At 30.1% G+C, this 144179-nt stretch overlaps 3 protein-coding genes and 3 long non-coding RNA genes across 14 annotated transcripts in view; 3 read left to right on the top strand and 3 right to left on the bottom strand.

Moving 5' to 3' along the window:
• The first annotated feature begins 28252 nt into the window (after window positions 1–28252).
• On the top strand, window positions 28253–30218 carry LOC147803463 (uncharacterized). Its single transcript, XR_015429107.1, has 2 exons — window positions 28253–28554; window positions 30012–30218. It is a non-coding gene; the product is annotated as an uncharacterized LOC147803463 (long non-coding RNA).
• A 9389-nt stretch (window positions 30219–39607) lies between these two features.
• Window positions 39608–80624, top strand: lig (ubiquitin-associated protein-like lingerer). Of its 7 annotated transcripts, none has more exons than XM_016053017.5 (26): window positions 39608–39744; window positions 42698–42861; window positions 45426–45512; window positions 46181–46291; window positions 48306–48525; window positions 51198–51299; window positions 52712–52864; window positions 54240–54298; window positions 54483–54577; window positions 54930–55143; window positions 55973–56305; window positions 57782–57927; window positions 58156–58333; window positions 59610–59715; window positions 63153–63479; window positions 65353–65555; window positions 67195–67378; window positions 67455–67543; window positions 67638–67703; window positions 67944–68009; window positions 68975–69053; window positions 70603–70799; window positions 72246–72333; window positions 74194–74277; window positions 74888–74955; window positions 78871–80624. In XM_016053017.5, the coding sequence occupies exons 2-26, from the start codon at window positions 42733–42735 to the stop codon at window positions 79153–79155; spliced, it is 3669 nt and encodes a 1222-aa protein (XP_015908503.1). In that variant the 5' UTR covers window positions 39608–39744; window positions 42698–42732; the 3' UTR covers window positions 79156–80624. The 7 variants fall into 7 exon arrangements, with proteins under 7 accessions (XP_015908503.1, XP_015908501.1, XP_015908505.1 ...); XM_016053015.5 differs by having other exon boundaries at window positions 67452–67543; XM_016053016.5 differs by lacking the exon at window positions 39608–39744 and adding an exon at window positions 39754–39998 and having other exon boundaries at window positions 67452–67543.
• A 13828-nt stretch (window positions 80625–94452) lies between these two features.
• Window positions 94453–98579, bottom strand: LOC147803462 (uncharacterized). Of its 2 annotated transcripts, XR_015429102.1 has the most exons (4): window positions 98481–98579; window positions 96073–96103; window positions 94710–95045; window positions 94453–94545 (listed from the first exon to the last, which is right to left on the bottom strand). It is a non-coding gene; the product is annotated as an uncharacterized LOC147803462 (long non-coding RNA). The 2 variants fall into 2 exon arrangements; XR_015429103.1 differs by having other exon boundaries at window positions 94459–95045.
• A 1532-nt stretch (window positions 98580–100111) lies between these two features.
• Window positions 100112–101002, bottom strand: LOC147803461 (uncharacterized). 2 transcript variants are annotated; one of them, XR_015429105.1, is made up of 3 exons: window positions 100894–101002; window positions 100527–100794; window positions 100112–100424 (listed from the first exon to the last, which is right to left on the bottom strand). It is a non-coding gene; the product is annotated as an uncharacterized LOC147803461 (long non-coding RNA). The 2 variants fall into 2 exon arrangements; XR_015429104.1 differs by having other exon boundaries at window positions 100112–100794.
• Window positions 101003–108211: 7209 nt separating this feature from the next.
• LOC147803460 (uncharacterized) lies at window positions 108212–108682 on the top strand. The gene has a single exon (XM_087151327.1). It carries the CDS (start codon window positions 108212–108214, stop codon window positions 108680–108682), a length of 471 nt encoding a protein of 156 aa, XP_087007453.1.
• A 30789-nt stretch (window positions 108683–139471) lies between these two features.
• Window positions 139472–144179, bottom strand: part of LOC147803459 (uncharacterized) — an 8846-nt gene continuing 4138 nt past the window's right edge. Inside the window, exons 1-2 of the mRNA XM_087151154.1 lie at window positions 144050–144179; window positions 139472–143086 (exon numbers count right to left, since the gene is read on the bottom strand). The exon at window positions 144050–144179 is cut by the window's right edge and continues 4138 nt beyond it. The gene's annotated coding sequence lies outside the window, so the exon portion shown is untranslated. The remainder of the gene's footprint in view (window positions 143087–144049) is intronic.

The following is a 144179-nucleotide window of genomic DNA, read 5'->3' as shown; positions in this document are numbered from 1 at the left end:
TCATTGAAACCTCGCTTTTTTTTTAAGAAAATGAATAAATGAAAAGTATTAATAGAAATTAGATTGATAAAAAAAATGTACTATAACATAACTTTATGGTACTAAAGAAAATTTTCCACTGATCTTGTAAAATTCTGAAACAATGAGATCCTTTGCACAAAAGAAAACCTTTCAATTATGTAAGCAATTGAATACCATTAAAAATAAGTAATTTAAATGACAAAAAATAAATAATTATTTTATTCCAAATATCGAAACATTCTGAACATTATAAAACAAGTTATATTTGCAGTAAAAATTTGATTCAACCTTCAAATTAAAGAAATATTTAATCCACTGGCATTAAATATTTTTGGTATAAACTGACTTTCAAAAAATCTAAAATAAAGAAAAAATAATCAAGTAGCGAAACACTTAAAACGATTTCTAATACAAATTAGACATTAATTAAAAAGAAAAAGCAATTATCATTATTTAATAACAAACAACTCTAATTGCAAATTTACTATTATTTTAAATTATATACAATTTTAAATTTCGAAACAAAAGTTGAATGAAGGAGAAATGCAGAAAAAATGCTCACATTATGTATTTGCTAATACAACTTTTAAGAAATATAAAATGAAGGAAAAATCATCGAGTTGCAAAACACTTCAAATGATTTCTAATACTAATTACATATTAATTCAAAATAAAAAGCAATTATCATTGTTTAAAAGGAACACCTCTAATTACAAATTTACACATATTTTAAATTATATACAAATTTGAAACAATAATTGAATGAATGAGAAATGCAGAAAAAAATGCTCATATTATATGCTAATATGATTTATAAAAAATATTTAAAAAAAGTTAAAGAAATCAAGTTGCAAACCACTTGAAATGATTTCTAGTACTAATTACATACTATTTCAAAATAAAAAGCAATTATCATTGTTTAAAAAAAACTCCTCTAATTATAAATTTACACTTATTTTAAATTATATACAATTTTGAATTTTGAAACAATAATTGAATGAATGAGAAATGCAGAATATAAAGCTCATATTATATGCTAATATGATTTATAAAAAATATTTAAAAAAAGTTAAAGAAATCAAGTTGCAAACCACTTGAAATGATTTCTAGTACTAATTACATACTAATTCAAAATAAAAAGCAATTATCATTGTTTAAAAGAAACTCCTCTAATTATAAATTTACACTTATTTTAAATTATATACAATTTTGAATTTTGAAACAATAATTGAATGAATGAGAAATGCAGAATATAAAGCTCATATTATATGCTAATATGATTTATAAAAAATATTTAAAAAAAGTTAAAGAAATCAAGTTGCAAACCACTTGAAATGATTTCTAGTACTAATTACATACTAATTCAAAATAAAACGCAATTATCATTGTTTAATAAGAAACATTTCTAATTACAAATTTATGTATATTTTAAATTATATACAATTTTGAAACAATAATTGAATGAATGAGAAATGCAGAAAAAAATGCTCACATTATAAGCTAATATGATTTATAAAAAATATTTAAAAAAAATTAAAGAAATCAAGTTGCAAACCACTTGAAATGATTTCTAGTACTAATTACATATTAATTCAAAATAAAAAGCAATTATCATTGTTTAATAAGAAACATTTCTAATTACAAATTTACGTATATTATAAATTATATACAATTATGAATTTTGAAACAATAATTGAATGAATGAGAAATGCAGAAAAAAATGCTCATATTATATGCTAATATGATTTATTAAAAATATTTAAAAAAAGTTAAAGAAATCAAGTTGCAAACCACTTGAAATGATTTCTAGTACTAATTACATACTAATTCAAAATAAAACGCAATTATCATTGCTTAATAAGAAACATTTCTAATTACAAATTTACGTATATTATAAATTATATACAATTATGAATTTTGAAACAATAATTGAATGAATGAGAAATGCAGAAAAAAATGCTCATATTATATGCTAATATTATTTATAAAAAATATTTAAAAAAAGTTAAAGAAATCAAGTTGCAAACCACTTGAAATGATTTCTAGTACTAATTACATACTAATTCAAAATAAAACGCAATTATCATTGTTTAATAAGAAACATTTCTAATTACAAATTTATGTATATTTTAAATTATATACAATTTTGAATTTTGAAACAATAATTGAATGAATGAGAAATGCAGAAAAAAATGCTCACATTATAAGCTAATATGATTTATAAAAAATATTTAAAAAAAATTAAAGAAATCAAGTTGCAAACCACTTGAAATGATTTCTAGTACTAATTACATATTAATTCAAAATAAAAAGCAATTATCATTGTTTAATAAGAAACATTTCTAATTACAAATTTACGTATATTATAAATTATATACAATTATGAATTTTGAAACAATAATTGAATGAATGAGAAATGCAGAAAAAAATGCTCATATTATATGCTAATATGATTTATTAAAAATATTTAAAAAAAGTTAAAGAAATCAAGTTGCAAACCACTTGAAATGATTTCTAGTACTAATTACATACTAATTCAAAATAAAACGCAATTATCATTGCTTAATAAGAAACATTTCTAATTACAAATTTACGTATATTATAAATTATATACAATTATGAATTTTGAAACAATAATTGAATGAATGAGAAATGCAGAAAAAAATGCTCATATTATATGCTAATATGATTTATAAAAAATATTTAAAAAAAGTTAAAGAAATCAAGTTGCAAACCACTTGAAATGATTTCTAGTACTAATTACATACTAATTCAAAATAAAACGCAATTATCATTGTTTAATAAGAAACATTTCTAATTACAAATTTATGTATATTTTAAATTATATACAATTTTGAATTTTGAAACAATAATTGAATGAATGAGAAATGCAGAAAAAAATGCTCACATTATAAGCTAATATGATTTATAAAAAATATTTAAAAAAAATTAAAGAAATCAAGTTGCAAACCACTTGAAATGATTTCTAGTACTAATTACATATTAATTCAAAATAAAAAGCAATTATCATTGTTTAATAAGAAACATTTCTAATTACAAATTTACGTATATTATAAATTATATACAATTATGAATTTTGAAACAATAATTGAATGAATGAGAAATGCAGAAAAAAATGCTCATATTATATGCTAATATGATTTATTAAAAATATTTAAAAAAAGTTAAAGAAATCAAGTTGCAAACCACTTGAAATGATTTCTAGTACTAATTACATACTAATTCAAAATAAAACGCAATTATCATTGCTTAATAAGAAACATTTCTAATTACAAATTTACGTATATTATAAATTATATACAATTATGAATTTTGAAACAATAATTGAATGAATGAGAAATGCAGAAAAAAAAATGGTCACTTTATATACTAATATGACTTTAAAAAAAATAAAGAAAAAATAATCAAATACTTAAAAATACTCAAAATACTGGTCAAATTTGTTTAAAAAATGCTCAAAATGATACATATATACATAATAAATTTGAAAAGTACTCGCATATTTTTTTATATTTGTTCACTATGATATCATTTCAACTGAATTATCATCATTCCTGAATAAATATAATATTTTAAGTTTATCAAACAATTTATTTTTTCAGTGGTAATTTAAATCAAATGTACATATACAGTGATATTCGATAAAAAAATTAATTTGAATTTTTGATTTCGTCAACATAATATTTTAAATAAACTATCTTTTCTTAAATATGACGTTTCAAAATTATCAGAATGTATTTTTATGCAGATCTGAAACGATTTCCGTAAGCCAAAGTAATTTACCGCAAAGCTATTAAGGGAACAAGTTTTAATTGCTTACAATTTAAATACATATTAAAAAATATAAAAATTATTTTCGGTAGAGAAATAACTTAGCAACATTATTAAAACTATTATAAAATTGTAATTACTCATTATAAAAAATTTAAATTTGAAAATTAAAAAAAAAAAAACACTTCGAATTATTTTGCTTGAAATTTTAAATTTTTTCATTTTAGTATTAATGAATCATTTCAACGTTAAGTTTAAAAATTTTCGTTAATTTAATTTTTCTTGACGTATTAAAAAAATCCCGAAAGCTCAAAATGTTTTTGAGTCACAAAGCTGTATTTTAAAAACATAACATTTGTCAAATTGAAATATCAGATTAAAAAAAAGAATTTTAAAACAATTGAAAATAAAATTGATTACAAAAAATTATGATTTAAGCTTGCATGTATTTGGTGTTCATGTTTAAAAACATTAGTTGCTGTACTTTACGGCTACTAAGTCGAGTTCGACGCTCTGAAAGAATATACCCGCTTTTTGAAAAAATTCTCTCGCAAGGCACTGAAGTAGCCAATGCACAGTTCTTGCGTACCAATTTAGCGAGATGAGGGTACAAACTCTCTTTTTCTTTCCACCACCGTAAGGGATTTTGTTGGCGTGGGAGAATCGCGTCATCCAAGTATCTTTGCAATTCAACAATTGCCCGAGATTGAATTGTTCCTCGTGGCTGGGCAGCGGCCACTTTCCTATCGAAGTCACCCCATATCGACAATTCCTCGGATGTTGTAGAGGTGGGAATTGTATCGAAATTTGAGCATTCAACATTGCCTTGATTCATTTCACTCATGAGCATAGTTAGAACTGTTCTTTTTACCAAACTGATTGATTGTTCGTCTGAAAAAGGCAAACATTTAAATCTTGGGTCCAAAATAGTGGCCCCTGAAATAATTTTATTTTTTTCTATATTTCTATTTCGTTCCTTCAGTCCCTTTATCAGGGTCTCCAAAACTGCCCTACAACTTTCACTATTGACATCTGTCAATCGTTTTTCACAAACGCTAATCAGACCTTTCGTAATGATGATGATTTGACTAGCGGTGAAATAATTTTCGCCGCTCATTTCTTTTGTTACGTCAACAAAAGGCTTTAAAATACAGCACATTTCTTTTAAAACTCCCCATTCATCAAAAGTTAAGACAGGAAGATCTTTATTTAAAAGAGCAATGGAGGTTTTCAGTGCATCTTGGAGCTCTATTAATCTCGCGAACATGAAGTAGCGAAATCTTGGGTCCAAAATAGTGGCCACTGAAATAATTTTATTTTTTTCTATATTTCTATTTCGTTCCTTCAGTCCCTTTATCAGGGTCTCCAAAACTGCCCTACAACTTTCACTATTGACATCTATCAATCGTTTTTCACAAACGCTAATCAGACCTTTCGTAATGATGATGATTTGACTAGCGGTGAAATAATTTTCGCCGCTCATTTCTTTTGTTACGTCAACAAAAGGCTTTAAAATACAGCACATTTCTTTTAAAACTCCCCATTCATCAAAAGTTAAGACAGGAAGATCTTTATTTAAAAGAGCAATGGAGGTTTTCAGTGCATCTTGGAGCTCTATTAATCTCGCGAACATGAAGTAGCGAAATCTTGGGTCCAAAATAGTGGCCACTGAAATAATTTTATTTTTTTCTATATTTCTATTTCGTTCCTTCAGTCCCTTTATCAGGGTCTCCAAAACTGCCCTACAACTTTCACTATTGACATCTATCAATCGTTTTTCACAAACGCTAATCAGACCTTTCGTAATGATGATGATTTGACTAGCGGTGAAATAATTTTCGCCGCTCATTTCTTTTGTTACGTCAACAAAAGGCTTTAAAATACAGCACATTTCTTTTAAAACTCCCCATTCATCAAAAGTTAAGACAGGAAGATCTTTATTTAAAAGAGCAATGGAGGTTTTCAGTGCATCTTGGAGCTCTATTAATCTCGCGAACATGAAGTAGCGAAATCTTGGGTCCAAAATAGTGGCGACTGAAATAATTTTATTTTTTTCTATATTTCTATTTCGTTCCTTCAGTCCCTTTATCAGGGTCTCCAAAACTGCCCTACAACTTTCACTATTGACATCTATCAATCGTTTTTCACAAACGCTAATCAGACCTTTCGTAATGATGATGATTTGACTAGCGGTGAAATAATTTTCGCCGCTCATTTCTTTTGTTACGTCAACAAAAGGCTTTAAAATACAGCACATTTCTTTTAAAACTCCCCATTCATCAAAAGTTAAGACAGGAAGATCTTTATTTAAAAGAGCAATGGAGGTTTCAGTGCATCTTGGAGCTCTATTAATCTCGCGAACATGAAGTAGCGAAATCTTGGGTCCAAAATAGTGGCCACTGAAATAATTTTATTTTTTTCTATATTTCTATTTCGTTCCTTCAGTCCCTTTATCAGGGTCTCCAAAACTGCCCTACAACTTTCACTATTGACATCTATCAATCGTTTTTCACAAACGCTAATCAGACCTTTCGTAATGATGATGATTTGACTAGCGGTGAAATAATTTTCGCCGCTCATTTCTTTTGTTACGTCAACAAAAGGCTTTAAAATACAGCACATTTCTTTTAAAACTCCCCATTCATCAAAAGTTAAGACAGGAAGATCTTTATTTAAAAGAGCAATGGAGGTTTTCAGTGCATCTTGGAGCTCTATTAATCTCGCGAACATGAAGTAGCGAAATCTTGGGTCCAAAATAGTGGCCACTGAAATAATTTTATTTTTTTCTATATTTCTATTTCGTTCCTTCAGTCCCTTTATCAGGGTCTCCAAAACTGCCCTACAACTTTCACTATTGACATCTATCAATCGTTTTTCACAAACGCTAATCAGACCTTTCGTAATGATGATGATTTGACTAGCGGTGAAATAATTTTCGCCGCTCATTTCTTTTGTTACGTCAACAAAAGGCTTTAAAATACAGCACATTTCTTTTAAAACTCCCCATTCATCAAAAGTTAAGACAGGAAGATCTTAATTTAAAAGAGCAATGGAGGTTTTCACTGCATCTTGGAGCTCTATTAATCTCGCGAACATGAAGTAGGTAGAGTTCCAACGAGTTGGCATGTCCTGAAGTAATTTTTTGGGTTGTTTTGAGCCTGCCGAACTTTGGCATTTTAACAAGCGTTCACTGGCGGTCGTACTTCTTTTGAAATGGGATACGATTTTTTTGCATTTATCATGCAACTCTTTCAAAATCTCTATCGAGTCCTGAACAATCAAGTTTAGGGTGTGTGCATAGCACCCGATCCTCTCTTGAGATATTTTTTCGATTGCCAGTTTCATATTGGATGCATTGTCCGAAACAATGCAATTTATTTTCTTCTTTATACTCCATTCTTCCATTATTCTCTCCATTTCCTGAGATAAATTTTCTCCTGTGTGTGAGTCCACCATTCTTGTAAACTCCAACAGAATGGATTTCATCGTGAATTCATCATCGATGAAGTGAGCAGTAATAGTTAAATAAGAATCACATGTCGATGATGTCCAGCAATCCGTAGTTAAGCAAATATTTTTTACGTTTGCCATTACTTCTTTCATTTCATGCAAACACTGCTCATACTTCTTTGTCAGTAAACTAGATGAAAGAGTTTTTCTGCTCGGTAGCTGGTAGGAAAGGATTCAATGCTTTTACAAATTCCTTAAAACCTTCATCTTCAACCACACTAAATGGTTGAAAGTCAGTGATGAACAAGTTCATTAAAACGTCATCGATTTTCCGCTTTTCGTCGAAACACAACTTTTTAGGTGCGAACTGAAAAATCTTACTTTGTTGGAGTTTTCGTTTTTTTTCGTTCGTGATGTTGATTTCCATGTCGTTGTTCGGTATTTCAACATCGCTGATTTCTATGGATGAGCATTCTTTTTGCCTTTCAATATTATATAGCACTGTCGGATGAACACGATTCAGATGTTTTTTCAAATTAGTAATTGATGATTTAAAAGAAAATGTTCCCTTGCAAATATTGCAAGTCGCAATAAACTCATCACTTGCAGTGAAATATGACCAAATTTCACTGGACTTTCTCACAAAGGCCATGAATAAAGATATTTGGAATTATAAACACTCTGAATAAACTATTTAGCTTTCGAATATTTAACAAATAATAACTAACAAACAAAATTGTAATAAAAAGTAAATTTAAAAACATAACAAATAACGTAATACAGAATTTAAAAATCAGTTCTCAAATTGATATTCAATCGTAGAAGCAAAGGAAAATATTAAAAACGAAAAATCGTCAAGAATTTAAACTAGCCTTCTCATCACAACTCCTTTTTCTGCTTTCTTGATTGGTTATCTCAAAGCTTAACATCACCTTTTTTTCAAGTAGGCAATCAGAGTGGAAAAGAATCACTATGGGTGGTTAGCCTAAAAAAGGATAGGAGGGGTAAGCACTCTTTGGCGCGTCAGCATCGTAGGCGTGTCTTGTAAGAGAATTTTCTTAAAGTACATTTTTCATTATTTTTTTCTTCTATTAATTATTAAAAGTAAAGAATAATCAAATCCGAGCCACTTTGAAATGTGAAACACTGAAAATAATGGAACTTATATGCGGAGAACACTTTGAAACAACTTTCTCTTGATGTTGTAATAAAATGGAAAAATAGTATATTGCCTATAATTATTAACTATGAACTCTATTATTTATTAGAATAAACTAAATTGAAGAGGAAGACAGTAATAACCAATAAGAAAATATTTGTGCCCGTTTTTAGCTGATTTGGATGGGAGAGGGAGAATTACACTTTTAGTATTAAAATTAACCTTATTTCACTACCATGCGAAAAATGAGCAGTCAGCCTAACTGATCATTCCTATTGTTATTTGATATATGGTCAAATTAATAATACTTATAATGCTTGACAATAGGGTCAGCTAAACTAAGGGTTAGCATTTTACTGATAATATTTGAAAAAATCAAAAGACTAAGGGATATTAAAAAAAATTTCTAATAACTTTTAAGTCAAAAATCTTTGTAATGCATATTACATTTTTTATATTATAACCGTCGTTGAACAGGCAACCCAATTTTCGGGTTTGCGACAACCAATGTTCAACTCTGTTTATTTGAAATTTTGAACCCAATCCAGAAGACAAGGGAACTATTAGATCGAGTATTGGGAAAAATTTGCCTTCGTGTAGGACTTTTGGTGGAACTAACCTGCATTTGCATTACAAGGATAGGAAGACCACGAGAGGCTCATACGGTTAGCCTGACGGCAAGGGGACTCAAACCCATGATCCGTCTACCTCTGTGGATATTTCACGACAGCACTGTGGTCGGTGCCAGCCGGATGCAAAATTCGTATCGACCAGCCATCGCTGGAATTCGAACCCGGTTCACCTCTTTGGAAAGCGAACGCTCTATCCCCTGAGCCATCGCGGCTCTATAATGTACATTAGGTAATTATATTTTATTGTATTTTAAACCCGCCATTGAACAGCAGACCTAATTTTGGGTTTACGACTACTAATGTTCAACTCCGTAGCCATGTAGTTTTGAACCCAGTCAAAAAGACAAGGGATCTCCTGAATCAAGTAGCGGGTGAAATTTTTGCCTTCGTGGAAGAATTTTTTGATGAAACTAACACGCATTTGCGTTACATGGAGTGGAAAACCACGAAAATCTCCCATGGTTTGCCTGTCCACAAGGAGTCTCATGTTCTAACCCATGATCCATCTACCTCTGAGGATATTTTATGTCAGGACTGTGGTCGGTCCGACCAGGGCGAGAAAATCGCCTCATTGGAAGGCGAACGCTCTATCCCCTGAGCCACCACGGCTCAAGTAATTACAATGAAAGCTATATTTATTAATTTTTTTAAACTGGGAAATTCAATGAACAAAAACCAATTTTTCAAAGGCGCAGTTCAAATATAACATAGGCATATTTTTGGCACCTAAGGATTCACTTTCTCATTTGACAGCGAAAATAAGCATATCACAAACCCCGTTCGTACTTACGTTATGAAAGTCAAAGCACTCCTCCTAGTTTTTATTTTAAGTTCGACTTTTACTGTTTTAATCTAATTTTAGGATTAAATTCAATGAAAGATGTAACTTTGCTTAAAACAAAGCTAACATTTTTATTCATTTTACAGAATTTTAAATTGAATATTCTTTATAGGAACCTTTAGTGTTTTCAATGTGGGTTCAAAACTGTTAAAAAATTTATTTTTCTTTATTTTTTGATAATTTTTTTTACAAAATTCTACTTTCATTCCAAATTTGAAATTTTTCCACGCGTTATTTTATGTTAATTTTTTTTTCTTTGTTTCTTAAGATAAGTTTAAAAAATCCTGTAAGCCGAAGGCTTAAAAAAACATTTTATTTTTTTAGTCCAACAGGAGTTTTTTTTTCGGAATTCCAATTTGTTTGAACATCAATACAGTATTGCGTACTTTATGTATTGCATATATATTTCATTTAAAGATTAGTTGCTTAACTATTTAATGATAATCAATGTAACTTAGGTGCGATAAAACTAAAGTAGTTCAAGCTATAAAGTTTTTTAATAGTTGGATATAAGTTATACTTATTTTTTGAATAGAAGTGCTGAGCAGTTAAATTTTAACAGAAAATCGATGGAATAGATTTGTCATTCTTATTGTTATACTCTGCATTTTTGTAATTGTAAATTTAACCTAGAAGACAAAGTAACTCCTAGCACAAGCTGGATTTCATGAAAAACTATTTTTAGTGAAATTAACTTTGTATTTACGTTAATTAGGGAGGAAAATCGCGAAGTCCACACTTAACCTGACGATAACAGAATACTTAAATGTTGTAACGTTTTAAATAAGATTTAACAGTTAAAAAAGTTAAAGTATGGTCTTATTGTGGATCTATTTTATTTTGTTTTCAAAGCCTTCGATTCCGTTTTTTCATCTAATTTCTTTTGATTTATTAAGATTTAAACAAACTTAAAATTTCCAAATTAGTGATGTTAACTTACATTATTTAAAAACTGATTGGAAAAAAAGTATTGAAAGAACTATCATTGCTTTATGAAAGTTTTAATACCGAGCATTAACCAAATAATTGTTGGGCTCTCTCTATGCATACTGAATATAGAGAGAATGTGAGCTATGTTGAGTTAGTTAGAGAGATGAATAAGTTAACTATTCATTATGTATGAATTCCTATACATACTGAATAGTTAACTTATTAAGAATGACTATTTCCCTTAAAAATCATTTTTTAATAAATCTTCAAAAATCAACTTTGAATAATTCTGATATTGTTGATTCAGAATTTTCGTTATTTTTATTTATAAGAAGAATTTCTAAAAGTATTATATTATAAAAGTTAAGGATCCTCTGAAAAATTTAATTTAGTTTTTTTTAAAAATACGCCAGCTTTGAGAAAACTATGATGTAAAGAATGTTAGAGGAGTGGGAGAGAAACAGGATGTCCAGTTGCCCATGGAAATATGAGATTTGACCTTTTCTTTAGAAATACTCGCTGCCGGTGATTCACTGGTTCCTTCCCCACATTTGAAGAACTGTAGTTTGCAGAGGGGAATAAAATAATTTTGAAGAAATAAGAAATGCTTTCTTTTCTCGCATCTTAGTGAAAGTTTTTAATGTGTTTCTCCAGTAACAGTAATTTGAAAACTAAATCCCTTATATTACATTCGAAAAGAAAAATGTACATGTTAAAACTGAAACAAAGTTTACATTACTAAGATTTCTGCGTATCAGAAGTATTTCACGCGTATGTAAAAATAAAAAAATAAAAATTTTGTACATAAAGAATATGAGAAGAAAATTCGTAACAAAAATAATATTATGAAAAATAAGTATTGAAAATCATAAGTGAAAAGGCACGAAATAAATACCGTAAATCTTGTGCGATTAAAAGAAAGAATCTTTAAGATATTTCTGAAGTACTCACCAAATTGTAACAATGGGTTACAATTTGAATGAAATTAACTAAATACAAGATATTTATAATAAAGTGTAAGAATTTTATATTTAAGCTATAATAAACCTCTATTTTAAAAGTAATATTTATTATATTATTGAATAGTTGTGTTTTAAGGAATATGTATTGTGTTTCTTATAATAGATTATTTTAATGAGTTTATAGGAATAGTTTTTAAAGATGAATAAGAGATAGATAATTTCGTTTTGTTTTCTGAAAGATATCTTTTAGCAACTTTAAAAAAAAAAAATTCGTTAGAAATGTTATTGATTATTCAATACACTCAAAGAAACATAGAACTACAGTTGGGTTCACCAAAATTTTAAAAACAACGTCAACAAAAAAGGAGTTCAGTTCTTCACAAAAAATTTGAGTTTTATGGAAGGGGGTGAAACATCACATGATAAATTTCTAAGAAAAGTACTTGACGTCATAATATGCTGCACAATAAGTTGAACCTCCTCTTATTTACTCATGATGTCCATTTGACTGCAAGTAAGTGATTGCGGTCTCTTTCATCTTTCGTATTCCAGGTGTCTTCTTTTTCTAGAAAACAGTATGGGAGTAAAACTAACCTCTGGACAAGAGGAATGGTCATTTTCTTAAAGATGAATAGACTTTCATTGTTGTTGGTGCAACAGATAAGACACACTATTCAAAATTCTGGAAAGAATGTCTTTTCAGAAACAGCAATAATGAAAAGGTGACAGGGGGAAGAAAATTCAATGGGATATAACAACATATATTTCTTTTTATCTGTAACGAAGATAGCTTATTTGCTTCATTTTTAATTTAAAACATTTTTTTTAGAAAAAGAAAAAAAGATTTAAAGGATAAAAAAATTAAAATGCTAGAATAGAATTTCGGTGCATAATTGAAAAATTTATTTTTAGAGCGACGCATAAACGAAGGATGTTTACCATTATTTTCATACCTTATGTACTGGGACCTGTAAAAATCGTCGTATAAATGAAAAAGGTGCATAAAAGAGGTGGTGCATAAGTGAGAGGTTACTGTACTTAAAAAAAAATTGAATGTAAAATAAGAAACATTTCAGACGTAAAACTTAGAAAGTACCATTGAATTGAGAGAAAAAATTACTGACTTAAAAAACATGTAATCGGAATGTATAAAGAAAATGATAGAAATCAAATACAAAATAATGACAGAGATTTTCAGTTTAATTTCTAAAATTAAATTTATGAACATTAAGTTCTTTTTTAGGTTTTTTAACTTTCGAAACTACTTTTTGAGGTATATAAGTTAAATTTAAATGAAATACATCAAGTTAACGATAAATTTTAACAGAATTTTAATAGCTTTTTTTTATTTTTATATTTAAGTAAAATGGATGGATGGTAACTTATTAAGAGTAATTTAAAATATAATATCAGATATCGTGTAAAGACATTTCACCAGACAATTTCATTAAGAATCGTACAACTTTCTGCATAATTACTATTGAGAAACATAAATTTTGAGGAAAAACTAGAAAATATTTATAAAAAAATTTACATTTTCTTTTTGTTTTTACGGTCAAGAAAAGGATTTAAAATACATTTTGCTTTGAATATATTTTAATTTGACACCGATTTTCTCAAGCCTTTTTTCATTGGACAACGTGCGGTTCAAGTGCTTTATTATTAACAAAAATAATTAATTTAATTAATAATATTACTTTTGATTGTTTGCAAAATTATTTTTGATTTTTTTTATTCCATTTAAATTTAATTTTCTTGACACTTGATATATATATATATATATATATATATATATATATATATATATATATATATATATATATATATATATATATATATATATATATATATATATATATATATATATATATATATATATATGTATATGTATATATATATATATTTCACAATAAAGACAAAAAGGAATAAAAGAAAAGAGAGAAATTAAAAAAACTAAAATAAGTTTTATTTAGTGTGCATAATCCGAAATATGTAAAACTCATAAAATAAGTTAAAAATATAGAGAAAACATGGAGATATATTCATTTTTTAAAATTTTTTATCTATCTTTATAATATTTTTTCCATGTTTTCTCTAAGTGTGATTAATCCGGTGTTTATATATAATAACCAGTTTGTTAGCATAGTTTTCAACTCGTAATGGTGAATGTGAGAAAAGTCCATAGCTTTGCGAAAATTAGTTCAGTTTGCGCAACTGCTTGGCTTTTATCAACACGCGACAATCACGTGATTTCAGTACTTTTGAAAAACATCAGTGTACGATATACTGGGCTAATGTACCCCGGGCAGTCGCACTTAATCTAATAACAAAAAACATCAGTGTAGGGTATACTTTAATTCGTAATCACATTACTTTAAAAAAAAAATAATAATAAAAAATATTAAAAATTCATAACTGCTTTACTATTAACGATAAACAAATTACTAATTATGGCAATAAAAGCTACTGTTACATTTAGAATTACTAAGTGCTTTTTATTTCTTACATTTGCAATGACTCAAGTTGTATTTTTGTCAAGTTGCAATACTGAAATCCTTGACCATCTAAGTCTGAATCCTTACGAGAGCATGCTTTTAGACTTATTCATTGGAATTTAATTCGCTGAAATAGAAGCTTCGTTACAAACAGTAAAATACACCTGTCAGTCCCTGATTGAAATTTCATTCAGGCTAAATAACTGCATATTTTGTGACTTTTTTATTTTAAAATATTGCAATTCGGGGGCTCTTACGCCATAGTTTCCAACGAAAAAATATCTTTCTAAATAGTAACTACAAAAAGAAATTGCACTCGATTCTACTGGCCCAATCAGTCATGATATTTATCACATTTACCATTACTAGTAGAGAATTATCCAAACAAACCGATTAATCTGAAAAATTCTCAAAAATTAATCAAATGGTGATTATGCATAATTACCGGTTATTATGTATAATCACTAGTTTATTACTTTTACCGTAACACATAAAAAGAAATAAAAAGAGAATAGTAAGAAAGAAGAAAAATGGTGGTTTCTAGATGTTTATAATAATAGCAGTTTAACTACTCTCCGTTTCCTCTAGCAATAAAACTGGTTTTGATGATTTCAGTCTTACCTTCCTGAGTTCGATAAAGTTTATATATTCTAATGCATCTTCTTCTTTAACTTAAATTTTAACAAGGTTTCTGAAAATTTATTATAAATAACTCCTTGCATATGTATAATTCATATGCATTTTCTAATCATTGCTCTCCTTACACTGTTAAAGAAAGGAATTGTTTTTTTTATTACGATTATCAATTATTATTTTACTAATTTCTATCAGCATAGTTGCCACATTTTTGAAGTAAATGGAATCATTAATTAAATAGAATAAGCTTAGATAAATAATAAAACTTAATTTTTTTCTCGTTTTAATTTTCAAGGAATAATATGTTTCGATCAAACAGATTTCATTCTGGAAATAGCGAAATTATTAAGTAGGTCCCTTGGAGCAATATCATTCTTATCCTCTTTTGACGAAATATAGGAAAAATTAGTTTTCACAGTTTCTGTAAATAGTATGTTAGCCTTCTTGCCACGTTTTTTTTTCTTCCTTCTTTTTCCTTTATCAAAATAAGTTCGAAAATTACGTATTTTTTATTGCATTTTTTTTAAAATCAGATTATTCTAAAATTAGCACAGCTTCGGAATCTTCTTACAAATTTCAATCTTTAGTATTTCCTGCTTAACAAAATAAGACATTTTCCTGATAACAAATTATACTACAATAATATCTTGGGAATCGTGCTACAGTTGAAAATTAAACAAAATAGTTTAGTATATTATCCGAAAAAAATCTACATGGTATCATAAAGAAAGAGTAAAAGATATAATAATATAATTAGTTGGATAGTTCTGTGAATCACGCGTAGTCAGATAATTAAAAATTTAGATTCACAACTAAGATGTTAGGACGACATTTACGATACTGAGATATTTTAAGACGCTTAAAAATTTTGCTACGTATTCGACAGCTTTTTATGTCCGGTATATTTATATTCTTTGTAGTGACTTATAAAACATCAACACTATTTTATAAAATCTATGCTGAAGTCACAAGAAACAAACATAACAAAAAAAGACAATAATTTATATTCATTTTTCGAAAAAAATAGTATGCTTAGTAAATAATCAGCTGTTTTGCATCAAATAATTTTAAACAGCGTATTGTTTTTGTTTTCTTAGCAAGGTTTTATTCTTAGCTGGCCGTGGTTATAGTCAGCGGTCGACAACTCAGGGTTAGAATTCCCTTTCCTTTGGGCGAACCGAGTGAGATTTTCGTGGTTTTCCACGCCATGTAACGTGGATGAGGGTTATTAGTTCAATGAAGCTACGAAGGCTAGTTTGTCCCAATACTAGATGCAGGAGTTCGATTGAATCCTGGTTATTGTTATAGATTAATCAGCTTCGAAATGATAGGCGAGTTTAAATGCCATAACTAATTACAATTAGTCTAAAGTATTAATTTTATAAAAAAAATTAGCTGCATGATTTCTGATTAAAATACTTAATTACAAGTTAATTTATTCTATCACGATTAACTCAATATTAGGCGATTCTTCACTACATATAAAATTATAACAATTCATGCAAATTAATTGAATTAATGAATGCCTCGTATATAAATTGAAAACAAATCGTTGTGCGTTCTAAATGGCATATAAATATTTTTTGCGCGCTCATTTTAAAAATTTTTCAAATTTAAAATTATTATAGTAAGAAATGCATTCACAATATTTAAAAATATGAATGTGTAATCAAACTACGAACATAATTGTTCGAATTAAATAAATCTAAGTACCTGTAAACTTCCTAAAATCGTGAAACTTAAAAGAAATTTAAAACTCGAAATTTGGAATGTTTTTTTAATACAAATTCAATATTTTTAATTTTTACTAAATAATAACAAATTGGAAATATATTGTAATGGTTACGCATAGTTTTATATGTAATACTATAAAAATTCATATCATACGCATAAATGGAGCTTCTATCTAAAGGTAAGGCGATAGATAAGAAAGTATTTTAAAAATAAATTATTACACAAAAATAATTTCAATTAATTTTTTCCTTCAAGCTTTGCAAAATATGAATGCATTTTTAGGGCGTTACAAATCTGGAAGTTTTATAATGGGAAAATAGCTTTATTTAAAAATTTGTAAATGTATATATAAAAATTTAAAAAAAAATAATAATAATAAGTAATATATATATATATATATATATTCCACTTTTTTAAAATACTCTTATAGAAAATCTGTAAGGGAAGAATTCTTTAAAGAAATCTCGAGCTCATTTTCGCTACTACAAAGTAATAAATTTTACAAAAATAATATTTACGAAAATAAAGGAAAATAATATCAATTTCATAAATAGAGCTAAACAATAAATTTAAATTCTATTATTTATTTACATAGTTTCATTTATTTCTTGATGCATTTTTTTCTTAAATTGTTTGCCTGTTTAAAACACAAACTTTCATGTAGGTCTTGAAACAGGCAAACCATGTTTAAAAATATGTTTAAACCATACTTAAAAAAAAAAACATGTTTAAATATATAATTCTCATGATGGAAAAAATCCTGTTGAAGAAATGTCTCAACGCCATCTATCGCTAAAGTTTACGTATACATAATGTGAATAATAATTTTAGTTAGGCAGTGTCGTAGCGCCATCTATGGTCTATATTTACATTTATATTAATTAAGCTTAAATTTACTTGGTTGTATTCAAAGAGGTTAGTTTTATTTTTTGATTTGACATTTATTGATAGCGGTCTTTATCCTCTTCTAGATTTTTTTACAGTTATTAAATTAAACAAAAATTAAGATAAAAGGAAAATGTCATCAGTCTTTCTCTCCCAGTTGAATTACAATAATTTAAATGAAAACAAAATATGTTATGATCAAAATTACCTAGAAATTAACTAACTACTCACATCTATTGGCAGAATTTTGGAAATTATATTTAATGTTAAACAAACTTTTTTTCCCAATAAAGAGTTTCTTAAACCTGACATTTTATAATTTATTTTTAAAAATTCATAAAATTATTTATAAAAAAATATTGAAATTTGAATTTTATATATACAACTGATTACGACTTGTATTATGTAGCTTGAATAAATTTAATAGAAAATATTAGCCGCAAAATTATGAGAGGTATAAATCTGCAAATAAATATTTATAATTAGCACTTTCGTTCGCGTGGCATCGAACCTGAGACCCCTACTCACAAGCGCGGAATTGTACCCACTATACACTTTAATTCTCAATGAGAAGTTGCTTACAAAAAATTAAAAAGCTAATACATGCTTTTAAATAATAATAGATATTTTTTTTTGGAAATCTGTACTCATAAATCATCACTGATATGTAGTAACTTGTACTAATTTTTCGATTAAAGGGGGGGGGGAGATAAAATTTTTCATTCTTTTCTTACCTTAAGATATAAATAAAAATGTTTGCAGTGTCTGAAAACCTGATGTAAAAAATCCAAGTCTTAAAACATATCAGTTTCTTCGAATATATATCATATCAACATGGCCATAATTGATATTTATGACAAAAAAATCTGTTCCATTTAAAGAAGAAAAATCAATAAAAATTTTATTTTGTTTTAAATTTCAAGTATGAATATAAACTATTTGAATATATACCCCCTCGAATATATAATATATTCGAATTATATCTTATTTAAATGTATAATATTGTATTAAGATTATTTTGAAGATTTTATTCTTATCAAACAATTTATCTAATGGTAAATTATAAAAATTATCAAAATAAAAATCATGGCTTTTTTTTATTTCTTTTTTTTTTCCAAACTGAAATAGAGACTGAATATAGTTATGATATTTGATCAAAAATAACAGCAATATTTCTCAGAGTTGAGCAGCTTGAATTTAGAAGCAACGAAAATACTTCCATTTGCAGGGTACGATATGAAGCTGGAGCATCGACCGGCATTATTCACTGGTATTTCAGTATGTTTTTTGGAGCAGTGAAAATTCCTGTGGCATTTGGAACAGCTAGAGTAGCAGTGATAATCGTCACAGTGACAGTAGCAGTGAAATTTGTCACTGTGACAGTAGCAGTGAAATCTGTCACAGTCGCAGTAGCAGTGATTTTTGTCACAGTAACAGTGACTTGTCACAGTGACTGGAGCAGTCACTGTGACAGGAGCAGTCACTGTGACCAGTGGCGTATCTAGGGTATGGCAAGTATGGCGAATGCCATGGGCGCATTATTTCAAAAAGGCGCAAAATCAATCAACATCAAAGATTATTTTTTTAATTACAAATTTTACTAATTTTTTTTTCAAGTTATGGCAGAATTAAAAAAAGCATCCAACATTTAACCTTTCCTCGAGGGCTCGAAAAGAAGACATCGAGGTCTTTCGAGGAACTCTTTTTATAACTGGGGGAGTGAAATATGAAAGGGAACCGCTAATAATAAAAACAAAGTAGGTGACGAGCGTTAAACAATTTTAACCTCCCACTGTTTTTCATTTTTTTAATAACTTCGTTTGAAAACTCATAGACCACCTCAGTTAGGGATAATAGGAGGGCCAAGGTTTCCAGCGCTTTTACATAACTCGAAAAGCGCGGGAAATCTAAGTTGTTATATTGGATTCAACATTAAAAAAAAATGGGGGAAATAAGAAAAAAAAAACATTCCACATACCCCCTCTTTTTAAACAACTTGACGTCTGTGTAATAACAATTCATACACGTTTCTGCATTCATTCACTAGACACTTTTTCTTTCATTATACTTTCAAGTTGAGCAACAGAATTCGAAATAAATAAACAAAAACTTTATATTCATGAATACATTCAAGATAAATACTAAAATAAATCAGTAATTAAAAGTAGCTTTTTCTTTCCTACTATTATATTTACGATGATTTCGGCAAAAACCAAATTTTAATTATAATATCGTAATTTAAAGAATAATGCAGAGTTTTTAATAATTATAATTATAACTCTCTTTACTAACTTTTTGATACTTTCCAATAAAAATATTTTTAATTTCAGAGAATTTCCTAAATATTTAACATTTAATGTCGATCAAAATCCTTTGACAAAAAGACTTTTAGCCCCATATTTAATTTTATAACCGTCGTTGAACAGCCGACCTAATTCCGTAGCCTTGTAATTTTGAACCCAATCCAGAAGACAAGGGAACTCCTATATCGAGAAATGGGAGAAATTTGCCTTCGTGGAGCTAACCCGCATTTGCGTTACATGGAGAGGAAGACCACGAGAATCTCCCACGGTTAGCCTGACGGGAAGGAAACTCTAACCCATGATCCGTCTACAACTGAGGATATTTCCATGATATTTCACGTCAGCACTGTGGTCGGTGCAAGCCGGGTGCGGAATTCGTATAAACTGGGATTCGAACTCGGTTCGCCTCATTGCAAGGCGAACGCTCTATCCCCTGAGCCATCGCGGCTCCCATATTTAAATTAAAAGGAATTTAAACTTATTTTTTTCTAAAATGTAGCTTCTTATTGCTTCACGATACGTCAAAGCTGTAATAGAAAGAATTTAAGTTATCGCTGATAAAATGAAAAGACAAAATGTAAGCTCATTATTTATTATAGAAAATTACAGGGAATTTTATTTATTTTATTTTTTTAGTGCATTATTAATTTCATTTTTTCTACTAAAAACGAAAAATAAAGCACAAACTTAACGTGAAATATTTTGAGGAAAACGAAAAAAAAATTTTTTTTTTTCCAGGTATAAACGATGATAAAATAAACAGTTTAATAATGTTCATTCAGAAGGGTTATTCACGAGTAAGAGTTATAAATATTGAAGTTCCCAATATTATAAACAAGCAAGACATTATAAGACTTTATTGAAACTGTAACTCAGAGTCAAACTATAATATTGCACAAGGGGAAGAAAAAAAAAACACTAAAATAGCCACAAAAAATCATGGTTACATATAAAAGTAAAATAATTAACTTAATAACATAATTTAGATTACAAAAGTATGGAATATGTACTAGCATTAAGAATGTATATTGTAGAATTGTATTGAATGTGTATTGTAGTACTATGTATGATGTTATAGCTCTTGAGTAGCAAATATATAGATATAAGTCAATGCCTTTTTCCTCGGCAATACATAGCGTATTTGTTTAAAATCGTGTCCTTTTTTATAATAAGATGATAAAAACAGAAAACAAATCCTAAAAATAATATTTATTGATTTCGTTTATCTAAAATAGTTTACTTAGACAGTCAATTAAATTTAAATAATTTATTTGGAAAAAATGCTTTTCTACTTAGATTATTTGATATTATTTATGTATAATTGAAAATGCTATACGTTAAATATAAATTATAGTAATATAAGCTGAATCTTTAAATTTAAAATATTTATCTATATGAAAAAATTAGTAGTACAACAGACTAAAAAAATGAAAGGCGAACGAAAGAAACTTTGGAAGTTCAAAAGTTGGTGACAAACGTAAAGAAATTTTTCTCCCCTTATCTTAAGGAAAGTGAGACCTCCAGTTAAAAGAACGATTTTCGGGGGAGGAAATGAATGGAACCCCTTCAGGCAGAAAAACCAGATGGCCAGATGGTGATGACCAGAGGACAGAGAGATGTGAAAACCATGGGGTGTCCCAGTCTTGCTTAGACTAATTATTCTGTAGTGAAATGCTTGTAAATCTTAAATTTTATCAGGGGTTAAAATCTCTTTGAAAAACGTTTTCGGAATTTGCTGAATAGATTTCAAGTAGAGCCCCTTCTATAAATTAGCGTAAATTCTTCCTCAACAGGAGATTTTTACCACCCATGGTGGGAATCACCGCCACTAAAGTGTGAAATACTAAAAATAGGAGGTTCCTCTGATGACTCGCTCTACAAATAATTTAAACCAATGGAACGATTTAATAATGAATACTTTCCACTATTTTGAAAAATAAAGGGCAGGCGTTATAAGTAGTTAGGTGCTCATACAAAAAATTCTGCTCGTTTTAGTTAATGTTTCAAGATTTAAGCCAAGAAAATCAAATATTTAAAGTCTTTAGATTTTTATAATCTATTTTGATGCAGCTTCTGGACTTTTTTAGTTGGTTCATAGATTTAAGAAAACAACGTGTACTACAAGGATTTTCTTTGATTGTAAGTAATCATTTCCTAAATATTTAAATTAATGCATTATACTTAAATTATTAATACCGTTATATGCGTTCGTTATATTTTCTAGAAATGATGTCGATATGCAGGGATGTAAGATTTCTCCGAAATATTTTATTAAGTGGTAGAGAGTTAAAAACTAAACCTTGCAAAATTTTAGATGATATTGGTAAAATTTGAAATTCTTACCACAAGGTAACTGGAGTAAAATTGTATTTCATGGAAAATTTCGAATTATACATACGCAGTGGCGGAAAATATAATTTTAAATCAGATTTACATAAACCAAGAATAAAACATCAAAACATAAATTAAATTTTGCTACCACTAGAAAGAAGTTCCCCATTAAGTTGCAAGTTAGCATCTCTGTATGTGTAGATCGAGTGGGACATTTGCTCCTTTTAATGCTATAAATTAGAATTTATAATATTTTTTAGTTTTTATTGTTACTGTTTTATGACAGTACATTTAATATGCACATAGATTTTTTGTATTAATAATTATATATTGTATAATTAAATACTCGTTAATGCATTATAATTATAAATAATATGTAATAAAAAAAGCAACGAATGTTAAAATTTCTAATGTTAGTGGGAATATATTTTCTTAATTTTCCTGAAAAATAATTGCGATAAGTAAATAATTTTGTGTTTATTACGTAACATTCATTACGTTCAGCAAATAGTTTCCAACAACCGATAAATGTTTCTCTTTCTATTCATAAATAGATAGATTTTGAGTTTAACCACTTGTTTTTTTTCCTTCTTTTCTTTGAAGGGTTATATTAAGGAACAATGCTTTAAGTGTAAGTTTCAATAATCCTTTTACTTACAAATTGATTTTTTTTAATTCATAAAGACATGTTTGTTTTGTACTTTTAAATTACATTTATTTAATATTTATCAACCTTTCTTCGAGTTATGGAACACGCTTCCATAGCATCTCGGGTGCAAAATTTTGTCATCTTTCTTTCCCCTATATCTTTTATTTTATTTCAGATTACAATTTTCTTCCCTTTTCAAAAAAAAAAAAGAAAAGAAAAATTAGATTAAATAATTACTTTTTTTTAAATTTTATAAGTCTTTTACAATACATATCACTTACATTATGTTTATATCACTACATATTATATTACTTGAAAAAAAATCAATAAAGTAACAATCACAATAATTATTTTTCATTAAATAATTATCCTTATTTTAAGAATATAAAAAAAACAATAAGCATTTTAAATATTGAAAAATTAGACCTTGTTAAATAATGAAGTATACGCATTCTTATAATGTATTTTCATAAAGATACAAAAAAAGCCCTCTTTTCCTCAAATATTCCAATCACTTATATTTCTCTTCTTCCTAAAAAGCAAATTTTAAAGCTAATTAATTTTGATTATTTTTTTAAAAAAAGTTTTTTCCCCTGTTCTACAGGTTGGTCTAAATTCATGTTGTTTGAATATGGAGTTAGGATTCCTGAGAAATAGAATTGAAAAAAAGTCGGATATTTAAAATTTGATTTCTATTTTGACTATAAATTTGACTATTTGATCAATTTCGCTAAAATGTAGTATTTTTTAAAACAATGTAAAAAATGTACATCTAACAATTGAATTTTTTTACGACTAATATAAATAAAATAATAAATATTTACGAAAAGATATTTTTTAACAAAGGACCTTTATAGTGTATTTTATGGGAAAATTTTTTTAAAATTAGATTGAAAAGCTCTCGAGTTACTTCTCATATTGTGACTACCCCCAATACTTAGGGGTACAGAAATCCAAATCAGTAAAAAAAATGGCATGTTTATTCAGAGAAAGTACGTTTTAGTGTCTGATTTCGTAACTTGAAATATTGTCCCTGCACTTATTAATTAGCATATTTTAAGTCACCTCCTTGAACCATTGACATGAGAAGAACGTGAAGATCTGATTATTATATCAAAAGTTATCAGGGTAGTCCGTTTATTTATTTATTTTTTTGCGCACCGAACGTCTACAAACTTGTGATTCAAATCTGTTTAATTTTTTTCTGCTTTTTCTCTAATTTGTTCCATTCTGATGCGAAGAAAATTTTTCATAATTTGATTTTTTTTTTGGTCTATTTCTTAACTTTTTGCCTTTTTTTTTTCACTGTTAAAAAATCAATTATTTCTAGATATTCTTAAACTAAGACGTCAACTTCCTCTAATTTATTTCTCATTAAAGAATGTATTATTGTCGCTATTTTGTCTAGAGTTCTGTATTAATTACTATATGTATATTTTTTCTTATTATCGGTTATGTGGGGGGTGGAGTTATTCGGCCATTATATTAAGACCATCGGTTTTTTGTAAATAAAAAGCTAACGAAGTTATAAAATTTGATTGTAGCTATTTTATTTGTAATTGTCATAACAAATCGTAATTATTTACACTGTGATCTTTAATTAATTTGTTATATCTCGATGATTTTATTGTTTTGGTATTAGCAAAGCATGATTATTTCTAAAAACAATTAATTTTATTCAGTTTAAATTTTGAAAATAATGGGTAATCATCTGGTTATGTTATAGTTCTTCTTTAATTCAGAGACATTTGTTGTGCGTGCGTATTTTTGTTACCTAATTGTATTTGTTGCTTAATTAAACAAATTGTTAGAATTGTTATTGACAGTTGAAGAAACGCAAGAGAGTCTTCTTTAAAAATGATAAAGCAGACTTTCTTTTTATTTCTAACTAATGCTGATTTCGAACACACTTGAATGCATTATAATTAAAAAGAGATAATTTTATTGTTGTAGTTAATTTTTATTTATTTATTAATCTATTAAAAAAAATTGCGTTGCAATCTTTTTGGAAAATTTTATAAACGTTGTTGAACAGCCGATCCAATTGTTTGAGTTTGCGACTGCTGATGTCCAACTTCGTAGCCTTGTAATTTTGAACCCGATTCAGAAGACAAGAGAACGCCTGTATCGAGCATTTTGGAGAAATCCGCATTTGCGTTACATGGAGAGGAGGATCACGAAAGCCTCCCGCGGTTAGTCTGACGGCAAGGGTAACCAATGATCCGTCAAAGAGGATATTTTACGTCAGCACCGTGGTAGGTGCAAGCCGGATACGGAAATCGTGTCGAGCAGTCATCGCTGGGAATCGAACCCGGCTCACCTCGTTGGAAGGTGAATGCTCTATCCCCTGAGCCACCCAGCACATTTTGCAACATTGCCAAAAGGCTTAAATACTTCAAACAACGCTTTTATTTCGCATCGCATAAAAAAAGAGATTATAAATATTTTAGGAAGGGCGCCAGTGCGAGATTTGCCATAGGCTCTTCCTTCCATAGATACGCCTCTGACTGTGACAGCTTTTTGGTTGGAACAGGCTGTCGCAGTGACTGCTCCAGTCACTGTGACAAGTCACTGTTACGTTACTTTTGACCCATCTCTAGATTCCAATACAGTGGGAGATCGGTTAATGAACACTTTCACGAAAGATTTTTGTGTTTGGATAACAAACACTTTCAAGAAAGATTTTTTGTGTTCGGACAACGAACACATATTCGGATAATGAATAAAACGAATTCTAACGAACATTTCTCGGCCTGGAAAAAAATTAATATCACACATTTGTTATCATTTTGCATACAAAATAAGATCACTGAAAGGAGAAATGTTTAAAGCATGCTTAGTATATTGATAATTACTAAATGAAACTTGAACTATGGAGAATGAAGGTGTAACGAAAATCACATCTGCGAAGCAAAGAAGTGCCATCCATGATAGAATGGAAAGGTTGCTTTTAGTTTGGGAAACGGGAAATGAAACGAGATGTAACTAGTACGCCTATCATTCAAGAGAAGGCTAGAAAAATTTTTGAGAAATTGAAAGAACAAACTCCAGGTTCGTCATCCGAGGAGTTAGAATTCAAGGCTACCACTGACTGGTTTACAAAGTTTAAAAGAAGGTCTGGAATTATAAATGTATTAATGCATGGTGAGTCTGCTAGTGCAGATAAAGAAGCAGCTGAGAAGTACAACTGTCTAAAATTTCAAGAATTCATTGAAACAGAAGGGTATCGTACACAACAAATATTTAATTGTGATGAAACTGGTTTGTTTTGGAAGCGCATGCCGAATTCTACGTACAACACGAAAGATGAGAAAAGTGTTCCTGGGCATAAACCTATGAAAGACCGATTGACGTTACTTTTGGGAGCTAGCGCTAGTGGTGATATGAAGCTTAAACCACTTCTCGTTTACCACTCTGAGAATCCCAGAGCATTAAAAAAATTTCATAATTAAGAGCAAACTGCCAGTAATTTGGAGATCGAATCAGAGGGCATGGGTCACGCAGTATCTTTTCAAAGAATGGCTAGTTTGTGCCCCCTAGCATCAAGGACTATCTTGATACCAATGACTTGCCGTTGAAAGCACTGCTGCTATTGGGCAATGCACCAGGATACCCAAAGGATCTTGAGGATAATTTGTTGACAGACTTTCCCTGGCTGACAATTCAGTTTTTACCTCCGAATACGACTTCGCTGATTCAGCCGATGGATCAGGAGGTTATTGCGGCTTTCAAGAAATTGTACACTCGCGCGCTGTTTCGTCGGTTTTTTGAAGCAAGCCAATTCTCCTCAACAATGACTTTAAAAAAGTTTCGGAAAGAAAAGTTTGGCATTCTTGAAGCTATTCGTATCATTCAAAAGGCGTAGTCAGAAGTCATACAGGGACAGTTGATTTCTGCTTGGCGGAAGCTGTGTCTATCCATCGTTCAAAGGGACGGAGGTGATCAGGGAGACACCTCTGAAATTTTGACAACTGCTATAGATCTGGAATTGGAGGTGAACGAGGATGACATAGAAGAACACATAATGGGACATGAAGATGAACTGACGACAGAAGAACTCCAAGAAATTTTAAATGAAGAACACCAAGAAACACAGCGAAATGTGTCTCCTTCTGAACAAGAGGAAGACGAAAGAGGACCAATGCCGACATCTGCCATTAAAGATCTTTTGAAAATTGGGAGGATGTCAGAGCAATGGTCTTAGAATGGCACCCAAACCAAGATGATGTCAGTAGGGACGGCAATGCTATTAATTACTTCCGGAAAATCCTGAAGAAGAGAGAAAAGCAATCGACATTGGACATGCTCTTCAACGCCCCATAAGCATAAAATGAAAAGGACTGATTAATATGCAAGACTGTATGTATTATTGTTTTAAAAACTTACTTAGAAATTATAAATTTTTTAAAATTTAATTTTTTGGGTCTCCAGAACGAATTAAACGATTTCACATAGAAGTCTATGGTGAATCGATGATCGGTTAGCGAACAATTCGGATAGCGAACATAATCTTGGAACGGATTATGTTCGTTAACCGATCACCCACTGTATATCTCAGAAACTTAGCAAATTCCTGTTCCTCTTATGTTTTGTTGAATTCTAGCCAAATCAGAATCCTCTTCTTCTTCGTGCGGGTTGAATAAAAAAGATCTATATTTGACTACTGAACAACACTATGAAAGGGCATATACCAACTCAATTTAAAGATCTACAATAGTTTCAATTATTTTTATTTGTTGCCCTTCCCCGTGGCTTTATGTTAACACGTTCACTCCGGGGTGACCCACCGGTGGGTCACTCTAGATTGTCTCATCTTGGCAGCGCACCGGAGAAAAAACTGGTAAGAATAAATTTCATTTTTTAGTTTTTTTTCCGGGACTAATAAAAATCCATAACTACCAATTGTTTTTAACGGATGCAATTTTTATATTGAATTGCTTCTTCGCCGTGATAAATTTCCGTACAGTCAATTGTTATTGTTGAGAATAGATTAACTCCTCCCGAATATTACCTAATATTGAAATAGTTCTTCTACCTGTATTTTCTCTTTTCCCGTACCAGTATTTTCACTTTTCCCGGCGTGAACGTGTTAATCAACAGAACACGTATTTTTGGATTTCAACAAGCTAGTAAAGATTAAATATATTCAACACCATACTATAGCTAGCGGCCATAGTCAAAATTTACTATTAACCCTTTTACGCCGACTGTCACAAACACGTGCCAGCTTAAAACCGTATCAACCAAGGTAAAAAGATTAAACTGGTGATCAAAGTAATTCTTTAGCAGTTTATTTGTGGGCGGGGTTATAATTGTTTGATTTATTTAATTCTTCACCACTACTTAGTTCAAAATAAAATTATTTAGTTATACTTTGAACTAACATTGATTATAAATATGATTAAACTAACAATAATTAAAATAAAAGCAAAATAAGTCTGTCAAATTAGCAACTCTTAAGGCAATATCACGCATAGCGAAAATTCATTCAATTCAACCTTCAACTCAACCCCAACTTCAACTCTGAAGACAACCCCGTCCGAAAACATAGGTGTGCTATACTTATCCGAGTTGGATCAACTGCTGTTCAACTCTTTCACATCTCTTCGAAAGAGTTGAAGCAACTTCACAATTCAACCAATCAGGTGGTTATGGGATAGCACAAGTCAAAACAATATGGCGGCAAAGTTTATGTAACGAAGCAGCGTATATAATTTGTTATATATTAATTCAGGTGAGTTTTAAATTGAGTATTGATTTTAAAGTTATTTTATAAGAAGTATAAATCTGTTTCTATCCATTAAAGAAGTTTATGTTATAAATGTGTTATGTTTTTAAACGTGAATTAAAAGTATGATTTTCTACGCCAAATTCGCCAATCAGAAGTAAATTTTGCAAGTACATAAAAGTAGTTTTGTTTTATATTTTGACATTACTTTAAATGATACACAAATTTTATGAATTGCATTTAATCTTTTTCGTACGTAACTGTATATTTGTTAGTATTCGCCGAATTAAAATACAGTTTTTTTTTTTTCAATTACTTTGCTCTTTCTATAGTTCCGATAAGATTATACCAGCAATTATTCTAGAGTTGGTACTGAATTCAGTGATTTTGAATATTTTTTTACAAAGGAAAAAATTGCGCTATAAAAAGAAACTTTTCTGAAAACTTACTCATACCTAAACAATATGGTGACAGAATTAATTTCTTTGTATTATTTTATTTTTAAACTGTATATTTGTCAGTATTCGCGGAATAAAAATTTGTTTTTTTCCAATTACTTTGCACTTTCTATCAGGGTTCAACAAGTGGGCCCACCTTGAAAAAACCCACTTAGTGGGTTTTTTCAACCCACTAAGTGGGTTTTATTAAAAAAAAAATTTTTTTTTTTATTAAAACTTATTGATTCACGTTTAATTTTATGTAATTTATTTTGTAGCGTAAGTTTGTCAAATAGATTTGCATGCTTTATATGATTAAGTTTTTAATATTTATAAAGTTGAAGAAACTTGAATCGGTAATTTTATATTACTATTAAAAACTTTAAGCGGGTTTTTTCAAAAAGTAATATTTAATGAAATTAAATTAGATGGAAATTTAAATAACATAGTCTGTAAGGATCTATTTTTCAAATGCAGTTGCATGCTTTATATTATTAATAAGCTGGTTTTGAATAAATTATGAAGGAAGTTGAAAATATTTTTTTACCCGTTAAAGCACTTAAAAGGTTTTTTCAAGGTAATATTTTTAATAAAAAAATATTAACACACGTTTAACTTTAAATATACAAATATGTAGGTACTTTTTATATCTGCTTTTTTCATAATTTAATAGATTTATTTTTTGAAATTAAAGAAAAAGTTAAAATTATTTATCTAAAAATAAAGTCTTTTTCTTAAGGTTAAATATTTGAAAAAATGGGACAAGTAACTGATACTCCTTGTAATTATACATAATTTTAAATTTTAATTTCACTTTCTATTAATCTTATTATAAAAACATGGAAGACCATTAAAAATTTATTTCAGCTTTTACTGATAATAAAAAAACTTACTCATACCATAACAATATGCTGACAGAATTAATTGGTTGGTATTATTTTATTTTTAATGACTGTTCCTTATTGTCTGTTGCCTTAAATAGACTTGCTTCACCTTTCTTAATAAAATTTTTTACTCGTATTGCAGCAAAGATGAGTCAAAATTTTGAACAAGCTCCCATTGGGGAAACTTTTAAATGGAGCATCGAAATGGAGAGCACATCTATTGAACTCTTGAAGAAAACATTTGGAATGTAACATCCGCCACCACAGGAAATATCATTTAAGAGCTCATAAAAAATTAATCGAAACTGCTTTTACATTTCTTTTGGAATAAATTGATCACTTTTATCAATTCTTGTTTTTCCTAATGTTTAAATAGTTTGTGTTTATTCATGTTGAATCTTTAATTAAATAGTGCCGTTTAATAGCTTTCTTTTTTTTAAAATTCAGTTTCACATAAACTTTTAATTTTCTATAAATAGCACAATTTTTTTCAAACTAGAGTATTTCACTAAACATATATATAATAATACTTATCGAACTCTTAAAAAACTATTTTAATGATTTTTCAAAAACTTAATTGCATTAATTTGGTGCAAAAAATTATCAAACTCCTAAATTTTGTTCATACTGTTTATTTTTACTTTTATATTAGATTTTGTTTTCTCCGTTGTAAAATATACATAGTAAATGTAAGTTCCAAAAAGCTATATTATGTTATTAAATATATGAAAAACTTAAAGGTAATTTATTTGAATAATTTAAAATAAGTACTATATGACTAAAGGTAAAGAATAATCTAAAAATATATTTCAAAAATATATTATGTATAAAGCGCTAAATCGCCTAAAAAGAAAGAAATCACTCGTTTATCAATGATCAACTCTTTTCAACCGTATGGCAACCATAGTTCAACTGTTTCAGATAGATGTTGAACAGAAAGTCGAAGTTGAGGTTGAGTTGATGGTTGAATTGAACGAATTTTCGCTATGTGTGGCCTATACATTCAAGCTAAAAAGATACTGCTCTTCATTTCTTTCTTATTCAAACCCATATTGCATTTCTAAATGCTACCCAGGGCCGGATTTACGTATAAGCTAAATAAGCTGTAGCTTGGGGCCCCGAGATGACAAGGGCCCCCAGATCTTACTTTCCCCCTGCTTTTTTTAAAGTTTTATTCGGAGCTGGGGCCCTCAGAAGCCCAAAATGTATTTTTTTTTCTTTTTTACATTGTCGGACAAAATAAATATGAATAAATGACTGAATAAAACAAAAACCTTCGTTGTCACTAGTAGGGAACATATCATCTTTCAAGCAATTTGAGTATTAATAAATTATTTATAAATAAACAATTTTTTAGTTTAAAAGTAAAAAAGTTTTTTTTTTTTTGCCCCATCATTCGATCATCAGACTATTTAATATCTGTTTCTAAAGATCAGAATTCCCTTTTATTTTACTTCAAAATTGTACAAATGATATATTTAATGCTTTCATGTGATATGCAGCAGTTTTAAATAGCACTTTAAAATACCTAAAAAAGGACAGAAATTGTTAGCTCAGAAAAAAATGAACTAATACTTTTGAATAAGAATTTAAATAACTACACACGTTTGTTTTACTATCTCATTCTATATAGCATTATTTAGAGTAGACAGTTGCGTGTGGATGTGATGATGACGTAATAAAAGAGGCATACAAAAAAAGTTAAAATCCTCAATATTATATTTTTAAACTCCTCCAAAATGAAGTAAAAGAGGTATACAAATTAACTGTTGCAAACAAATTAATATTAAGTAAGAACGAAACAAAAATGATATCGAAATATGCTGAATCACTAATGAGACCGGGATGAAAGACATCGAAACCTATTTGATTGTAATAGTATAACTAGAAGGTGTTTCTAAAATTCTGAAATCTATCAGGCTTTATTTTTTTTTTCTGTCACAAACTTTATCAGTAATTAAAAATAATAAATTCGTTAGATTTCAATATTGGTTGTTTTTTCGTTGATTAAATGTTAAAAATTAACAGATATTTGTCTTTTAAAACATTTCATTCTATAATAAGATAATTATTTTACAATTGTAATTATCTAAAACTAATTGCTAATTGATATAAAGCTTTAGTGTGTTCCATTGATATGTTGAATGCTCGTTTTGGCTGGATGCCCGGGACTGTTGCTCTTTCACATCCTAGCCACTATACAACATCAAGAGCAGAGCTGATACTTTAAACTCGTATGACATTTATTCTCTCTGATATTTAATAGACCCTTTAATAAATCCTTAAAAATATAAGCCAAAAATTTACATAAATAATGAAATTTTTTTTCTTGCACAAAAATTTAACAAATGTACTTAAAATAATTAAAAAGAAAGCAAAAATAATGAAGAAATATTTTCAATATAAACATCAATTAAATAATATCAGCTTACAAAATGGTCTTTTTATTTTTACAAACAGTATTAATATAACGGCCCTCACCAGCTCCAGGGACTGCTGACTTGGGTTCAAAATGACAAGGCTACGGAGCTGAATATTAGTAGTCGTGAACTCGAAATTGGGTCGACTGTTCAACGACACTTATAAAATAAACTAATAAATGTTGCCGGGATAGCCTGGCTGATAGGGCGTTGGACTCGTGTTCGTGAGAATGGGAGTTTGAATCCAGCCGGCAGAGGAATACCCATGTATAAAATGGTGACTGGTGCATGTTAAATCTGTCGAGGTCACAAAGTCCTCCAAGCTCTCACAACAAATGAATACCTCTGGGTACTAATCCAGCAGTTCCCATGTCTTCTGGAGTGGTTTCAAAATTACAAGGCCACGGTGTTGAATATTAGTAGTCGTAACTCGAAATTGGATCGGTTGTTCAACGGTGGTTATAAAAAAATAAAAAAAATAAAAAAACTAATAATCAAAATGCATTTTCTTGTTTTCTTTCTAACTCTCTGCATATTTTCTACGCACTTTCAAAATTTCATGTTTCTAAGTCTTATAGATTTTGCAACGTAAAAAAAAAAAAAAAAAAAAAAAAAAAATTTGCGAAAAAATCCTTAAAAATTGCAAATAAAATATATTCAAAATGAAACTAAAAAAAAAAAACTCTATTAAATATATAGTGGCTCAGCACGCCAAATTTTTACTCTGTGCTTAAAATTTGCTTCTTTTGTAACTTTTTTTCCCTCGTTCAAAAAATATGTGCAATGAGAGAAAAGTTCTACATAATAGTCTCGTCACAATTAATATATTTAACAATAAAGTGATATTATCAAATTTTTTAATAATATAATGTTAATACTCAACAATAAAAAATAATGACAGTTCACTTTAGGTGTATAGAAATGGAATTGAACTCATAAGGGCCCCATCATTTTCAGTAGCTTAGGGCCCCACCAAGCTTAATTCCGGCCCTGATGCTACCGTATTGTTTGGCGCAGCATGTCCTCTTTTGGACTTTGTGCCACTAAACCCTACATTCAATTCAATTCATTTCTAAATGAAAATAATATTTGCTTAATACATTGAATCAATAAGTCGCATTTAAAAATAGATATAAATTTTCCGTTTGAAGTGAAAAACAATTCTTTATTGTTCATCACTAGTATTCTCTACAAAAATATACTATTTCTTTGTTTGAGTTCTAACAGTCCCTCCTCTACAAACGAATCGATCAAAAGGTATTTTGTATGTGAGGGATCCTCCTACTATTTTCGCTGTTTCTGTTCACCTGACACGCGTTAGTAACAGCATTAATGACGCCATCGGTCTCTAGATCGATTAAATATATTTGAATTTTTATTGAATATTTATTTTTTGTATATTTGAAAATTTTTCATTTTTAGGGGAAATAAAAATCTCCTGCGTAGAAAGCTTAAGTTGCTAATAACGCATGAATTTTATTTTTAATTGGATTAAAGCAAGAATAATTCATTTATTTTACTGCAATTTCTAGCTTACTTAAAAAACGATCAAAATATATTTCGTAAGAGATCCTCTTATGCCTTTCGCTAATTTCTGTTTTTCTGACACATGTTACCAACAGCATTAATAACATCATCGATCTAAGTGACCGCTACATTCGAAAATGTTTAATTTTTAGTGTAAATGAAAATCTCCGAGGGTGAATTCATAAATTGCTAATTACGCATACATTTTATTCTTAATTGAACTAAAGCATGAATAATACATTTTGTTTAGCGCAAGTTCTAACTTATTTAAAAAACGTTCAAGAGATATATTGTAAGAGATCCTCCAACGCCTTTCGTTGTTTCTGTTTTCTTGACGCGTGTTACTAACAGCATTAATAACGTCATCGGTCTAAGTGACGTACACCGTTACATTCGAAAATGTTTAATTTTTAGTGGAAATGAAAATCTTCACAATTAAATTCAAAAATTGCTAATGACGTATAAATTGTACAGTGCGCAAATTAAAAAACGAACCGCTCTGAATAACTAATTATCGGATCTACACGTTATCACTTAGTTTCACAAAAACGTACTTTCTCGGAATATAAGTATCTTTTTTTCAAGGGATTCGAATTTCTGACCCCCAATATACAGTGTGATACTGGGAAATATGGTCTCAATAGTTTATACAGGAGGGCGATCCAAAGTTTGGACCCCTTTACGTAATTTTTTTTTTTTTTGCTTGTTTCACCATATTTCGAGAACTTTTTAAACAAAAATTTAAATTTTTTGTACACAGTTATAAAATTCGTTTATCCAAAAATAATTCCATGCAAAAAAAAGAATTTTTCATAAATATTCATTATTTTTTATTATTTTATTTATTAATAGTTGAAAAATTCTTGAATCGTAAGGCATACAATTTTTAGCATCATATAAAAGAATATAATTTTACGTGGCAAAATACAAAATTGCACTGAAATCGGTCAAATAGTTCCAGAGAAATCAAATTTTAAATTCTTCAACTTCTTAAATTTGTTTTTTTGTCATGTAAATTTCCACTCAAATTTTGTTCCCCTTGTGAAATTAAATTGTTTTTTCTATAAGACAAAACTGATTGTTTATTTAATATTTGTCATTTAACACAATTTGAGGACAAATTCTAGTATATCTAAGGACTAATGTTGAAACTTGACGACATTTTTGTGCTTAAAGAGCTAGAAAGTTTCTAAGAACAACTGTGCCGAATTAATTTGCACAAGGCGCTTTGGCGCACATTCCAATGTAGAAGGAGCGAAGTAAGCAGCTACCGGCTGCCTCCCCTAAGTTTGTTGTAATACAGTAGTTGTAGTCGTGATTGTCATGTAAAAGGATTGCCTGCGGTCTTCCGCAGCTTGTATGAACTTACCTCTGTTATGTAAATAAACGTTATTATTATTATAGTTCATCGTAGTTCAATTCGTCGTAATCGTGCACAACAACTATTAAAATTTGAGGAATGACTGTCCTAGAGATTTGAGGACATCATGTCACTTTAGCTAACATAGATGTCTGATACATGCTAGATCAATATTATTTTGATTGAATTACGTTGCTAAAATAGGAGAATTTCAAATTGCTTTGATGAGTAGTTTGCTATCACTTGAATATTTTTAACACACCTTTAAGAACTCCACCAATCTAAAATCGATTTCCCGAGCTGCCCAAATGAAAGGAAATAATTTTACTTTCAAATTTAATTGTTTACTGGTGCGTTATATTAAAAGTACTCCCGTAACAACCAATAATTGGTCACGGGGTCAGGGAGGAGGACTTAAACCATTACCGGAGAACACCACCCAGTTTCCACCAGGAGCTGTATACAATGACAACTCATCAGTGTTTCCAAGATAATTGTGACCGGAATTCTCAGTTTTGTCATAAACTTATCAATATCGTGCTCAGTTAATTTTTTTTAATAAAACTAAGTTGGCATTTTATAAATTCATATAAAACCACTCTTTAGAGAGTATCCAACAACGATAATGTGAGTCTTATGAATCCGTGATTTAGTATTCTGAGACTTTGAAAAGTTATCTGTGTAACAATCAGTGAAAGAAAGCCATCCATCAACGGTGTTAATCAAATGCCATTTACTAGGTATCAACCTTTGTCCTTTAAGTTGTCAAAGGAATTCACAATATTTATACCAATAAGAGCGTTTATAGAGGAAAGTCCAACTAATATAAATTTTCAATGTATATGAATCATATAAAACTAATGAACTTGAGAGGATAAAATGAACTCAAAAAAAAAAAAAAAAATGCACGAACATTTGTGATTTTTTTTTTCCCTTTGAGAAATTAATACTTTGAATCGTTTTTATATATTGCATACATTAATTAATAAATAATGTGGGAAATTGACTAAAATAAATCTCACTGCTACTTTTAATTTATCAGTGCAAATTGCATACTATAAAAAAGTGCAACATAATAAAAAAAAATTATAAAAATATTTAGGCATTTTGTTCTTCTTTAGGGTATGTCAATGTAACAGCTGTGCAACGCTGTCTCTCATATACACATAGTCAGTCACGTGATACTTTCTTACTGCGCTATGAGACCATTTTTTTAAAGAAGTGCTAAAATTCCAGCTGTTTTGTCTGCTTATCTGCAGATATAATTCATGGCTTCAACGACATCACCGACTCATTGAGAGTATCTGTCAACAGCTATTGTGTTCATGGAACACTTTAAGTATTTCATAACTTATAACTGAAAATCTTAATAGAATTTTGAATATACTATTGCTTATATTTACTTTCTTAACCCATTCCCTACTGACGTTGCTCTTGTGCAATGCATCGTACTGAGGAAAAAAATTACCATTTTTTAAAGAAAGGGGTAGGGATTTAGATAGCTTAAAAAAATTTCAAAAAGACAATGAAGTAGGGATAAATATATTATTTAATATTCGGTATTCAAAAAGAAGTTCCAAATATTCTTACTTAAAGCTTGATAAAAAAAATAACAAATTCAAACTTAGGCTATGGCATTTTGTTCAAAGTATCGCTAATATTATACAAAGTCTTCATACAAAATTTCAAAAAAAAAAATTTATTTTGTTATGTGAGAGTAAGGAAATTTTCTCAAAATCAACGTTCAGTAAAAAATACATTTTAAATGCTAGAAAATTGTAACAAAAAAAAAATTTATTCGAAAACTAATTTCTGAAAATGGATTTTATTTGTCTTAAAAATATAATTTATTCAAATAAAAAAAGTTTAAAATACTTAAAGCATAACAAAATTAATTTTAGTTTTGTTTTCGGGAGTTTACTTCCAGTTTAGTCAGTCCGCTTACGAAAAACTAACTATAACTTCATTTCTAAGAATCGGAGTTCAAAAATTTAAAGGATTTTGCAAAACCAATAAACTAAATAATAATAATAATAATAAATTGAAAATAACGTCTAATATGTCGATTTAGAAAAATTCTATAAAAAAGAAAGAGAAAAATAGAGAGAGAGAGAGAGAAAATATAATCTTCGACAATAGTATCGCGCCGTTTCTGCTTAAAGTAAAACCTGAGAAAGTTGAAGTTGTCAATACTGTAATTTTGACATGTCTTAAAACAGAAATCTTACATAATCGGCAAAGTACACGCTTAGTTTTGACAAATTTATATAAATCCGAAACATGTGAAATAAGATAGAAATAATGATATGAATGCTTTATAAAATAAATAAATCAGAACGTTTTATGGAATATTCTCACTCAATGAATATTCTCACTCAACGCACAGTCGAAGCGATCGCACAGACGCGAGTCTTGAGCACGAGTCTTAATTGGTTAAAACTAATTTATGCAAACTCCATACTGTTCTAAAAATAATTTAATTTTTTTTAATTCGTTCTATGTCTAGAGCCTCCTTCCTTCCCCCTCTTCCTCTGCACGGATGTATAGGAATATATTACGATGCCTTCCATATTATTTTGTGCAGCTCTAGTACGACGTAAATAAAGTACCTACCTCCATATTATTTTTCTCAATTAGATTACCTAAAATGTATTTTAAAATTTCCATGATATTTAAATTAGACGCTGTGTTTAATGCGATTAGTTCCACATAGCTTCACAGCTTAAAATTTTTTTTATCGATTTGCAAATCAAAAGAAAAAATTAACGTACTTCATCCTCCTATGACTGTTTACATGTTAATGGTGAAACCGTGTTTAATATTGCCATAGTTAAAGAATTCAGGTATGTGCTTCCGACAGCCCATTTCGATCACCAATTCATTGATCTTTATTTAATTGTTCATTTTACTATTAATTTAAATTAATATTTTCCATAAATACGTAGGTGTTCTTGAATCGTAAAATTTTTTGAGAACGCTCGGGTGATTTGTCCTCAAATCATGATTATAAATCTGGTCACCTTAAAGTAGCGGAAATGCTCCCGGGATTGGAAAACCGCTTAATATTGCTCTTAAAATTTTTACAGCGTTATCCAAATGTGTTTTCATCAGTTAAAATGATAATCGAAGGGAAATTTAAAAATATCTATGTATAAACGGATATAAACAGACATATGTACAATATTGAAATACTTATCATAAGTGATAAACTATATGAGTCAGCTAGATTAGAACGTGGAATATAAGTAACCAGATCTAAATCTCGTCACTTAGGCTCCGTGGTATGACGAAATCAGACAAGATACATAACGTAGCACATTAAGTATACAGGTGTGAACATTCTACCTGGAGAGGGACAAACAACCAAAAATGTGCCCGGCAGAAGCCTGATGGTAGTGGCGCTAAGTGAAAATGGAAAAAGTCTTCCAGCTTCCATGAAACCAGAGGCACTGATATACACACTGGCAAATATACTCACTGATATACTCACTGGCACTGATATACCAGAGCACACTAAAAATCGAGGTACCACCGCCGCACGGGTTACGGCTGTTTCCGGTCATTTATCCATATACCATGATGATTGGAGGGGACTGGTAAGTTGCAGTTCTTCATTTTTACGCTATTGAGATTCGTTTCGAACGTGACGTCATTCCCAGATGGAATTTCATTCCATGGAGCTCATGGTAGGGCATCAGCAAATTAAAGGACCAATCTTGCTCCCTCCAATTCAATCATTCACACGCATGTGAAAGTGATTCTTGCTCGTTTTCTACCTCACAGATTCCAAATATTCGCATCGGAATACTTTATATTGTTATAAGTGTCATTCTCCCTAAATGCGGTTCAAGTACTGTCAATCGCTCTAAGAAAGAATGAGAACCTAAGTAGAAAAATATTTTCACATGGAAAACTCATTAATCAGGTTCTTAATTTTTCTCTGAGATGATCGGAAGTGCGTGAATCGAAGGAAATATTTTCCACCAAACTAGTTCTCATTCACATGCGAAAAAAATTAATCGCATCCAGTGCGAATGATTTTTCATGGGCCACTCTTAATGTATTTGTTCACGCACCTTTGATGTACGTCGAAGGAACTGATTTCAACGAAAAACTCACCTATCCGGTTCCTCTTCTCCCTCAGCTATAAACGGAAGTGCAGAAATCGTGAGAATGCTTTCTAATGCTAAAAATTATGCAAAATGTGCACATGGATATTTTGCATGCATCTTTCATAAAGTGAAAACGCTCCTTAAAAGGAGGAAGTCTGAAAGCAACAAGAATGGCTCCGAAGATTGGTGGTATAAAGCGAATTTGCGTAGATATTTTCTTTTGCATTTAAAAAATACCATAAATTATTGTCTTATGACTGCATTATTTTAAATAAATCAGGTAATTGCTAAATTACTCACCCACTTTTCTCAGAAACGTCATGAACTCAATTTCAAGTTCGTAAATGAAGTAAAATCTTTTGACTGTAATGAATGCTTACTTGTAACCGCCAACATTAAAATTAGAGATAGCAGGGCTTTGTGTGAGCCCGAAAAGAATAGTAGGCTTAAGTGAGCGTAAGTATTATTATTCATTGTGTATATAGTACTTGTTTACCAGTGTTTAAAAAACTAATTCTCCCATTCTAAGATTATAAAATATTTAATTTTATATAGAGTTAAAATCTAACTGCATTATTTTAAATAATCCTTTCTTCGTACTAAAGAAACAACGTTCTGGCGGTCAGCTGCATGCGATTGCTTGAAAGGAAAAATAAATAAATAATAGTTGAATAAAACTACTTTCAGAATTAAAAGCTTTGTCTTGATGAGTAAATTTTATTTTGTTCTGTTTCATTTTACTAAATTATTATTTAATGTGAATGGACTGATGTGAATTAAGTGTACGTAAATTTATCCCGCGCATTATGCATAAGGGTGAATTTTGTATAAAGATCTGTAATTTGTTGTACTAATAATTTTATCTTGTGAATACTGTATTATAGACATGCTATAGTGTATAATTTCATTCAATTTGCCAATTTATAGATTTTATAAACCATTACATTTGTAATAAATATTTACTGAATTGTGATAGCTCTGTTAGTATACGCAGTATTCAATACGAGCACGTTCAAATTCGGGTAGAGGTAGAATTACTCCACTCGTTTCGCAATTTATTTTCTATAGTGTTTTATTTATGATTTATAAAAACATTCGTTATAATCTTTATTTATTTCGTTATTTCTGAAAATCTGCTTAAGGTTGGACATATGTTTATAGTTGTTGTTGATAGTAAACGCAATGCTCGTGTTCTTTATTTATAATGTATGTAAATAATTGTTTAGTAGTATCTTTAAATAAGTTTATTACATTGATTTTTTTCTTTTCCTATCTTTTGAATCTAAAAATTTTTCTCGGAATTTAAGTTTGCATAATATTAATTTACTTATGGTTTGATAATATACATGAACTTGTGGTTATCAATCAGTATTCAAGTTCACCTTAATGTTTTTTCAGTTTTTTTTGTTTTAATTTTTACAACTTAGTGATGTGTTTAAACATGTCTGAGACTGTTTGAGATTGTAATGAATCCTTATTTTGTTCTTTATTCCTATAGAATTTTCAGTAAACTCAAAGCATTACATTTTTTTGTTGATAGCCCTTAAATCTTTAAATATAAAGGATTGGTAGAGTAATAGTGAAACTGTAATTAGAATTGTAAATATTTTTCAAACTTAATGTTGGATCTACAACTGGATTCTTATATAAGAAAAGAGTGAAAACAATTATACTTTGCTTTTCATTATTTTACACTGCTTGTAATTAAAATGTAAATACCAAACCTTGATTGACGAGAAATTCTTAGTATAATTTTGCCACTTTTTAATTATTAATTCTAGATACTAGCTTATTTTTTGTAAAGTTTCTAAATTAAAATGTTTTGTTTTATCAATTTTCTATTACTTGGGATTTCCAATTAGCTAAGTTGTTTTATGTATCAGTGTCTGACATATGAAGCTAAATATTTAGTTTCTTATTAAGTATTTATTAATTGTATCAAAATTTAGTTACATTTGCTTAACAAATACACATGCATGGATATTAACTTTTCTCATGGATATGCTTTTAATACTTGATTAGTAGTAAAAAGATATTTGTTTTAAGTCAAATATATCCCGAGTTTCAGCCCTCTAATTTGTTTAAGGTATTTGGCGCTGACAGTCCGTTTATTATTATTAACTGTTATGTCTTGTTATGTCTTGTTTATTAATTTATTATTAACTGTTATGTCTTGTTTACTTATTTTGGTTTACCTTCTCTTTATATTCTGTGCACGGAACAATAATTCACATTGATTTGTTATATTATTTATGAATTGGTAAAATATTGTGTGTTTCATCTTACATTCCTTGTCCTTGATGTCATCCAAAATATAAACATATTTGTCATAATTTTGAAAATGGTGTAGAGATGATTAGGATTTGTTTCTACTAATAATTGTTAAACCGTTTATTATTTGTTAAGTATTTTGCAATACATTTTCTATTTTGCAGAGCATTCAGTATTATGTGATTTATATGAACATATTTTATGGTAACCAAAGAGAATTTTCTGTTTATTACTTTTGCAACTCCTTCATGGAAAATAAATATTTAAAATTTTTTAGTTGTTACCTTTCTAAATACACTTATGGAATTGTTATGTACATTGGGAGATTTTCAGAACTTGCTTTCAACTTTTTTTTTTTTTTTTACTGAACTTTTAGGTTATGAAAAATAAGTTTCTCGATGTTGGAAAAGAAATATATTCAGGGGTCTGTCCAGGCCGAATTTGCTACCGTTTAGCGGTACCTTCACAAATTCAATTTTATTTAGAACGGTAGTTTCACAAATTCAACTTTAGGAAAAACGGTACCTTCACAAAATACTTATCCTTAAAACTTTGTTTTTGTATCCGTTAAGAAACATTAAATCTATATTTTTACCATGTTTTTGTGTTGATATTTTAATATAATTTTTAATTTTTCACAAATTATGTCTAAATTTTCACAAAATAGGTACCTTTGAGAAAAACCTAGACAGACCCCTGATATTTTATTTTCTATAAATTTTAAAAGTTTAATTTCTCAGTTTTTTTTTTAACTGTAGTAGTTGAATTTTTTTACTTGTAATATGTTGTATTATTAATGTAAATAATAAATGAATTACCTAAGTAGTATTAACTTTCTCATCAGCATTTGTTTTTATTAAGAGTAAAAAAGTAAAATATTTCTGCTGAGTTCACTGCTATATTTATTTGAAGACTAGTACTTATATCATTCTTAAAAAGCTATTAAGGTATCGATTTATCTACTAATGTTTTTTTTCAAATGCATGTTTAAGTAACTGTTACTGCCTGTAGTTTTTAAATATACAAGATTTACATTAGAAAGTAAATATTAAGGAATTTTACTTTCAATGAATTTATGTTTGAAACTTTATAAAGATTATGCTTAGTGAGTTTAATGTTCCTTTTTTTTTTCTTCCAGTTATTTTGTAAATACTCCTTTTGTATATAGTTGTGATGAGTTCAACCACTTCACAAAGAGCAGGTAGAAGCTCTAAAGATAGGCCTAAACAGCCTTCACATTCTACGACAAAAAATTCGACAGAAGGACAGAAAACAGGAGATAATGCAGTTCCCAAAATACAAGTAGGTTTCAATTAATATGTAATAGATTCGTCAAGTTTTAATTGAAATTACATAGTTATTAATAAATGTTAGGATAATATTATGAAAGATTTCCATATTTGTGTCAGTGCTAAAGTGAACTTCCAAGTTTTTGTTACAACCGGGCACAAGACAAAATTTTTTTCTTCTTTTTTTTAAAAAAAATGAACTATTTATATGAGACAAAACACATAAGTTTGGAAGTATGAAGGACAAAGTTTAGAAGTTAACTCTCTTCAATTTAATGTGTGTATTTATCCCTTTTTGTTTCTCAATTTCTTTTTCCTCTCAGTTTGTTTTTTGGCTTTCTTACAATGTCAAGTTACAGCCGCCCCACTCACCAGATCTTAGTCCCATGGATTACAGTATGGTCTATTTTGGCAATTAAGGCTTGCACTAAACCACACAAAAGTTTGTACTTTTTAAAGCACTTGCTTTAGTAGGAACGCGAGGGTAGTTTAAAGTTAGAAAAGATTTGTGTCCCATTGCTGAAAATTTCAATAAGCGTTTGTGCTTATGCATTGATGCAGAAGGTAGCCATTTTGAAACCAATTAAATATATTAGTAAAGTCTACTTTTATTATTATTTGGTATATTTTTTATTGATTTTTAATAAAATTTCAAAAAAAATTCATGTGTTTTTGGCACCTTATAAAAAGAAAACTTATTTATTGTTATAGTAGTTTTATTATAGGTGAACGTGTTTATAAATATTAACAAAATATTGAAATCCCTTCTAAACGAACACGGGACATCATGTGAATCCTTTGATTTACAATGTTTATTCATGCACTCTAGAGAGATCTGAATAATAGCTGGTCCATCCTTTTGTTGACTGTGTTTCTGAAAGAATTTTATCTCATAAATATAAACAATTGCACCTAGTGGAGCATTGATTTTAATTTTTTATAAATTTCATAAGCATCTTGTAAAAAAGAATTAATTGCTCTTAAAAATACAACAAGTTTTTCCATTTGGACAAGAAAAAAAAAAAGAGGGTATAATTCTAAGTTTTTGAGTATCTTTATCAGCCTAAACATTGCAGTGGTAGAGTAACTTTTCTACAATTAAGAGCTAAACTAAAATGTTTTAATACATATTGACTTTTCTTTATATTACTTTTTTCGGTAATTTTTATAAACCAGCATCGTGGACGTGGATTATAAAAACTAACCTAACAGCTATGAGTTTCTAACTCATTACATTTTTTACTATACTGTTTGCGACGGTTATGGCGGAACAAAAAATTGCCTGCATAAGAAGAGAATTGGTATGAAAAAAGTGTTCTGCTTATTGAAAAAAAAATTATACCTTTTCTGTCATATTAAATAACATTGTTTGAATGTTCAAATAATTAGAAGATTAATATATGTATATATTAGAATAAAAATATGTTTATTTTTTTGCTTTAAAACATTCACTACAGATGTTTTAGGAAACATCCGTAGCATTCCTTTCCCTCAGTAATAAGTCAGCCTTCACATTTATTTTGCAGTAATAATTTTAAAAAAAAAACTATCAAAAATCATTTCTTCGACGAAATAGGTCATTATAATTATCTGTTGTGTGGTTATTTAAAAGGAGTTATTTAATGTATAAAAGTAGATAAAAGAAGTTAAATTTAAAAATAGAATCTACTGTTTTAAACTTAAATATACTAAAATATATTTTAATTTAATTTAAAAAATACTCGCAAATTCGAAATGAATGATTGCAAATAAGGTCTGTCTCAATCCACTTTTCATTACATATAGAAAATTAAATATATAAAATTGCTTTATTTCATTGTCAGAGTAACAAACAACATATTTTTAGAATTTTTCTACTAATACATTAAAATTGCATTTTTATTATAATCAGTCAATTATAAAAATTTTACTTTCCCATTTGTTTTGCACATTTTTTAATGAACATTTCAAACAAAACAAACTCTTCAGGCTATATTTTTGTTTTGTTTTTCATTTTAATTCTCTTTCATGGTTCTTTTTTTTCTATGTGAACCATTCTTTATATGAGATCCACGATTCTCAAATACAGTAGGGAACCGATTATCCGGAACGATCGGTACCATCGCTATTCCGGATAACTGATTTTTCCGGTTTCCTGAATCGCTACAAAAAGCTGTTTTTTTATTGTTAAACCCAACTAAAAAAAGAAAAATATTGGAAATAATCTTAAAAAGGAGAAAAAATGATGAAGTAATACACTAATAATTATTTCCAAAATGATGGTAAGGTGAACATCTTTAAAAAAAAAAAGAAAAATCCTAAAATCTTATGAGGAAAAAAAAATTTTCTTTTTTTTAAATGGTGGGAAAATTTATCGAATTTCGTTCCGGTTTTCTGATTTCTGGATAACGGGTTCTGTACTGTAGTAAGTTTAAGAGAAATAAAATTATTATTCCCTACATTATAGTGATTAGTTTTAATTGAATATGCTTCTATAAGTATCTTAAAGGTTTCCTATTTACTTTCCATTCTTTATTACAGTATCTATTTAATTTTTTCTATTAATTTGAAAATGTGTGTATGATTATTTTAAAACAGCCTACTGCTGAGCAGATGCGGATTGCACAGATTATTTATGATGGAAATAAAGCTGACTATCCAGATTTAAAAGACAAAGTTGAAAGGGTAAGTGTTTCTAGATTTTATTTTTATATAAATTCTTTGTTGTTTAATGAATTATTGCTGCCTTAGAATTATCCATGTAATAAAGCTAAAAATAGCTGAAGTGATAATATTAGAATTAAATGTAGTTTCCTCTGTGACAGAATTGCGGTGACATTGTCGCAGAATGTTAGTTTTTGCAGAAAGATTTTTCGTTTGGGAAGGGTAAATTTTGTTTTTACTTTCTGCATAATTTTTCAAAAAAATATTTTCTCTGCATTATTTTTTTTTAAAGATATCTTTCTTGCACATCAGAGAGGAAAGAAATAGTGATTTTTCTATTCTCATTTGGGATTTTAAAAAATGTCTGTAATGACTGGCTTCAAACTGCAATTTAAAATTAATAATATAAAATTAGAAATTCAGAAATTGCAAAAGATTAAAAGATAAGTTTTTTATTCTAAACTTTCTTCTTTAAGCACAACGTTTCTGTTACTTTAAATTAGTAATTGCTATAAAGAAAAATATTTTGAGGAAAAATATTAATGCTAGGGAAGTTTGTCACAGAAAGCCCATAAAAATTTTGCTACAGGGGTGTTATATTTTTGAAAAGGTGTCATAGTTATTGTTTTATCTTAAGCTTACTGTTCTTATGAGATATAGCTATTTTATTTAATTTATTTGTCTTGTAGATCATAGAAATAACAGGAAGAACAAAAGATGATGCCTTGGTGGCTCTTCATGATTGTGACAATGATTCAAACCGTGCTACAATTATGCTTTTAGAGGGCAATGAAGACGAAGTAATGATCCATTTATATTTTTGATTGTATTAGACATTAAAGATAGTATGATTTTACTTAATTGATGTTCTAAATGTCATATTCTAGGATTTTTATTAATTTTAAGTTGTAAGAAAATATTTACTTGGTTTATTCTAGACATTATGCTTTAAAAAGAGGCACTCATAAAAAAAAAACAAGGTTTTGTCTTTCCAAAAAATTTGCTTAACTTTTAAAGAAGCTTAAATATACAATTTTATCACATCTAGTTTTCATTTCTTAATTTTTCAAAAAGCACTTGATTTTTTCAACAAAAAAAAAGTCCTTAAAAGTATTTAATTTTTGCTTGGTTGAAAGAGTGGGAACTCTGGTATATGATAGTTTAAAAATCCCTAGTAAAATAGAACCAAAGTTATTAATAGCAGCTGCAAATTTCATTAAACGACGTCTAATTGATAGAACAGTCTCAAGTTGAAGGCTTCAAACAGTGCTAAATATACAGAATTTGAAAAACTGTTAAAAAAATTTCATCGTTACTGCTGATAATTTTTTTTAAAAGTCAAGGCGCTTGATCAGGTTTGAAGGGCACACAGGACATAAAATTTTTATTCTAAGAATAGACAGGAGTACGACCTCTCTAGAATGAACCCTGTACTAGAATGAGCACTGTAATGAAAATAGTTTTTGTAGTTGAGAAAAAAATAGATTTTATCCTGCACCTTTCTAAATTTATAAAAACTTCTGAATGAAGCTTGATATCTATTAATTGGTGAAGATTAAGCACAGGTGTGAATTTTTTTGTCTCTCACTTAGTTATCATTTATTATTTTATGAATTTAACTAAGATTCTTAATTTTATGCTTAATTTTTAATATTTATTTTTTCCTCTATTATCTTGCTTAAAATTAATTTAATCTTTGTTACTAGCTCTGAACTTTTCCAAAATAATTTGAATCATTTTAAATGCTATTTTTTTTTCCAAAAACCCTTTATTTTTGTATCTTAATAAAGTTAAACTAGTTGTTTATACATAATTGGTGGAATTACAGTTTTAATGTAGAACCAAAGTGAAATTTGTTTTCTTGTTTGCAGCTCCTTGTAGAGTTATGAAATTACGAATATCCGTTTCGAAGCTCATCAATATCAACTAAAGTGATTGAAGCTCATATCAATTCTACCTAAATTGCATATCAAAATTTTGAAGACTTGAATTAACTTTAGAAAGAAAAAAAAACTTCATTTATCAAGTTTGTTACTCTGGAAACTATAGATGAATTACTGATTATGATATTTAGATAATGCACAATGCATTATTTGAGCTTGAAAAAGCTTGATCAATTTCCTTGTTCTCTTAATCCAATTAATAATTCAATAATCATAGAATTCTTAACCTTTAGAACATTTAGCTGCTTTTTAAAATTTTATTAAAAAAATTAAAGTTTTGATTATTGACCAGATTTTAAATTTTGAAGGATTAAATCTTCCGATTGGGTTTTAGTAAGAAACGAAGCCAATATAAGTAGTGAGTTATATTAATAGAAAATTCTATTCAAAGGATCTTTCACAAATATTTATTTTTAAAATTGTTTTATTTATGGTTTCTTTTATCGACAACATACCTTTATCAATTCAGTGTATTAATAAATGGTATATTTAAAAAAAAAAGTGTTTATAGCACTGCAGTTATGTCACATTTAACATACTAATAAAAGTAATTATGAGGTTTAGGATTTTTTTAGAATGACCCATTCTTTCTAAGGATAAATATAAACTGTAAAAATAATTAAAGAATTTCAGTTAACTTAAGTATACAAATGATTGATGTTCTAATCACCAAGACTCCACATGAATACAAATAACACATAACCTAATTAAGGAACTACTTCAATTAACTAAGATATCCAAATAAATGATCTTCAAATCCTTAAGGATCTCCTTTAATAAAAAAAGAATGGTATTAGCCTGTTAGCACGAGCATGTTAAGGCTGTTATTTAAATAAGATATGTTAAGTTATGATATTGTTATTCTTTATAGGGCAAGTGGGAAACATCCGGCAAGAAAAAGAAAAACAGACAGACTCAACAGAAAGCTCCAGAAGTCAATGGTCATGAACCTGCACCAGTTGAAAAAGAAGAAAAAGAACCAGTTGTCGAGAATACAAACAGACGAAGGGAACCAAAGCAGAGGGGTGAAGGATCTTATAGATACAGAGGTCCTCCTCGCATGAATCGTGGAGGAAATCAGAATCGAAATTGTAAGTATTTTATATTGTTAAAATTTCTTTTTACAACTGTTTTAAGAGACTTTCACAGAACTTAGCAATTCTATCATAGCTTTCCATCTCACTCTTGTTTGTGGCCAGATATTTTGCCTCGCTCACTGTTTTAGCAATTCTATCATAGCCAAGGGTGCCACTCTTCAGTCCTCGGGACTGAAATCAGTCTGGAGAAAAATCAGTAGACTAAATTTCATCAATTAATGTCTCTTTTCTGCTTGTTTTTTAAATTAAAACATCATTTTTCCTTAATAGGTTAGCAAATATTTTCTGTTAAAAATAATAAATTTTAATGTAAGCATTGTTATTGAATTATTGCGAAATGATCAAGTAATGATGTCACACCGAAATGAAAAAAATTGGATAAATGCTTTCAAAAATATAAAAGTGAAGTCATGCAAAAAATTAGGGTCTGTAAACATTGCTACAGTGCTTGCTTGCTTACACAAAATTTGTACTATTGTTGTGTCGAAATTTGCTTCAGTTTTTATTTTACTCTTAATGTTTTGAAATGCTAATCAAAGTTAAATTTAAAAAAAAAAAAAAATTGAATAAATTTTTGGAGATAAGACAAAAAATAATGGTGAAGTAAAGATATGAATATCTTCATGAAAAAATTAGTAGTTTATTATAAAAAGATGTATAGAGTTAGCTGTTATTTTTATCTTAATTGCTGTAAAAAAATTTATAAAATGAAAAAATTTTATTAGAAAAATAATCAAATCATTGATTTAATATCTGTGCCATTATCATGGAAAGATACATTTTCGAGTCAGTGCGCTATAAATTTCAGAAAATTCTGATAAACTACATTAGATCATGTTAATTGGTCAAAAAAAGAGTTCAGTCTTAAAATTTTTTTCAAGTGGCACTCATGATCATAGCTTTCCATCTCACTCTTATTTGTGGCCAGATATTTTGCCTCATTCACTGTTTTGACAATTCTATCATAGCTTTCCATCTCACTCTTATTTGTGGCCAGATATTTTGCCTCGCTCACTGTTTTATCAATTCTATCATAGCTTTCCATCTCACTCTTATTTGTGGCCAGATATTTTGCCTCGCTCACTGTTTTATCAATTCTATCATAGCTTTCCATCTCACTCTTATTTGTGGCCAGATATTTTGCCTCGCTCACTGTTTTATCAATTCTATTATAGCTTTCCATCTCACTCTTATTTGTGGCCAGATATTTTGCCTCTCTCACTATTTTAGCAATTCTATCATAGCTTTCCATCTCACTCTTATTTGTGGCCAGATATTTTGCCTCACTCACTGTCTTTCCTATTGTTTTCAATTCGTTAACAATCATCCTGCGCCAAGTATTTATTAAGTGTTCCTCTTTTTCTATTGCCCTGAGGGTTCCAATCTAAAACTTAATTTATTTTAAAATTTCTCAGAATTACATAAAACATGACCAATCCATTTCCAGTTGTTTTTTTTTTTTTTAAATTTCCAGATCAATCTGTTTCTGTTTTGCTTTTCTAAGGAAAGTTCTATAATTTGATTTCTAGCAAAATTGTTAACACAATATAGTTAAACATTTCTCAATCAAGCTCTAGGTATAAGATTTGTTGAGAGATACAATAGAAATATAAAAACAGAAATATATACATAGTTGAATCTTTATGTTATAAATGATTGCAATCTAGCTGTAACTGTAAAAACAAAATTTTGTTTGTTTTGCAGCAAGACTTAAAAGGAATATACATCATAAAACATGTCCTTTAGACCGAAATATGTGTTTCTTGTCTATTTTCGGCTGAAAATAATGGAAATATTATTTTTTTTTTATAATGTATTATTTTCCAAGTTTATAATGTATTATTTTTCATAATAAAACTGAACTTGTTAACAGCTAATTTAATTTTTTTGTTTGTGACTTGAACATAAACTTTTTCCCAAAAGTAATAATTAATAAATATTTTTTATGTATACATAAGTTTAGTCATTGAAAAATAATTAACACTTAGCTTTATTATTGGTATGTGGTGTATTAAGTTTTTTTTCCTCTCTTTTTAGACATTAATTAGAATATCATCAATGGATTTCAATTGAAATTTCACATGAAAACAATTTTAATTAAAAAGAAACTTTTGCTAAAATGATAATTCAATAATCAAAAGAAAAATCTTACTATCTTCTAGTTATGACCAAAAATATAAGCATATTATTGGAGTCAGAGAAGTCTACTATCTTTGTTAGGTAAATCCTATTGTTATTGAAATTCATTATGTACTTCATCTTTTAAATTCCCCAGTTATAGTTTCATTTTCTAATTAAAATAAAATCAGTAAACTCCTTTATTATGATTAATAAAATGCTTAAAAAGCATGTAATTTTGTAAAATATTGATATATGTCTTAAGATATCTTAATTTTTTTTTCGCTACTGCTCTTAATTCTTTTTAAAAATATATTTGAAGAAATTAAATAATCCGCCCTGTATTTGTTTTGAAATTTAGAAAAGTCACATAGATAAAAGTGTCTCGCTATTTTTTGTTTATCTTAGTAAATTTGTCATTTTTCTGATTGTGTACACTCTTGTATGTGATCTTATTCTATGCGATTTCTAGAATATTGAATCACAGGTTTAAAATTTTAAAGAAATCATTATTGCCACACTTTAATGTGATGAAAATTTCACTTTAGGGAGAAATAAAGAAAATGAGAAAAACGAAAGGAATTTACAAGAGGGTCGCAGAGAGAGGAACAATGAAGGCCGATCGCGAGGTCCAAGGAAAAACTTTTCAGGTAATTTTTTTATTTATTTTTAATTTCATGTTTCTTGTATTTTTCTAATTTAATTAAGGTTGTTGATACAGTCAAACCCCGCTATAGTGAACCTTCAAGGGACCGAACTTTTGGTTCACTATAACCGGGAGTTCACTATATCCGTTACGTAGGCAATTTAACTAATGGTTCCCAAACTCCTCCCTTTTATTACACATTATTCAAATAAATGACTGAAAAATATTATGTAGTAGCAAAAAATGTGTTATTTTTCAATATTCTTTGTCTTGCGTGCAAAAAAAAAATTAGCAATTTTTAGCTGATGAGCAATCCTCAACATCAGATACGGAAACACTTCCTGACTCTCAGATAATTTTTCCTGAATTTCTGTTATTCTGCTTTCTAAAACTGCCTAAACTGCCATTCGAGCACATAAAAGTAGTCTCATAAAATCGCTTAATAAATTCATCGACATTTGTCCAGATATTGGAAGATTGCGGCTTCTTCGAATGTTGAACCACTTCAGTAATGCTTCTTCAAAATCCTTGTGATCTGCTTTTCTCAACTTTTTTCTGCATTCTAAATTTTTTTCATGAGCAGAAATTATTAATCGGCTATTTTTCCCTATGTTACAAACTGCAGATTTGAATAGTTTATATTCCCTGCCAATATCAACTTGATTGCGACCATTTTAAATTTTTCTGATTATGCCCATTTTATAATCAATGTAGAACGTTTTACGTTTACTGGTCTTCATAGTTAAATTTGAGACACTTGTTCGCAGACTTTTTTTAACTGAACTGAGAGCAAAAAGGAGTTGAAATGAGGGCCTTATCGACACATATTAGTGTCCAACCCTTTGACCAATAACGAATAATTACTCATTCCCTCTGGCTGAAAATGCATATTGATCCCACTGACACCTTACAGGTGCATCATCTGCCTGAGTTGGAAGCATCTGCTTGGTTTGTTTAGGGATTGGAAAGTGAAATAAAAGAAGCTAACAAGAAAAAATGCTTATCGCAGTATTACCCTCTATAGATGGTTTTAAACATTGGTATATGTATTTATTTTGAAGTAGAAATTTCAAAATTATTACCAAAAAATCAGTCGAAGACAGAAAAAAGTTCATTATATCCAACCTCCTCACTTTTTTGGTTCACTATATCCACAAAAAATAACATTATACTGTATAGCAAGGCACGGGACCAAATATTTCGTTCACTATATCCGGGAGTTCACTATAAACCGTGTTCACTATAGCGGGGCTTGACTGTATTTAAAAAAGATAATGCAGCAGAGGTCTGAAGATAAAGACCATAGGAAAAATCTAATGTTCAATTATTAGTTCATTTATTTTATCATAGCTTTTAATTTAAGAGAATTCTCATTTTGATGTATTGTGTAAAAGTAATCTTAATTTATGTTTTTAGGTAGAGGAAGAGGCAGGGGTGGCCGTAGTCGAACTTTTCAAAATAGAGGTCTCCAGAATAATGATGGTTTTCCGGAGTCTATCGACACATGGAATAATAGTACCGCTGAAAAAGTCAACATGACCAATGCTGCAGATTCAACAATGACTGTCGGTATGTATAATTTTTATTATTATTGAAGATACAGATTTTGAGCATGAAATTATTTTTCAGATTTTAAATTTTTTGTATTTATATCAGTTTTATGTAATTTTTTAATAGTTATCAATTCCCGTGAATGTATCCGTTGTTAAATAGCTACAAAACTTTGTACGATACACATCAACAGAAATTTTGCTTGTTATTGCATTTGTTGCAATCAAACAGATCTGCTTAATTGTTTATAAAATGCATTAGTTTGATTTCTTTATGTAACATGCTTTCTTTTACTCACTTTTTCCTCTTTTATTTATTTTTACTTAATTTTTTTTTATCTCAGTTAGTCTTTTGAAAGTTGGTTGATATATGGTTTTTGGGTGCAATTAAATTTTTAATTTATTTAGTTATTTTCTGCATTTTTGTTTTGGCATAAATTTTACTCAAATGTCCAAGAAAATAATTTCTCATTTGTTAAATAATGTTTTGATTTCTGTATTATATTCACTTTTTATTAGAGAATTAAAAAAATATTTAACTTAAAATAAAAATAAAAGCTTAATTTGACCAATTATTGTTTTTATATCGTAGTAATTATTTATTTATTTATTTTTTGTTTTATACTTGACGGGTGAAATGATGAACAAATTTTTTCTTAACCCTATAAAATTTGGTTCATTTACAACCTTTAGATATTTTAGCAAGAATGTCAATGCCGAATAAATTCTGTAAATTTTTGCTTCCCGTGTGCTGGCTTAATGACAATCCTTTAGGGATAACATTCTTTTTATTGTTTTCATTTATATTGAAGGAAATATCTTGTAAATTTTTTAGTAAATGAACTTTATGCCTGTCTTTGACATTTGTTTTACTTGAAATAGTTTGCAAGTGGCAACATGCAAAGCATGTTGCCATTTTATATCTGCAGGAGATTTTTCAGTTGCTCTGCAAACATCATGCCTTCATATCTATTCATTTGGTTTAATTTTTTTTAATCAGCTTTTGCATTTTGCAAAACATTTGGTCTAGCACATACATAAAAGTATAGGGGCAATGCATTGAGTGAACAAGTGAAGTTGAATTTTGACATCAACTGAGTTAGTTATTGCAACCACCACAGTACAGTTTTTTTCACCCTTTTTGGAAAGGTATAAAGAAACCTCGTACTGACTCTTGCTTATCTACATTCAATTTTTTTAACAAATGGAGGATTGTTTTAGATTCTTTTGAAGATATTGAAATTGGCGTCGACAATATCTTTTTAAATCGGGTTTGCAATAATTAAATGTGTCAAAGCTTTATTGCTAGAGATCGAAAGTGAAAAGATTGTTGAAGTTAGCAGTGACAACCTACTTTATTTAGACCATATTATTAATTTAAAGTGCTTTTTTAGGAAACTGGTCTGATGTTGCAGTTACAGAAGAATGGAGTGAAGAAGATTGGGCAGAAAATGTATGTATATTCATTTATTTTTTGTTGCACTATAAGTGCATATTAAAGCATTTTACTTAATTAAAACTTAGTATTGCCTCATCTGGCTTTTGTGTCAGTATCCTTTCTATACAACAGAATGCTTGTTAAGTAATGTGAAATGTTATGTCTGGAAATTAAGTCTAAAAATTCTTTTGTTTTATAGCTGACAGAAACTAAAGTTTTTACCCCTAGTGCTGGCACTCAATCAACTGCAGTTGCTGGATTAGACATTCCAACAGCTACAGCTCTCGGGCAAAAGTAATTTTTATTCTCTTTTCTTTGATTGTATTCAATGTAAATTATTAAATAATTAGATGTATGTATCATTTATTCAGTGATTTGTGCAAAGATAAATATTAATGTTCTTGGAACTAGGAAAGTTGTTTTAAATATCTAGTTGATTAAGTCGGGGTGTTGAAGTTTAGCGGAGCGGAAGAGCTCAGTGCTGTGCAGCCACAACAAAAGTTGTTTGCATTTAGTAATTGTTGTAAATAGTTCCATGTGTCTGTTTTGATTTTTATCTGCTTTTTTTATAAATTTTTACATTATGCAATTTTTATCTTTACAATATATTTATTAGTAAATAGTACAAAAATTATTTTCTTTTTAGTATTGATTTAGCGAGTTTTTTGCAAAAATCTGCCTCTAGTTCTGAACAGAATTCAAGCATGCCGGCTACTAATGGTCCATCTGTGGGACCGGCTTCTCTATTGTCTCAGCAGATCCCTCAAATGCAGCAAGCAGTGGCACCACAGTCGCAATCACATTTTGACTTCAACCAATTTGCAAAACAAGCTGAAGCTCAAATTAAAGCAGCAGTTGGTGTAAGTTGTTGTTTAACTCTTATTTTAATTTTAATATTGTGAATTCTACTTGTTGATTAAAGTAAAATTTAATTTAGGTGGTGATAATTCTTAAAACAGAATTTTTCTTGTTAAAATGATAAATTTAAATAGTATTATTTAACAATTGTTCCTATTTATTATATTATGGATTAATTAAGGCACCGATTGACTGTAGTGTTTTAATTGTAGTTCCTTTTTTGTAAACAGCTAGCCTAGAAACACCTTCTTCCAAAATTGTTTTGAGCGTGATAGAAATTCCAAACTTCTTTCGCACAAGAAATTTTTTACAATCTTAATTAAAAAAATTAATTACTTCAAAACATTTTTTTACGAAAAATGTTTTATTTTAAGATAAAAGTTAGGAAAAGATTAAATATAAATAAGAACTTAATTCTTGTTTCTTAAAAAAATTCATTTATCTCATATTTGTTAAATACTATGAATGTAAGGATAATGTAATTTACTTTTGGCAATGTTTTGCCCTAATACTCATTGTATTTTACGTTTCAAAATTATTTAATTTTTTTAAAATAATTTTATTAAAGAAATACTGAACCAAGTAACTAATAAACATGTTTAAGGGCATTTTTGAAACTATGAATAGCTCTGATAATGATTGTTTGATATTAAAATGTGTGACATTATATATTAACTTTTTACTCTTTCTATCTATCTTGAAGCTAACCCCTAACTTTTCTTCCTTTACTCCTTACATTGATATTAATGAAATTTGAAATATTTATTTTGCTAAATGTTTATTATGTTTGTTGTAAAATTATGTTTTGTTAAATTCAATTTATGTTTGTAGGTTGTGAGTCAAAATACCCCCGCTGCCCCCTCAATCAACTCTAGTTCATTTCAGTCAAACAGCCCTAACTATCCATCAAGCTATAGTGTTAATAACACTAGCAGTCAACATCATGTTCAACTTCCACCTGAGCTGCAACAAGTTATTGTCTCCCAGTCCAATTATTCTTCAACGTCCTCATCCGGTGTTCATATTTCAAGGGATCTGCATTCGCCTGTTGCATCCCAACAGAGTATGAGCACAACAAAAACAACAACCTCGCAACATCAAACATCTCCTCTACCGCAAAGGGTGAAACCGCCACCAAAAGCTAGACTACCACCTCCGTCTAAGGTGAATAAAATAATTTCATACTTCTGTTCGTTTATTTGTTCAATCTTTTATCATACATGTGCACTTTTCTGGAGTTCTACTTTAGGGTGTACTTTTCTGTAGTTATATATGAGGAATGCACAACCTTTTTGAGTGAGGGGCCACTCACGCAGCAGGCTGACTAATGGAGGGCTATAAGCATATTTAGTCATTGTGGTGACAAATGTGATTATTTATATCTTAAAATTGGTGTTTTTAAGATTAAATATTTTTATCAACAAACTTTAGAAACATATTTTTGGTAAATTAAATACTTTTAATTAAGTTTAATTCAAAGTAATAATAATAAAAACTGATATTTAAAAATAATTAAATTGATTTATTAATATATGTATGTATGTGCTGTATTTATACTAGTTTTTATAATACACTATTTATAATAAAGCTGGAAAAATTGATGGCAGTCAAAAATTTATTACTCAAATACGAAACTCGCACATTGTAATATTTTAATTTTTTTTTAATTTTTTTAATCAATCATACATAATTTTGTAGCAATAACCCTTGAAAAAGCAATCAAGAAACAATATAGATTTTCAATAGAATCTGTGCAAATTGAGTGCATCAAAAAATCATTACGCAAATTTACAATTCAAAATTTTAGAAATTTTTAATTAAAAAAAATTGAGTTCCGAAGTTCTTGCGGGCCACTCATCAACAAGTCTGCTGGCCGCATGTTTCCCGTAACCACAAATTGTGCACCCCTATTCTACATAGTTATTTTCCTAACTTCTGCTAACTTTAACTTTTTATTTAAAATGTATGTAGCACATTGTTTTTTATCTTATAAGTTATGACCAGAGCTGTGATGTTGAAGACCTGAAAATTCTTGTAAAATGCCTTTATAGTCTGCAAAATAATTTAAAATATAAAAAATAACCTAAAAATGAAAAATAATGCCCTTAGAAATTCTCAAAAACATGTTTTGTATTAACATTTTAAAAGAGTTATAAATTATAATTTATATTCATTGTTTAAATATTTAAAACAAATATGCTAGTAAGGAATAAATTGTAATGAAATACTTGATAAAGGTAATTAAAAATTAATAAATTTTTAGTTAAAATTTTTAGTTAAAATTTTTAAGAACATCATGCTTTTTGCCCAACAGCAAATACTTTTATTATTGTCAACACTTGTTACTAGGGATGTTTAAAATAATTGGATCCAATGCGAAACTTATGATTTAAATATATATATATATTTCAATAGCAATTTTCTCTTAAAATAAAAGAAATTCAAAATTATTATGACAATTATTAGAGAAAAGATGAAATTACTAAATGATAAAAATACCAAAGGAAAAAAAAATAGTTATGTTCTATAGGGGAAACAAAACTAGAAATGCAAGTAATTGGATTTCTCCTCAACATCCTGGCCCTAATTATAAAAATGGTGTATTTTTATTTATTAAATTTCTTTTGCATCTCTGTATAGATTCCAGAATCGGCTGTAGTAATGCCTGATGATGCAGTCACATCTCTAGATGTACAATTTGGAGCTTTACAGTTTGGTACTGATTCATCGCCGTTTGACTTCACATCTGGTGAAACCAGTAGTGCTTATCAGGATCTAGGACAAAGGTATGAATTGAAGTTTCCTTTATTTAAGCAAGTCATCAGTATTTTATGAATGAAATTTAATTAAAAGTTTATAATTTTCATCTTTTGATTGTCTTATTATCGTGTAACGTATTAAAGCAAGTAATGAATATTAACTTTTTTAAATATTGTGTGAAGACTTTGTATATTTAAAAGTAGTTATAATTTCTTAATATTTTGCAATGATAAGCGTCATCTTTCCCTTAATAGCTCAAGTGTTTCCAGTCATGTAAATAGTCAAACATTACCATCGAGCATTACCTCTTCAGCTTACTCAAATGCTTTGCCATCTTCCGTGACTATGAGTAAAGAATCTACTTATAATATTGGGTCTCACAGTAGCCCAAGTCAGAACTCTATATCCAATGAACTTGGCCAGTCACAAAAGGTAAGTTATTATTTTGTTTTATTAACTAAAAAACATACATTTACAAAAAATTTAAGGAAAGTTCAACCATCTACATTGTCATATTTTCCTAATTAAAAGCACCTAACCACGTTTAAAATGATCATGCAGTTCTTATAATTTTTGTGAAATAACTAATGGGTTGATTTTTAGCAACCTTTATCAGTTTAAAAACTGGGTGTTAAGAACCTAAGAGCCGATATAAATTAGGGTAAAGAAAGGGGTTAGTAAAGTAGGGTTATTTTATTTTTGAGTTATTATGTATTCATAATTGGTCGTTGCCCTTCTTATAATACCCTCAAAATATCTATAAGTCTACTATCTACCCTGAAAAGTTACTATTGGACATAGTGTATGATGTTCTGTTTTTAATGAATTGTTTTCAATGCTGTATTTAAATTGATATCAGTATATAAATGTCTAATTAAATTTTGTCTTATTTATGCAATTTTATTTATAGAATTTATAGAAAAAAAATTTTCATTTCTAAAAAAAAATAGTTTTTTTCTTTTTAAACGGTATTTATAGTACAGGGTGCGTAGCGTTTGTAAAAAGTACTTAAAGGTGCTTTTTGGGGGATTTCGTTTTTAAAAGCTTTTAAAGGTGCTTTTTTTAGCTGGCGTTTTTAAAAAGTGCTTTTTTCCGAAATTTTTTTTTGTCTCCTTTCAGTGATATCTGGTGGATCCCATGCATTTCACGAAAAATGGGGAGTTTGCTACGTAATCATTCATGCGGACTTCATGCCGTACCCACGTTATGACTTGTGCATACACGCGCACTTTAAACCCAAACCCGAGTGCTCCAATTCGGATAGAGAATATCAGATCCTTATGAAATGTTTTTCTTTATAATTTATTTAAATTTTGTTCTTGTTTATTTTATTTTACTTCCGGCACTTTTTTTGACGTAGGGGGTAAGGGTACTTTTGTTCTGAGTTCAGGGTCAAGTTGAATTCTCTCGGTGATGTTTCGATTTACGCCCGTTTCTTTTTGGGTTTTTTTAAACGCTAAAACTGTTTATAAAAAGTTTTTGTTTTTCAATAATATCATTGATTGAATATGAATTTTTTGAGTGCTTGAAAATTTTTGTAAAGTGCTTGAAAAGTTTTTAAAAAGTGCTTATTTTTGATTCAAAGATTTGGCTACGCACCCTGTAGTAATTTGCAATAAATGTTTTCCGAAGTTAGTTGCGACTTATATAGAAAAATGTTTTTTAACAAGCTCATTAATTTTTGATTTACACTTGTTATTTATTTTAGGTTGCAAACCAAGAGAGTATTTTATTATCTCAAAGTGAGCATAAAAGTGTTGAAAATGTGTCTTCATTTGTTAATCATCGATCAAATCAAGGTAGCAATCTAGAAAGTATGTATATGTCTTATCAAATTTATGAAATCTCTTATCAAATTTAAAGAGCATGGATACATATTTAATTTTTTGTTTCTCAAGTAGAATGGTTGCAAATCTTTTGAAATTACTTATTCATATTTTTTTTGACATTTAAATAGAGTGGAAATACTCATTAATTAATTTATATTTGAAATTTAAATTAAAAACGTTTCGGATGAATTTACTTTTTAAAAAATAAAAACATTGTGTTATTAGCTAAGTTTAAAGTTTATTGTTTCAACATTATATATGGCAACACTAGTCCTTATTATTTATTATTATTCTACCAGTGTTTTCACTACAGCGCGAGAATCTCGCTAGTTTTTTTTTTTCTTTTCTCACGTTAAAAATTGATTACCGCAAGAAATTCACGCATTCAATTAACCAATTTCAAAATTTTCGAATTTCTTGCATTTTGAAAAAAAATTCTCATTACGCCATTTAGAATGAAATCCGTTTCAATTTTCTTCCTGGATCTTTCATTATTTTCAACATCTGCCCCATTATCTAGCTTCCTATTTACCAGTATTGTTCAGAACCTTTAAGAACAACAGAGCACCATCCCTCCAAACCTCTTTAACGCATTTCTCTGCAACCACGTGTTTACCGTAGGTAAGGTTTCTCCATGTAAGACATGTTTTTGCACATTAATGCAAGATGGACAAATACCTTGTAAAGGCAATATCTTCTACTCCGAAACGGACAAATGAAAAGGAAACAAATGTGGGTAGAAACGATCAAAACGAAACAAAAGCCGATTTGAGCAACCTAATGAGAATAGCTGATGAAAAAGTAGATGTAGAACATTTTCCATATGATGATGCAAAAAAAATATTTAATGCTTTAAAAATTAGAAGATGTTAAAAATTTATTATAATTAAAGAAATGATTTTTTTTTTCAAGTCTCTTTGAGTGTTTTTTTTTTTTAATTTTTAGATCTCACTTAACTTTTTGAAATCTCACCCTGTTTTTGAGAAAGGGTGAGACATTCTCACCCATTTTATTTCTACGATCAAAACACTGTTCTACTGACAAGAGAAAAAAAAAAGTAATTTTTTTTTCTCATCTATTAGATCATATAATCTTCACAAATGTAATTTCAAAGTGCAGTAATGTTATCTATAATAAAGGATGTTAGCTTATATTAATATTGTAATCTCTAAAATTTATTGCGATGTTTTCAACCTTTTCTTCTCTAGAAAAATTCTATTAATTATTTGTGTGAAGATAAAAAAAGATCATCTGTCTGTAAAAATAAAATAAAGAAGGGCTAGCTATTACAATTTATTTATAATTGTTACAATTTCGTAGTCAAAGATTACTGTGTTAGGGTTGAGTAAAAAATAAAGTTTTTATTTTGTTTGTTTGTTTTTTTTTTTTTTGAAAATTTTCGTAATTATCTGTTGAAATTATATCCACCCCATATCTTCCAAAAGTTATCAATTTTTGAACTTTCTACTTAATAATTGTAAGAAAAAAATAACACCTAAGTGATACCTTTTTATATTTTATACTATGTTCAGGTGTAGTATTAAGTATATACTTAGGTAGAATTATATATTATTATTACTTATATTGTATTAAAGGCTATATAGTATTATGTTATAGCTTTATATGTTCATCATTCATAGTAGGCCCTTTGATTAAAAAATTCCTCCCTGCATGCCCCATAAACCTAATTATGCCCCTGACTTGTTAAAGGACAGATGTTCGATTTGCAATGAATCCATTGTAAATCAACTTCGTTTCTGGCAATTTCCACCTTTTTTTCTTTTCTTATTCTGATGATTTTTATACAATGTTATTATGACAAGCGACTTTTCTGATTTAAGCAGTCACTTTTTGACGTGTTTAATGTAGGTAAATTTTATCATACATCCATGCCGTTTTGTTTTTATTATTTTTTTTACAGCTATTAGTCCTAATGGTTTTTTATTCTGGTGTAATTAATACAATACAAATTTCATATTTAATCATCACTATCACACGATTGATTTGCGGCAATAATTGATTTGCGGTTGTTATTACGACATGCACCATTTTCAAAATTCGAGAATTGTCCTCATTTTAAAACTAATATATAAAATTTGCGAATTTGACTGGGGAGTTATTTTTAATTTAATTTAATGGTCTTAAAAAACTCTGTTTTGTGATAGAGGCCCTTTTTTAGGGGAAAATAGCATTCTGCCTCCTTGAAGGTCTTGTATGAGCTCTGTTTGTGTTATTGTACTTCTAATTACTAATAGCCTGTTTGGAAAGTTGGCGCCTCTAAAAATCTCATATCTTGCTGTTAGTTATATTACACTGAGATGCCAACTATTATGGATTTACCGTAATTATTACGGATTTTATGACAACATTACGCTATTACGGGCTACTCCCCCAAAATTAGTGAAAAATAGTTTTTAACTCATCCGAAAGTTTCAATTTTATTCTATAATTTTTCCTTTTAAGAATCAATACTGTAATTATTACGGATTTTATGACAACATTTTGCTATTACGGGCTACTCCCCCAAAATTACGGAAAAATAATTTTTAACTCATCCAAAAGTTTAATTTTTATTCTATAAATTTTTCTCTTTAAGAATCATTCTCATTGAATCGTATTGGTCGAAGAGGACGGCGATCTGAAATGCATTTTTGGGCGCAGTGAGGATGCTCCTTTTAAACGTAGCGCTTCTAGCTCTCACGCTTTCAATCCGTCATGTCAACAGCACAGAAATAAGCGGTACTTACTGTCTGCTTAAGCAATTGATCGTTTTTGTCTCGTTGTTTTTTAACGAAGATTTAACGAGCAAAAAAGCCAGTATATGTGAATAATGTAGCTCTCAATGCAATGGAACGTCAAGCAAAAGATGAAAAAGTAATGCAATGTTATGGTCATGCATGTAGTGTGGAAGGGCACGTGTTTTGTAGCATTAACAAACAAAAAAGTGTGTTTTGAAAGGACATTTTCTGATGCTGAGATAAGAGCTGTAAAGCAAAGTACTAAATTAGATTTCCATATAGCAGATAAATAAACAATTTTTTATTGAAGTTTCAGTTTCTTATTTTGTGTTCTATTATACAAGTATGTATTTATGTACCTTTTTAGGTGAATCTTAAACTCAAATTTTATCTCTTTTTTTAAACAAAACAGTTTTGGAATATTAATTATTAAGATAATTATATAATGAATTAATTCTTATTAATTTTTAATTTATAGTACCATTAAAATAAACAATAAATCTTTAATGTTAAAATTATGAGGTAAAACTTTAATGTTACTGAGGATTACTGAAAATCATTAAAAGTTATGTGTGATTATTTCTGAAATCATAATTTCCAAGTTGGAATCTCAGATTACAGTCTCAGTTTTAAAAAATTTTGAGTTATTTTATTTTTTAAAATATATATATATTTTTTTCCTAGGTACTATGATGAGTAACAAGTCAGACCAGAGTGCTCTGAATTTTAACACATCCACTCATGATTCGGCATATTCTTCTTATTCCAATCAAAAGTCAGTGTTGAACTCGTCCAACCTTGTGCCATCTACTGTGAGCTACACCCACACTTCTTCATCCATGAACAGTGGATCCAGTGATATATCTAGCAATCAGCCATCCCAGCCAAAATATCAGGGGCAATCTCAGAATTCCTCTTACGTTTCAGGATCCTCATCTGCTTATGGTCTACAGCCTACACCTTATTCTACTCCTGTTACCACAACAGCAAGCTCCTATTCTTCTCAAACTGGTAAATTTCATGTCTTAATGGCGTGTAATTCAATGATATTTTTAGATGATTATGGATGTTTCAAAAATCATATCTTGTATCTCCTTCATTATATTTTTAAATTTTATTTGTTAATAGACTTAATAATGGTTGTATAATTTAAAGATTAATTTAGTAAATTAATGACTGATATAATTGATTGACTGATATAATCATCATTGTAATGAGTATATGTATTGAGGTATTAATTTGTAATATTAAATGAATTAAATTTTTTTTTCTCCCTTTATTATGGTTGAAATTTCAACAAAAGTTGGAAAGAGCCTGATTTTTTATTTTTGCATATCGTTGGTTTCTTCATTCTTCCAGTTTCAAAATGTCAATTATGACTATAATTGATGTTTTTTAGTATGAAGAATATATGAATGTATAGTATGAAGAATCGCGAATATATGAATTATATTTTGTAACAGGTATGTTTTTATTTTTATAAAAATTTTTGCATCAGTTTTGTTAACTGAGCTAATTTCTCCTACATTGAGACAATACCGATCCAGAAGTTCTCTGTTTGATATAAGCTGGATCAATTTGAATGTGGGCATCTATATTCAAGGGCGCCAGCAGAATGATATAAAAGGGGGTGCAACTCTCTAACAAATTACTCTCCCCCCTGAAAAAAGTGAAAATATTCTGTTATGTTTTGTTATTACATATACTTCCATCTGTTAATTTTCTTCATCTATTTCAATATCTTATGAATCCCTCGAATACATCGATTTAGTTATTCAGGCCACACCGTTTTATCGAGCTGTAGCGGATAAAACTGTACTATTGAACGCACTTTTAGTACAATGCGAAGCATCAAAACATGGAATCCGTCTACAATGTTTCACAAGAGATTAAGTAGTTTGTGCTTGCTCAGTGTGCATAAGAAAAGATGACTCAGAATTCATTGAAAAAGTTATAAACAGATTTGGACAGTTAACAAGATGATTGCAATTCTTGTTTGATTATACAATTTTTTTATTTGTTATGTATCAATAATTACTTAATTATTTGTTCTTGAATAAAAATATTTTTAATAAAAAAAAATTTTATAACCAAATTTTTTTTTCTGTATCTCTTTAATTGTTTAAAAAAAGCCAGGGGGGTGCAAGTGCACCCCGCTGCCGGCGCCCTTGTCTATATTTATCCTTTTATTTCCACATTCCAAGGTTGGTGAATGTCCTGATTTATAGCTTTTGTCCAAAGATTCCTAATTTTTGTGTGAGTTCAAAATGTTGGATTTTTTTTCAAAGAATAATTAATATTTTAAATTAATCAATTAAAAGATTTATATTTTTTACCTAGCATCTTTTTATTTTAATTAATGCTTCAAAAAATTTGTGAAATTTAATGGTTCAAACTTCTTTGCCATTGGGATTGTACACCATGTACATCGTTCTTCAAATCTATAGTCTTATTTATAGAATTCATTGAAATCGAATTTTTGATAATTCAACATTTTATGAAAAAACAAAAACTCAACTAACAAAATACTACTTTACCAAATTTTTATGGTGAAGTAAGCTGTTTTATGTTAATTTATTTCCAAAAATGCAATATAAATTTTTTTAGGTTAGAATTGCAGTTTCACAATTATTGATATTTATGGTACTCCGAGTTATAGCAAATTGACTGTTCTAAAAATTCTCTGTGTTAAGCAAAGGCAGCGTTATTAAATAAATTTATGAAAAATAGTTTATTGTTTAATTTATTAAAAAATACATAAACCTTTTTAAAAATGTTATTTGCGAGTAATTTTTAAAAATCTTTTTTTCTTATTCCTTAACTAATAGATTTATATTTTAATTAAATTTATTGCTTAAAATGTTCCCACAATTTTTGCTCTTAGGTTATAGTTCCCATTCATCTTCTTATGGAACAAATAATAGCAGTTATAATAGTCAACAAAGTGTATACAGTGGTGCAGTGACTACAGCTGCTCAGTCTGGTTCTATGATCTCTACTTCTGTATCCAATTCTAAATTATCTAATTCTCTTAACCACAGTGTGAAAGAATCATCCCTCCTAGAATCCCAACACAATTCATCTCAAGTAAGTAAAATTTTTTCAATGAAACTCATATTGCTTTTTAAATATTTATTAATAAATTTTCAGTTTTTTTCAAAAGTGAAGTTGAAGGATTAGATTTAAAAATAAATTTGGTGGCGAACATTCATTTTTGATAATTTTGTTGTGAAAAAAAGTCATTACAGTGTAATTCCTTCAAAACATGCAGATAATAATTTTTTATTATTTTGATTGAAGTAAAATTTGTTCTGGGATGAGATTTTTCTTCCAGATAAAACTGAATCGAAGTAACATTTATTTTTTAAGTATTGCTACCAACTTGCATGGTTTTAGGAAAGGGTTTTATGACAAGGTGCATACCCTCCAACTGCTACGGAATTTCTGTAGTTTCAGAAATCTTCTTTTCAGACGGTAGCAAAATTAATGTCTTAATATTTAAAAAAATTAATTTTAGCGTAACTTGTCCACTATTACTTATAAAAGTGCAGGCCATATGGCTAGATTCTTAAGTTCTGATAAAAGTTTTATGAGAGATCCATTTGCTTTAAAAATTTCTACTTTGGTTCGCTACCTACCACTAGAAAGAATTATTTTCAAAATCCTCATAAGTTGGAGGGTATGCAAGGTGGTACAATATTTGAGGTATATATTTTTAGAATTCCAGCTAATTAAATTCGATTATACTTAAAAGCATAATTTCGTTCCTAATATAACTCGTCTGCAGGTTAGATTTAGTGATTTGTTGTGAGTAGAAAAACAATTTAACCTTTAAGATTCTGATTTATGTATTAAAATATATATGTTACCAATAAGAAAGTTTTCTCAGTGATTATGCAAGTTGCAACCAGTTAAAAATATTATAAGAATAATTTAAATAAAGTTAAACTTCAGAAGCTCTTTACATGTACTTTTTTAAAGAAATAACTCTTTTTTTATAATATTTTTTATTTATTTCTATTCGAATTATTTTTAATGTGATTGTTATAATAATCTATTTTTATGGTAATAATTTATTTTTTAATATATTTTATTTGTGTTGATTTTATTTTATAAATAGATAAATACACTTGTATTAGATAAATGTTTACTAATATAATTTTAGTTTAGTGCCTATTTTGTTGTAGTAAAATGCAATGTAAACCAGTGTGCTGAAAAATGTCCTTACTGTTGACACTTTTTTTTATTAATATTACTGTATTTATTTGTGATTTTACATATTTTGTTTTTTACATCTGACATGAAATAAATATATTTGAAGTTAATGCTATTTATTGCATTAGACTAAAAATGTAATTATGAATTATTTGATTACATTTTTCTTCTCTTGGGTTGGGAGAATCTAGTTTCTCCAAAGGCAGTCTTTTTCATTGTGAAAAAAACATTACCATCCATGTGTATCAAAGCATATTTTTGGTACTAATTGTGTTTTCATGCAAAACATAACTAGTCTGGCTTCATGGGCATTATAGTTTACTTTAGAACTTAAATTAGCCTAATTTAGATGTCTAACCCCTTCTTCTATCCAGATACAATGAAGTTATAAAAGCATCTTTAGAGATAGTAAAAATAAAAAAGGCTTCATTCTTAAGATGTATTCTCACTTAATTTATCTAAATTTTGTGAAAAATATTTAATCCAATATATTTTGTTTTATGATTTGCAGCACTCTTACGAAGTTCCAAGTACGACAACTAGTTCAAGTGTCTTATCTGTGAGCAGTTTGGCACAAACGTCGGCTACGAATCATTCGGTACAAAATTCTTCGAATATGAACTCTGTCTTGGGTCTTGTTTCAACATCATCTTCAACCACCACAACATCAGTGCTCAAGAACTCTCTCTCTGCAAGTAAGTGCTATTTTTAATTTTTTAGTTTGTATTTTTTTGTTTTATGTTCTTAAATTGATTTTAATATCTTCAGCAGGTAAAGCAGTACCAAATATTCCACAAAATATGCCAGCTGCAATGTTGGGTCATCAGTATGTTATGGGGCAGGCCAGTTTGCCATTCTACGTAAGAAATTTTTGATTTTCACTCTGATTTATTTTGTATTCTGTAATAAATTTGAAATTATGAAGAAATGCTTTATTTCATACCTTATTTACAGGGTTTGCAACAGCCCATCTACAGTTATGAAGATGTGCAAGTATTACAATCCAAACTCTCATCCATGGTAAGCATTAATTGTATACCTTTATTCTTACGGACTTTTTTTTTAATCCTCTAAGAAAATTAAATACTTTTTTTTTATAGCAAACATTTTACTACACACTTACCCTATCACCTTGGCTTTCTCTTTACACAATTTATTTAATTTTCACCACCCTGTGTGCAATAGCTTTTGACACTTGGGGGAAAAAACACAGTAGACTTTACAATGTATGTTCTTCATGATTTGTTTCTCTCTTTGAAGGGTTTACAGTCGCCTGTCTATAGTTATGAAGACATGCAGATGTTGCAGTCGAAGCTATCCACTTTGGTATGTGACAAATTGTAGCCTGTTTTCATCATCATCATCATTAATATTGTGGCTGCCCATCATCTGCTTTTCACACACTACATATTAGTCTGATCATCTCAAATGGCTTTTTTTATTTCCTCCCATTTTGTAATGTCGCTTTCTCATACCTTCACTTGTAACATCATTCAACCTTGACCCTTAGCATCTATAACCTATCTCGTTTTTGTTCATCCAATTAGTCTTTGTGTTCTATGATTTTTTTTTTCTTAAAAGATAATAGTAATTGCACTATGAGCCATTCATTCATCACCAAGCTTCATGAGATAGTTATAATTTTCATAGACTTACTACTCTACTCATCATTTTGTATGTTGGATGTGTTTTTGATTGAGAATGATTGTAGTAAAATTGTTTTGTCTGTGACCTTCACTTTAGATCATATTTTTAACCTTGTTTTGACTAACATTTGACCAAGATTGGATGTGACTTTGACGATGAATGACTATAAACATTGCTTTTTAAAATTTTCTTGCTTTGTAGTAGGGAATATTTTAACCTTGTTTTTGAGATAACCACAATTGTATGCCTCTTTAACCTGGAATCACTGTAGAAAATGCCTTAAGCTTTCTTTTTTTTAACTGATTAGAAATTTAAAGTAACTTCAACTCTTTCAAAATATATAACTAATTTATTTTTTCATAAAAAAAAAAAAACCTTTTGGACTCAGCTTCTCGTTAAGCGTCTTTATGTTATATTTTCTAAAGTAACGTCATCACTGTTTTTATGTTGAAGTGAAAAACTTACAAGATTCCTTCTAACCAATGTTGTGCTTAATTTTCATTTTGATTGTGTTTCAATCTGGTTTTGAGTGAAAGTTCATTTGTGACTGATAGGCATAATTTAACTTTTGAGCACTTCAAACTCTTAGGAGTAATGTTTTTGTGTAAAAAGTGTACTTGTTAAGTTTACTTTTATTTTTATAGGGCTACTATGATATGCAGTTTCAAGCTCCTACAAGCATGACTGGGCGGGATCCAGGCATGACCAGTGTAGCTTATACAGGTACTATGATATAATTATTTAATTCTTATGTATGTGTCTTTCAGTTGATTTTTCTTATGGAAAAATAAAATCCTATTACTAAATGTGTAATTTTAGGGAAAACTACATTTATGATGTAGCCATAAGAAATTTTAAATACCTAAAAATTAAATCTGGCAAATTTAAAATAGGTCAAGAAATATTAATATGTATTTTTAAAAAAATCCTAGTAGAGGTACACTTTGCTTAATTCTAAATCAGCTATCAAATCTGATTCTATTTGAAATGACATTTATTTAATATTAATTAGCAGACAAATTGTCTTTAAACAGAATAAAGGGCTTCTTTTAAAATTAAATTTATAAAATTATCTAATCATTGAACAAATTCTATTTTTAGTTCATTCCATAAAGTTATTTGCGTTTTCTTGAACTAATGTTTATGAATCAGGTGTACAATTAGCTCTTCATCTTTAGCGTTGCATTCATTTCATCAACACAGCTCTTTGATAATCGATGCATGTTAATTTTTCTCTGTACAGAAAAAGGTACTGTTTTTTATTGGTTAACAACATGGGGACCTAACTGCCTAAGTATTGTTAAATAATGAAGTAAATCTCATTGATTGTGATCAGTTAAAACTTTTCTGTAATTTTCAGTCTTTTATTAATTTTTTTTTATTTAGAACTTTCTTATTTTAAAGTGTATATAACTATATAAAATAATGGAAATAGTATTAGGGGATATTGAGTTGGTATTTTATATTTTTTTTAAACTTGCTGCTTTAATTTTAATTGAAATTTTGTATGGAAGCTGAACTTTCATTTGAAAACCGAGATGGAAGAAAGGTTTATGTTTATAAAAACTAATTTTGAAAGAAAAAGAATTTGCCCGCAGACAAAATTTTATTTGAAAAGCAATCATATCATGGGGAAAAGTATTAAATCAGGTCAACGATAGCAGCAACAATTGAGTGCAAAGCAAGTACGGGTTTAAAATCCTTTGAAAAATTCTTCCTTTCAGAGATCTGATGAAATAGCATCAGAAGTTGTGTGCTCTGGATATAAAATAACTCTGTTAGTGGTTGAGCCTGCATCAGCTGACACAGTGAAGTTTTACAATAAAAACTAAAGAAATGCTGCACCTCCCATAAAAGAGAAAGAAGTTAAAACTAATAGCTAAACTAAATATATTTCAAAGAAAATTATAAGATCTGATGAAGTAACATCAAATGTTGTGTGCCCTGAAAATAAAGTAGCTCTACTGAGTGTTTAACTTCCATTATCTGACACAGGAGTGTTAAAATAGAAGTCCTGTCATCCTTCTAAGTGTACCAAAATGAACCAAGAAAAACCTCTTCACGTGGTTTAATATAATTCTGTACGATGCAAAAATCCTTTTATTTCCCGCACCTATGAAATTTTTTAATTTTGTTATTGTTAGCCTAAAATTTATATTATTTCGTAAAATGTGCTGGATTCGCCTTATTCATGTTGACAAGAATGGTTTTAAATACTTGTTTTAGCTGACATAATTTGTTTTTTCAAATATTTTTTTTATTTATTTTGCAGCTGATGGTAAATACAGTAGAGCAGAAACTGATGCCTCAACAGTAGCTACAACATTATCTCAAGGTCAGGCAAGCACTCAGGCTCATGGACAAGCTTTCTTAAATCCTGCTGCTGCTCTGCCGCCTGGTTATGGTTATTACTTTGCTGGGGGCATGATGGGAGGTATCCATCACTATGCGGCACCCCCCATCTTCCCAGTGAGTTCAATTTTGAAATCAAGTTTTAATCACTTAGATAATCTTTACTACCCGGAATGCATCCACTGTTACCAAAGTTTCTACCAGGAAAGCACATGATACATGTGTACCCATTGAAGTTCATAATAGGAGTATTTGTCAAAACTGTATAGCATATGATTAGAGATTTTGTAACACCTACCTGAGTTTAAGCTAAAGTTATCAAATTGTAAAAAAGAATAAAATGTAGTTTTATTTTATTGTTTAAGTTTCTTTTGTTTTTGTTTGGTTCCTATGTTTCGTTCCATTTGCATGTGGGATTTTTTTTAGTCTGTTTTTAATATTACACATTTCAGTCAAGTTACTTTATAGCTGAAAGTTTTTAAAGAAAAAATTATCCTTTGTCTCACTGTGGACACAGGCATTGATTCTATCCTCTGACAAGGCATGGTTGACTCAACCTTTCAATGGGTCGATAAATTGAGTAGCTGAGCATTAAGCATGTTTGGAGGCTTCATTTGGCTGGCCATCCAACCTAAGCATCTGCTCCTTCATGCCAGAACCCTAGGTCAAGAAAACGGATAGACACAGCAATCTTGGCCCTTAGTGAGCTGTTGTACCACTGAGTTTTAAAGTTATCAAATTGTAACAGAAAAGTAACATTTATTCTGGTTTTAATGTTTAGGTTTTTATTTTGTAAATTAAATAGCTGAAAACATTTTATGCAGCCTGACCCTACGGTTTAATGCAATTATATGCATCATTGAAATGTTAAACTTAGGTAAAGTTTCAAATAAAAGATAGTGTTTGTTTTGTGCTAAATATTAATTGGGTAAAACAATCTGAAAGCATTTGTTTGTTTATTTGTATTTCATTCATGTTGGTTTGCTATATTCACTTATCCAGATTTCAGGTGTATTTGTTACTCTGCCATGTAGATATAGTTTTCTGTACATCATTTTTTTTCAATTGTTTAGCGTTTATGTCTAAAGATTGTTCCTTACATTGAGTGAGTGGTTCTTATGTTTATGCTTAACAAAATTTTGTGTGCTGCGCTTCAAATTTCTTAACTTTTGAAATTAAAGGATTTTTTCATGTCACAATAGCATTTATTTCAACACACTAGTATTTCTTAAAAGCCTGTTAATTTTATTGAAATTTCGTTGTGCAACAGCTATGATTAATAATTCATTAAAATTAAAAATTTTAATTTTTCCCTTAATAATATTACAAAATTATTTACGACTTTGTTTAATTTTATTAATATATAAATATACTTTTTTCTACAGAAAAAACTAATTTTAAAGACTATCATTTCACTAGAAAGACTAAATAATACATGTCTGCAGTTGTAGTTGGAATAAAACAATATTTTAAGCTCCCTATAAAGTCAACGGCTTTATGATCTTGCGAACATGTTAGGGAATTTATATTTCTTTGTCATTTTGTTTGCCTATTCCATTCTAGGTTCCTCCTGCGACTAACACCCATGGAGCAACCACTAATTCTCAATTTCAGAAAGCTAATGCGTATGGATCACACTCCTACAGTTCAGGTTGGTTCATTTATAACAGTGTTTTTATAATGCATATGTTAAATTAATACAATCTAACCATTTTATGGTAAAGAACTAATCCCACTATTATATAAGTATTTCAGGGTATGTAATGTTTTTACAAGGTGCTTATTTTAGTTTTTAAAAAGCTTTTGAAGATGCTTTTTTTTTTTCATTGGGGTTTTTTAAAAATTGCTAATTTCCCCTTCAAAATAAGATTATTCTTATTTCTTTACCATGTCAATTTTCATCACGAATTACTGAATCGGGGTTTTCGAACTGAAATTCATTCAACTGTAATCCATTTTGGTTTGCTAAATGAAAGCACCAATTGTTTTACATATTTGATGTAACACTTGCAAATTCGCTTACTCTGAACAGGATTTGGTTGAAGGATTCTTGCACTCTCATTTGTAACTCTACTACATTTTGCATGAGAATCTCTATATCAGGCTTCATTTTCCACCTTTTGAAATCAAACTGAAAAATTTCTCGAATTTTCACAGTTCATGGGGACTTACTAACCGTTGAAGAAATAATTTACCTGATAAATTTTATTTTTGTTGTTAATTTAATTGCTAATTAAGAGCCATTATGTTCGTCAGTTGTAAGCTAATGCCCTTCTTACACTATCCTATTTATAGATCAGTACCATAATCTTTGAACTTGACTTGGGGAACAAAAAATTATTACATATTCATGTGGATCCAGAACAGTCAGCAATGCTTCATCATCTCAAAATTTTATTCTCTTTTTTTTTTCTCCCTAATTTTAAATAAAAGAATTAATTGAGGTTTTTAAACATTGGTTCCATAGAATATCATAGATTTCTTGCAAAAATATCTATAATGATAAATAAAATCGATGTAAGCAAAATATTCGGTAAAAGTTGGATATAAAATAAACTATTGCCCGAACTATTTTCTAATTGCTTTTAAAAATTTATTTTATATTTTATTAGAGGCACATTGTGCTTGTCTTAAGTTTTATCCTTCGGTTTATGTTAAGAATTTTTTTCTGTCATAACTGTAAAGTAGTTTATTCATATTATGATTTTGTAATAGTGTGTAGGACTTCTTTCATCAAATATTTTAAAGTGTGGTTTCCTTAATTTCTTGACGAAAACACACTGAAGGTGTGTGTTAGCATTTGTGTTCAAAGGTAATTTTCCTAGCAACAGAGCAAATCAGAAACACGGGGAATATTACATTGAAATCCAAAATCTTTTAATTATTCAAGCAAAATATTTTAAGATCAGGAGTAGTTGTTGAAAATGGGATGTTCGAAATACATCAGAAATATCAAAAAAATATATTTTTATGCATACAATATAATCTATATAATACTTTGCATTAAAAATATTAAAATTTGTATTGACTAGAATTTTAATATATTTAAAAAATTAAAAAGGGAAACAAATCAAAGAATTGATATGAAATGGGTTAAAAAAAGATCGCTGGGAGATCACTCTTTAAGATCATAATTATGTTATGGACCTTTTCTATCGGGAAAAAAAAATTACTTTTTCTTAAAGTGAAAAATAGAATTTTTGCTGGATTTCAAACCAGTACTGACTAGAAGATAAGAGATTAGAAATAATGCTTGACAAGCTATTAATATACACCTGCTGTATTTTATTTTGAGCATGGTACAATTTAGACCTTGTATACATTGGAGTATAAGCCATTTTCCGAACTGTTATGTTATTAAGTTCTCACATTAAGTGTATTTTGATAAACGTTTAACCATTCCCTTATAGCAAATTTTAAAAATTAATCAATTTTTGATAAATTTATAAATGTTTTTTTTTTCCTTCTTAACAACCAACCTTCGAATATGAACCACTTATAACTTTTCCAGGTTATGAGAGTTTGAGCCAACAGCAAGATTACTCCAAAGGTACTTATGGTGCTGCTTCTCAAAATCAAGTTAAAGGAGTGTCAGGTGAGAATTGGATTTCAAGTGAAAAATAGTTTTTTAACCTCAACATGTAAAGAGCAGTTACTTTTACTGATATTTATTTTCTATTCAAAATACTTTTAAAGAAAATAGTTCTTTATGTATACTGTAGGTGTATATAAGTTAAATATATTTGTTACAATTCACAAATAGAAATAGGCTTTAAACAAATTATTCAACAAATTAATAATGTGTAATTTAAACTAAAAGCAATGCTTAAACAGGGTGGCCTTTTTCTCTGGAAACAGAAATATTTCAAGGAATTTAAAAATACATAAAGCTTGGAATCCTCCGGATGTCCTTAATTGTAATTAAAGAAATCATTTTAAATAATGCATGAAATTTTAATGCACCAGAAAACTGGTTTTTCCTGTGTTATTTAAGTAAAGTGGTATGTGACTTGATAATTTTTGGAATTTTTTCGCAGAGCTTAAACTTGCACTGAATATTGTCCTATTTCTTAAATCAGATTTCTTTTTATTACCCATCCATTACTTTTTTCATTCTTTGCAATGTTTTTCTCCCAAATAAGAATGAAATAAAAAAATCTGTATTTTAACGAAATATTATAAATATTTGTCACATTTTCTTACAGGATCTGGTGCTGTTCCTGATCTTTCTGGTTCAGTGTACAGCAAGGCGCATGCTGCTCAGCTTGCCAAGGTAAATCATTACTCTTTCACCTAGGTCAGTGTTTCTCAAAGTGTGGTACACATACCTCCAGGGGTACGGGAACAGTTTAGCAGGGGTACACGTTCTTGTGCAAAATATCTTGCAACAAACGAAAATTTAAAACAAAAAAAATTCAAAGATAAAGCTACTATGAAAATTTACGATTATGTATTTTTCTATTGGCTATTTTTTACAGAGTTAACAGTTAATAATTAATAGTGTCAACAGCCAGTTGTTATATTTAACCTTTGTGCAATTTTTGATAGTAAAAAATACATTCATTTTTTATTAGTGGTACAGAACGTTACGAAAAATTTAGAAAGGTTACGCAAAAGTCATAAGTTTGGGAAACACTGGTCTAAGTTATCAGTTCTTGTTAATTTGCATCTTTTTGGTTTGCATGAAATAAAGTGTTTAAAGTATGATACAGACTGAATAGCAGTATTTCATTTAATATTAATGTTTATACGCAATAGAGTTGGCTTTGTATCTGATAATTTATACTTAGCTCTTATATGTACTTTAAACTTGCTACCACATATGTTACATTTTGAGCTTTAAAATATTTTTTATTTAATCTGGGCTCAAATTCCTTAATTATTAAACATTTCAATCAATGTCCTGATTTTTTTCCAAATTTTTGTAGGAGTTAACAGGAGGAATAAATATTTATCTAAAAAAGAATTGAAGAAGTTTCAAATTCATAAATTATTTTAGGTCATGAAACAAAGTAAATAACAAAATTAACAACTAGGTCTTCATAGTGCGTCAAATACGATATTTATCTACTTTTAGTTTTAGAGACAATTAACCTTAATTTGAAGGCATGAAAGCATTCAATGTGGGAGAAATATATGAAACAGAGCTCCCTCAAATCAGGGAGAACAGAGGAAACCTGGAATTGTCAAGGAATTTTATTTTAAAGATTCGATTTAAATAATTCTAACATCTATTTCAATTATCATCAGGGGTGAAAGTTTTCCGTATTTTGACGGATTTCCGTCTTTTTAAAAAAACTACAAGACGGAGCAAAACGGAATATTACTAATCTTCTTTTCAGGGATGAAAGACTTCCGCAAAAAAGCGGAAATTCGCTTTTTCTCCCAATTTTTAAAATTTCCGATCATGTTCAAAAAACTAAAATTTTTGGGGAGTCCAATTAGAGAACCCAAGCCTCCCGAACGATAGTCGGAGCGTTTCGTTTCCGACCGCCGATATTTGATTTCTTTTGTTTGGCTGATTTTCGGAATTACGCGATTTATTTACGCGCAATATGTATTTTCGTGTTTTTAAAATCCAACAGCGCGATTCATATTCCCGTGATTTTAAAATCCAAAATCGCTATTCATATTCATGCGATTTTAAAATCCAAACGCACGGTTCATATTCACGCGATTTTAAAATCCCGTCGCGCGATTTTATAACCCGAAATCGCGATTCATACTCACGCGATTTTAAAATCCAAAATCGCGATTCATATTCACGCAAGTTTTTAAAATCCAGCCGCGCGATTCATATTCACGCGATTTTAAAATCCAATATCGCGATTCGTATTCACTCGATTTTGAAATCCAATATCGCGATTTTTGACCGAAGTAGAAGTAAGTTTTCTCTTGAATTAGTTACTGTAAAGATGTGGTATATTTTTCATTAGTAAGTAATTTAATAGTCGTGCCTTCCTATAATTGCTTAATTTTTTTTAATATAGTAGTGGTCACAATATTAAAATTATATTTAAGAAAAATTTAAAGTTAACTGTCTAAATGCTTCTGCCACTTTAAATATTAAATAAAAATCTTCCAGCATAGTTGAAAGTTGCTTTTATAAATCTCAGTATCATATAGAGCACTACCCCCGCCCCCTCTCCTCCCAGTGTAAAAGTTCAGCTTTTTTTATTTTTGTCCACTTTCATGCCTGTCTTTTATAACTAACTATTTTCGAAAGAGTTAAATCATTACTCTTTATTAATCACTTTATTTTTTATGTACTTTTATTTTAAGAATTGGTAAATTTTAATTAAATATAAAAATGTTTTTAGTTTGTTTATAAATCTTTTTAGTTAGTAATTAAAATTTCATAACTTTTCTTTTTAAAATTGATAAGTATACTGTAAAGATAATTGTGTACATGCAATATGTTTTCAATCAATATATTTTAATTTTATTAAGCACTGTAGACTTAACATTTATTAAATATCAGCATTTTGTTGAATATTATTTTTACTATTAAACTATGTTTAGCTTGAAAATTGTTTTTGTTATTTATTAACAAAGTATTAACTTAGCTAAGTATTATTCTTTTCCTTAAAATGATAGCTAGCACTTTATTTTATTAGAAAATTAAATGTTTGAAAAAATTTAAAAGCTGAAGTAATTTTGCTTGAAATAAATAATTACTTTGCATTTTTTGTTTATACTCCTGAACAATAGTAGGTTTACTAAAATAAATACGGAATTTTTATAAGCCGTATTTACATTTTGTGTATTTTAGTTTTTATTGAAAAGTTTGTTCACAATTTTTATGAAAAGAATTCATATATACTTTTTGTTTACTTAAAATTAATGGACGGGACACGCTCACTTCTGATTTTGAAATTTTCAGTCTTGAGAATTTTTGAAACTTTCACCCCTGATTATCATTTTATTATGTTTTTGCACATAAAATCTAATATTTGATATTACAAATTTTAAAAAATCAAAGTTTACCAATGAGAAATAGCATGGTATAGATTATGGTATAGATTTTCATTAAAAATTTACTCTAGAGAATCCTCATAATTTGCTACCACTTAACGATTTTTCATAGATTATTTTCTCCCTTTGTAAGTAAAAAACCGATAAGTAAAAACTTAAAAACCTGAGTTTTTTGTGAAATGTTTCTTTTTTCACCTTACGTGCAAGAACAACTAAAACTATTACCAATTGTATATCTGCTAATCCATGTTGGTGTCATAAAATTACTCCCTATAGAGAATCAGCATCCTTAAATTGGTCTGAAGTTTGGAGGCAATTTTGTCCCTAATTTTTATATTTTCGACTTCCATCTCTGACACTGATTGTTATAAATCAGGTAATTGTCAAGGCATAATTTTATAATACTCAAAATCCTGGAACGAGGAGCTTAATATGGGTTTGGCATATCTAAGCATAATTTTTCCAAAGTGATTGGCACAAATTCTGAAAGAAATTTTTTATGCTCTATTTTTGTTCAATTTAGGTTATTCAATTTCGATTTACTATAAGTTTTTTTTGCTTTATCAATTAATTTAGGATTATCCAAAGCGAACTCTACTGGATTTTCCTGTAGACTACTGGATTTTACCAGTTTCTACTGGTTTAATAAGAATTCTGGTTTTTTGTGCATTTTGGAAAATTTATTTAAATTTAGTAAGTTTCCTAAAAAAATCTATATGTAGAATTTTTGCTCAGTTTATTGCTTGTTTGAATATTTTAATAAGTATTACCAATACAGAATAAAGTGAGCCGCAATTATAAAAATTGGTTGAAAATATTTTTTGTTCATTTTATTTTACTTTTTAACTCCTTTTTATTACTTAATAAAAAGCATCTTTTAACTATCTTTGATGAATTAAATAGCTATTACTATTCAAAATGAGTAAACATGATAAATAGCATTTCAAGTTCATTTAATGTCAATCATAACTGGAAAATATTGCAGTTTTTTTATGTTTTGATTATAAAAATACCTGAAATTCCCTTTGTGTGAAATATTTAGTAAATTATGCAACTATTATCATGAAATTTGTATTTTGTAAAAATCTGCTGTATTTTTTCCTATGATTATCATAATCAGCTATGATTATCATAAATAAAAGATGTTCATCTTTGTCTGAAAAAAATTGCGTTGTTAAAAATCTAAAAATTTTTGTTTTTCTAACTATTTTAGTCCTATGACAAGCCTGGTTTCCACACTGGCACTCCTCCTCCATTCAATTTGGCTGGCAGTCAGGCAGCGGGTCCTCTTGGTGCCTCCTCTGGCCCGTATGCCACTCAATTCATACCAGTCTTAGCCCACGGGCAGCATCACTCGACTGCTCTTCTTCACCACCATATGCAGCAGGACACAACTCAGGCTGGTGGGACTCCAGCTGCTGGACAGAGGGGACCACAAGGGCTTGGGCAACAGAAGAATAGTAACAAACAAAATTACGCCTATTGGACCAGCAATTAAGAATGGACTCTCCCTACTATTTGAGAAGAAAAGACGTAAGAAAGAAATGAACTTCTCTTGTGTATTGTAGAAAAATAAACAAAAAAAGTGGTTTTGAATTAGGTGGACACCAGAGACGTTTGTGATCTTCATAAAGACTTTCCCCCTAGATTTCCATCTGATGGCGGAACTCAAGCTCTTATATTTTCTCCCCCCCCCCCTTCTCATCATTACTTTATTTGGCATTTCCTGTAAAGTAGCAGATGCATATTTGCCTTTGTATTTTCTGTCTCTAAATCTTTTGCTATCCTGATTGGTATTTCCTATGGGAAAAAAATTGTTTTTAGTATTGTTTAGTTTCATTGAAGGTTTTTATTTTTTTTTCTCCCTGCCCAAAGTTTTAAATGTATATGGGCATCAAATGTTGTATGAAGAGTTTTAGATTTTTTACATTTGCCTTATTTATTAAAAAATAATAAAAATAACAAGAACTTTAATCATTGTATGTATTGTATTAACTTCGGATTTCGTCCCTTGAGCATGATATCTAGGTCTTTGTGTGGCTTCACTGTTAGGTTCGGTGTGTTTTTATGGTCACCGGTTATTGCTATGTATGTATAAAGCACACTTTTGTCTGTTTTAACCCTAAGATCCTTTTCTTTGCCACGTCCTACATATATATAACAGAATCTAGATATTTTTGTGTGACCAAACTGTTCATAGGAATTGTAAATTGTGTTGTATCGAGTACAAAATTTAAGCGTCAGTGGAATTGTAAATTTTGTGAAGTATTGATGTGTGGAGAACTTAATTTAAAATTTTTATTTTTGAGTTACTACTTTTCGATTTGTTAATCAAAATATTGATTATACTCATTAGTTACCTTAACTAAATTTAATCTTACAACTATTCTTACTGGTCATGTACAGAAATAATGACTCTGGGTAGCTTTCTAATAAAAATAACTGCTAGTGATTATAATTTTTGCTGCCCCCATTTACACATTGGACTCCCCTTCCATTGCTTAAGGAGTCTTGTTCAGAAAAAAAAAAAGCACCAGATGCTGTTTTATGAGTATCTTTCTACGTACACAATTCTCTCTCATGTTGTTCTGTGATTTTTTAGTGGTTATTGTGTATATATTCTGATGGTGGTCTTTACAAAACCCCACTTTGTATGTATCGGAGAAAAGCATTTGTATTAGGTATTGTAATTTGAATACTTCTCTCTGGTTTTGTTATAAAGCCAGTATATAAATGAATTACAAATTAAACATGATATCCTATAATTTTGTTCTACCTGTTATTATATATGTCCATGGACGTTCTAAACAGAACTTAACAGTTTTGTGCTCTTTTGTAGAACTTGAAAGTTTTTTTTTTTTCCTTTGATTATTCATTGCTTTTAAAAGAAAGATAGTTGGCTTGTAAATTGATGTATAAACTTTTATCTTAAAAGAAAGAAGAAAAAAAATTTGCCTTTCAAGTGCAGTTTTAATTGTTTTATTATAGAATTAAAGTTATACTTATTACACTCACAAGTAAACAATCTCAGTTGTTCAGCGTGCTTTGATTATGTGCCCGATTTCTCCCATTGTTAGAAGCTAAGTATTAGAGGAAATTTTTTCACTCATTTAAGACTCATTTAGTTCATGTGACTAATATTTGTAAAAGTTATGTTAAACCTGAATGTGTAAGTTTCTAGTGTAAGATAACAATTCAATGAATGTTAAGTCTTTCTGCTTTATATTTGTTCAATTTAGCCATAAAACCATGTGCAAGTCAAAACTTTCTGAACAGCTGTGATTCTTGTCAGCTATCACATCTACAAAAAGAAAAAAAAACTTATTTAAAGTTCATGGTGTTTCTAAAATAGAATTTTAATGAGAAAGGTATCTGGAGTATGGCTTACCCATTGGAATGATCTATTATATACTAATACTACTTTTAAAAATGAAATAATCTGTGAGAAAAAATAACAAACTCTTGTTTAAATATTGTAGAGTTCCATTAAAATATGTGATGACTCCGGTGATTAAAGTATTTCCAATCGAAATATCTCACTAATTATGGCAATTAAAATAAAAAATTTATCTTGGAAAGTATAAAGGGAAATTTTTTTTTCATAATCTGACACTTTGGGTACCTTTCTTGCAAAATACCTTTTACGATTAATTTCTTGGTTTACTAGCTTACATCATGTAAATAATTCAATTTCTCTAAAGGTAATTTATTTTCTAATTAATTTTTTCAGACAATAACCTTAAAACTGGATAACATCAATATATATATATTCATACATTACCCTACAATAAAGGAAAAGATACTTTCTGTTTTCAATATTTTTTCTGAATATCTCAAGAAATACTAAGGACTATTTTGTAATTTTTCATACTTAGCAATGAAGTTTAAATGTTTCAGGAGTTTTAGGGACCGACAATTAATAGCAAAATGTTCCCTTAAGTATTTCTTTAAAAATTCAAAAAAATATCAAAAACTGAAAATGTCTCCAATATTGTGTGGTGTATATATATAAAAAACCATCCACGTGTAAAATTAGCAAATATGGTCAGCCAATATTTGAAGATCATTATTGCAGTTTATGAAGTTAATGTTACACATATATGTGTGCAAAATTTGCATGAAGCCTAATAGAAATATAGATACATACATGATCAATTTTCGATTAGTTTTGATATTACGTGCATTTAAAATAGAGAAACTGCTTATTTTTTGGTGCTTATGTGACATGCATGTAATGTAACACTATCTTAAAAATTCATATAATGATCTTTAAAACTTCCTGTTCATAAGATTTTTCATGGTAAGTAAACAGTTCTTGTAGAGCTACACAGAAGTTAAAGATTTAGCACTCAGAGTCTGATATATTAAAAAGTAGGAGAAGCTTATGTATGAGTTCCCTGCATTTAAAGATTCACTAAAAAGATGGAGAAATAACATCTTGTTGAAAGAAGAAGAAAAAAGGCCTTTTATGTATACTTTTAAATCATATTTTACTACCCAATTGTCAAATTGTTTTAAAACACAAGATAATTCTTTTAATGTTTTTTTTTTTTAACGAAATGATAGTTTTGAATTGTTAATATCTATAGTGCTCAATTATTAGAAATATAATATTAAAACGTATTTGAAAAATAATCCTAACATTTGTTTTTGATGGCAGATCAAACAAGTTAGAAAAATAGTGTTAAGGAACAAAAATAACAAAATACAAATGAACAGAAATTTTATCAGGGAAGAAAAAATTGAAGGAATTAGCTGTCCCACTGTAGCAATAAATATTTAAGGATTTCTCAACTGCAAAATTCCAACTTTCCTGAAACCTACATTAATTTTAATGTAATTTTTTGTAGTTATATTGTTGAAGCATTTTAGAACATTAAAAAATACAGTCTAGTTATAATTTTATTAAATTAAATAACTTTCTACAATCTATTTCTATTTTTTTTCCCCTATTGATTTTAAGCTGTAGAGGGAAACATGGTTGTTTCTGTTCTACAATCAAAACTTTAGTTTTATTCCTGGAGACACATTTAATAAATTTTGTCTTTCAAACTATTAGTAGACTAATTTTTCCTCAAGGGGTTTGCTTGTTCTTCAGTAAACACGGGATTCACGCTCCCGAGGTGCCCTAGTGATCTTTCCGTTCCTCTTTCCGATGGAATTGTGGAACCTCTCTCTTAAAATTTACTCAAAAGAGATTGAAGTTTATAGAGAAAGAAAGTATAAATAATTTCTGTACCAAAATTTCATACTTAAAACACTCCAGCAATAAAACTGAAGTTTTTTTTTTTTTTTTTTTTAAATTAATACCAAATCCTAAAAAATAGCCTGAATTTAATTATTAAAAAAAAAAAAGTCTTTTTGGACGGTATTTTAAAACCCCACACAGGAAGTTAAAACTGTAATTTTTTTCGTGCCAGAGAAACATCTGGGTATCGACGCTACTGATATGCTACTACTATTCTTAGATTCACAATAAGTAGGTAGGAATCATTACTATCACACTTGTTACTTCTCGTTCTTACTGTTCTGGCTCAACTACTGATGAGATCTGAAGACTCAGACTGTATGAAGTCCAAAATGTTCCTGAAATAGCATAGGTTCTGTTTAAGAAACGCATTGGTTGTTTATGCAGCGCTGGTTTCGAAAGAGCTGAAATTGTCGTGACAATTGAGAAATTTGCTGAAAATTTATGAACACTGTTTTGATTTAGCTTTGGCTAGATCCCTAGTGTCATATCTCATAGTAATCAACAACTAGGTAGAATCTAGTAGACTTTCCGTTTACAGCTTTGTATACAGCCCATGCATTGATAGTAGCGAGGTTCAATATGTTATTTAAAAATATCCGCACCTACGTAAATAAGCTTTGAAAATATATTTCCTTTTCACCTGGTCAGTCACGTCTACACCGAATTTAGTTGCATTGTAGAAAGCAATGGTAATCGGCGATTTTTTTTTTTTTTTTTTGAATCATTAGTAATTTTAATAATTTGCTGAAGATTACTTAATAAAAAAAATTTTTTTTTTCAAATTTGGAATACTGCATAACGTGCGGTTCAGTGAAAAAAAAAAAAGTTTTGTTCATCGTCATGAAAGTCGCATGGAACTAAAAAAAAAATATGACAATAATTGACCGAGGTTAAGGTCTGGTACTACATGTAAAATATTACTTAGTTAAATTAATAATAGGTTTGAAAGTTTGATTTATAAGGTAGGTTATAAGTTTGAAATAAAGAAGTTTTTCTTTGATTTATAAGGTAGGTTATAAGTTTGAAATAAATCAGCTTTCCTTGAGCCGATTTCTTTGGAATTAAATTTTATTATAAACATAGACGACACGAACACAAAAAAACGAGAGATGTTGAATGTATACAGCATTCAGGCGTCTTGTGACGCGCAATAATTCTAATTTATCATTAATAATTACAACACTACTTACATATATCATTAACAACACTTGGCTACTCACTCCCATTGATGAAGCTCCAAAGGTACACCAGATAGAAAGAAAGCAATTTATGAATTTCCCTTTAAAGTCACTTTTTGCAACTACCTCAAATTGTCCTTCGTCCATTTAAAAGCGTTTCACTCATCAATATTTTAATAATTTTCCTTAATTATTGTAAGTTCCACATACCTTATTGTAATGACTCAAGTTCTCCTCTATGCATAAGTAAAAGGATAACAGTTTAGTCATTACCATTCTAATAATTGTTTAATATAGATTTCACTTGTCTTTTTTTGCATTTAGTTCCAAAATATGAAGCAAATTTAATCTGGGAGAAATATATTTTATGCTAGTGTTAATGACTAGAAAGGCATTCAGCAAATTCTAATACAAAAATAAGAAGCATCTGAGATTTTATATTGTTCGGACGAAAATTATTTTCTTAGTTTTTTTCAATTACACTGGGGAATTTGATATTAGATTTTTGGAAGCTACATGTTTTCTTTCAAAAGGATATTTTCAGTCTGAATCTGTTAAAGGTGAAAATTAACTTAAAACGGTTAGGTAAACAGGGAACAATGTTAAGTTTGTTTTTTCAAAAAGTAAGAGGCTATTCTTCACTACGAGAGTTAATGATAAGTTATAAGTAGGTTATTGATTAATTAAGTTAGTGTAAAAGCGCTCCTTAATTTGGTAGGTAATTGGACGCTAACCACCAAAGTTATTGTTTAAAAAAAATTGAAATAAAGAAAAGCCTTTAGAATAAAATAAATTAACAAATATGCAACTTACTTCTTGACCTATCAGATTAACTGGTAGAAGGAAGATGGGATAAGATGACTTTTGGGTCAGTGTCGCTCACTTGCTGACAGGCGTAAAACTTTTTCTAGCAATAACTCGCATACATAAAAGTACAATTTAAACAGAAATATTACCTAGAAGAGGGTACAATAAATAAACAACTTACTTCTGACTTTGGCCAGTCAGGAAGTGTGGATGCATTTCCTGTCGAAGTGCTTTCCTTAATAAACTGCTTTAATGCTAGAGTGATTTGTCAAGTCTAAGATCTCAATCATTATAAGCATATATACTTAACCATTCTCTCCAAATGCGTATTACTATTAACCACTTACGGTAACAATATGCCCACCCACATTTGAACCCTATTAGTATAGTTATCTCTAAAATATTCAACAAATGCATGGGGCCTCCCTGGCCGAGCGGTATCGCCGGTCCAAACGCTCTGTTAAGCGTGGAGGTAGCGGGTTCGAATCCGGCCGTAACCCTGGATGTGTTCTTTGTGATGTCTTACTTTGAATTGTTCTATCTGTATTTTCTACTTGACAATAACTTATAAGCCTATATATTGAGCACACAAGTCAGCAAATGTATGTAATTTCAATAAACCAACCTAATCAGCACCACTAGGTCAAAGCGCATGCCGGGGTACATCATCAGTTGATTGAGTATGCATATAAATTGCCCAGATAGCTTGACACATGTCTTTAACACTTCCTATATTTCGTCATATGGCAAGGCCATAGCAAGTTTGAATTTTATCAATTACACTATCAGTAAGGCAGTTTTTCTCCGTCACTTAGTTTCCCCCCCCGTTCAAATCGCATTTTAGCCGGCGAAGTGTTGAGCCCATACGCTTCATTACATGCCCAGTGAACTCAAGTTTCGTGACTGGATAATCATCTCCATATACATTTTGTCTTTTGGTGCTATCAAAGACTTATGAATTTCCATCCCTTAAATAAGTTGTATAACGTAGGTCATGGAGAGATAAATTTAAAACTTCTACGCCTTCATACTAGCGCCTTCTACTTCCATTAGCCCACTAGAACCTTACAAATTTCGCTTGCAGCTACTTTCATCTTTATTTTTGTTTCTGCATCTACAATACTTTAATAAAACTTCAACATCCAACACTTTGCCAGTGTCTACACTCGTAACAGAAACAACTATTTAATGATGTATGCCTCGCTTCTGCCAGGTTCTGTCAACTGCCACTGCTACTTTATTATCATTATTATTTTCTAATTTACTTTCAATCGCAGCTTCTTTTATAGATATATCTGACACTTGCTGTACAGCTGTCAAGAGTCTCTTATTGTAAGGTGAAAATCTTGTAGGAGGTTGAGGTAAATTCATAACGGCTGAAAACCTTCTACCTGCTTCTGCACCTTTGCCAATGGAACGCATGACATATACATATCTTGTATTTATGGTTGCTATCTGACTATTTTCATGAAAACCATATGTCCTGAATTAATGTTCAAAAGAACATTCATGACATTTTAAAAGGCATGACAAAGCCGATCCAGAATTTGACTTCAAATTCTACAAAGTCTAGTTCAAGTCCATTATTACACATCTGTCATCGAACAACAGTTTTAAGTATATCTACAAATATATTCATATCCACCAGTCTAATTATTAATCCATTATCTTCTTGGGATAACAGAAAAGAATCATCCAAATTTGGTACTTGGAGTTCTCTTTCAGGATAGGATACAGAGCGCATTTGGCTGCAATTTGTTTTTTTTATTTCTAAAGTGATATTGAAAAGTTAGAGGTTTACCCATGATGGCAGTTAGGTACGTAGCCTTCGTATCCCATTCATATGAAAAGTCATTATCTATGATGACATCTTTCTTATAATTCTTTTCCTGGTGAATACCACCGCCTGGGTTTTATCAAGATTGAGGGCTAATTTCCATTTATCACAGTAGTATTCTAAAATGTTGAGTAAGTGGTATACAATGCTCCTGTTGACACCACTTAAGTACTTGCTTTGGGTGGCGATGGCCGTATTGTCGGGATGTGGTATAGTAAGGATACCACTACTTAGTCTAAGCCTACGCTTTGTATTCTTTTTTCTGGAATAAAATCGTTGCTTACGTATCTTCTTATGGACTGGTTCACTACTACTACCTGAAGTTTCAAATTTAAATGACTCTATTATGTTTATGTTCAAATAATGCAGAGTAAGAATTATCTAAATCTTTAAACAACTTTTTTAATTTTCTGCAATTATCCTCAGAATTACACGAATCACCATAAGATGTAAACTTCGCTACATACCGCATAAGATGCTCTTTCATTGCATCGATATTTCTATATTTTGTAGAAGTGGTCACTTGACATAAATGAGCATTAATTTCCTTACCTTCATGCTGACTCACTCGGAGAAACTACTATCAACACTAGGTTTATATAAATTGTTGAAACGTTTCTAAACCAGATGATTATGTTTACACATGTTTAATTTGATCAAATTATTAAGACATGTACAATTAAAATTGTGTAAACAAACCTTACTTTCTTGACAAGTCAATCTTCATATAGACAAATTTCATGCCTAACTACTTCATAAACATCTCCGCACACTGAACTTGATTCTGACCAAACATTAGGGTCTTCATCGGGATTAACCTTGCCTGTGCCTATTGCTAGATTCAGACATTTTCGAAGACACCCCTATGTATAAGCCCATGTAAATGCTTATCACTAACAGACTGCATTCATTCGTATGCATTCGCTTCTAATGCATATTTATATTAACTCCTAACCACTTACGATAACAATATGCTAACATTTGAACCCTATTAGAATAGTTATCTCTAAAATATTCTGCGAACCTTCGAGTTTCTTCCCTCTGTGAAAACAGCACAACTACTTACATCTCAAATGTGTGAGGGTCACTTTCTTCACATCAGAATCTTATAGACTTCAGCCTGGACAACAGGATCAGAAATAAACTAATATCTTACGGCGCCAACTTCTGTCAACGTGCCAAGAGCATAACAGCTTATTTTCTGGTTTACCAAATACTGAACACCAAGCATTATAAAATGCATTAGCATCATCAGACATAAAGATAGAAAGCTTAACCTCTGCATCCTGAACGGCTTTAAATGCAACACTAAAAGCTATTTCATCTTGCCTATCGTCTCGCACACATAACATAGACAAATCAATGTTATATTCGTCTATTCCATGAGTGAAATCACAACAAAGTACATTACCTCCCTAACTTTGAAGCATATTTTTTTGAGCTTCATTCATAAGAACTAACAAAAAAATCTTTCTTTTCTAAACAACTAGACTTATCACTTACATCTTGGAGATTTTGTATTTCAACAAAGACCCAAGACCTTCTCCAGTAGAATTTACACTATCTGCATCATAACATCTAAACCTGCTTCTATAGCCTGTATGTCTGTCCTGCGCAACAAATGCAACTTAGAATGTTTATTTCCAACAGAATCACTTATCTCATCCAAAATATCTTCGACTGACTTTTTATTAGCTAACTCGAAAGCAATATTCAAGCGTTCCTGCTCAGACAAACGAAGTCTACCTAAGTCAAAAGAAAAGTTACAAAGTTCCATTTATCTTATTGTTACCCATTTCTTTACAAAACTGCTTACCTTTGCCTTTCGGGGCATACACACCAGAACGATGACAATAATAGTAATCATAAACCACACCATTATGCTCTTTACTCCCACAATTCTTAACAAATGAAGAAATAGTCTTTTGTTCAACCTCACCTTTCCAAGCAACAAGAGAACCAAAATATAAATGTTCCTTGTATATCAACACTTCATGCGCTGCCTTTCTTAATCTAATCTAGAGTTGAACAAACACTCACAACTAACACATTTAATTTCTCTTTTATCAATTTCTTTTTCTTGCATTTATCTTTAACATGAGATGAGGTATTGGAATTTTTTTTTTATAGAAAAGTTCTTCTATATTTAATAAAAATCCGAACTTCGAATCTATGTCTTAAAGCATAACTAATCTCTCGTCCATCTCCTGGTTCAACCGATCTAGAGCGTTTTATCTTAGGACCGTCGTTGAGCAGCCGACCCAAATTTTGAGTTTTCGGCAATTGCGCTGTCTCGATGAAGAGCATTTTTCATTACACTACCTATCTCTTTTATGGTTAAACTAGCTTTCTCCTGCCATTCTTCGAATGCGTCTTTGCAACTTGTCGATAAGAACGTTGCACTCTCATTTATTTTTTCTAAAGCCGATGAAACTAATTTCGTTTGGGAAAAATAATTATGCGGGGCTTTTAAATCTAAAGCAGCTTTGTGAAAATAAATTTTTGTATCTTATAACCTCTTTTGTTTTCGATCTATCCTTATTGGAAATAATTTCTGGTCGGGAACCGGTGTTTCATAAGCCAGTATCAAATTCGTACCGGTACTGGACCGAGTATCATATCCAATACTTTACCCAATAGTCTTAAATTTTTTTCCTTCTGTTTTTATAAATCCATTATTTGATCACAGAGCATTTTCCTAACTGCAGCAGCGGAAGACAGCTTGATTGCTTCCTCCTCTTCTTTATTCAGATGGTCTAAGATCCAATCCAGAAACACGAAAATAATGTGTCAAATCCCAATCGTCAAATAGATCCGGAAGCAAGGCTGCGATGTATAACTTTTAATCATTTTAACAGCTGTAGTCTAGGCGTTAATACAAAATGATTTCTTGCAACAAGCTAAAGAAAATAAGATGAAAAGTACTATTTATAAACATTAATTTTTGTGTTGGAAATGGTACAAAAAATAGGTAAATGAGAACTAAATTAGATAAATACAAGAAACATAGGGGTTTTTTAATCCTTGGATTGCATTACAATAAAAGATAGTTACATGCAAAAAATAGTCTTTAAAAACTAGGAAACGAGATTGATATGAAGAGAACTGCAAGTCGTGTCTTTAGAAATGTATTTTATTTAAGAATATTTAAAACTAAACTAACTTTGCCCCAACGCCACTTTTTATATCACCAGCAGGCCGAACCTGTTAAACTCCTTTTTAATAAGGATGCTTGTAAGAACTATCCGAAATCACAATAAAGTTTAAAAAAAAGTCGTAGGTCAATAATCTACCACAGCAGTTCCCAATTTTATTTGGCTATAGAACCCTCCGAGACTTAACGACAGTAAACATACTAATCAACGACAAACTATTTATTATCAGAAATTTCATCAATTATTTTGAAAATTGTTAATAAAGAATGAATTTTTTTCATTGTATCGTTTCATCAACGCTAGTCTTAAATTTGGTCTTATTTCAGATAGTTGAATTTACAGATTTGGTCTCTAGTCTTTCTATTCATCTAGTCTTGATTTGATTAAGTTAGTGCATAAATTAAATATAGATGACGAATTGCGAGTTTCGTTGAAATAAAAACTAAGAAAAAAAATAAAGGTTGAAAATATTTATTAGCGTAACACGGTTCTTTATTCTTCAATTATAAATTTTTAATCGAAGCAAAACACTAATGCATATTTTCATTAATGTGTTTGGCTGCCAGTAGAAGTGACTTGTAACGCTTAGTTCAAAAAGCCTTGGCCCATGACTTTTTCAAATTTTCTCACCTCCTTTTTGAGCTTGAGAAAAGTGCATAGATATCCGTATCATATCTTGACCCACGAAATGTTGTAGTTTCATTTCTAATGGCAAGGCAATACAAAAAAATAATTAAAACATATTCAGAGTAGAACAGATGACACGAAAGAAATTGAACGAAGTCATTGCCTCATTAAAAGTTCTCTTGCACACCAATACAGTGTCGACTCAGAGTCGCCATGGAGTGATGAGCAACGGGGGAGGTGGTCTCTATACATAGGCTCTGCCAAAATACAAAGGGGGCAATTTGGATGGTGAAAAATCTCAATGCTGTGGAGATGTTCTCCTAAACAGTCATGTCTGGTTAAGAGGACGCGATACCCAGATAAAAAACCGGAATTGGCAAAATCAGAGTTGTAATAGTCACACTTTGGGGGCGTCGCTTTGAGGAAGGAGTGAATTGGTACAGTGACAGTGATATATGATAGAGGGTCAGTTAAACTATCCCATCCTTCCTTAGCAAAACTGAACAATATAAGCATTAGTTTCGAAAAGTGATTCTGGGTACGCGGTCTTTTATTTTTAAACCCATTCTTAGTTTCCTTGTGAAATATCCAGAATAGACATTCTAACTATTTATTTGTATGTAAATAGGTGTTTACAATATAATGGGGATTACTTAGGTTGTTACAATATAATGGGGATTAGGTTAATTCCTAGGGGTAAATATTATTAAATAAAAGAGTATATTCATGAAAATTGAAGATAATTAAATCATCAATAAATCTAAAAACAAATTTAATATTAAGAGTACAATTTCTTTTTTTTTAGTGCAAAAAAAAAATTAGCTAAGAGAGATGAAACATTAGATCCTTCCGGTATTCCATCAATTTGGAAAAAAAATATCTTTTCTATTTTAAAGATAATTATTGAAAAGACAAAAATTAATTGGAATTTCCCAATAATCAAAATCGCAATTAAAGATTTTTTCAAAACATAGTAATAATTCAAAAGAACATCTTTTAGTTTAGAAAGGGGAATGCTATTGAAAAGATCTTGGAAATCATAAGTGGCAATAGAATTAATTTTATTATGTTTAATAAATTCTAAAATCAGTGGATTATTAGTGATAATCCAAGAAAAATCCTCTTTAATAATATTGTTGATAATTTTATTTAAGTAGTTAAAGAAAAAGGTGCCAAGTTTAATTAGGAAAGTATTAGACCCACATGTGACTGTTATGAAATTTATAGTAATTTCATGAAATTGCCAATTGAAGGGGCCAAGTTTAATTAGGAAAGTATTAGACCCACATGTGACTGTTCTGAAATTTATAGTAATTTTATGAAATTTAGGACTGATATTTAAGTAAAGAAATTTCATATTGCTAGTTTCAATTTTTAACCTCTTATATAAAGCTAAAAAAAATTTAATGACAATATTATTATTTAAATTACAAAGTTTAAAATTTTTACTATTTCTAACTCCGCATTTAAAAGTGCTACATAAAATTTTTTACTGAAGATTGCATAATTATTGTTAGCTTAATTAATATATAATTAGCTAATTAAATATATTTATCCTACAAAGTTTTGATAAGTTGTTATTGCCAAAATTAAGAAGAAAAAAAAAAAAAAAACATAAGAAAATTCGAAAGAAAGTCTTCCATCCTAACTAATATTAAAGAAAGAGAATGAAATAAAAACTATTTTCAACCACAACAGAAGACCCCAAGGCTATTTAACCCCTCAACTATTCAAAGAAAGTAAAGAGGCTTTTCTCCTAACCCCCCCCCCCAAAAGATCCCCCCACTAGAACTTTTACTCCTATTGGTAAATGAAGTGAGGACAGATGGGAGGCGTGGTTTAGGCTCTTTTCCCAATTTTTTTAAGAATTTTTTCATCTTTCTTTCCTAATAACACATTTCATAATTGAAGAAAATAATTACTAGTTATTTCTTTTGGTAGCTTGAAATGTATAGTTCGAGTACGTGAACTCAAAAATAAGGATTTACTGAATGAATTTTGATAAAAAACGGATTTCTAGAAGATATCTCTATTACCGATATTTAAACTCCATTAATAATTTAAAATTTATGGTAAAACAAAAAGTGATTTCATAAAACCTTAGAGTAAACTATGAAGTTTCAAATGCTGAAAGAATTTTTCCAAAATATCAAAATGCAAAAAAGTTATTAGCAAATGAAGCTCCCATAGAAAAAGCATTAGCAGCTGGCATTGAGAGGGTAGGTATTGCGTCCTCTTAAGGGAACAGGGTAGTCCTCGTTAACGCAAATTACGTAAAACCAGGACTTTTGGCAAAATAGCCATGACTCCTTAAATAAACAACATATTTGCTTGAATTTTTCAGTGAATATATGACACAATACTAAACATAACTATATTAGTAAAATAAATCTAACCTGCAGTATTTTAATATTATAGATGATTATTTATCATGAAAATATCTTTGAAATTTTAGAACTTGAGCTTCATTAGGTACGCTCGTAGAAAAAACTAATGCAAATACAGCATTCAAACTATTTTTCTTTTTATGAGAACAACTTGTTTAATCATTTAAATATGTATTTGAATTAAAAAATATCAGAAATATTTTTTTAGGAGACTTTATGCTAAGAATTAGAAAATTTTTAAAAATTTTTTACCAAAATTGACTAACGTTGACATAAAAAAAATTTAAATTTCTCTCTTTTATCATATTTAATATGGAAAACTAAGGCTCACAAACAATGTGGCCAAATCTCATATCAATAGGGTGCATAGAAATTTTGCTAAGCGCACATAAGTACATGAAAATGACATTTTGAGAAAAATGAGTTTTAAGTAAAAATTCCTTTTACGAATGAAATGCAATATTTTAAATTATAAATTCTATGTTTAATATCTGAAACTGAAACTTTTTAACAAATGTTATAAATTTTAGACGACCTAAAAACATTTTATTTTTAAAAAAGGCCTTAAATGTAAAAAAAAAACAAACAAGTCATTGAAAAACACGACATTCTTCTCTATTGCACACAAAAATTAAATAGTTGTGACAAATTTAAATGCATTTCTTCTCACAAAATCATAAATCTATACCTGGCAAATAATTATACCAAATTGCACATCAAAATAATAAATATATTTGTAAAAAATTAACATTTAGCTTTAAAATCGGAAGTGATATTTTGAAAGAGAGGAAAAAAACAAACATACTGTACATAAAAATTAATGTGCCCCTCCACCATATTCTGTTTCATCCTTTTTAGCTTCATGCTCTTCCTCCATTTTTTTAAATTTTGTTAGCTGTTCTGACAGCTTTTGAAGAATTTTTTAAAACATTTTCTGCTTCGCAAATTCGTATATGATCAATGGAACAGAGCGCCTTATGAGTATAGAAGCCTGGATCTATATTCAGGTCCCTTAAAACTTGTGTTCTAGAAACACTTCCATCGTTGAAGCAAATAACTGCGTCCATTACACCTATTTGTAAGGATTTTAATCCAACAAATGTGTTTTTGGGAATTCGCTCCCACACGCAATTGTTCAAACTTTCGTTAGGGTTTTGTGTTCGCCCATGAAGGCACTTCTCTAAAAGTCATGGGCTGCTCAGCTTCTAAATAAATAGCATTTAAAAAGCATGGAAGCTTCAGCATTTTAAAAAATAAACAACAATTGCTGCTTCTAAATTAGAGATGCAACATACAAATATTTGGTATTTAGCCTATACTGCTGAACGCAATTACAATTTATTATTGCTGTTATATTTTCATTTTTTAAAATTGATTATTTAACTTGATATTTTAATTCGTATAACTATTTTTCATATATATATATCAATATATAATTTTAACTTATCTGATTATTAAATATGTCTAAACGTAAAAATAATATAAACTTTCATATTCAACCCTTTGCTGGTGATCCAACCACATTAAAGTTTTTCCACAGTAAAGTTTAAAGTTTCGTGAGCCCGGCGCCTTTCTTCCTTGGCATATTCCACCGTTGTCCGCCTTCTCCTCTCAGCCCTCTCATTATCCTCCCTTTGTTTTCGGAGCTAAAATATATTCCAATATTACATAAAAATCTAATCATATTTAGATTCAACAGCATTCAAAAATAAGCAAAGTTATTCAAGCCCTTCGTCATATTATCCAAGTGGATTTAGAGCAAAGGAAAGAAATAATTTGAAAATTGAGCTTTATTTGTGAAATGACTTACCGAGGTAATCCGTAATATAAACTTTCATATTCAACCCTTTGCTGGTGATCCAACCACATTAAAGTTTTTCTTTCTTCAATTAGAAGATTATGTTAAGATTAATTCTTTAGATGAAGAACAAGCTATTGCAACTTTTAGATCTTTAATCTCAGGCAATGCTTTAAAATTTTATATTGAAGAACCTTCATTGGTTAAAATGAAAACACTAACTGGACTGTCTTCTTCCTCCTTTTGCTTACGGAATTCTTGAGCACGCCTTCTTTCCTCTTTGGCAAATTCCACCGTTGTCCTCCGTCTTTTCTCAGCAATTTCTTTCTCCCGCCGCTGCTTTCTAACCTAAAATGTATTCCAATTTTATGATTACACATAAAAATCAATCATATTTAGATTCAACAGCATTAAAAAATAAGCAAAGTTATTCAAGCCCTTCGTCATATTATCCAAGTGGATTTAGAGCAAAGGAAAGAAATAATTTGAAAATTGAGCTTTATTTGTGAAATGACTTACCGAGGTAACAGCAAATTGATTCTTTTTTTTCTTCAAATTTACAGTTTTAATTTTAAACTACTTTAAAGTTTTCTTTTTTTTTTATTATTATTATTTTTTGAGTTTTGCTTTAAAGTAAAAAATGATAGCCATTGGCTAACTTAAATTTGTTGTTCTAAATAAGCATTAAACTTATCTGATTTTCTTCACTTTCAGCGGAATCTCTTATTATCATTATATTTTTTCCCTCGAAATTTCTTTTTAATAACACTAATCACTCTTTTTTAAAGTTTTATTTACAATTTTTGGAATGTCACTAAACTTTATTAGGTATTTTTTTCTAATACGTGGGCACATGTTTTAATTTTATTCTGGAAATCAAAAGAAATTTAAAAAGATTAAATATGCTGATGAAATATAAGAAAATAAAAAAAAAAGGAAGAATCAGAAGATGTAGCTAATCGTAGGCACTATTTAAAAAGATTACAAAAGAGCAATATATAAGCTCATTCACAGGGTAAACCATACTATTTGTGGAGCTGTTGAACCTTATTTTATTACTATCTGCATCTATTTTAGCAGTACAATTTTAATAAGATTCTTTTAATTTTTGTTTTAAATTAATTATTATTTTTTTAACTGGTATGTTCATAATATTTTGATAAATATTACTTTCGGATTTGTTGAACATACTTGGTTATTGCGAGCTCTGCTTAAACAAAATCCTAGGTTTGATAGAACAATTAAATAAAGACTTTTCGTTTAATTTTAAAAAAGTTTTCTTACATCTTAATTAATTTCTGGATGTTCATTTTTACTTATTTAATTTAACGTGCACCTATTTAAAAGTACTGTTTAATGAAAATTATATACTCACGTCTTCTGGTGTTTCCACCCCTTGCGTCCTCCTAGAAGAAAATTCTTAGAGTCAAACAATGCACATTATAATTTCTATCATATTATATTTAATAACAAGGATTTCGTATAATTTTATTGCAGTGTGTCTATCACTACAAAAATTGAGCAGAAAAAAGAGTCGTTGAATAGAACTAGTGATCCTTCTACGACTGCTGATTCAACAAATGCAACAACAATAATGAAGATAAACAAATTTGTGAAGGGTCCGATTAAAAGAAAACCATTTTGTGAAGGGTCCGTTTTTATGAAAAGATATTTTGTGAAGGGTCCGTTAACGGACCCAAATTTCTTCTAAACAGACCCCTGATCGCTAATTTAGTAGTTGCAATTGCTGCTTACTTTTTAAAATTTAATTTTCTTAATTATAATTTTACAGTGTTTGAGCATAATCTTGTATGTCTTCACAATTTAAAAACTCCTTGAAAAAGTTTTTTCTTACAATAACGGGCCTTACTTGCGCAAATTCACAAAAGTGGTTGAAAGAATGTGACTCAACGTTTATTTTATATTCACAAATTACGAGTCATTTTTTCACAATTTTACAAAAACGGACCCTTCACAAAATGTCTGAACAGACCCCTGTATATCATAAATTACCAAAATTGCATTCATCCCCTATTTCGTTGAAAATAAAAACAAATTCAACACACTTAAAACCAAGCAACTTAAACTACACAAAGAAACCAAAACAATAAAGTTTAAAATATATCTAATAACTAAATTTTGGCTTCAAATTTGCAGAAATGTCATAGAATTTTCTCTAAAGACTTACTTATACATAGAAAAGTGTTATCTTTCAATTAGTTTTTCCTATTAAAACCTTTATTCAATTTAAAAACATTAAATGTTAAAAACCTTTTTATGTTGAGCGTCAGTTTTCATGATTTCAAGTGCATTTAGGTAGGTAAATTGAGAGCCCTAAAGAGTCTTTGAGGTAATTAAACGCAGATCATTTGTTATTATTATAATTATTACTATTTTATATCAAATTGCATTCTGAGTTATATGAGGCTTAAAGGAAGTTTCATTCAAATTAAAAGAAGAGATAATTTTTAAGCCATCTCGAAAATACAAGAGATAGCGCTACAACTCTTTCTTTTAAAATTCCTCAAACCATTAAAAGTTCCCATAATTATTTTGCTTTTTAGTGCAGAAAAAAAAGGATTTAAACAGAATATAAAAATCTCTAAACTTAATTCAAGTACCATTCTGAAAGTGAGTGGTTTTATTAAAGAAAAGTATAATTTTGCTCTTATAGCAAATGCATCTGACATATCTATTTAGATAAGTGAAGTATTGTATTCTGTGTGCAGTTGTGCTCTCATTAGAATTGAGGTTAAACATGATTCATTGGAAGAATCAGTTTAATAATATTTGCAAGAATTTTTATGTAAAAATGGGACAATTTAGCATTTTTTTTAAAAAAAATTCTTGACTAGTAATTAACCAGTCTCCGTCAACAAAATGGGGAAATTAAGTTTTGATAATGAGAATGGAAGCTTTCATGGAATAAAATTGCGACAGTTAAAAAAAAATTGAATTTCAATAATTCAATTAATTCATCAAATATTCATTAACGAATTTGGGATATGCTTTCCTGAACTCTAATGAGAGAATTATTATCTAATTTAATATCCGTTTAGTTTCTGTAACAAACAGCTCTTGGTCTTTTTGCAAGATGTATTTCAATGACAAAATTTCTAGGACCACTAAGCAAACAGCATGCTTGAAGAGACACTTATTTCTAAAAGTCTGGCTTCACAATTTCCTGACAAATAAAGACAACTCCAAGATCCTTTCGATTTAATATAGAAAGTGCAAGCACAACTCATTGAGACAACACTTAGTTACAATTCTATTAACCGCTTTCCTGATTATTCTGAGTTAACTCGGGCATGTATAGATGGCGAATATATTTATTATGCCGAGAAAACTCGGGCGTACTAGAATTTGTTAGTACGGTTGGTTTTCTCACGTTTTTTACTCGACCGGATGTAAATAATAATAATCAGCTGTGATTTGATGCTTATTTTAGGTTGTTTTACTGTTGGATTGCGAAACAGTGTTTTGTGGAATTGTATTTACGATGGTTGCTGAATTCACATAGAAAAATAAAGAGTAAAAAAAAAAAAAAACTGGCGTATCACTTCACTGGAGTTAGGAAACTTCATGTTGTCCCCTTTTTTAAAAAACTATCACGCAAAAATTACTATTTAACTTTTTTTCATTTGCCCGAGATAACTCGGAATAGAACACTGATGGTAAATAGAATGTTTTTTACACATATCAAAACATAACATAAACAAAAGTGTGACACTGCAGAAAATATTAAAAGTGATCTATTGTAATTCAGAAGAATAAACTCACCTCGTCAGAGGGTGAGGAATCATCGCTGGATGAATAACGCCTTTTGCGGCTTCCAGATGAACAAGTTGGGAGAAGCGGCTCGCTGAAAGAACAAAAATATTAATTTAAAAATCGTGCATACCAATCAGTAGAGTAGCTTTAAAAGTGCCCATGAAGTTTCAGAACGCATAAAATTTCAGTCTTCAGTTTGTAATAAAATAAACACATTTATTTGCACAGATTTATATGCATAAATAATACTAACAAGGACTAAACCTGTTACAATATCTAAACATCTTTAGATGAAAGGTATTAAAGAACAATTAAAACTCTTTTATCTTGATGAAGGTAGAGATCAGTAACAGTTTAAAGCGATTTTGGAATTCAGACTAAAGATTATTTCTAAATGTCACTTGGAAAGGCAAAAGAAAAAATTATGATTTGAATTTTTATTTTTTAACTTAAAACGAGTTATTCTTGAACATGCAATTTGTGCGAAAGTAATAAAAAATTTTAAATACTTTTTTTGTGATTTATTTTTAAGTATTGACTATCCATTGTTGTAAATTTTTTTTTTCTTAGTCTCGATTTCTCTCTTACATAACAGCCAGCAATTAAGTTGATTCCAAAAATAATTAAATATTACCAGATATAAAACTGTGCATTTATATTAAGTTTTTTTTCTTCTAAAAAATGTCAACGCAACAGAAGAAATAAGCCGTTCCCTGTTGTATGCTTTATGCATAGCGCTAAAGATAAAAAAAGAAAAATTATTGTCTCAACTTTTCTATCTTGCTTACTTTTTCTATTGACAGTGACATTTCAAGTGATTCATCAGACTGACGAGGAATATCAACCTGACGAATATTTCTGAAGTATAAATGAATTTTCTTCCACTGAAATGGCAAGAATATGACTCCTCTTGAAATTATATGAAGAGTAGAAAAATGTACAAACCAGACAGAAAAAAACGATTATTTGTGGGAGAATTATTAATTATGGTAGTAAAAAATACCATGTTAGTCGATCTGCTGATCACTGAAGTGAAACTAAGGGGTTGCTAAAAGAGCAATTTTTAAATTTTTTACTTAACGCCAGTTATCTTCGAAAATGCAATTTGAGCGAAAACTATCAGAATTTTAAATGTTTTTCTTGATTTCTTTTTCTGCTTCTAAGTATTAACCCTTCACAAAATATCTTTTCATGAAAACGGACCCTTCACAAAATATTTTAACTTAAAAACGGACCCTTCACAAAATGATTTATTTCAGTTTATTTCAATGTTAATGTAGACTCATTAATTCACTATCATGCCTAATCGAAAACAAAAATCTATTTATAACTCTTAATTATTACTATAAATATGTTTCAGTTACTGATTCTCAATCTTATTGGCGATTCGTGATGTTCCCCATATAATACTAAACTAAATAAATTCCGAAATATTTAATACCGGAAAATTAAAATAGCAGCAAAAAGGGAGCCTATTAATGCTTGAGTATCTAAACAAAACAGAGTAAAAAAATTCTGAGTTGTAATTTGTAATTTTGAACCAATACAGAAGATAAGGTAACTCCTGGATCAGTATTCCCAGATTTATGATTTGGAGGACTTTATGACCCGGCAGATTTAACGTGCGTCAGTCACCATTTAAAACCCTAGTCTTCATCAGTCCCCAGTATCCATAGGGAACGGTGGAGTAAACTGGCTTTATCACTCTCTTGTCATAGACCATTCTATACTTTTTCGTCTCCTCCTTGTTATAAACTCTCCTTTTCTTTGCATCTCTGACTATTTTTGTTGGAATATAGATGGGGGTGGCAGAACGATCATCCAGGTTAGACACTAAACTGTAAATAGAATCAAAATTAAGATATAGACTATTTTTAAAATTTAGACTGAAACCGCGGACTTTGCAGACACTCTTGCCACTGTCTGTGATGTACGCATAGTTTTTTGGACCACCTGAAAGAAAAAATAAACATGAAATAAATAATATAGCACAGTTTCTTATCTTTAAAATCACATTAAGTAAAAAAAAAAATTCATTGATCATGCGCTTCGTACCTGAAACAAACTTTACTATCGACTCTCCGCCCAGTTCATCAGTGAATTCACCAAGGAAGTTTCCAAGTGGTGGATCATTCAGACCATTCGACGCGTAGATGATTGAATCCGTACAGCACCTGCTCGTCCAATTTTTCCAACTCACTGTACAGCTTTAGTCTGGCGTGGCAGGTGGTAAATGCAGCGAGGAAAATATTCGTGCTTTGGTCTCCGTCAGCGAACTGCATGGCACAGATTGTTTCCGTGGGGTAAAAAACACATCTTGAATCTAAGATTGGGAAGAAAATGTTTAAGCATAATCGTAAAGTTCCATGTATAAGAAATATTCGTTGTCTCTGTAAATGTTTGTTAAATGAACTATACTTACCACTTTTGTATTGTCAGAAAGATACTTGTTGAAATCCTCCAAGGTGCCGACAAAATTTAGCATGATTTTAATAGGCTCATACCCCATCTCCCCCAAAAGCTATTGAACAAATTTAGATTCTGTTTCATCTAAATACGTTCTTGCCATGTAATCGGTCATTTTATCTGTAGCAATCCCTGGAGGAGCTTCTTGTTCCAGCCAGATGAAAGCCTCGCCCATCTCTTCTGGTGGCACTAATGGAAGTGCAACCAGTCTCTTGATCCATTTTTTTGTTGTTTCATCGTTTCTGAAATTGTGAACAAGCCCCAATTTTTGCACCTAAAAGAATTATTAGGAAAATATTTGCTATTTTTTTTCATAGACACTGTAACCAATGTTTATATACTTGTTTAACTATTCTGCTGATTATTTTTTATTAACTATACCACATTGTAGCCAGGCCAAAAGGATTACAGAAAAGCTTTTATTTTAAATAAATATTGAGACATAAACTGTTTGAATCAATATAGAATATCAGTTAAATGAAAGGGAAATTAAGTATGTGGGATCTGCCATGTATTTGTATAGAGCTGGGTAAAATGAATTAGAACTATTTTAAAAGTACCATCCAGCTAGATTTTTTCTGCTGCACGCAATACCCTCAAATTTTTCTCTGTACAGCCTCCTTCATCTTATCTTGGAGTAGGGTAGAAGGAAACATCACCCCCATATATCTGGCATGGATTGTATACAGCTGGGTAAAATGAATTGGAACTATTTTAAAAGTACCATCCAGCCACAGTCTCCTTCAGCTTATCTTGGAGTAGGGCAGAAGGAAACATCACCCCCATGTATCTGGCATGGATTGTATACAGCTGGGTAAAATGAATTGGAACTATTTTAAAAGTACCATCCAGCCACAGTCTCCTTCAGCTTATCTTGGAGTAGGGCAGAAGGAAACATCACCCCCATGTATCTGGCATGGATTGTATACAGCTGGGTAAAATGAATTGGAACTATTTTAAAAGTACCATCCAGCCAGATTTTTTCTGCTGCACACAGTACCCTCAAATTTTCCTCTCTACAGAAAACCTGTAAAAAATTTTATTTGTCTTTTACTATACATATGTTAAGTCCATGTATCTTAATGTAATAGCATGGCATTTTTAGTTGGCATTAAAGAAAAAAAAAAAGAATTCAGTGTTGTAATCCGAAACGATCAAGCTCTAAATCGATGATCTCTATTGATAATAATAAAATACATTATAATGAAAATACAATTTGATTTGTATTTATACTTTATATTTAATTTGTACATAGTTTTTTTTCTCGTTGATACATCTATAGATATGATTTTAAAATGACTTAATAACTGAAGGGTCTATTTAAAATAAGAAATTAAATAAGTTTTATAGCCCTTTTTTGTAACCTCTTTCGTGTCATTCTTGGTATCAGCGTTCGAGATTATGAGTTGTCCACTGGACTGAGACCACTAATTCCCCTGTTGATACTACAATGAAATAATAATCACTTTTTTGTGGGACCACTATTGCTTCTGCCGTTAATTGTTTGTGGAATTTATGTTTATAGTTTAGAAATTATATTAGAGTTCTAAATTTAGTTTTGAATAACTTCTATGATTTTTAACATTTTTTTAATACAATATCTGTTTAGTATTTTATTCAATTTTCTATAATTAAACAAGTTTTATTTAAAATTAACTAATAAAGGGGATGTTATTATGAAGCATAATAAATTATAAGCGATGTACAGTCCGCAAAAAAAAAAGAAAAAAAGAATCACCCTGAATAACTTTCGTTCTAATGATCGGATTTTCACAAACTAAGTGTCAATCTTAATGGTTCCTGGGGGTGACCTCAAATATGCTAATTAATTAGTGCTAACTATTAACTTAGTTACGAAATCAGACACAAAAGCGTACTTTCTCTGAATAAACATATATATTTTTTTACATATTTGGAATCTAGACACTTGAATTAGGGGGGGGGTAGTCAAAATTTAAAAAAAATTGGGTCGCAATAAGGGTTTATATATTTGGCGATAGTCCAGAAAACCGCCAAAAAAAGTCGCCTGTGCAAATGAATATTTTAAGATAACCCATTGACTAATTCAAAAGAGGAATGCTTAATTTTACTATAGGCAACCTAATAAACTGTAAAAATATCGATATAATGTTCTGTTATTGCTCGGAGAGGTTTAATTAATTGTTAATAGAAAATATCTCGAAGTTTCTAGGTAATAGACAATTTTCAAGCTGATTTCTGTCCAAAAAGCAAAAAAAAAAATTCTTTTAATGTCCTTCGAAAAGAAAATTTAAATCGATTTATAAAATATTTATGATTTTCTAAGTTTTTGGAGTTTAAATACGTGACCTTTTTGTCTGATATTATTTAGATTATTGTGCCGTTAGTATAGTTTATTCCCCTAAATTTAAACATCGCGTTGTGTATTGCTTCCCTTACCTAAGTTAATTATTAATGATCCACCGATTCTCCAGCATGGGATACCTTACCTGTTCAACTGCAAAGTAAAAATTAACACCCTCATCACACAACAAGAAAATAAATGCTATCTAAGGTATTAGATTAAATAACTGGGTTTATTAAATTACTTCAGAAAAGGATTAAGTCCTTAAGGGACTTGATTAAAAAACATTTTTAAAAATTACAAAAAATGACACATTCATTACGAATACATATGAAAAAAAGTTGTCAGAGGGGACTAGCATCAAACAAGCAAACTGCACATCAGTGATTACCACGGGCTAACATCTTGCCCAATATATATATATAATACCATACCATATTAACATTACTGCTTGGAGATTATGCACTTAGCCATTAGGTTTGGTAGATGAAAAACTACCACTATTATACCATACCACGTGTGACCACTAGACGTGAGCTTCCTCTCACCAGCACTAACTCATGTGGCATACATTAGGGTTCCCTCCTCCACACATATCATGCCAATATGCCTTACCATAAGGCACGGATTACACTATTCTAAAAAAGATTTTATCACTTCATTTGGATACTCAACAATTTTTCTAGGAGCTTTTCAACCACCTCCACAGCTCGTGAACATCAACAGAATTTCTCGAAAACATCAATTTTATCATCCAACCCAGTGTGTTGCCACCATACAATATTACAAATATTATAAATTAAATTTACGACCAAAAGTGAAGTATATAAAATTAAAGGTTTATATTAATCTATTCTTAGTTAAAATTAAAATATTTAACAATAAAACTTAATTATTACATTTATATAAAAATATTAAAAGTTCAGAAAAAAGGTTTATTTTTACTGTCATTACTATAAGTTTTAAGACTCATGCTGCCACCTATTGGCACAAAAATAAAAACAAAAAAAGAAACTGTAAATGAACTTTTATCAGTACAAATACCCCCGTCCCAAAAAGAAATTTGTTTTTAACAAAAAGAAATTTACAAAAAAGAGTAACAAAATTTAACTATATAAAACTTACAAATTACCTACTAATTAAATTCACCTAAAAAAAAATAGCCAAGCTAAAACTTATTTCACTTCACAAGAAGCACCACAACGAAATATTAATTTCAACTTCCTCTGAATGTAATCAAAATTCAGCACAGCTGTGAATAAGGTAATCACCTTAACTTGGCGCCGAGATAAGTAGAAAACCAAATTCACCAAAAAAAATCAAATTTAATGTCTTCAATTTTTAAATAAATCAAACCCTCATTCATTAACTTAAATAACATTTAGAAAAAAAATCTATCTTTAAATTTTAACATGAGTTAAAAAAATTTAAATCCTCAAATATCAACCCCCCCCCCCCAATTAAATTACATTATACCCTAAGTGTCAAGGTAATGGTACTAGCCAGGACAAAATTTAGCACAAAAACATGCATAATAATCACTATTACATTACAATAAATTACATTATAACCATAAGTGTTGGTACCAGTCAGGACAAAAATTAGCACAAAACATATATAATAAATACCACAACAATACAAATAACACAAAAATATTCCTGAGTATAATACGCGCTAAACAACCACAGCTGACAATATCACATTATAATCACATTTGTACCCCAAAAGAGGGTCTTAACATCACGGTGACATTATCATCATTCAAATCACATGATATATACACAAAATAACAAATTCTTGAATCACAACATTATAAGTTGCCTAACATGAAATATCTCGGAGTAGTCTTGACACTATAAGTCCATGATATTTATTACTGCCTTAACAGGTAAGCAAATTATCTGTGGCCTAATACAAGCAATTTCAATCAGCATAACACTTAAATTTGCAATATCAAATATCTCCTTAATTCATTTTGAAACAGCAACAATTCATAGAACATGACTAAATGAACAATTATTTACAAGAGCATATATACATTTTCATAAAACACTTAATTATGTCTAACTCTACCATTTTGTCTAGGTCTTAAATTGTATCTCCCCCTAGTAGGTAAAAGTTGCATTTCTCCAAAATATTGGTTGTTTGTTACATTGTCTCCCAAATTGTTAGGATTGTAAGGGTAAGAAGAAATATCTTCACTTTGTGTAGGAACGGGTTGCAAAATCTCATTATTCTCATCGTCGGTGTTAAGACAATCCAGCCTTTTTTCCATACGACTGATGTCTTCGATGTGCACTAACCTGTTATTATTAGGTTGATTAATATGTTGGATTCGCACAACCACAGGGGAGATGACCTCCACCACCTTATATGGGCCCAAATTAGGTTTATTGAATTTCTTGCATAATCCCGGTTTAACCCGTGGATTAAACCAATAAACTACATCGTCAATTTTAAAAGACACCTGTTTACTAATCTTATTTCTACGATCTATACTAACATCTGCAGCCTTATCTAAATTTTCTTTAACCTCTTTATAAATTTGGTGAAAGTTTTTTAGCAAAATGTTAGCAAAATCAAGTTCATCAGAATAAGAAAAGGGTGGTGGGCTATCCAAAAATTTTCTAGGTAGGTTTAATTCTCAAATTAACATAACTTATTATAGCTATATACAAAATTTTAGGGATAATCATTTTTACAGTCTTCTGGGCAAGAAAGTTAGAAGGAAAAAAAGTGCTTGAAAAATAAAATGTAGATTGTATAGTAATTCTAATGCACATTCACAAGGTTTTCTATAATTTAAGATATTACTTTTTTCTATAACTCAAGGAGTTGCTGAATGTTTAGTGGCATTTTAAAAAGATTGAAATATGTTATGTTTAAGAATAAGATATTGAAATAATATGTTGCATATTGTATGACTCATTGTTTAAAAAATCGCTTCATTCTGCTAGATAGTTAGGTTACATGGTTTTCTTTGGATAAAGATGATTAGCAAATAGCATCCTCAAGTTTCGATACATTCTGAAACTTACGTTCTCAAATTCACTATAAAATGTCGCACAGCATATTCTTCAATTACGATAAGCTACATTTACCACCAAGTACTGCTACTATGATTATTTTTGTTTTCTTATATATATCTGATACTTACTTTTTAAACAGGCTCATAAGATCCTTAAGATACTGAAATGGATGCGCAAAAACTTAAAGGATAAAATATTTAATTTCTGTAACTCAAAATATCTGGTGTCTGGTAATATCCTTATTCCTATCGTTATTTATTATAGCTATTTGTATTCTTGTTATGGATTGAAAAATATTGAAGGCAAAATTATTCAGCATAAAACAGCCAATTCACAAGTAATTTTCCGAAAAATTCAATATACAATAGAATTTCATTCTTTTTCATATTTTTCTTTATATCTAAAATCATTTGATACTGGTGCACAATGTTTGATAAATGATTTAAAAATTAAACGATATCCAAAGAAAATAATTTCACTAATTCTTCTATAGTACTCATGGTTATGGCACATATTTGTGTCACCTTTATTTTTGAGAGAAACTTTCTTGCTAACCCATTTCGGAAGTAGCTCAGGCTCATCTTGAAAATCATTTACTTTAATTTCATTTAATTTGCATGCATTACGTTTTCTTTGAGGATTCCAACGTATTATTCTAAAACATTTGGGATAATATTTTTTTATTTGTTATATCAAGACTGTGCAACTTTGTTATTAGAAGCTTCTGTTTTCATCAACCACGCGAAAGGTTGTACTTATTCACACAAATCTCGAATGCAATAATTTTATCCTAAGTCCAACCACAGTCCTTTCTTTTTTTCAAAATTTTCAGTTTCTGTAGAGATTTTGCTCACAGTATTTGAATAGAACTCTTGTAAATCAGTTGATAATAAAACAGACGTGTTTTTAGTTTTAAGACACTTTTCTTCACGTACAATTTTATCATTCGTAACTTTCTTATATAAACATGTTGACTTACAATTAACTTTCATATCTTGATTTTGAACTACTGTTGATATCACATCATTTATCTTTTCTTGCTTAGACAAGAGAAATTCTTTCAGATCCAAATAATTAGTATCATTCGTTAAATATAATGTCTTTACTCTACCGCTCAAAGCTGATTTAAATTTTATGTTGACTCAAGATATTTATTTAGCAGGGGAATTGCTTGTAAAGAATGTATCTATCAGTAATTAGTGAAAGAGTTCCGGCTGTTATCTTGTTCATATGAACGTTATCCGTTTCATGCTTCATTTTGCTTGAGTTAGTAATAGGTTTTATCTTGTTTATGTGCCTTCTTACTCAAAGAAAGGGAAAAATGATTTATTACTTTGAAAATATATTATATTTGTTGAAATTAATTAAACTCATTAAAATAATCATCTTTATGTTAATAAATCCTGTTCGAGTAAGTGAAATTGCAAGATGTGGAGTCAATTATTATAAATTCAAATGAAGAAATATACAGGTTTCACACTAGCAGATGTGATATGTACATAACATAATTACATAACATAAGAAAATTACATAATATGTTTAACACTTATCACCGGAGCAGTGAAGACAACCCCAATTATAGCCCTACAATACTATACTTCTAATCCACCAATTATCACTGAAATTAAAATACAAGCAGTTGGCACTTATGTTAAAATGAAATCCTCTCATAGAGCGCAATGGATGAATGAATCAAAACAAAGTTACACGAAGACCCAGATTTCTCCTCTAGACGTATGTGAAAAATTACTGCCTGATTTCTAAGAAGATGAGTCAATTATATGTAACAAGAACATAACAAATGTAACAAGAACATAACAAACCCTCTCAAACTTTTATAGATGTCAGGCATCAACTAGATATCAATGATTTGGGTGAGAAAAAACATACCTGACACAGTACTAAGAATAAATGCGTTATGCATGCTCCAAGAACTATACCCTGAACCAGAATGGACGAGAGTTTACACTGACGGCTCAAAAATACAAGACAGCAGAGGAGCAGTACACATTAAGCTCTTTTCTCACAGCTCCCCTGTGGGATACTATATGTCAAATTTTGATGCAGGGATCTTCGCTATATCGCTAGCCCTGGAAAACCTTAAGAATAAGATCAATTACTTCACCAAAGCAGTAACTCTTGTCGACTCTAAGGCAGCTATCCAGGCAGTTGCCATAAACCATGATTCAGATACTCAGACTGTTTCAGAAATTAGAGATAATTTGATTTTTCTCGAGAATGCCGACAAAACTATTATGATCCAGTGGATCCCTTTGCATGTGGGAATCAATGGCAATGAAAAGGCAGACCAACTAGCCAAGAAAGGGACACTCGACTATGACCGACCTAAAGCGCAACCAAGCAGTAAAATCCACCGGAAAACCCTGGGCTAACATCCAGAACTCAGACCACTAGCTTGTATGCCCTTAACAAGACAAACAATCTCAAGAGCGGGGTGGTCTCTGTAAACTTTACTGGGATGCCAGAAATCACACACAAAGACTACTCCTCATTCTTCCCTGTACATATTTTTTTTACTTTAATTTTATCTTTGTGTTAATATGCATTTGTCATTTGTTTTCCTTGTTTATGTTCACTTAAAGCTGAACATTGCATGTGGATTAATATTTCCAATAAAGCCATATGTAAAAACATTATTCATTGTGTTAGCTTATTTGAGGAGAAACTAGCTCCCCTGAAAAGATATTCACTCTTTTGTTTACATTCCATAAGTTTTTTTTATTATTATTATTAATGCTGATGATACATTTTACATCAGGGCTTTCGTTCAGAAGTTCATTAATAAATTATCGTAAATTAATGTAGTTAAAAGTAATTTCGTTTATGTTAGAATAATTACATAGAAGAAGAAAAAAAGACTACTAAAATTGAAAATTTTTTTCTATTGAATTCATTAATACGAAATTAACAAATGATAAAAATACATAAGATACGAATATGATAAAAAATTCACAAACATAGTTAAAAAAGAATCATAGTAGAAATAGGGATTTAAATTAAAGAATTTTTCGTGGTCTCTCTTACACGCAAACCTTCACTTCGCATAGATGTATTTCCCATGGAATATAGTGGATGCAATATATAATATCAAATTCATCTTCACTTTCCTCTCCTCCTCAAAACTTTAGTCATATGCTATATTTTTCTTAACACATAGATTGTGCAAAATGGCACAGGCGTTGATGATTTTACTTGCTGTTGTGGGTTCAAAGTGTTGCACCCTGTGCTTAAAAAGACCTCGAAACCGTAATTTCAATAAGCCATTGCACCGTTCAACACAGTTTCTAGCTGTTGAATGAACCTTCTTAAAATTTTCTTCAGCACTATTTGGATTCGGATCATGGTAAGGAGTTATAAGCCATGGCTCCTAGGGATAGCCAATATCGCCTGAAAAAAAAAATAAACGAGAAATCAAAATATAGAAAGATTTAACTCTTTCTTTGAGGTCAAGATTTTTTTAAAAGTAAAACACCAGGATCAATAAAATTATTTTAGTTTGGAACTAGTAGAATAATTTATTTAAATGATTTATTTAAATGATTTTTTTACATTATTGCCACAAAATATGTGGTTAGAATTGAAAACCACAGTCCTTCATAGAGTTAACAACATAGTCATTTTTTTTACCCACCTAAAGCGCAACCAAGCAGTGAAATCCACCGGAAAACCCTGGGCTAACATCCTAAACAGTTAGAAGAAATTTTGTCACAGTCCTCGTAAGAAGGCTGTGGCAAACTTCAGACTCTCAACAGGCCACGACTGCTTGGCAGAGCACCTCAACAGAATGAGCCTCCTTCCATCTAGTGAGTGCATTCTAGTGATTTTGCTGAGTCAATTGTATTGGCGTGCTGCGTTCTACACAATTACTTTAGACGCAAAGATGGCTTCAGGGAGGAAGAAACTTATTATCAAGCACCATTTGAAAGTGTTGATGGCACATGGCAAGTTCCTCGGGCATGTAACTACGCAAGAACTGTGAGGGACAAGTTTACGCAGTACTTCGTTACGGACGGGAAACTCCCTTGGCAAGACCGCATGGTGTAAGCGTTTATGTGAAATATACACTGCTGATAACATTAGTGTATAAGATGTTGTGAACACAAAACACTGACTTATTTCATAAGTGCACTCTAGTGCATTTGTATTACAAATATGTGGTACTTGTATAAAGACATACTGCCTTAATTTTATTAATTTAACGTATTACAATTTGAATAAATGTATCATTAATTAATACTAATTATGCTTTGTATATTCTAATTATATTATATTCTAATAATGTCTAATTATGCTTTTTCAAGACTCTATTTTTATAATCTGGACACTCCATGTCCCAGATGCATCTTCTTTTTTCGACTTCATCAATAAACAATTCTGTGTCAAACGCTTCCGCATCCATTGTACATACACAAACAGATCAAAACAATGGTAAGATCACTCACAGATCACACAATTCACGTCAAAACCGAGCAAAAGCGCGCGCTCGACTGAGCACATGTGTACGTTCTAATGCCCAGTATAGTAACTCGAAGCGCGCTGCAAACGTAGCGGTTGAAGTGAAAACTACAAGCGTCGCGTTTTGGCGACGTTGATTCAATGCGCGCGTTTGCATGTGTACGATCCCATTTGTTTCTATGTATTTGGCTAACACGCGTTTGACAAACGAGCGCTCAACGCGGCGTCTAACGCCCTCATGTGTACAAGGCCTTAGCACCTAAATTATCTAATAAATTACCATTTCAGTTGCAAAACATCCAAATATATTCTTTTAAGCGTGCTTTATTTCAATTTGTGATGAACATTGACGATTTAGATCTCTATTTTTCACTTTAAAGGAAGCATTTGATTTTTTATACCAGTCTTGTGCCAATCCAAATGAATTTGTTATGTTACCTTTGTTATTTTTTTATATAGTTTCATGCATTTTTTTTTTTTTTTGTTTTCTATTATTACAGTGTTCAACAATATATGACTTCTTATGATGAACAAAATAATTTATGATTGTAATAACCCCCTTTTTTTTAATTTCTATTTTAAATTTATTGTATTACTTTTCTTTGTCGTCATTACTGGAAGCACAATGATATAATGCAGCAAATACATTTTGCTGCATATTTTTTATATCACCAACATTGCTTCTTATAGCTATTCCATAATAGTTCTGTAACCGATCAATAAATGTATCGGTTAACTTTCCTTTTCCAATACTCCAATGCTTCTTATAGCTATTCCATAATAGTTCTGTAACCGATCAATAAATGCAACGGTTAACTTTCCTTTTCCAGATAAACCTTTCACCTTTTTTTTCAACTTTCGCAGTCTTGTTCCAACACGCTGTTGGACATGGCCAATGCATTCAAGATTTCTTGTTCATCTTTTTTTTTGTCACTGTAAACATTTTTTACTTTTTCAAACTCTTTCGAATCACCATCACCAAAGTATTTGTCATAAATAAGTCCACGGCGTTCAATAGATCTCGTGAAAATTCTGGAAGCCCCTATCACTTCCATATATGAGGCAGTTCCTACATAATTGCAGCGGCAAATATGCTTTGCACTGACTTGATCGACACTTGATTTAATTGTGGACTCCTGTGCAGCCTGCTTCAACGAAGCTTGTAAGCTGATTCAACGAAGCTTAACCCATAAACATCTTTTATTAAACGAAACTGCACCTGAATGTTCTCATTGTAGAGAACAGCTCACTATTAAACATATTTTAACAAAGTGTAACGAATTTAAAACACAGAGACAACGCCACTTTGGTTGCTTTAATCCAACATTGACTTTATTAATTGGAGATAAACCCCACAATAACATTTTTAATTACCTAAGGGACATTGGTTTTTACAAATCAATTTAGCTTTAACTTATAGCAGAATGTTTCTGCTATAAGTTAACTTATAGCAGAATGTTTCGGCCAAAAATGGCTTTTGCGCCAATAATACTTAATTAACTAACTAACTCAACGAAGCTTGTGCAACAGATGAAACAGCTTTCAACAGTTTTACTTTGTTTTTATTAAATGCAGATCTTGCAAGTGGTGGAGGTGAATTTAAAGTTGCACAAAACAATTTTGCACCAGAATATCCTTTAACTATCTGTCTCATGCCATATACAAATCTCATATTAATTTCGGAAGTGTTATTTATTTTAGGAGATGAAGAAAATCCTTCAGTAAACTTACACTTATGGCACTTATGAAACGAGATTACTGCACAATCCATATTTTGAATCCTCTTCAAAAATAAACCCCAAATTTGAACGCTGAGGACATGCTAGTTTGTTGAATACCAATGACAGCATTGATAGGTCAAATATTCTGTTACCAGAAAAATCCTCCTTTCCATCGGAATCATTATTATTCACTAATGAATCATTTAATTTTGATGAACTGGCCATACTAGAGTTCATCATACTATCATTAGTATGACGATTGCCGTAAAACTGCCGCTTCCTCTTACGGGCAATTGACTTCCTCATTATTAATTTTAAAATTATGTAAACAAAAACAAAGCTTAACAAAACTAATAATAAATAAAAAAAACAATAGCATATTTAACAAGATAATAACAATAAGCAAATTAATAATTATAAATTGAAGATCTAAACAAAGCGCTATCACAAGTATCAAAGATAAACAAGGATCTGATTCATTGATTATTGTTTCGTTGCCAGGTTAAAAACTTATAAATATTTAAGAAAAACATTGCCAGTTCAAAAAAAAGTAATAAAAAAACTGCCCTAAAGTTAAATATTCAAATATACGTAAGTAATCAAAACGAAACTAGCAGAAATCAAAACAAAACTAGGTAAAATCATTCATTTCCTGTGTAAGAAAGTGACTTCCGGTTTCACAATTTCTAAGGAGATGTTTCGTTAAAATACGATAACTCGGAGTATATTAAAGCTAAAAACAAAATTTAAACAGATTTAGAAAGCTGGATGTTTAAAGCATAATAAAGTGTTAAAACCAAAAAATCGATAATTTGTTCGATTTTTATGAAACATGATTTTCAGTAAAACATTATTATTAAATTGTCTTTAGAAATTAGTTAAAAAAATAATTTCCATACATAGGTTGTATAACATTGATTTAATTACAGAAATAAACTCAAAAATATTGTAGAAAATACATTATTAAAACAAAACAAGTGATAGTAAAATTTTACTCACCATCTACGCTGAGCTGTTCTGCAATTTTGATCCAAGTTTGTTTTTCTTTCTCTGCATCTCTGAAGTCTGCACGGCTGTAATCATACAACCATAGGCTGTTTCTAACTAGGTCAATTAATTTTTCTTTCATTTTCCCCAATAATAAAATCAAACTCTTGAACTCGAAGCAATGGCAACAGGAGAAACGGCATTGTGCGCCTGCGCGCAACTTTGGCAACAGGATTCCCGTTGCCCTCGGTGGAGACCCAGCTTAAGTCCCTTTGTCCGCCACTCCTTCACTTTGTTTCGAAGTCCAGTGCCAACTCTTTTCGCTCCATGATTTAAAGCCATATCACACGTGCAGAAATTCACCCAACTCAACACGCAACGCAACAGCAAGATAAACTTTTCATCCAACATTCAGTCGGAAAAAGTTGTTCTAGGGTTGCCAAAGTTCATGAAAATGTTTATCGTAAACGCGCCGATACCTTCCTTCTATCCCGGCTATTTAGCGCCCCTACAGTCGATCTATGATTCTTCATAGGTGAAAATCAGTATTCTTTACCTGGCGATTGTTGTCTGTGTATTATTTTACAATGGATCTCGCATATTTATCAATTCCAGCCTTAGTAATTTATGGATCGATAATTAAAGAAAAAGAGAAGAGAAAGAAATGTTGGGCAAGAAAATGGCTTCTAAGAACAAAACGGCTGGGTTGTTATGAAAATCTGCTGAGAGAACTGGCTCTTGAAGTAAGAATATTTTTGTTTTTTATTTAAATCATAGCACTTGCTTTTTTAAATTATTAAAAATCGTTCTGTTTCTTAATTTTATAATAACTACGTGTTATTGATTAGGAAATTCACTTAGTTAAGTGTTGTATAGTAAACGAAATACAAAATGTTCATTTTGAAATCTGAATTAAACCTCTTTTATACTTGAATTGAAAATAATTTTAATGAGCTTTTGTTTGCATTTAGTTATAATTATTCATGAATTTTATTTGTACCGTTCTGAATATTGAACGATCAGTAATAACTCTGTACTATTCCAAATTAATAATGATTTTTTACATGTATTTTGCTTTAATATATTTTATCACAGTAAACAAATTTCGCGATAAAATTTTTAAGTATTGTAATGTTGTCTTCGTTTTTAAATCATAATAAGAAAATTATTAACTGTTGATTTTCCGACAAAACAAATTATTTCTATGAATATTGAAATGTTTCAGAAGTTCAATAAAATAGAAAAGGAAATATTTATTAGCATAGTTATGTTTTAAATATTTTTGTATCTGTATTTTGTATATTTTTAAAACTAAAAAGTGGCTTCCCGTTGCTAACAGGCTGATGATGGTGATGGGAGTAGCATAGTAACCATATTGATTTTTTTTTTGGGGGGGGGGTTGTAATTATTAGTAACAAAATTATGTGTGTTAATTATTGAATTTGGACAATGTTTTGTAGGATATTTGCTTAAATCTTATTAGTTGTTTAGGTCACAAGAGTCAAAAACATTGAGCACTGCTGCTGTTGTAGGGAGTTATAGATACTCTATTGTTATATAAATAAAGTATATGTCTTTGCAATAACTAAAAGGGAAGAAAGTGGTTTCGAGAATTACTTTAATTTCCTGTTCATATATCTTGTTATTCATATATTTGTGAAATTATTAGTTTAAATTTATAAATGTTTACTTTTTACCAAATGTTTTCAGCAAAATATTATTTGTATTAAACTTTTTTTTTTGGTACCTGCTAGATTGTGGTAGGAAAAATTTAATTTAGAAGATGGGCTCTTTTGCTGATTGGTTTTTATTATAAATTATTTTACTTTCATTTCAGGATCAGGAAAGCTACAGGAGGTATTTACGAATGGATACCGATAGCTTTCAGTATTTGCTGAAGAAAGTCGAACCAATGGATAAGTAAAACAAATACATGCATGCGTGAAGCTATACCACCTGGGGAAAGGTTAGCAATTACCCTGAGATACCTAGCAACAGGTAAATATGACCAATTTGTAAGATTTAGTTTTAATTGGAAATCAATAGCAATGATTGGGCTCATAGTACCATTATTAATCTTATGGTTGACCTTTTTTTTTCTTTCATGTTTATAAAAGAATGGTTTGAAAATTGAAATTGTTTAATAGTTTTTATGTGTTTCTGGTATCTTGTAGCGGTTACACAGTCAGGGGTTTTATGATTTGAATCCAATGAGAAAGTAAATATATTCAATGCCAATTATTAATCTATTTTAAATCATTTGTATGAGCAAGTGAATTGTAACCGAAAATGTTTATTTAATCAACGTTGATGAGATTCACCTTATAATGTTCTAGATATGACTTATTTGAGCTTGTTAATTTGGTTATGAATTTTTTTTAAAAATTGAGCCACCAGCTTATATAATCGATATAAGTACTGGTGTATTTGACTGGAGAAAAAAATATTTTTATTTATTAAAATTTTGCTATCAATTATAATTTTGTTAAACACTTCACAACCCTTTGCTTTCACACAGCAAAATATTTGTGTGCTATATAAAAATATTGATATTGTTTAATTGTAATTCCAATTTTTTTTTCTTAGGGGAGACTCAAAGTTCTCTAGCTTTCCAGTTTAGGGTGGCACGAAACACCATATCTGGAATAATTCCAGCTGTTTGCACGGCTATTTTCTCTGTGTTAAAAGAGGAAATTAAGGCTCCAGATAACTCGGAAGAGTGGCTAAAAATTTCTGACGAGTTTTATAGATTGTGGAATTTTCCAAACTGCATTGGAGCGCTTGATGGGAAACACATCAGCGTTGTTCCTCCGCCCAATTCTGGATCACTTTATTATAACTATAAACATTTTAATAGTATCGTACTTCTAGCCTTGGTGGATGCCAATTTAAAATTTATTTACGTGGACATTGGTACCAATGGAAGAGTTAGTGACGGTGGAGTTTTTCACAAGAGTACTCTGAAAAATAATATTGAGCAAAAAAACCTGAACCTTCCAGGGTGGCAGTTTCTCCCAGACACAGAGAAACCTGCTCCTTTTGTGATTGTGGCAGACGACGCCTTTCCCTTGGAGGAGTATCTTCTAAAGCCGTATCCGGGGAAATTCCTGGATTTAACGTGCAGGATATTCAACTATAGGCTGTCTAGAGCTCGAAGGGTATCGGAGAATGCGTTTGGCATTTTGGCTTCTCGATTTCGCATTTTTCAAACTCCGATTTTGACAGGTCCTGCTAAGGCAAAACAAATTGTTTTGGCTGCATGCTCACTACACAATTTCTTGAGGTCAAGATGCCTTGAGCTGTATTCTCCGATACCCAGCTTAGATCGAGAAGACCTAGCCCAAAAAAAAATTCTCCAAGGCAGCTGTAGAAATGATACAAAGCCTTTAATTTCTCTGGCTAAGGATGGGAGAAAGGGGTCCTTTGTTGCCAAGGCAATCAGGACAAAATTTCTCAATTTTTTCAATGGGTCTGGTGCTGTTCCTTGGCAGGAGGACATGTGCGATTTACACTAAATCTATTTTACATGCAGTTGTATCAATTTTCGTACCAAAAATATTTTTTCATCGATTTGCTATTTTTTAAATGAAAGTATAAAACTATCAATATCGTCAATATGTCCAAATTTTTAAAAATGTTAAATTTTTAATCCTGGATATTTATAATATTACAAAATTTTTTGTTTCTTTGAAAGTTTGACTGTATATACTTATTTCCAATCAATTGTACAAATCTACTTGTAAATAAATTTTTATATATTCTATAATGATTGTACTTATATTTTTTGTGATCAAATAAATAATTTTTTAACCTCTTTTAATACAATCTTGAAGTATATTGTATTGGCTTGAACAATTTAAATACAACACATTTTAACATTTTTCCTTTTAGGAGAAACTACAGAACTGCTATTGGTATAAGCTAATTTGAATTTTAAATAAGGATTTCTTCCAATAACAATTTTACAAATATTTTTTATTTGGTATATACTTGATATATAGTTTATTTAAGGATTTATTTATTTTTTTTATTCTGAATCACTAACGTCACTTTTAATTCAGAAGATAAACTAATTATACTTTGTTAGAAAACAATGAAACAAGCATCAACTGTAATTTCAAGCGATTGTTCAAAAATTAAACAACAATAGTTTAACTTTTAAAAATAGAGAAAACATTGTTTTAATAAATTGTATGTATTATACACAAGTAGATTTTAGGCCTGAAAGATAAACAAAAAATTAAATTAATTTGAATCAATTCACGATATCTTCATAAAATTAATTTAAAAAAAATACAAGCAAATTGAGTAGATTAAAACCTTTTAATACAATCTTAAAATTTACAATAAAAATTTAAATGCGGTTTTCATGAGTTTTTTTTGTGCTTTCTGTCGCTTTTCCAAATCAGGAATTGATTTAAGAATATGGGCAATGTACTTCCCGCAAGCGTCCTCCATGGAATCCTCCTGCTTAGGAGGAATTTTTTTTAATGCTTTTACAGCTTCCTCAAGAAAATCATCACCTGAAGTTGTAGTTGATTTTCTTTTGCGTTTATAAGCTGCTCGCTTATAAACACCCTGGTGATTTTCTCCTGTAGAAGTTTCACCAGTGTTGAACTTCTGTGTTGAATCAATTGGAGGTTCTGGCAGGTTTGTTTTTGGAAAAGAAACTTCACCACAGAATGAGGGTTCTGGTTCCTCTGCAGAATCCCTCCACTCTTCCTCCATATCTCGTTCAGGAATTCTCTCATCTTACTCAAAACATTCCATTGAAATGAAGCTCACATCAGGATCAATCCCGGCAGAATGTGAAATGGATTCATCTTTATTATGTATGAAGGTCAGTTCGTTCTGAAAAAAAATTTTTAATGCATTAATTGTCAAAATTAAACATAACTCATTAAGACTATATGGTAATTAAGAAAAAAATTTTTTGTTGCAGTGCCGTAACTTCACCCCTCGTGGCCCTGAAGCAAAAATATTTGGCGGGGGCCCTTTCAAAAACTTTCAGTACTGCATCGCTATAACGGTTTCAGTACTGCATCGCTAATATATATCTCTATCTATTATCTAATATACATTTACACATGTATGTATATTTAAAATCAGTATACATCCTTTTCTATAATAAATAAAAGTTCATCGCGAAAACTGATTTCATTTAATGTTGATAGTCATTTAATTTTTAAGATTTATTGAATATTTAAAAATATCTTGTAAATAACAGTGGTTTTCATGAAACATTTTAATTACTGTGCACCTGACGCTTTACACTTTCGAACAGCAAGTACCAATAATTTACTATGATCACAAATAGACCTTTGTAATCAGGAAAAGTAACAAAATAATTTCTTAAACTTTAAAATAGTATTTTAGTTAAAACTAAAATAAGCAGTTTTAGTTAAAACTGAAATAAAATAGGAAACTTATTAAATTATACCTGGATCGATTTATGCTTATCACCATCCAAAGTAGAGAAGCTGTCGTCTGCCTCGTCAACTCCATCAAGGAATTGTAGAGCATTAAAATGCATCCATGGCACAGTGATACTTTCACAGCCAGAACCACTTTTAAGATGTTTAATTTTTTTAATATTTCGCTGAAACTGATATTTCAGCTTGGAATATTTGCTTTGTAGCTTTTCTATAAAAAAAAAGAGCTAAAGTTAGTAAAATAAAAGGAAGGTTTGACAATATCACGACATTTTCCAAAATATTTGGATGTATCTATCTATGTACGGTTATTTTGATCGAGTGTTAATACTGTTTTAATTTAAAAATTCGGGGGTATGTACACATGTTAGCTTATATTTTGTATGCATCTTGTTTGAATATATGTATATCCCACAATAATAAAATTCCTTGAATTTTATGCCACATTACAGTTATGATTTTTCTCTATTCATTAATATAAAAAAGAAACTTAAATTTTTTTTTCATTGCTAACATACTACATAACATTTAATACAAAAAATCACATATGCTGATTATATTCAAATTGAGCAAGGAAATCAATATTAAGATTGGTATTTTACTTTTATTATTTTAATGAAACCTTAACGAAAGTAAATGTTAAGTTTGTAATGTATTTTAAATGGTATTTATGTATGATAATTTGATGATTACAAAGTCTGTCACAATACTATGTGTATTGTAAGCTATCAAATTATAGTGCATCACCAATTAAATATTTTATAATTCAGCCCATGTAAGATGAATTTAAGTCTAGTTTCTTTACTATTGTATCTCTTTTAATATATCATTAATATGCTGAACACATAAAAACCCAATTTTTTTGACAGGGTCTCTTATAATTAGAAATTGGTAAAGCTATTTAAAATTATATTCCATAAATGCCCTGTTTCTAATTATTATAGTAAGAATTGTTACATTTCTGAATTAATATCCTAAGTAAATATACTTTTATTTACATAGGTATTTATTTTTTCAGATGTTGAAGGTGTAATTTATTCACACTTTTCTGCAACTGCACAAATTGATATTATTGATATCATAAAATATCATATAAAAATAAATTAATGTTTAGCATCCATTTTTTACAAGCTTATTTTAGTTTTTAACATAAAATTTAATTATATGTCAATTCAAATATAATCACAATGTAAAAACTATTAATCAAGATATAAATACTCACCAATTGTAAATTCTGCTGCATGCAGAGGATAATTGAGAACCAACTTCTTACTTATTTCGTCGAAACTTACTCGTCGAAGCATTCTGTGTTTATATAAAGGATTTTTAACATTCCAAATATTTTCATATTTTCTGAACAGCTCTATAAAAGTGCTTTCCATCTCAGTCACCCATTTAAAGCCTTCGGCTGCCATTGTTTTTTTTATTATTTATTTTGGAAGTTGCCATATTTCTGTAATACACAAAAACATTACTGATAGTGAAAAATAATGAAACATTGTTCACAACAATTCAAATATGAGAATAAAATTTTCTTTAGTTATTAAATCTAAACAAACCATCTTAAAATAAAAGAAAAATCAAGTATACATTAAAATAATTTTAGGTTAAATAAAAATTTAAATCAATTTTAATAAGATTAAAGTAGCTAATATTCAGAAATATTCAAAATAGGGTCCTACTATCTAATATCCAAAAGCATCTGATTTATGAGCATCTGAGATTTATTAAGTATAAATAAATCGATACATACAAGAATAATATTGAAAATATTAACATGCAAATTTTTTCAGGTTCAAATTAAAATTCATATAAAAAGTATTATTTACATCGATCCCAAATCAAAAAAACTATTTCCTAACTATAACTTAAAATATATTTCCTAACTATATTTCAAATAAGAGGAATCAATAATAAAAATTCCGTAAATGATATAACTTCCACAGAAAAACCATACATCAGAAAATCTTTATTAATAGGGAGTTGGACCACCCTTTGACTGAATTACAGATTTAATACGACGCGGGGTCGATGCATAAAGGTCATGGACAACGTTTAAAGGAATATTAGGCCATTCCTCTTGCAAAGCGGCCTCTAATTCCAAAAGATTTGATGGAGGTGGGAATCGGGAACGAAGTTTACACTCCAAATATTGCCACAAATGTTCAATAATATTAAGTCCGGACACTGAGGGGGCCAAGCGAGATGCTCAACTTCATTGTCATGCTCTTCGAACCATGTTTGAACGCACCTAGCGGTGTGGATAGAGGCGTTGTCGTCTTGAAAAATCGGTCGCTCTTCAGGGAATACAGTCTGTACAAAAGGATGAACATGATCCGCTAAAACACTTAGATAGTCATTAGATTTGATTCTCCTACGCAGACGTACTAGTGGCCCAAGACCACGCCAAGATATCGCACCCCAAACCATAATGGAACCACCTCCATGTTTCACAATAGGTAAGAGGCATTCAGGATTAAACGCTTCTTTGGGTGATCTCCAAACATAAACGCGTCCGGTGGTCTGAAATAAGGTGAAGGATGATTCATCGGGCCGTATTATCTGTTGCCACTGCTGCGGGGACCGGCCTTTGTGGCCTCTACAACACTGACGGCGCTTGAAAGCATTGGTTGCTGTCACCAAGGGTTTACGAATTGCTCTCTCCCATAAATGTTCGCTGCAAGAAGTTCTCACTTTTTCACAGGTGTTCGTATTATTTTGTCATCCATCTGTATATTTTAAAATCCTTTCCATAAACACGTGCAGCATTCACCGCTTCAAAAGTTTTAGAATCCCCATCAGTTAGAACACTTGTATATCGAAATTTACCTGAAGTTATCGAGCGCTTCCATAATAATAAAGCAGCGTGCATTTCCATAGTGTTTGAAGTTCCATTGAAATTTTTTTCACAATTTGGTTTATGCGAATCATACCAAATTTGGAAGTCTGCGGTATCTTGCTCAAGGTCAATTGCTGTTGTAGTACATTCGTGACAATATTTGGATAAAATTTTCAAAATCTACCAAACCTGTCACAACTTCAATTACTATTCCTATGCCATATAATGATGTGTGGCCACGTTTTTGCCATGTCCCATCATAGGAGACGCAAATGTCTAATACTCTCACTGTTTAGCATTGAGTTAGCTTCAATGTATGCATCCCTAACAGCTTCTTGTGACGTTTTCCAAATGTCAAGTTTGAATTGGGATTTAAAACTAACCAGTGAGTTCAAACACTGTCGATATGTAGGTCTATTGTTGGCATTCCCAACACCATTGAAAAAGCGTGCCCTTTGCCCATTTCAATTAAAGCTGAAACAATTCTGTTGTTTATGTCAAAGCAATGGCTATTATGAGAACGCTGACTGGTAAAGGAAGAGTTTGCAATATTTCCACAAATTCCAAGTGACAGTTGGAGTTTTGAAGAATATACAAAAGCTGATCCTGAATTTAATTCCAATGTTTGAGATTTGCATTCAGAGCACGCAACAGTTTTGAGAAGGGTTCAGTGATCCCAAATCAATCAGTTTATTGTGTTGGTCGAAGCAGTATCATTTGGTTGCGAGAAAACCACACTTTCAATATCTAATTCAGGAGAAGTAATTACTTTAGCATTACAACCCTTTCCTTCCTGTTCATGGATAAGTAATTATGTAACAAATTTAAAAAACAATAAAACGTAATAGAGTAAAACAAAAGGGCAATTTAATAACGTAAAAAAACAAAAAAGAAAATAACAAACGACGATGGAAATTAAAATAACTTTGAAAGAAATCGATGCATAAACATTCGCTATGATAGTTTGTAAACAAACAAAACATTTGAGACAATCACAGTTACAGTATCTGTTAATGTTGCCAACAAATTCACATAGAAATAAAGTTTGATAAATTTCAGAAACAGAAAAAAAAAAATAGCTACACAATCAAAAACTAAAAGCTAACTGAAAACGAAACTAAATTTGACAGTTACTTTGGTAGACGTAAAAAGGGTGTGGTTTAACAAAAATCATCATAACTTCATCAATTTTTAACCGAATCATAAAATTCTTTTTGCAATATAATCAGGAGAACTTCTACTATATAAATATGTGAAAATCGGTATTTTGTGCAAAATTTTCGATTTTGAAAGCCTTGTGTAACCTTAAGAAAAAAGCTGTGATCGGATTGAAATTCCTGTTATCAATAAAATCGATGTCTAACAATTTATTGAACTCGCAAGTTGAGCATTCTTTGTCACCCTTAGGAAAGGATGCACTAAGTTTGATAAGGTACTCTCCATTTTGTCGATTTCAATTAAGTTCTACATATTTCTTAAATTTATATAAAGGCATGCACTTTACTACCACTCAAATATAAAAATAAAATTTTAGGCTAAATGAATTAAAGTAGGAGTTGTGTATTGATATGTAAAATCAGAAATTCCTTAATTGAAAACATTTTTGGAGTAAGAGAATATCTTAGAAAATGTTTTTTTGTTTTTTCCCCAATGGCAGGCACTGAATTTGAATCTTTTGCCTATACTATGCCAGAATTGTTGCTCATTTTGCGATACCCAGTGGGCACCTGTGAACCAAAGTCACAAACCCGTTTATAGGGTGGGCCACATTCACACATCATACACGCATACAGAGGACAGCACAAAGAGAGGGAGAAACATCCATGCCCAGAGCGGGATTCGATCCCGCAGCCTATGGCTTCGCAGTCAGGCACGCTAACCGTTCAGCCACCTGGCCGGCATCTTAGAAAAATGTAAATTTAGTACATAGATCTATCTATTCTGACATTTTTTAATGCTAATTAATGTACCTAGCGACTGTTTTAGGTTAGCTATGATTTAAAAGGCCAAAATGAAAATAAGAAATTCTCTTGTTTTGAGATAAAAAAAATTCAAATTTCTTACGTATAACTCAGCATTCTAGAAGTATTTTTATGAAATAATAATCATTATTAAATTGTAACTTTAAAGAAAAATCATTTGAAATCTTAATGTCAGACATTTAGCTAAAACTGTGTAATTCGTTACCCCATTCTTTTATTAAAACAAAAAAACTATCTTTCTGATACAATCTGTCTTCACGATTCCTTTACCTTCCTTGTTTCACTACTTAAAAAATTATGAATGGAAAGTGCATTAATAAATTCAAAAAATTTAATAATTACCAGAAATGTGCCATCTCCCATTCCTTCGTCTTTTAGAAGAAAATCTTCACCTTTTTTTGTTTTTTGGAAAAGCTCTAGTAAGAATCAGGGCTGAGTAAGAATATGCTTTCGATCTGATGTGGGAGTGCTAACTGTGTGGCTCGTCTGACTTGTAATAGCCTTTTTTTGATAGTAGGAAAATCTGGCAAATAAGCAGCATCCTCAATATTCGTGGCATGAAAGCCTACAGCATTGCTATAAAAAAATTTTTTTTAAACAAAGTCAACTTTAAGGAAACAAATTTTCATTCTCTTATCTTCCCTTTAGTAAAATCTTTATTTATTTGACATGGTAATATACTAACATATGACAACTGGATAGGATTGTCTGATTAATGATAAATAATATTTTTTCTTCTCCCTTTTTGTACATTCAAAAATCTTCAAAATGGTAATCAATGGTGCAACAAATTTTGGCTCTATTCAAAATTAGCTAATATGAAATTGTTGCATAGGAAATTTTTTTTTATTCTACAGGCAATGTTAGCGCAATAACATGAGCAGCCCTCGCCAAATAAAATTTCCTGCCTTTTCCAGATATTGTCTAAAGAATTATTAATTCCAAGACTTTTACAGATAGTACCAGAACCTTATTTTTCTATTGAACGTTGCATTTTTGAGGGAAAGAAATGACGAAAAATAATAATTAAAAAGTTAAATATTTTATTAATAAGAAGTTTATTTAATTAAAAGTTGGAGGTAAATTATAGAATACGATAAGAAGCTATTTTATAATATTGGCAAAATTAAGTTTTACATTAAAAATTATGGATAACTTTAGTTAAAATTATTTCCCCATTAGAATTAACTTCTGCACACTTGCCATAAATATCAAGCACATTGATGATAGATATTGAAGTTGAGCCATTAAAGATAAATGAGAAACACACATTTTCAGATAGGGGTCTTGAAATAATATATTCCTCAAAATAAATAAAAACTTCATTTGAGTTCAAATTTGCAGCAACAGCAATAATTTTACCAAACTTATTATTTGACGTAAATATCAGAGATTCTGATTTTGAAACACCATAAGTTTGATTTCTTAAAATTAACTTTGAAAAAAATAATACATTAGAATGCAAACTAGCATTATGATACTCACTGTTTAGTAGTGAAACAGATTTTGCACATGATTTGCCAACCAAAGTAATATCCCCAACATTAATTCCTTTTTTATGTCTGGAATTTTCACGTAATCCCTTTACATAGTCTAAAACCTTAGGACTTAAAAGATTAAGTGTTTCTTTAGAAAACAATTCGGAATCCATCAGTTACCGTGAAGCCATTTGACTGGCAATGCCAGTGGGACCATAAAGGACCCCACTCCAAGACACTCTATGTTACATGCAACAGAGAATGAACATTAAATGCCATAAAATGTTCCCCATACAAATCTTGGGCACCAAGGACGAATTTTAAAAAAAACTGTCCACTTTCTGGAGATCTCTTTAGCAGCAAAAATAATCCTCCAATTAAATAACTTACATGTGCAGAATATTTCTTCGGCAAAAGATCTGTTAATACCGGAAGACAAGCATAGAGTAAAAAGTTTCGCCATTCACTTGCTTTATACAATTTTCGTTCGAAAATTGATCTGGGAACACGTCCCACACACTGAGGCATTATCGTGGATGACATCCTAGCATTAACTTCGTGTACAAATTTGGGATAACCGATTGTAATAGCCCTTTCCACTGCTTGTGGAATCAAACTATAAACATACAATTTTCTTGGTAGCACCAAGAAAAATGCAATGCATGCTATCTAGGGAAAATCCTTGAACAACATTGAAATAGGGAATTGTAATTAAAGGGGAAGGACCTTTAATTCCAAATTTACTTTTCCCAGATTTTATTGCCTCGACAACCAGCTCAGCAGTGTGCATGTTTTTTAAATGAATGATTGCTAATTTTAAAAATAGAACTGTAATTTCCAATGCCGTTTCTTAGAAAATTAGGATTTTCTATAAGCATTTAAGGCATTCTATAAGCATTTTCTATAAGCATTTTCCAATAAGCATTTAAAGAAGTTCTTAAGCTTTTTTTTTTTAAGGTTTTGCAAATTTTTAAAATAAAAATGAAAGATCACTTCCCTACTGCTACTACGCTTCGTTTCTTCGCTAAATATGAAAAACCTGGTAAAATCAGAAAATTCACAAAATACGCTGTGAAGCTGTCTTAAAAAATAAGGGTTATCATACTAAGTATTGATTGTGTAAGTATCACTTTAAAAAAATGCAAATCTAAAATAGATCTTACTATTAGTTGCATAACTTTTTTGTAATACAGATATTGCAATACTGTATTTATTATTAAATTCTACATTAAATTGCTTTTAATTTGATACATAAACGTTTGTATTTAAGTGAAAATTAATATATTCTACAAGCACACTAAGTTGAAAAACATGAAACTTTCAAAAAATGTCCACACTTTTGGCCACCACTGTATTTAAAGGCTTGTGTGCTCATTATATACTAAGTACGACTTTGTCAAGTTATGTACAATTTGTAAAAGTTTTTTTACAAGCGTTTCAATTAAAAGTAATAAGAAACTATGTAAATTCTTAAAAAAATAAATCTTGTTTTAAAACGCAATTTACAATTGCGCATGTAGGTATCAATTGGTAATAAAAATGCATTATTAGAGATACATTATGATTAAAAATTAATAGCAGGATAGAATTCTATATTAAACCAATAGAAGACTTAATTTTGAATTAGTTTAGCAGACTCCAATCGAAGGAAATTAAATTGTTAAATATTGTTGTTAGAGACGCGCTTTGCTTATAGCTTTGTTTGTTTTTATTTATCCTACCTTTTAATCATATGAGGTTACCTGTAGACATTCCAGCACGTGTTTGTTGCATCAGAAAGACATTTTTTTAAATTATTCTACTTCCTCTGCTCTTTCAATTGCCGTTATACGATTTCTGATTCTGACGATTTTTTTTCGTCGATAATTGTCGTTGGGAATTGCTATAACAATTTTGGAAGAACATCCGATTTATAAAAGCAAGCAGTCGTCATTGCACAGTTAGTGAAAACAATTCTATTCCTTGTTTATAAACGCTACGCAAAAGCAATTTGGCGACAGAGCAGGTTTGACTCAAAGGTTTTCGCCAAGAATGCCTAGCAGTGCCGAAGACGTGAGCATTTCCGTGAGTGCCTTCCGGGGGCAACTTTACACATTGTCGACTCCCGGGCACCTCTTTGGCAACGTATTTTGAAATTCGCCAAGACTGATCTCACATTTTCTCGCGAGAATCTTTGAACACTGTTTCGCGCATGAGCAGCAGTTGCTCGCTGACGCAGCATCAAAAGCCTTTCGCTAAACAGTGTTTTATTTAAGATACTCTTTGAATATGCCATTTGAATAATGTAACGCATGAGTAAACATGAGATTTGAATAAATTTAGCTGTTTATCGTCTGTTTATAAAATTATTGTTGTTTATCAGTGGCCTTATAAAGATTTCCTGAAACCTTATTTACTTTTTAAATTTAAACTTGTTTTATATATAAATTTTTTTCTCTGTAAATAGGATGTAACTTTCTATTCATTTTCTTATTTAATAAAAATGATTTATGGAGTCTTTGCCAAGTATGTGACCCTATTTAGTAATGCAACAAGCTTTTGTACTTCATTATTTATTTTTTAAATCCCTCTGTCGAAGTTATTACACATTTTATAAGTCTCAAGCAATTTTTTTTTCTAACGACAGGGAAGTTGTTGCTATTGAGTTTATAAATTTTTTTTTTTTTCGTGGAGAATAATTTATTTTTGACAAATCTGATTAGTATTTAAGATCACAATATTTAGTAATGCAAAGTATTTGTGCTAATATAATGTGTGTATACTTACAATAATTGGAAAATAGTTGTAATTAAAAATATTTACGAAGTACTTAATATAATTAAGATATACTCATTGTAATTATTTTAAAGACTTCGCGAATAATTTTTAATTAGAATGCAAATATATTTTTCAATTTGTTTTGCTCTTTTTCTATTCTAGTTGCATTCATGCATTCACCACAATAATTTCCCCCCAATTTTTTTATATTGTTAAATTTAATAAATATCGCGAATATATACTATACATCCTGATTATTTCATATTTTTGATTCTTCAGTATCAATCTTTTTTAAAGCAGTCTTAAAATGTTAACTTATGTAACAGCTTCTTGAATTTCCATTACGATGGTTTTGTTCGTGTCAAAAATTTTGCCATATTAAGAGTAGTAAAAAAGAAAATTATTTTAAAATTAGACTAAGATGTGTTTAGCAAACTTTACATACGAGATACTAAAAAACTCTCACATCTGAGGGGAAAAAGAAGAAGTATAATTTATATGAGAACAGTAATGCCTACGTTACAAAAATGGCTTAAGTTAACATCATCTAATGAAAGCAATGACTATTTCAAGTTGAAATGTATCTGAACCTGCCAATCATGGTTTAATTTTTCTTTATTTTGTCTCATTTTTCCTTAAATTAATGTCTTGAAGTCATATATAGTATTAAAAATTGTTTTGATACCAATTTTTTAACAAATATTTTTCGATTACATTAAAATTAAAGAGGACTTATGACTCGACAGCTACAAAAATTTATTAGATAACATACTAACGTAGTATCAAGCATTTTTAATAACTGCTATATGGTTAAATTTGTCTTCTATTTTAGCTACTTCTTTTTACTTTTTTTTTACACCTTTTGATCATCAATAGTTAAAATTGTGTAGCAATTAATATATATTTATTAGATGAACACAATTTTATTATATAAAACTTTTTATGATCGGTAAAATGAAAATAAAAAAAAAACTACTTGTGTAATTCCAGCTCTGGATTTATCAATATTTTTATTACATTAGTTAATTTGCAAACAGTTGATTTGCTAATGTCGTTTTTAAGTAAAATTGTAAGCTGTTGCAAGAGCTCATCTTTCTCTTCTATTGATGCAAGAACAACAGTTAGCATTTCCTGGTGTTCAGGCTGAGATATGGAATTCTCCATATTGACTGCAAGTATATTAGAAGAATTTCCATTGTGTTTATCAGCAATTGTATCCATTTTTTGATAGAACTCTACAGTAGGGCATTTCTCTCCTAATGCTAAAAAGGCCAAATGCTCATTTGCATCGAATATTGACACTGTTGGGATGGGCACGTTTAATTGCTGATGCAAATATAATAGGTGCTTACAAAAACACCAGTCCGTCCACTCACGCATGTACAATGGCCAATTTCGGTATTTACCTCATAAAAAGTATCAATTTTTGTTGCACTTGGCACAGTATAGATATTATTGTTCACTTTTATGCATTCCTGAAAATGAATGTTTATATCCTCAGCTGACTTTGTGTACAGGGCGGTCCTTCTACCATTAGCAAAATCCAACAATTTCATTCGTAAATAGTTGTCCCACTCTGACACAATAAGAGCTACAGTATTATATGCCTTCGTTCGATATAGCACAACATCTTTCAATATTCGGATAGAGGCCTCGGCAAAATTATTGGTATTGTGGCCTCGTATCAAATATTTTTGGCGATCTACAGAGGTCCATTCTTTCCGTCGCTGGAAGAAAGTTTCCATGCGTCTCAAATATTCGGGATGGACTTTTATGCCGTTTTTCATTTCATTATAGGCTGACTGTAATTTACTTTCTTCCACAGCATACATGACCTGAAATATTAAAAATTACTTTATAAAGAGTTAATAAAAGTTCTTAACTGCATACTACACTGTTTACATTCAATAATAAGAATGTTTGCAATTTAATTGTTTACAATTAGAAGTTCATTCTAAAAGAAAAGTGGTTCAACAAAAAAAAGCCATATTCATTAAAGAAATATCGCGATCAACATTTATTAATACACCAATTTGCAAAATGAAAACTCACCTTGATAAATTTGTCCTGTGGTAGTGATACGAAGTTCACAGTACATTGCATTGTTATTTAGTAAGATCTAATAATTATGTCATTACCTGTATATTCACACGTGGATCCCTAAATCTTAATTAGTTAATCTAAATTAATTTAAATAATATGAAAACAACAAATTATTATTAATTTTAATCCTGATTACACATCTTGATTATTACAAGAAACTTAATTAAACCCTAACTCTCACAAAGCTACATAATTAAAGTATAAATAAAGCCAACATACCCTCGACCCTTTCTCCCTCACTCCAGCGTCCTTCCTTCAGACTGCTCAGCTTCCCAGTTCCGGACGGCTCCTCAAGATTCTTCACCCTTTCAGGGCAACCCCTCAAAGTCCTTCTGATTGGTTGATGAAGAAGGGGCTGCCCTATTGGCACCTAATCGCTCAGTTGGTGAAGTCGCCGTAACAGTAGTAAACATTCCAGCATGTGTGGGTAATGTCGCTATATGCTTCGACAAATTTTTCTTCTTCCTCTATTGAAGAACGAAATATTACTTTATCATCATTTGAACTTTTTTCGTCCAAAAGGAGAGTAAAATTTTTACTTAACTCGGGTAACACGAAATTTTTAAAAATATCCATAGTGCTGGTATTTGCTTGCGATTTTAGCGCGAGTTTAAAACAAATTGAGGCGGGCATAGGGTTGCTTCTCACCAGATTAGGCGATGAAACAGTTGCCAAATAGAACCGCCGCTGGTGGAAGTGCCTGGGAGTCGACATTAGGAAAATCGCCTCCATGGAATGAAATTCTATCTGGGAATGACGTCACGTTCCAACGGGAATTATTTTTCCCCACCACGAACACCTTGGAAAGAGTTTCTTGGCTGGAATTGGAATCGGTTTCATTCCAACCAGTCTCCGGCACCTAGAATCGTCGTTCCACAAAATGAATGATTATACTTCTACTTAAAAAAAAAATTTTGCAAGGGTACTGTGACCCCTCAATATATTTATGAACTTAATTTTCAAATACCTCAATATATAAAAGGTAAATAACTATTTATTCTAAGTACATAGATGAACAATTAAATATTAGATGAAAGCTAAAATTAAGGTACAAGTGTTAAAGTGGTTTCTTTCATGAAATTTGAAGTCTATAAATAACAAGATGAACTATAATAATAATAAGAAAATCTTAAGAATTTCACAGTTTCAGATGGATACAAAAGTCAGTAAAAATATAAAACAAGCAAAAGTATACCGATCCATGATAAATATATATATATATATATATATATATATTCATGAAATAATAAAAAGTAATATAACAACAGGATACAAAATTCAGCAAAAAATAAGAACAAATAATTGGAATAAAAAATACACAAAATTAGATTAAGAAATTAAAGTTGTTGATGATGCAAATTACTGTTTTTTTCTCAGTGGATGTTAGTTTGCATAGAAAGGAAGGTGAAGATTAACATTAAAGTGAAATTATAACTTAAATTTTTCTATTGCAGCTTAGCACAAACTTAGGGAAATAAAATTTGAAACAACAAAAAACTTTAAAATGGAGAATATCTAAAATTGAAATTAAATTGATTATGATTTGATACAGTTAAATAAAACATATTAAGCAGTGCGTGTTATTTTATTATTTTGCCATTTCAGATCACCCTCTTTGCTGCTGAAATATTGCGAAAAATTTTGCCGGATATACTCGGCTCTGAAAGATGCATGTTTCGATCCTGTTGCAGCAAGATTTGTTAAATTTTTGTCCGGCATTGCATTGTTTGTTCCTTTTTTTGGTTCTAAGGGACATGGTATTTTTCTTTTGCGCAGCATATTGTGCAAGATGCAGCTTGCTAGCACAAGTTTACCTCACAGTTTCAATTTTACGTGCGATTGGGGTGAAAAACACTCTGAAATACTGGCATAGAATACCAAAGGCATTTTCAGATGTCCGCCTAGCTCTGCATAATCTGTAATTATATAGTGCTTTTTCAACATTTGCTTGAGTTTGACTTTCGGGGAAAGGTTTCATCATTGCCGAGATTAATGCAAATGCTGCATCCCCGACAAAAACATGTGGGCACAATATTTTAGTTCCAGGAAGGTTCTTTGGTTTCGGAAGGGTAATAGTCCCTGACTGAAGATTTTTGTTAAGGTTAGACCTTTAAAAAATTGAACTGTCACCTTCCTTTCCATACGAACCAACATCTACTGTGATAAAACTGTTCTAGGAAAAAAAGGTTCCGGTAAAAAAGGTACCTGTGTTGGGAAAATTCTGTGGGGGAAAATATTTGAAATGAGAAGATTAGATTGAAGCGCTTTTTGCCGTTCCGTGCATGTTTTTTTTCTTTTTCTTTTCCGCGCGTTTTCAACTAATTAAAAAGGACCAATACTTTCACCTCCAATCACGAATAAACATCCAACACATAAATCCTCCAAACTTCCCCGATTGGCTACTTTAAGCCTCACATTAGCAACTTCTTCACAAAATACAATTTAAAATAGAAAATAACACATTTTTCACTTAAAAAAATTAAAAAGAAAAATTAAAACATTATTGAAAAATTTAAATAGTATCTTCCCGCTTGAAGAAATAATCAAAGAAGAATAAATAAATGAAATAAAATTAAAAAAAAAGAAAAGCGTAATACAACCAGCCCATAAGTCCCCCCCCCCTTACCCTTCTCCTTACCTCAATGATCTAATCTGAATTATTTCAGATAAAAAGAATATTCATTGAAACAACGAGAAGCTTTCATGCTGCCCAGAAAGCGAGAGGGGAAATATCCCTACAGATTTTCCCTATTAAGGTACCTTTTTTACCGGGACCTTTTTTTCCAGGGACCCTTTTTACCGGGACCTTTTTTTCCGTCTACCAATATTAAGATACCAACATGAATAACTTAAATTACTTGTCGTAACTTATGAGTAATGGACACTTAATTTCAGGTAGAGTTAAAGTCTATATAAAATATTAATATGTTATATTTTTTGTAATATTACTCTTCTTTAGTTCGTAATAACCAATTTATCAGGAAAATATTTATAAGTGTGAAGAAATACTGTTGTAACTCAAACTTAATTTTTTTTGGTTAATCACAGCCCTCAACTTTTATGCGTCAGGCTCCTATCAAAGGTTCGTGGGCCAAGACTTCACTGTTTGCATGTCTCAGCAAAGTGTGAGCAATTGCATTCTTAGTGTTTCATCTGCCCTCAACAGTGTGATGAATGATTATATTCGATTTCCTCTTCAGACAAGGTAATTGTTATACTCAATTAACAACTTTTTTTATGCTTATAAAATATTTTTAGTGTAAGAATGTACTTGCTTTAAACCGAACAAACTTTTTGTAATGAAACAAGAAACCTTATTAGAATTTAGGACAATTTTATGCAACATTGTTTGTTTAAAATCTTGCTTTTGTTAAACATACAGAATATATAGATACATTTTATCACGATTATTCTATTCCGTTTGATTTATTGAAAGATATTTCCATTTCTTACAAGTGTTTTAAAAATAAGTCTCTTTTTTTTAAATGGTTAATTTTAAATTTTTTAACTTATCGTAGCAAATTGTGCCACTTTCTGTATCTTAACATTGAGAAAAACGTTTTTTTTTCCTGCAAAATATTTTCTTAACATAATTTATAGTTGTGTGTTAGCATAGATAAATAAGAATTTAGAAATCCAAATGATTGTAAAACATAGAATCTGGTGCAAAAAAAAAAAAAAAATGACTAAGCCAATACACCAACTTGCACTCAAGATATGGAGTCAGCCTAAATGTTTTCAAACTTTATGAAGTAAATAGATATTAAGAGTTAATCATATTATGCCATACATGCTGTCCATTAAAAATCACAAAACTCGGTATAATAAGCCTGTCATTCCCCTTTAGGACACTATTTTTTTTGGTACATTTTTGTAGAATTTTATTTATCTTATTACTTAAATTTTTATAAGCTAAATAAATAGAATCAGTTTTTTATCTTAGTATGCATTAAAAACTTTTTTTTTCTTTCAGTAACATGACTTGTTAAAACAAGAGTTTTACGAATATTCAGGATTTTATGGTGTGATAAGCGCAATCGACTGCACCCACATTACAATAATTGCTCCGAAAGATGACGACACTCACAGGGAACTGAACTATGTGAATCGGAAAAATTTCCATTCACTTAATGTTCAACTTGTAAGACATATTTTTTAAAAAAATTATTTCTTGTTCAAGTCTATCTTTAGCTTGTATCTGTTATTTAAGTTCATTTGTAATGTGTACATGTTCTCATCAAATATAATAACCATTAATGTAATACAACTTCAATATTTATAGGTTGTTGATATGCAGCAAAACATTTTGAATATTTCTGCAAGATTCCCTGGCAGCAGTCATGACGCGTACGTTTGGAAATCAAGTGAACTACGAAGATGGCTTCAACAAGCCAAACTGAATGACACATGGCTCTTGGGTAATAGCTGTTATAATAAATTATTTTAATTTATATTTATTAATCACATGTGTACATATTTAAATTTAAGATCAATTAACCGTTTCCTATTCGAAAAAACTTTTCTCCACTTATTGTTTTTCATTAAGAAGTTTTTATAAATTTGTCCGATAAGAATAGACACTAATCCATTAACCAACATACAGGTTCAGAACCACTATCATAACACCAGCTCAATAAAAATGTCAGTAAAAATTTTTGTTAATAAATTAATTTATTTCATTAAAAAATAAACTATATTTAGCAACTTTTATTTAAAAGGAATATTAGTCAAAAAAGTCTAATACAGAATGTAAACATATTGAAAAGAGTGGATTTAAAATTATATTCAGTTTTTTATTCAATTTGTAAATTAATTCAATAACATAATTTTTTTAAATTTTTGTGATAGTTTCATCTAAGGGATGGAATATATTTGAGACAAAACGTATCAGTTTTTTGTATTAATATCAAAGAAATGGCTTTTACTAATCTCATTTCAGAATGTAACTATAGTATTGTAATATTCATAGCCTAATTGTTGTCTATTGTTTATTCGAATAGGAGATTCTGGATATCCTCTTGAGCCATGGCTGCTAACTCCCATCAGTGGGGACAACTTGTCTTCCTCTAAAGAAGAATACAATTGGAAGCACGTTTCTGGCAGGGGTACCGTTGAACCGTGCAATGGAATACTGAAAAGTAGATTTCGGTGCCTTTTAAAGCACAGAGTGCTAAATTACTCGCCAGAAACTGCAGCACAATTCATAAATGCCTGTGCTGTGTTGCACAATATGTGCATCAAAGAGAATGTAATCTTTGAATAAATAAGTATCTGCGGAGCCGATGTGCCTTTTGACACAGGAGTTCCCTTCAATCCAGGGCAACGGGAAGCTAATGTGAGCGAAAAAGTTATGCGTATGTTTGCTGTTTAATTGCTTTTTAAAATTTAAAAAAAAAAAAAAGTTTTAAACACGCCAGAGCTATTTTATATAGTACTGCCAGTCCTAAGCCTGGAAAAAGTGTGAAGGGAAGTTAGTGCATAAATACTCATTTAACCTAGTTTTTAAACACTTTCCAACTATCTGAACCACGTTCGGCTCCAAGCAGTTTGGATAACCGGCACTCTACTGTACATAGTATACATTTTTTAAAATTTCTTAACAAGTACATAAAGAATTAGTTCAAAACTTTAGAGGTATTTAGTTCATGCGATATTTCCGAGTGAGCGATAAAGTTTAGAGTTTTCAAAGGTTTCAGGAATCGGCAACAAATTACAAATGAAAACAAGTACAGTCGAACTCGTTTATAACGAGAATATTTGGTTGGATCAATGTTAAGTCTACGGAACAGAAGTCGCTTTTAACGAGCAAGACCCGGTTTTAGCGAGCAATATTTTTCTGTCTTGCAATCTTTTTTTCAAAATGATAAGAAATGCACGCGAAATAAAAAAAAAAAAAACGCGAACTGAAACTTCAAAGTAAGCTAACAAACTACTATTTTAAATATGTAGATTAATGAAAAAAATTAATGTTTTGGTAAGAATCTTTTCCTTTATTTTTCTTTCCGTTTATTGCTTCTTTCCTTTAAGACTGTAGCGCAACTAGAAATTTTTTGCTGGTTGGGGGGTTGTCATTAAATTAAGAAAAGTATTTAATGAAATTAATTAAAGTAAGTAAGTATTAATTTAATTTTATGTAAACTCAATAATTTGACCTCCTACCCCCCCCCCTCTTCTGGTTGCACGCCTGCCTTAAGGACCCGTTTATTACGAGCACTCGGATTTAACGAGTACATGTTACGGTCCCTTTGTGCTCGTTATAAACGAGTTCGACTGTACTTTTGTACAATATATGCCAGCAAATAACTTTATCTTAATTATCTGACATCTTAACTTTAATGTTTATTTTTCCATTTACGATGAAATACTAGTTTTGCATCTGTTTTAACCACCTTTTTTGTCGCCAGATATAATGTAATACATTTGTTGTGATTTAAGTTGTACTGTAATGTAACTGATTTATTCTTGATCAACTTGTTTATATTATTTTCTTTTTCATGTCATTATGCAGAAATAAAAGATAAGAATCTTTATAAATAAAGGTTTTGTGCTTGTTATAAAAATATTTCTTTTTTTTTCTTCAAATTAAATGTTTTTTCTCAAATTTAATGTTTTGCCCTTGTTGCTATCTATTAAGAGAAGGAGCTTTTCTGCGAGCTGTCTTTTACAAAAAGGTAGCACGTGTTAGGCTTACCACATTACATTATTTGACCAAACTCGTCACACCATTTTAAAGTGAGAGTTTTTTTAAAATGAGGCTCTCCCTCTGTAAACTTCACTGGCGGTAAAAAATTGGAACATTATCTTAAACGCTAATTTAAATTGGGATATCCTCTCCGACCCAAAAGATAACTATTGTACTTCTCAAGACAGACCCCCTCCCTAAGAACACGCCTGTTATTAATGATGGTTAGTCTCAGAGAGAGAACAAAAACTTCGAGAAAGTTTAGGGGTTACACAATGAGATTGGCATTGGCGTATTTTAGTACCTTCGAATCCTGCTAAAATTCTTGAAGCTTGACTAGAAACTCGCCAATTCTCTCAAAAGAAGTTGCATAGTAGTATGTAAGAAGTATTTTAAATTAAGCTATGCACTAATAAATACACAGAAGGGCGACCTTTGTGCTGGAATACAAAGTAAGGTAAAACAACGTTTAAGAGCACAAAAAATATTTAAGAATGCAGACAGCTGTTTCGGATGGTCAAAGGGCAACCTTCATCAGTGCAACAGAAAAGATGTTGCACCGATGAAGGTTGCCCTTTGAGTCTCCGAAACAGCTGTCTGCATTCTTAAATATTTTTTGTGCTCTTAAACGTTGTTTTACCCTACTTCGTTAGCTATGCACTAGTTATTTTTCATGTTATTACTGAAATAACATTTGTGTTCTGAAAGTATTAATACAAAAAAGTCGCTAACATTGAATCAAAATGGAAAAAATTTGAACGAAGTTAAGAATGTTTCTTTTCTGAGGTGGTAGCATACACACTCATATATTTGCGAGAATTGAACTTTTATCAATCTGAATCTTTGAAACATTCGTTAACTACAAATAAAATAGTAACGAAAAAATTGCTTAAGCCTTCCATATATATATATATATATATATATATATATATATATATATATATATATATATATATATATAGGATTGAATCTAATTTAAGCAAAGTAGAAAAACACCTACAGAAAATTTTATATTAATTTTTATAAGTTATACTGTTTAGTTTCTTGCGGTTAATGGTAATTAACGTAATGCTAGGTTTAAATAAAACTTGTTAGTTCACGTAAGTTTATTTCAATTACAACACATTGAATAAATGTGTAAAGACTGGCTTTAAGGTACATACTCATTTAATTTGTTATGCTGTCTTATATTTTGAACTGAATCTGAAATCCAAATTATTAGTTGCTTTAAAATATATTGTCTTTCATCGGTGTATGTTTTTTAACTGAAAGTTTATAACAGTTGGTTTAGCGAAATGGCAATAAAGTAAGCAAAATAAGTGTCCAGTTTGTATAAGTAGTACTAAGTATTTTAATAAGTGAACTACCGCCACAACATGCGAACACGTTAAGAGAAAAATTAAATCAACGAAATTACACTCAAGAATTGTCTCTACTTTTGAGTTAGATTTAAAATTTTGGTTATAAAGACAGACCAGTAGCTGGCATATAATAAAATATAATAGAAATATTAAGTATACAAATAATCTTATATCTGCATCCTGAAGAGAGAATATGCAAGCACCAAATTTTTTTTTTAACTGTCAGTCCATAAGTTCACTAGACTTTAAATAAAACTGCAATCTTGTTAATTGAAACTTTGAGTACAATTACAAGAAATTTATACTCTTAAATAAAAAATTTTTGAATTCCTAACAATGAAAGAAAATGGTAAGTGAAAATTGTTTCAAACCTGCTATAAAAGTATAAAATATTATCATATATGCCAAAAAATATAAAACAATAAATATTTTCTCTATAATATACAAATACATAAAAAAAATTGGAAATACATGTTTAAAATTTACTAATTTTTATTCATATATATATATAAAAAAAAAGAAATTAAACATAAACTTAATTAAAAAAACTAAACAAAATGTCGAGATGAAACATCGGCAATTCTTTCCAAAGCATCCGCTTTTCTCTTCTCAACATTTTTGCGCTCCTTCATCTCCTCCGCCTTCCACTTTTCAATGTTGTTCCTCTCTTGCATCATACTCTTGATGTCCTCAAGAGCAGACGTTGTGGCTCTTTGAGCAGACAACAGCTGCTGGACTTGGTCTGTTGACATAAGTTTCTCGACTTTCTGGCGCTTTCTCCGCCGAAACCCGCACTTTTGATTTGTGGCATCACCCTCTCTTTTTAAGTTTGGTGTTGTTTAGGTAAAGTACTCATGAGGGCGTTGGCAAATTGTGAAACCGTACACATGAGGGCGTTGGACGCCGAGTCGAGTGCACGTTGGCTGACAGCGCAAGACTCGGCATCTGGCAGTTGGACCAGCGTACTCAGTGCGAACACATGGAGTTAGAGGAGTTTACCTGTTTTTGGTTATTGCACCGTAAATACAAGGCTCGGCAAAGAAGACAAAGACGATGGTGGGTTCATCCCCTAATAGATGACCGGGTTCATTGTGACGCTATACCCAAAATTAAGGGAATACCCCAACAAGTTTTTCAACTACTTCCGTATGAGTATAAGTTCATTTGATGAACTATTATCTTTAGTCACTGATGACATATTACCTTGTGAATATGTTGTGAGGGATGCAATTTCACCAGAAGAAAAACTCGTTGTAACATTAAGGTATTTTATTACAATTCATATTATACGTTTAAATATAAGAATGACAACAATATTTTTTATTAAACCTCAATTAGGAAAAATTAGCCTAATTGACAAAGTAATGTTTTAGGAACAAATTTATTAATCGTAAATATCAGAAAAATCCGTGTTTGCTTGAGAAATGGTGCTGTCCGTTGGCGATAGTGCTGTTGATGCCACAGATGGTGTCGGGCTCATTGGTGCTGATTGGCTGCTGTAACCCATGAGTAATCCAGAGGAGGAACTTTCTTGAACCGGTTGAAATTGGTGCCTTTGAACATTGGATCCGTAATTCATTTGATTGAATGTCTGGGGTGGTGGGTACGATGAGTGATAACTCGGAGGCACTTGGGGAATTTGTGAGGGGTTATAGAATTCTTGGGCCCTCTGAATGACTTCTAATAACTGTATTTTTGGACGGAGCCGCCCATGTGGAGGTACTTTTTGGAGCTCAGTGTACAAAGACATACAAAATAGTTTGTCATCATCATCCTTATTTGAAACTTCTGCATGTCTTTGTTCCCTAAGAGCAACACTTTTGTTTAAAATATCAATGAATTGCTTGTCCACAGGGTTTATCTTAAACCTTTTGTTGCTATTGACGTTCTTATCAACAGCCCTTGTTTGGGGCTCATCTGAACGTGGCTGAGAATGCAGCAATTCTGTTTCATCATCCAATTCATTGCTGTTTTCTAGGCTATCAGTAACAGCTTTGTTAGTTACAATAGGTTGCAAGAACTGAAGGCGTTGAAAATATATGTATGGGTTAGACTTACTTGCCCCAGAACCAGATTTCAAAGTTTCTTGTTTCTTTAGCTCTCTAGAATAGTTGTCTCGAACATGTTTCCATTTTTTCTGCAACGTATTGCCTGAAAAAAAAATATATATATATCAACGCACATATTAGCGGTTATTTTTATTATAATCTACATTTTACTCCCTACAAAGCATAAAACTACAGATAGTTTGTACTTTTCCAGGTATTTGGCAACAGGAACATCCTTTGCTGACCTCCATTACACCTACAAGTTGGGAAAATCAACAATCGCTAATATAGTACGACAAGTATGCTCAGCTCTGTGGAGAGTTCTCAAACCTATATGCATGCCTCCTATCTCAGAAGTCAGATGGATAAAAATCAGCAATGAATTTTTTAAATATGCAAATTTCCCCCATGTCTTAGGATGTGTCGATGGTAAGCACATAAGGATTGTGCAACCCTCTGGAACTGGATCTCTTATCACAACTACAAACATTTTTTTTCAACTGTTCTTCTGGCAGTGTGTGATGCAAACTATTGCTTTCTTTATGTTAATGTAGGGTCTTATGGCAAAAGTAATTACTCCACAATTTTCCAAGAATCATTGTTTTACAAACACTTATCTGAAGAAACGTTAAACGTCCCAGCACCTAAACCAATAACAGCATTAGATAACACAAGTTTACCTTACGTATTTTTTGGGGATGATGCTTTTGGTCTATCTAAAAACATCATGTGTCCTTACGTAGGAAAGCAGCTTCCCCATGTTAAAAAAAATCTTTAACTATAGACTTTCAAGGGCTCTCCGCTACATAGAATGCACTTTTGGAATAATGGCTAACAAGTGGCGAGTATTCCATAGAGCTCTGAATGTTAACATCGATTTTGCTGAGTCAATTGTATTGGCGTGCTGCGTTCTACACAATTACGTTAGACGCAAAGATGGCTTCAGGGAGGAAGAAACTTATTATCAAGCACCATTTGAAAGTGTTGATGGCACATGGCAAGTTCCTCGGGCATGTAACTACGCAAGAACTGTGAAGGACAAGTTTACGCAGTACTTCGTTACGGACGGGAAACTCCCTTGGCAAGACCGCATGGTGTAAGCGTTTATGTGAAATATACACTGCTGATAACATTAGTGTATAAGATGTTGTGAACACAAAACACTGACTTATTTCATAAGTGCACTCTAGTGCATTTGTATTACAAATATGTGGTACTTGTATAAAGACATACTGCCTTAATTTTATTAATTTAACGTATTACAATTTGAATAAATGTATCATTAATTAATACTAATTATGCTTTGTATATTTACCTAAAAGTGTCTTCTCTTCCTTTGTCATGTTTTTTTCTGCAAACACATCCACAATCTCCTGCCAAGCAGACTTTTTCAAGACTCTATTTTTATAATCTGGACACTCCGTGTCCCAGATGCATCTTCTTTTTTCGACTTCATCAATAAACAATTCTGTGTCAAACGCTTCCGCATCCATTGTACATACACAAACAGATCAAAACAATGGTAAGATCACTCACAGATCACACAATTCACGTCAAAACCGAGCAAAAGCGCGCGCTCGACTGAGCACATGTGTACGTTCTAATGCCCAGTATAGTAACTCGAAGCGCGCTGCAAACGTAGCGGTTGAAGTGAAAACTACAAGCGTCGCGTTTTGGCGACGTTGATTCAAAGCGCGCGTTTGCATGTGTACGATCCCATTTGTTTCTATGTATTTGGCTAACGCGCGTTTTACAAACGAGCGCTCAACGCGGCGTCTAACGCCCTCATGTGTACAAGGCCTTACACCTGAGATTTGGTGATGCCACTGGTAAATATGTCAGCATCACCCTCTGAAAATTGAAGTGTGCTCGGTATGACAAAGTCAAAGGGCGAAATCGCTCTTAGAGGGGAAGCTGATGTTGATGGCACAGGTGTCTCCACCTCCATGTCATCAAGTTGAAACTGAAAGAAAAGGAAATATTTTTTATTAAACACAGTTAAACTACTCTTTCACGATTTTTGGTAAACTATTTTCTTAATGTAGGAGTTACAATTTATTTACAAAATGTAGTTAATATTTGACTACTTATAAGAGGCAAATTTTACTAGAAGATTTTATTTACACTGTTAAAAAAGAAATTGAAAACTGAGAGAAAACATTTAAGAAAAATTAATTTCAAAAAATAAATTTACTTATGGGCAAGAGACAGTGTAAAGAACTATCTGATCTCGTTAACATGAGAAAATATATTACTGTAAGCCATTTTTATACAATTGTTTTTCTTTTAACTTTCAAGTTGTGGTCTTTTTTAACAGAGTATGTTTAATTCAAGAAATATTAAGAAATCACACAATTATGTAACAATCCACATGGAGAATTGCAGAGTAAAATATGTTCATCTTCATAAAATTAGCATGCACTCCCTATTTTTTGTATTTAAAAACAAGACTATAAAGTAGCTATGGCTTACAATGCCTAAGTTAAATAAGATTAAACGCGCTCGATCACATACATTAAAATAACATCGGCTGCGTAACATTTGTAGTATAAATCACATAACATCTGTAAAAATCAGATAACATTTTATTACCATGAGATAATTTACAATAGAAAGAGCAGAAATCCTAATAAACGAACTTAATAAACTTATTAGCAGTCCACACAAATCATTCCATGTACGAAGTCATTTTTATGTAGGTAAGACATTTCTTGAAATACCACTAAAGACTGCATATTATTTGAAAGTGCAGTTAATTTATTTTATATTATTATTTCCAATTTAAAACAGGAAATTAGGCAAAAAAAAAAAAAAAAACTGTGAATGCAATATATTAACATCAACAGTTTATATTGCATGAAACTAAGGAAAATCAACTAATTACCTCAGGAAAGATTCTACTTTCACATACATTTCGAAGGCCATTTAACACTCCATCGGGCGCGTTGATCTGACAGATACAGGCGTGTCAATATCTCTGCTTTTGTCCCCTAAAACATTTTCTTACGACCTTGACCTTATCAGTATCTGTCCATCTGGCCCCCTGCTACTTTGGAATGCAGTAGTGACCAGTTCGGTGTAGGAGTATTTCCTGTTTCTAAGCTTGCTTGAAATTTTGTATCTGTTAGATACACGCGCCCGATAACGTTTGTCTCGTGAAGCTACATGGAAGTATCGAGATTCCCTGAGCGTTTTTGATTTATCTTTTTCCTACGATGAGTGCTAAACGCTTTTTAGATTTGAAAAATCAGAAAAACCTAGAGCTAGTTCATAGTATTCTATTTAGTGATGGAAATAAGGAATTAAATGCTGAAGAATTTGATGAAAGTGATGCTGACGAAGAAGATATTTTAGAAACACGTGAAGTTGATTGTCATTTCAGTAAAAGTGTTTATAATGACTCAGAACTCGATGATGATGTTAATAATGATGATTTTTATGTAGGAAAGGACAATAATACTTAAATGGGCAAAACAGATAGGAAGAAAAAATTTGACTTAAATTTAGAATCGGATTCAATTATAATAATTGATTTGTCACTTTTATATTATGTATTATTTGTGCATAACTGTCCTTTTTATACTTTTTCAACAGTTTAACATGTTTAATTAAATGTTTTTTACAGCATTTAACTTTTGTAATAGCGTTTGTGATTAGTAAATAAAAATTATTATTGAAAATATTAAAAAATATATAAAAATTAAATAAAAATTAAAAATATACATAAAAAACTAATAAAAGGTCCGGGTGTAAAAGCCTGGACCTAAAAAGAGTAAAAATAGGAGATTTAAGGTAATACATATTAACAGAAAACACACAAACAGAGATGTATCTGACAGATACATCGCGCCCGATGCCGTAAGTTTCGAGACGCGCCCGACGGAGTGTTAATACATCGCTCCCTATCAAGGCCAGAACCCTTTCATTAAGAGCACTGAGGGGCTTGACAGCTGGTCCTCCCCTGTTCCTCTGCTATATGTTTGAAATTTTAGGTAGCGCCTTTTTGCGTCTGCTTTCAACTGAG

The sequence above is a fragment of the Parasteatoda tepidariorum genome, chromosome 9 (assembly GCF_982258835.1).
Source record: "Parasteatoda tepidariorum strain Cologne lab strain chromosome 9, Ptep-v5.0, whole genome shotgun sequence".
NCBI lineage: Eukaryota > Metazoa > Arthropoda > Arachnida > Araneae > Theridiidae > Parasteatoda > Parasteatoda tepidariorum.
Note: the sequence above shows the minus strand (reverse complement) of the source record. Positions and strands in the feature narration are given on the sequence as shown.

Bases quoted from the DNA above. Each gene is read 5' to 3' on its own strand.
- LOC147803460 (XM_087151327.1), top strand. From the start codon at position 108,212: ATGCTCCAAGAACTATACCCTGAACCAGAATGGACGAGAGTTTACACT.
- lig (XM_016053015.5), top strand. From the start codon at position 42,733: ATGAGTTCAACCACTTCACAAAGAGCAGGTAGAAGCTCTAAAGATAGG. The intron at 67,544-67,637 runs GTAAGAAATTTT...CCTTATTTACAG, and splicing joins AGGCCAGTTTGCCATTCTAC to GGTTTGCAACAGCCCATCTA. The intron at 69,054-70,602 runs GTACTATGATAT...TTTATTTTGCAG, and splicing joins GACCAGTGTAGCTTATACAG to CTGATGGTAAATACAGTAGA.